We start from the raw sequence: 116,559 nt of genomic DNA on the forward strand, positions 1-116,559 counted from the left end.
CCTGGCCGGATGCAATCTTTACGACCCCCAACCCTTCACTCCCATCTGCCAGTGATGGCTCCATAAAGAAGCAAAACAATCATCACACAATCATCGCAAGAAATGGCAACGGGAACTCTACACTGTTTGAAGCTGCTGCTGCTGCTGCCAATGCAAACCCTGTGTCGTATCCTTCCGGACCAGAGGCGTCTCGCCGGCCATGGCCATTGGCCAGGGCATCCAAGCTTCATAATCATAAATATAATTCGACCATAAAGACGGACTTAAATTGATTTTGCTCCCACTCTCACTCGGGGCCATATTGAGCATGAGTAGCATGAGTTGGCAGTAGTTGTGTAGGAAATGGAGCTCATCGTTTTCCATTCCGGGATGCAAGATGCGTCCGTCCATCGCAGTCCCGTCCATTCGTCCGGGGGTCAGCAATTCAATGAGCCGGAATAAGGAAGCAGGACATCGTTTCGAAGTGGGCTGGTGGTTTACAATAGAAGAAAAAGGGTTGACGAGGGACGCACTATTGTTGATAGAGTTGTGCGAACAAGATGAGTGTTTGAAACGTAATCTACCGCATCGGGGTTTCCTTGGCAGGATGTAAATTCTTGACGTTCCTTCAGGGCCAAGGAGACGATTTTGAGCTTGTTTGAGCAGGATGTATGAAGACATAACTCTTATAGCTTTCAACAAAGTAAACTATAAAACTTCCTTACCTTTGAATTGTGTCGAAATTCCAATTCTTGAAACACGAACATCACGTGATCAATCCAATCCAATCCAATCCAATCCAATCCAGTCCAAAAACCGGCCACGTCAAAAAAGACTCCCGAGATGACACTTGATTTTTCTGGGACCGATTTTCCGAAAAAAAAAAAACCTGACTTTGAAGGTCTGTACCGTTCTCCAGATGTAATACTCGGTACAGGCCTTCAAACTTTGGCATTTTTTCGAAAAATCGGCCCCGGAAAAATCAAATGGCGTCTAAGGCGTCGCGAGGCGCGACGCATATCTTTTTGCCGGGACCGATTTTTCGAAAAAATGCCAAAGTTTGAAGGCCTGTACCGAGCTCTAGATTGCTCCAAATTTCAATGTTATATATACCAAAAGATGCGCAAGGATCTGGCCAACACGCCAATGATGTTGAAAATAAATGCTTCATTGGCCAAAAAGCCTCAAAAAGTGACATTTTTGAAAAAATCTTTTTTTACGGGTTAAATCCCATTTAAAATTGAAGGGCGGAGCGCCAGCTCCTGTTACGTCCAATCAAGCTCATATTTTTTTGGATTTGGGCTTAGTATGCTCACCGGAACAAACCCTCGAATGCCCGCCAAAAAGTCATTTTTGTTACACTCTAATGCCCACCGGAACAAACCTCTGAATGCGCGCCAAAAGGTCATTTTTGTTACATCCTAATGTTTACGAGGTAACTGGAGGCGCTGTCAATATTGTTTACGTGTGGTTTTTGAAAAGGTCGTATGACATAATTACATAAATTATGTTCCCAAATTATGTTTTCTTTTCTATCTTTGCATATATACGCGAGATAGTTACAAATATTACCTGATTTTTTCCACATTTATCATTTATTAGATGAATAAATCAAAGTTCTGCTTGACCATATAAGAAATACAACACAGCACACTGAACTAAACTAATCAACTGAGAGCAATTCTCTACGAAATCGGTCTTTTTTCTTCAATTTTAATTTTTGTATTTTTTAATCCGACTGAAACTTTTTTGGTACCTTCGGTATGCCCAAAGAAGCCATTTTGCATCATTAGTTTGTCCATATAATTTTCCTTACAAATTTGACAGATGTCCATACAAAAATGATGTATGGAAATTAAAAAATCTGTATCTTTTGAAGGAATTTTTAGATCCATTTGGTGTCTTAGGCAAAGTTGTAGGTATGGATATGGCCTACACTGGAAAAAATAATACACGGTAAAAAAAAATTGGTGATTTTTTTTTTTAACTTTCTATCACTAAAACTTGATTTACAAAAAAAACTATTTTTAATTTTTTTTATTTTTTGATATGTTGTAGAAGACATAAAATGTCAACTTTTCAGAAATTTCCAGGTTGTGCAAAAAATCATTGACCGAGTTATGAATTTTTTAATCAATACTGATTTTTTCAAAAAATCTAAATTTTGGTCGTAAAAATTTTTCAACTTCATTTTTCGATGTAAAATCAAATTTGCAATCAAAAAGTACTCTAGTGAAATTTTGATAAAGTGCACCGTTTTCAAGTTATAGCCATATTTAAGTGACTTTTTTGAAAATCGTCGCAGTTTTTCATTTTTTAAAATTAGTGCACATGTTTGCCTAGTTTTGAACAAAATATTTTTGAAAAGCTGAGAAAATTTTCTATATTTTGCTTCTCCGGACTTTGTTGATACGACCTTTAGTTGCTGAGATATTGCAATGCATAGGTTTAAAAACAGGAAAATTGATGTTTTCTAAGTCTCACCCAAACAACCCACCATTTTCTAATGTCAATATCTCAGCAACTAATGGTCCGATTTTCAATGTTAAAATATGAAACATTCGTGAAATTTTCCGATCTTTTCGAAAAATTCATAACTCGGTCAATGATTTTTTGCACAACCTGGAAATTTCTGAAAAGTTGGCATTTTATGTCCTTTAAAACATATCAACAAATAAAAAAAAAATAAAAATAGTGTTTTTTGTAAATCAAATTTTAGTGATAAAAAGTTAAATAAAAAAATCACCAAATTTTTTTTACCGTGTATTATTTTTTTCCAGTGTAGTCCATATCCATACCTACAACTTTGCCGAAGACACCAAATCGATCAAAAAATTCCTTCAAAAGATACAGATTTTTTAATTTCCATACATCATATTTGTATGGACATCTGTCAAATTTGTATGAAAAATTATATGGACAAACTAATGATGCAAAATGGCTTCTTTGGGCATACCGAAGGCACCAAAAAAGTTTCAGTCAGATTAAAAAATACAAAAAAAATCGAATGACCGAAATCCTAGAGAACTGCTCCTGAATAGCTTGAGTTTCCTTGAAACAAAATAAAATTAGTTTGATCCGTTCTGACAGTTGGTTTTAATTACGCTTTAAGAATACTTAATAAATTTCAATCGAAAATGATTTAAACTAGCTGTTATTTAACATCAGGTTCTCGATGGAATTAAATGGTTCCCATGATCAAATTTGAGATTAAACCTTGGATTAAACGTAAATCTTTTTAAAGAAAAAAGGACTGAAAAAAGTTTTTTATTTTTGTAATTTATGTCCAATGCGCATACGACGCCACGCGCTAAAAACTTGGTTCGATCTTGGTTCGATTTTGACTTCACTCGCTTTATGTGTGGATGACAGTCGTGACGTAGCCGTGGCTGGGGGTTTGTTTGCATTAGATTTGCTATGTTGTTGTCATGCGACTTCTTACTTGTGTTTTTTTTGTCTGACTGCCTGATAGGGGAGTTTGGGGTAATATGGACAGTGGGGGTAATTTGGACACCCCTTTAAAAATCGCGTTTTCTTCGGATATAATGTGAAAACGGCAATTTAAGTGATAAGGCTAGTACTAGTAATGGCCTAGAAGTATGGACAAACCAAAAAAGTTGGAATAGTTTAAGTAGTTTTGGTATAATATGTAACAGTTTCCAAAGGCCAGTTGGCACTGCCTTAAGTTCTAATATTTGAGGGTTGGGAAATAAGGTTTTGCAGGAGTTATATGGCAAAAAAGTGGACAATTTTTGTTTAAGGGGGTTGTTTGGACGATGCCTGAGATATGTACGTATAAAAATTGTGCATTTTATCCATTTTTATTATCAAAAATTGCAATTTATGATAGAACATGCTATGGGGGTAATTTGGACATGACTTGTGGGGTAATTTGGACATACCTGAAAGTCTACCTGTCAGGCAAAAAAAGTAATTTTCATGGTTGGTTGAGTTTTTAAAGGAATTTAAATACATTTAAAGGGTTCAAAACACTCAAAAAGAAATGTGACCAATAAGAACTTCCACAAAACCCCGATTATTCAATTTAGATAAATTTATTCCAATATTCGAATGGATGAAAATCTGATTACTGCAAATCTGGCGTTCAACTAGACTCTAATGTTGATTGCTTTTAATTAATTTCTTTGACATTTCTAATTTCTTTGCTGGTTTATAATAATATTTAAATTTGAAGGGCTACAGAATGTAAAATAAAAAAAAATGATAGTTTCAGGTTAATTAGTTCTATATAAAGATTGATTTATATAAATCCAAACGATACCATAATCACTAAAAACTATACTTGTGCCTAATCCAGAGTCAATGTTTAAATCATTTCAGAATTAATGAATCAATTTTGTATACTACACTAAACTATTTGTTATCTTCGTATTGAATTATAGTTCTATCACAAAATATATTTAAACTTTTGATGAAATATTGTGAGCAAAAAAACACTTAAAAATATAAAGCAATTTAAAAACCAGGTTGATGGATATAAAACAAGCTCAAAAAATCAAATGTTAAACTTATTCTTCAACATGTGTCCAAATTACCCCACAAAAGGTGTCCATATTACCCCACAAGGTATGTCCATATTACCCCACCCGGCATGTCCAAATTACCCCACAAGGCATGTCCAAATTACCCCATAGGGGTGTTCATATTACCCCCACACAAACATGTGGGGGTAATTTGGACACCTTTTATTTTTTGCGATAAAAATGGATATTTCATCAAAATTTATCGAAATGAATGACATTTTTCCATCAAATATGGTCTCTATTATCCTCTGGTGTTATCCACATTCCTTTAAAATATCCATACAGCCCGTGGCAGAGCAATTTCCTTAGGGTGTCCAAATTACCCCACACTCCCCTATGTCAGGCAACACGTTTCGCAGTGACTGTGACAGTTTGAGCTCGATCATTAATTGCATCAATGCACTGTGACGACATGTGCCTCATTTTTGGGTTATTTTTTTTCCACTTGGCCTTATAAACTCTTGTTCAGAAAAAAGTGGGTTTTGCTCATTATTTTGTAAAATCTGCACCAATTTTACTGAAATTATCATCACAGTTATGTTTAGACTGCATGATCATGATTGAAACTTAAAATCGAATCTGAACTGCATTCAAAATATAATACCGTCGCTTGTGTGCTATCTTGTGACACGTCTGCAGTTAAAAATAGGACGTGTCACAAGATAGCACACAAGCGACGATATAATATACAGTACTTTTCGATAACGTAGCCCAATTACCGATTTCTGTTCGCTAACTGGGCTGAACAGAAAATTCCGAGGGGGCCATCAATGCATTATATTTTCGTAAAGAAATATAAAAATAAAAATATCTGATCCCATTTTTCATGTTTCCTTAAATTGTGACTTGAAATTTCACGAAAACGAAAACAAAGATTCATTAATTACACTTGTTTGTTGCACCCTATAACCCCTCAGTCATTTTGGTTTGTTTTTGTTTTTTGACGTTTGTCGGCTTTTTAAGTGGACTACAGCCCAGTTATCGAACGTTCAGTTAAAAGGCAGCCCAGTTAAACATCGCCCAGTTACCGAACAACTGCTGTAATATAATATAATGTAAAATAATATCATCTAAAAGTTTTCCTAACTAAAATTGTTGAGTCATTTCATAGTAAGTGATGCAACACAAAATCATAAATTCACATGAATAATTCCAGGAAGCAACATTACCTGAGATTTTCAACCATGAGCAATTCTCTACCAAAACCGGAAATGGATTTTATTTGTATTTTTTGATTTGGCTCAAACTTTGTGGGGGCCTTCCCTATGACCAAATATGCTATTTTGTGTCATTGGTTCACCCATACAAGTCTCCATACAATTTTGGCTGCTGTCCATACAAAAATGGTATGTAAATATTCAAACAGCTGTAACTTTTGAGTGAATTTTCTGATCAATTTGGTGTCTTGGGCAAAGTTGTAGGTATTGTTGAGGACTTTTGAGAAAAAAATAGGTACACGGAAAAAAAATTTGCAGATTTTTTTATCAACATTTTTTTTACTAAAACTCAATTTCCCAAAATACGTATTTTTTGATTTTCTAGATTTTTTGATATGTTTTAGGGGACAAAAATCCGCAACTTTTGAGCCATAGAGAAACATGGTCAAAAAATCTGCCGCCGAGTTATGAATTTTTGAAAAAATAATGATTTTTGGAAAAAAATCGAAGTTTTATGCAAAAACAAGTTTGACATTACTTTTTAATGCAAAATTGAATTTGCAATCGAAAAGTACTTTACAGATTTTTTGATAAAGGGTTCCGTTTTCATGATATAGCCACCGAAAGTTTGATTTTTGCGAAATATTTGCAGTTTTTCAATTTTTAAAAATAGTGACCATGAGTGACCATTTCTAAAATTTTTTTTTTTTGAAAAGTTCAGAAAATTTGCTATAAAATTGTCTAAGAGACATTGAAGATTGGACCTCGGGTTGCTGATATAGAGCCGCTTTAAAAAATATTTTGAAAAATTTTAAATCAAGACTAGCATTTTAAATGGGCGTAATATTCAATATTTGGCCCTTTTGAAATGTTAGTCTTGATTAAAAAAAATTCAAAATATTTCAAAAATGTTAGTCTTCATAAAAAAAAATTCAAAATATTTTTTTCGAAAAGATCGGAAAATTTCACGAATGTTTCATGTATTAACATTGAAAATCGGACCATTAATTGCTGAGATATCGTCATTAGAAAAAGGTGGGTTGTTTTGGTGAGATTTAGAAAACTTCAATTTTCGTGTTTCTTTTTCTTAAAGCGGCTCTATATCAGTAACCCGAGGTCCAATCTTCAATGTCTCTTAGACAATTTTATAGCAAATTTCTGAACTTTTCAAAAAAAATTTTTTTAGAAATGGTCACTCATGGTCACTATTTTTAAAAATTGAAAAACTGCAAATATTTCGCAAAAATCAAACTTTCGGTGGCTATATCATGAAAACGGAACCCTTTATCAAAAAATCTGTAAAGTACTTTTCGATTGCAAATTCAATTTTGCATTAAAAAGTAATGTCAAACTTGTTTTTGCATAAAACTTCGATTTTTTTCCAAAAATCATTATTTTTTCAAAAATTCATAACTCGGCGGCAGATTTTTTGACCATGTTTCTCTATGGCTCAAAAGTTGCGGATTTTTGTCCCCTAAAACATATCAAAAAATCTAGAAAATCAAAAAATACGTATTTTGGGAAATTGAGTTTTAGTAAAAAAAATGTTGATAAAAAAATCTGCAAATTTTTTTTCCGTGTACCTATTTTTTTCTCAAAAGTCCTCAACAATACCTACAACTTTGCCGTCAGAAAATTCACTCAAAAGTTACAGCTGTTTGAATATTTACATACCATTTTTGTATGGACAGCAGCCAAAATTGTATGGAGACTTGTATGGGTGAACCAATGACACAAAATAGCATATTTGGTCATAGGGAAGGCCCCCACAAAGTTTGAGCCAAATCAAAAAATACAAAAAATAAAAATGGTCGAAATCGGCCGATTTCGTAGAGAGTTGCTCCCTTGTCGAACTCCTGGAATTTCAATAAGTGCTGGTGTACACTGAACATTTACAACGTACAACCCACACACCCAACCCAATGAGATCAATAAAATCCGGAACGCAACAAGTCCCTCGGCGAAGGGAGCACCACTTCAAAAACCTTGTCAAAAAGTCGTGCGTTTACTATTTGCAACTTCAGCTTCATAACTTTGCATACACCAATGGATCTCAAAGTGTAAGGATTCTTTCCAGGACACAACAACTTGTTCCGAGGAAAAAAAAAAAAGCTCGCTTTCAAACAACTCTCGGGCACACAAAAGTGTTTTCCGCCTCTTGAAGGGAAAGCATGGTGGCTTCAGAGTAGCAACGTTACACAACAACTTTTTCCGTTAAGTTTAGTTTTATTGCTGTTTTCTCATGTCGACAGCTGCGCAGAAAAAGAAGTAAAGTTACCTCTTTCTGCAAACAGCTGCTGGAAAAGAAAACGAAACTCGCCGTTGTTGGAATATTCAAATCTTCCCAAAAACCAACTTTAGTGAGTGGTCCTTTTTCGGAGTCGTAAAACTTTTCTTTCTTTCCGTCGGTTGCCTTTTTGAAATTGTTTTCTTTTCGTGAAACCTCTTTTGTGAGCTCATCCAATTTTAGTTTGGCTCATCTCCGATTCCTTAACAAGTTGTACTTCCTTCCTCCTGCTTCGATGATCTCATTTTCCTTTCACCATTTTTATTCGCCATTCTTCTCAAAAGATAAACAAACCCCTGAAAAGCCCCGGAAGCTGAAAACTGCAACGCATTTTTGCCCAAACCTAATCAAATGCTAACGAGATCCAATTGAACGGGAAGCAAAGAAGCTGGATAAACCATCACCATCGAGGTCTGAGACATTCCTTTGAACGATAGGAAAATCGATGAAAAACAGCAGCAGCGGGGAAAATTGCGTTGATGTTTTTCCGATGCTTTCACTTCCGGTCCGTTTGGAAGCTGTGTGAAATGCTAATGAACCAATTCTCGCTGGAGGGAGGAGGGAAACCTAGATGATTCTTCTCTTTTGTTTTCATTAACAAAATAGTATGCAAATGGATTGGGGAATGCTGGGAGCTCTTGTTTTTCTTGTTCAAAATTGTGTTCTTTTGTTAAACTTTTTTTTTTCCTTTTTACGGTGAAATATGACAAAAAGTATAAAAATCAGTAGAAATTGGTGAATTTTGATGCCAAGTTCACAAATAAATTTTAATTAAATTAATATCAATTAACTTAATATTCGAAGTTAATGCAGCTGGCAGCTGAATTACTAGATTTCAGAACAGTCTAAAACCAGTTCAATTGAATTCAAACTCAACCTCAAATACTTTCCTCATCCTGAAATTTAAGTTTGCCAAACAAAGCCAGGAAATTTAATAGAAAAGCGAAATTAAACTCCTAGCGCTATCTCCAGCAAACCACCAACGAAGAACTCAAATCGCAATCCTAGAGTTTCTTCTCCAAAACTACCTCCTACCAGATTTCACAAAAAGCTGCTGCAATCAGATCTAAACGCCAGAACACCGCCGGCCCGGAGTCAATTTCACCGTCTTGATTTAAATTAATTTAGCCTTTGAAAAGGTTTCACTTCGCACAGCTGCTGCCATCCGTTTTCCCGGAGCAAACAGACGAAGATGAATCCGCCCCGTCCGCTCTGGATGGGAAACTATTGTTTCCCAGCGAAGCTCTCACAGACAGTTGAATTTTTATGCCTTCAAGGTGTGAAGTCTGTGCACAATGGCGACACTATATACGTGACTCCGGTTGAAGACAGCCAAGTCAGCGTGCCGTAGGAAAGTTAAATGAGTTGAAAATGGATGAATGGGGATGCCAGTTGGTGAATGAATAATTCAGAAAGGAAAAAATGCCATGCTGCTCATCGTACTATGCAGAATGGTTAACGAAACGAATGGTGATAAATTACAGTTTAAGAAATCACTGAGATTTAGTATCGATGAAGTATCCTAATCCAATGGTAGTTTGACAGATCGCTCCACAAGAAATTCATTGTTCACTACCTAATGAGTCAGGTACTCCCTTTTAAACAATAAATATAAAAAATACAATATTTCTTTTCAAAATATCATTTTAAATTTTAGGCATACTTTTGGGAACTATTTGTACAATTTTCCTTATTTAGCATTTTTTCAAATTTAATTTTTGTACTATTTGATTTGCAGGAAACTAAAATTTAACGATAGTTTCATTTTTTTGGTATTGAAAATCGAACGTATATTTGCAGTGCTTTCTCATTTAAAAAATTGATGTTAAAAAAAACATTTTTCCTGTTTCCTTTTCTTTTAGAGACTGTATAAATATTAGCAACCACTGGTCAAATCTTTAATATCTTTTAAGCATACAGTATGTAAAAAAAGTATTTACACCCCTTGGGCACTATGCACATTTTGTGATGAAACATGTAAAAAATTTAAAGTTTGACAGGAACCTAGTACTACGTTTTGTTCAGAAACACATGCCAAACATTTTGCTACAAAAAGCTCATGAAAAGATGATTTCTATAAAAAGTTATATAACAAATACTATTACGAAAATAAAAAATGTGCAAAAAAAGTTTGTACACCTTTCGAAAAATTAACATAAATAATGTAATTTGTTGACAAATCACCATAAATCCAGTCTCCCAACTCCAAATAGGCATCCTTGACTGATTAAAAAAAATAATTTGGATTGAATATAAAGTTTACTAACTACTTAGTATAAAAGTTTATATAACTCTGGAAATTCTATATAAAACTTATCTAAACTTAATTTTGCAAACTTTTAACTCAACTAAATGTCAATATATTACCATAGAATTGCTAAATACACATTTTGGATTGGGTATAACACCGTTTTGGGGGTATTTGTATCGATAGAATAGATTTTTCGTTGAAATTTCGTACCAACCCGGAATTACGTCGTAGGAAAATCCGCCGGCATCCAAAACGGTCCACGATTCACAAGTCAACCTATGTGGAATCGGAAAGGGCATAAAATTTCCGATCTTTTGATACCCAAACATCTAGGTTTCTTTAAAACCTACGTTTTTGAATACCTGGGCAAAAAGTAAGTTTGATCCACGAGAACAAAAATTACGAAATTCCATACATTTTTGGCAGGTTGCTCAAACGAAACCATAACAACGTTTTTGCTTAGGTATTTTAATACGTAGGTTTTAAAGAAAACCTAGATGTTTGGGTATCAAAAGATCGGAAATTTTATGCCCTTTCCGATTCCACATAGGTTGACTTGTGAATCGTGGACCGTTTCGGATGCCTGCGGATTTTCCTACGACGTTATTCCGGGTTGGTACGAAATTTCAACGAAAAATCTATTCTATCGATACAAATACCCCCAAAACGGTGTTATACCCAATCCAAAATGTGTATTTAGCAATTCTATGGTAATATATTGACATTTAGTTGAGTTAAAAGTTTGCAAAATTAAGTTTAGATAAGTTTTATATAGAATTTCCAGAGTTATATAAACTTTTATACTAAGTAGTTTGTAAACTTTATATTCAATCCAAATTATTTTTTTTAATCAGTCAAGGATGCCTATTTGGAGTTGGGAGACTGGATTTATGGTGATTTGTCAACAAATTACATTATTTATGTTAATTTTTCGAAAGGTGTACAAACTTTTTTTGCACATTTTTTATTTTCGTAATAGTTTTTGTTATATAACTTTTTATAGAAATCATCTTTTCATGAGCTTTTTGTAGCAAAATGTTTGGCATGTGTTTCTGAACAAAACGTAGTACTGGGTTCCTGTCAAACTTTAAATTTTTTACATGTTTCATCACAAAATGTGCATAGTGCCCAAGGGGTGTAAATACTTTTTTTACATACTGTATTTATAGGAAGTTTTCTGATCATGCGAAAAGAAACAGTTTTCATCTTGGTCACATAACTTTCACAGGTATCATTAAACATCAATTTTCAGTAGATATAATTCGAAAGCGGCGCACGATATAAAAATTTATAAAACTTTTTTTCCAACTTTTTCCATTATTTTTCGAAAAATTAACAACGCTGCCGAATTAATTTAAACCGACTGAGCAGTTCTCTACGAAATCGGTCTTTTTTTAGAATTTCAATTTTTGTATTTTTTAATCCGGCTGAAACTTGTTTGGTGCCTTCGGTATGCCCAAAGAAGCCATTTTGCATCATTAGTTTGTCCGTATAACTTTCCATGCAAATTTGGCGGCACATTGAAACATTCGTGAAATTTTCCGATCTTTTCAAAAAAATATTTTCAAAAAATTTTAACCAAGACTAACATTTTAAAAGGGCATAATATTGAATTTTTATCCCATTTGAAATGTTAGTCTTGATTCAAAAATTTTGAAAATATTTTTTTCGAAAAGATCGGAAAATTTCACGATTGTTTCATACTTTAACATTGTAAATCGGACCAGTAGTTGCTGAGATATCGACATTAGAAAACGGTGGGTTGTTTGAGTGAGACTTAGAAAACATCAATTTTCCTGTTTTAAACACTTGCATGGCAAAATCCCAGCAACTAAGGGCCGTATCAACAAAGTTCTCAGCTTTTCAAAAATATTTTTTTCAAAAGTGGGTGAACATGTGGATCTCAATTAAATGTATGCAAACGATGTCCGGATCCATCACCCAACCCATCGTTGGTTAGGTAATCGAGAGACCTTTCCAACGAGTCCACAACATTGATAATCTGGCAACCCTGTCGCGAGTTATGACCACTTAAGTTAGGCGTCATCCATAAAGTACGTCACGCTCTAGGGGGGGAGGGGGGTCTGAGAAAGTGTGACATTGCGTGTTATAAGTATATCCAAATCCAATCCAAAGGTCGTCAGTTCAAATCCCGGGGTAGATGGAAGCTTATTTGTAAAAAGAGGTTTGCAATGGAGCACCCGCAGTCGAGCAGTTTTTGACAGTTCGCTCCATAAGAAATACATTGTAGAAAAAAGCAAAAACTGCTCGAATGGAAGTGCTCCATTGCCTCAACAATCAAGCCTTCGAACACCTAGTTTCGAGTAGGAATCTCGCAATCGAGAACGCCAAGGCAATGCTGTAGAGCGAATAATTTGATTTTTTTTATGTGTCCAAACCATTCATATTACCCATTGTTGGTAAAAAGTGAGGAAGGCATCAACCACATAGGTGGATTAAGTTAGTTTTTTCATGAAAACTGCACTTTTTAATCTTATTAATCAAACAAACAGTGTTACAATTAAGAATAAAATAAAATGAGTAAATGCTATTCTAAAGAGTCTAAGAATAGTTTGTTTCCAAGTAATGTAAATATCTATTAAGGGATCATCCACAAACCACGTGGACACTTTTTCGGATATCTCAGAAATTCATCAAATTTGGCATTGGAATGACCCTTTGGAACCATAACTACCGTTCAACTCATTCTAGCAATGCATTAGTCACAAAAACTTTAAAAAGTAATTCTTATTTAAAATTGACTGAACTTACTGAGCAATTGAGTTTAAGGATCGAGAAACTGAGGTCATAATGAAAAATTAAAAAAAAATCTAATAACTCATGAAAAATACAAGGAAACTCCTTTTGTCACAGGGTTGTTGCAGATTCGATAAGTACTATAAATTTCCCATAAAATGACATGTATTTCAGTTTTTGACAGTTGAGTTATCGGAAGAGGCAGCAACCCAAATCGAATACTAGAATACATTTATTCGAAATTTTGAGTCTGGCGTCCAATTTAACAAAAAAAAACTTTTGACACCGAATTTCCAAATTGTAGCCATTTTAGGCCAAAGAAATAAACGCGTAATTTTAAGTTAATTTAATGCACATAACTGGAAGGTCAAATTTGTCTGAAAATTACTTCAAGTTTGATAATTACAATTATAAAGCTCAATGTAAATTTTTATGTACAACGGTAAAAACACGATTGAAAAGCCTTTCTGATCATTTTTTTTTTTCATTTAAATGCGAAAAATAAATGTAGCACTTTCATTCGAGCAGTTTTCGCTTTTTTCTACAATGTATTTCTTATGGAGCGAACTGTCAAAAACTGCTCGACTGCGGGTGCTCCATTGACAAAACAACATTTTTTGGCCCTTGGAACGAACTGTCAACTCGGACGTCCGTGCTGTCAAGTAAAAACTTTTTTGTCAAGAAGGGCTGCGAAGATATTTTTTAAATTGATTTAAAAATCCATTTGAAATCCTTTGCGGTCGTACAAAGGGTCATTTTACTCAGAAAATTAAGCTTTATCGATGTGAATAATAATATCACAATTTTTTTGGACCCAATTATTTTAAAACATGTCTCAATAAAAATCTAGAATATGAAATAAACGAGATATCGAAAAATGGATCTAGGATTCGTGACCAATGACCACAATTTTCCCTTAGAGCAAAGTTGCACAGTTGTAATTTTTGTACTTAAAACATAAATTAAGTATATGTCACTTAAGTGGTTACATACATGTAAATCGGCAAAAAAGTCAGAAGTTGGTGTGAGCACACACTTAATTTTATTTAAAATCTGTTATCAGGGCATTAAAATATACATTTTCATTTATTATTAAAACAAATTTGAAGACCTTTGGTTGTACCATTGCCGAGATATAGCTATTTGAAGTTATCAGTTTCCAAAAACGGGTGCCACGATGTCTCCACACTGCCTTGACCAAATCGGCTCAAAATTTTGGTGAAGGCTCGTTAAACCGGTCCTGTGTGCATGACGAAGGCCGATTTTCAAAAAACTTATTTAAAAAAAAAGATAAAAATATGTTTGTGTTTTTCATATAAAAAATCGTCAATTTTTGATTTTTGTATTTTTTAAAAAAGCATAATTTAAAAATCGGGCTTCGTCATGCACACGGGATATGTCTTGAGAGTCTTCACCCCAAATTTTAGCCAATTTGGTTCATCCCATCTCGAGATATCATGGCACCCGTAAATCAACTCTGTGTTTCGAGAAAAACGCTCAGAATGTTTGACAGTCCGCTTTGCGAATTGCAAAATGTTGAGCTTAAAATCGTCTCTAACTCAGTTTAATCATGTAATATCTTCATGAAACTTTCAGGAGTGATTGAGAATCATCTTTTTAGTGGATTCAATAAATTTTCTGTTATATGAAATTATGCGATTTTCTTCATGTATGTAACATGGCACGAGAAAATGATCATCTTCTTTTTATTATTTTTTTTTTGTATTTTTGTATTAACGTTCCTCGGTCATAATCTGGTCGCAGCACCTAAAAGGACCTAATAAAAATAAGTTATGAGAAAAAAATAAGTTTGACATGAAATTGCTCTCATTTTAAACTGGTCAAACTTGTTTTAAAGCTCCTCGAACCACGAAGGAATGAGAGCTTTCAGGACATTTTTCCTCACCCAATGAGTTGCAATGTTATTCCAGCCTTTTTTCCGGGTGGAAAAAAAAGAAAACCCGTGTAATTTATTCCGGAAGTAAAACGAGGAAATATTTATTTCGCTACAACTGGTTAAATTTATTCGATAACGTGAAAGGGTTTCTTTAAAGTCATTTTAAAAAGAAAGGAAAGAAAACTTTTTCCACACACAAAAGCAATGAAAACAGCACCGCTAGGACAGTCGAGCTGATGACAGTCAACGATAATGGTTTCCCGGGAAAAAAGTGAGGACACAGAAAATCAAATTTACTCCATCTTTCCGGCACACGACAAGTCAAGTCGAGGAAACGGAACGACCGTAACCTTGTTGTTTGTTGTTATGCCGGATGAAATTCGATTACGGTGAACGGAGCAAAACGACGACCGCTGAAAAGCATCTCTCTCGCTGGGTGGGAAAATGGCGCCATCCATCATTCACTGATAGGATCTCTGTGCAGAGCGATGTCAAGTCGGAACAGTCCCCTTAAAAGTGGGTTGGGGGGAGGGTCACGAGAAAGGGAAGATTATGTTGTTGATAGAACTTTAAGACAATTTAGAATGGCAAATTATCGCGCAAACATTGCGGAAACGTGACGATGAATGAGGAAGGTTCAAACATCGTAAAAATGTAACGAAATGTAGATGGCGCTAATTGCGCCCAACAGAGGGCAATTCGCCTGCAAGTAGGCATCCCGTCACAAATCTTAACTTCTCACTTGAGCTGATTGCATGAAATTTCATCGCGCGAATAATTTGATTTTCCGCCGCTGTGAAATCGTTTACGGTTCGTAAACAACTAAAACCGCCTCGAAATGGCCGCGACTTCTTCCGAGAAGCTTTATCGAGGTGACGAACACAAACAAAAACAAACACAAAAAAAAATCGACAGTAAACCGGAAATGCCATCCCCACCGCCCCAACGGCGACTTTGGGTGGGGGTGGCGAATTGTGTGTGCATAAATCTAATTAAGGTAATTTTCCGAGGCATGAAGGGACAAAACAGAATTCTTCAAACGAATGCTGCCATGGGGTTTCTTTTTCTTTTATTTTAAAGGAGAAAGAAAAGCGCGTAGAAGGAATGAAAAAAGGGATGTATTCAGCTATCAGGGAAGAAGATTTTTTTCATCTTTTATTTTTTTTTTTTGCGGAATTTTTGTTTGATAGTTTGTTGTAAATTAATTTTTAGGTAATTATGAATGCCAAAATAATTACTATCAAATATGCTTATTTCTTTATTTTTGAGACAATTGTGCACCTTGGAAAGCAGTAAAGTCTACTCCTCTCTGGTTGTCGATCTTCTCTATCTCCATATTTACGCGCGCTGTACATATTTTTTTGAGTGTTCTCCCCTCCGATGTTGTTCCGATGTTTTTGCCTTTCTTACTAAAGAAAGGTATAGGGTTTGCTTTTGGCTCCGACGCCAAATCCAGCTTCGTTCCCAAATCATTTCTCGAGAAATATTCATTCGAAAAATCTGCAAAAAATCATGGACGATCGATTTTCGACACCCGATCGATTGACTATGACAGAATTGGTCTATCTCCAATATCCGAATTTTGGCGCTTAATTTACTGTAGAACACGCGTGACGTCCGTGTGTGGTAAAAAAGTGCTCAATTTTGTGGTAGGGGGTTTCTCAGAGCCCACATTATGGATTTAAGCTCTCTTGGGCGCATTTGAAAAGGGATGTGCTGAACCTGAACCAGTTCCATACCATATTTGAATTTGTCCATTTTTTATGGGGACTCGGAGTGTGTTTTCACCTGATCAGGTGGTTTTCAAATGAAAATTCGGTCAAAAATTGAAGTATTGAAATCGTTTATTTATCCAAAAAATTGCATTTTTCGAGCCCTACATCCTCCCAAATTTTCATCCATGTCGGTAATGTGGTTCTTGATTTACAGCTTGAGGACTAATTCACTGTGAGGGGGAAAAACCCCTAAAAAAGGTTAAAGCCAACTTTCACCAAATGCCAAAACTATTCCTTTGGCATTTTATCTATTTTTTTTTTCTCCATATCATAATCTAGACGATAATCGAGGTTCTGAAACAAATTTGACCTCATTCGGATTTACCGTTCAGATTTTAGAAAATTTCCATTTTTGCCTTTCTTACTAAAGAAAGGTATAGGGTTTGCTTTTGGCTCCGACGCCAAATCCAGCTTCGTTCCCAAATCATTTCTCGAGAAATATTCATTCGAAAAATCTGCAAAAAATCATGGACGATCGATTTTCGACACCCGATCGATTGACTATGACAGAATTGGTCTATCTCCAATATCCGAATTTTGGCGCTTAATTTACTGTAGAACACGCGTGACGTCCGTGTGTGGTAAAAAAGTGCTCAATTTTGTGGTAGGGGGTTTCTCAGAGCCCACATTATGGATTTAAGCTCTCTTGGGCGCATTTGAAAAGGGATGTGCTGAACCTGAACCAGTTCCATACCATATTTGAATTTGTCCATTTTTTATGGGGACTCGGAGTGTGTTTTCACCTGATCAGGTGGTTTTCAAATGAAAATTCGGTCAAAAATTGAAGTATTGAAATCGTTTATTTATCCAAAAAATTGCATTTTTCGAGCCCTACATCCTCCCAAATTTTCATCCATGTCGGTAATGTGGTTCTTGATTTACAGCTTGAGGACTAATTCACTGTGAGGGGGAAAAACCCCTAAAAAAGGTTAAAGCCAACTTTCACGAAATGCCAAAACTATTCCTTTGGCATTTTATCTATTTTTTTTTCTCCATATCATAATCTAGACGATAATCGAGGTTCTGAAACAAATTTGACCTCATTCGGATTTACCGTTCAGATTTTAGAAAATTTCCATTTTTGCCTTTCTTACTAAAGAAAGGTATAGGGTTTGCTTTTGGCTCCGACGCCAAATCCAGCTTCGTTCCCAAATCATTTCTCGAGAAATATTCATTCGAAAAATCTGCAAAAAATCATATTTTTGTCGCCTCGTCGACAAGTTGTCAAGTTGAGCTTCACATGCAGACGCGAGCAATGCTGGCGCGTATAGAGTGTTGATACTAGATTACTCCCTTTTAGTGCAAGTTGCTTTATCGATTGCTCGTTCATCACACATCGCCTTTCATGATTATCTATGCTAAGCTTCAGTGAACGCATACTAGACGCAAGCTGCTATCCGTTCTAAAGCCCTATGCTCATTCTTTTGCCTTTCTTTTTTGTTTTGCTCATTCTCTGATCGATCTCTGAGTGAACGAATTTCTGGTGAGCGTCCAAGCTGCCCATGCGCCAGTGACAACGCACATCACGGGTTTGGTATTCTAGCTTCGGTACGAGCCTTTTTGTGTGTTAGTATTTTGGTTCATCGTATCGGCTCGTCGGCAATGAAACCAGCGTGCGTTTGTCGTAGTTAAGTCTCACCGAGCGCTCAGTCGCAGTATGCTTCCCAAACCCAAAAACGCCTAAATGCATACTACATCATTTTCTGGCTTGCTTATTGAAAGCTCACAATTTTGCCTGACGCCTAAATGTCAGTTTAGTGAATTCCAGCAGGCGTTTCAAAGCTTTCAAGAACATTTATGCGGTTTAACGTTACATCGTTTACAACACGGCAAATTCTCGGGTGTGGAAAAACTTTCTGCCAGTCATTATGTAACCACTTTAACGCTCTGGAGCAAGACGGAATTATTTTGTTTTCTCGTTAATTCTTGATATTTTGAAAAGTGCAAAAAAAAAACACTCAGAGAATAAGAACAATTTAGCGATAGGCAGAAAACATTACGAACATCGCAAATTGTGAGCTAATTCTCTGCCTCACAAATAATTTGTTCTGATTTTAAAAATCGAAAATGCTTGTGTGCGAGCACAGCTTACACCCGGCCATGGCAAATGAGGCAAAAACCAGCGCTTTTCAGTTTTATGAAAAAAACATGTTGAGTTTTGAATTGATTCATGAATGGACCATTCTTTATTTTGCAATTTCTTTGAAAAAAAAATCAACTGCTGTTATCTTCCTTTTGTAAGAAAGGTTCTATCTCACCCCAGGTGGGATTAAATCGGGTTCACCGAGTTGGATAAATACGAAGAGTGCTGAAAAAATCAAGTTTTGCAACGAGTTCCATACAACATTTTTTGCAATTCCAAAAAACACACACTGAGTGAAATTTTATGTCAAATTTTCATGTATTTTGTCAATAAATCGTTTATATCAAAAAAATGTTGAAAAGTGTTACTTTTCAAAACAAGTGCTGAAAAGTTCAACTTTTCAGCACCCATTTGAGTGCTGAAAACTAGAACTTTTCAGCATTTATATTGAAAAGTGTTGCTATTCGATTCTGTTATTTTTGGTACAGAAAAGTAGGCTATTTCGTCGTTCAAGAATGACAGGAAAAGTAAGTAGTTTCACGACGGAATTGCAAAATAGTAGTTTATGCAACAAGTTGCAAAAAGAAGATTTTTTCAGCACGAGTTGTACATTTTTTGCAATTCCGAAAACGCTTATTTAATGGAATTTTATATCAAACATTGATGTGTTTAGTAAATTCATCGTTCAAAACAAAACAATATTGAAAAATGTTACTTTTCGAAATTAGTGCTGAAAAGTTCAACTTTTATTGTTATTGAAAGGTATTTTTTTTCCATTCTATTATTTTTGGTAGAAAAAAGTAGGCCGTTTCGTTTCTCCAGAAGGGCAGGAAAAGTTGACAGTTTCACCACAGAGTAAGACAGAGTCACTACTGCCATTTGATTTTTGGTTCCACTTTGTGGTACATCGCAGGAGGGTGCGGCCGTGGCTGACTGGTCACGGTGTTCGCTTTGTAAGCGAATGGTCCTGGGTTCGATTCCCATCTGCTCCCAACGAGAAAGTATAGGAATTATAAATCTTGAAACTCTGAACATGAACGAAAAATCAAACTCGCCTGAGTCGGGGTTCGATCCTCCGTCCTTTGGATTGGTAAGCAAAAATGCTAACCACTAGGCCATCACGGCTTGGTGAGCTATGAATGGAATTAGGAAAACTGTTACTATCAACTATATACGCGCTGAGTCCTTGTCCATTTGACAAGGGTTCGGAAGTTCTAAATAACGTTTGAACCCGATTGGTGCAAACGTTCTTCAGGGCGGGGCTTGTCGGTAAAGCTGAAGTACCTCGCGCTCGGATAGCCAGCGTAGAAATGGGTCACCGAAGCTCGGCAGAGCTAACACCTTCCAAATGCCTATGCGAGTTATTTGCATGTATAGAATGTAGAACTTAAAAATACATGGAAACAACTCAATTTGTAAGAAGTGACCGCGTGGTCCCGTTTGGTTGGTTCAGGGGGGCGACATCTATATCTCACTACAGGCAGCTCGCCCGCAGCCAACACAAGTTGTCAACTTCGGCACCAGAACAAAAGGGAAATGTCAACTTCGGCTCCAGCACAAAAGAACAGCTGTTCGTTACGGAACCAAAACAAAGCAACTGCGCACTGTAAAAAAAAAGTACAAAAACTGCAGGCATAAAATGGAAATAAAGTAATTATTGTTTCTATGTAAAATTTTACCGCAATGTACGTTTAAGAGGTACGTATGTTTGTGAGGTGATTTTTATCATTTTTTTTTTGCAAAATAAACTACTAAAGTTGGGATTATTAAGCACACATCGGGCCGATGACCTCATTTAAAGTTGTACTTTTATCACATGAAACGTTTAACTTAACTACTGTGTAATTTGACTTTTACTAAAGTAATTCTTATAACAAAAATTTAATTATTAAAAAAAGATATATTTTTGTTTTCACTGTGCGCAGTTTTCGCGCGTTATCAATCTCAATCACCCAAGATGGCTGCCGTTAGCATCCCCCTGGGTTGGTTGCACACACACACACACACTTTGTGGTACATCGCAGGTACATGGCAAGCCTGCTACCAGCAAACCTTATGGAGCCAAACATTAAAATGACATTTCTTCTGACTGCTCACTCTGTGTTACTCTGTGGTTTCACAGTGGAATTGCAAAATAGTAGTTTATGCAACAAGTTGCAAAAAGAAGATTTTTTCAGCACTGTTATTGAAAGGTATTAATTTTCCATTCTGTTATTTTTGGTAGGGAAAAGTAGGCCGTTTCGTTTCTCCAGAAGGGCAGGAAAAGTTGACAGTTTCACAGTGGAATTGCAAAAAAAAGTTTTGAAACAAATAAACCGTTAAATTGCTGATACAAAAATCTACATAAATGTATATAAGCTACTATTTTTGACTTTGTTGAAAAGTACAGAATCTCTCAGTTCTCAGAACGATAAAATTGTTCCTAGCTCCTCATTGGGTTAATAAAAGGCAGTGCAATGAAAATTCCTTCGCTTTCGTTTCTTTGAAAAAATGTTTCACCGGAGTCTGCAAAAGGATGATCAATTATAGCTGGAGAGAGAAAAAAAGAGAAGCTTCTGCTAAGGATGAATAACTAGGAGGGGAAGATGCTAATGCACGTGGCACAAGGTTATTAGGTGGAAGAAAAGCTGGGGGGTTGGCGAGGAGTAGGAGGAAGAATTTATCACCCAAAGCTTGATAAATTTCACCAGACTCAGAAACCGTTTCATTTGCGTTATTTTTGTTGTGGGATATTTTCTCACCCAAGTGAGTAGGTGGTGTTTTATTAGCTTTCGCAAAACGACTTTTACACACCAGGGAGAGGGTTGCAAATTTGGGGAGCTTTTCGGTTGGGTTCATGAATGGAAAGGCAATGTGAAGGTTAAAAGTAGCTGTTTTTTATTTTATTTTATTTCAATTCGAATTAAGGTTTCTTCGAAATTCGAAAGACAAAATTAGAACCATCTGTAATTCTGCAACAGAAGCCAAATAATAACTCAGTATCGCTGATGAAAATCCCATTTCGCCAACAGTATCAACCAGACCAGAACGGTGTGAAAACGGACGTCCAGACGAAGAGGGGTCAACTTTACGTTGCGATGAAACACCATGTTCAGAACTACTAACTACGGGAAAATTTGCCACCACCAAGGGTTATTAAAACTTTTCCGTCCAGTTTGCACTCCACTTTAAGGTCGGTGGCGAAAAAAGAACCCAGCAATTACTGGACTCGTCCCGATAGACCCATAGACAGAGAGTAAAATGGCTTACATCGAGTTTTTTAACGACGGTTTCGTCAATTTCAATATGCGCACTTTTTTGTCTGAAATTTCGAGAAAACTTTGTGCATTCGATGCGAATAGTTGGGGCCGGGATCAACTTTGCTCATAAATTTTCGCCGGAGTCACACCTCCGAAAATTGGGCGGTTTTTCCTCTTCGCTGATCTCGTTCTCGGTGGGGAAAAACTTTGTCTTGGGACGACCCTGGTACACGCAGCTAATCGCAGGTACAACAACAGATTACGCGCGAGCGTCAAGTTGGTGGAATGTCCCGGTGGGATTACAGCTAGGTTTAGGTGGAATTTGGGAATTTTGAACTCGGCAGATTTTTGACATTTTCGCCGGAAAGTCAAACGCTGCTAGCGAAAAACTTTACAGTGCTCGATTTTGGGTTGTAAAAGATTTAAATATTCATAGATTCAAAGATTCAAAGATTCAAAGATTCAAAGATTCAAAGATTCAAAGATTCAAAGATTCAAAGATTCAAAGATTCAAAGATTCAAAGATTCAAAGATTCAAAGATTCAAAGATTCAAAGATTCAAAGATTCAAAGATTCAAAGATTCAAAAATTCAAAGATTCAAAGATTCAAAGATTCAAAGATTCAAAGATTCAAAGATTCAAAGATTCAAAGATTCAAAGATTCAAAGATTCAAAGATTCAAAGATTCAAAGATTCAAAGATTCAAAGATTCAAAGATTCAAAGATTCAAAGATTCAAAAAATCAAAGCTTCAAAGATTCAAAGATTCAAAGATTCAAAGATTCAAAGATTCAAAGATTCAAAGATTCAAAGATTCAAAGATTCAAAGATTCAAAGATTCAAAGATTCAAAGATTCAAAGATTCAAAGATTCAAAGATTCAAAGATTCAAAGATTCAAAAATTCAAAGATTCAAAGATTCAAAGATTCAAAGATTCAAAGATTCAAAGATTCAAAGATTCAAGGATTCAAAGATTCAAAGATTCAAAGATTCAAAGATTCAAAGATTCAAAGATTCAAAGATTCAAAGATTCAAAGATTCAAAGATTCAAAGATTCAAAGATTCAAAGATTCAAAGATTCAAAGATTCAAAGATTCAAAGATTCAAAGATTCAAAGATTCAAAGATTCAAAGATTCAAAGATTCAAAGATTCAAAGATTCAAAGATTCAAAGATTCAAAGATTCAAAGATTCAAAGATTCAAAGATCCGTAAACAGCGTAAATCCTACTCGACCTCATTAAATTTGCATTTGTTTGCTTCAAACGCTTCAAACTAGCTCTTCAACTCTTCTTCAGAGTACTCCACGTACGAGTTGGAAATAATTAAATTTACTATCCAGTAGTGCGCCCTCTGTTCCCTTCTGTTCTGTACTGACACTCACTAACGATGTCCTGAAGCGGGGTCCCATAATCACCTCTACTCTCATGTTGTTACCATAGAGTTATCTACGTGCGCATGTATTGCGTGTACGTACACGAAAAAGATTGAGGTTAAATTTTGTACCCGCCAGCAAAACAAATGGGGTGCTAGTGTGCGTGAGCTCGGGCTTAGATAACTCTATTGACGACGACAACTCTCTATGTCTCTTCTGTCAAAGCTTGGCCATCAGAGGATTTTATCATCACAGACAACCGTCAACAGACGCGATTGTTCGAAACGTTTCAAACCTTCATTTAGTTCATAAATTGTCCGCGTCATTCCGCTTCGAAACAATTTGACAATTTCAATTCTGATGAATTTACACAAAAATGATACTCCGAGAAGTACCAAAATTGCTCACCAGATGGCACTACTCATCTTTTAAGTGAGTCCTACATCTGTCAATCTGTGAACGTAAAACACAACGAGAAAGTGGAGCTTTCACCTTGTTTGTTCAGGATTAAATCCCGGAACTATCCCCCGGTGCTGCTAAGCCGTTCCCCTCTCATCAGCCGAGCTGGAGCTCAAAACTTACCTTCATTAGACCTAGAGCAAGGGGGCTATGCCCTCTGGTGGCGCGCCGTCTAGTGACCCCCTACTCATAAATACAATGACGTTGCCGTACCGGGAAAGCTTTAAAGCAGTGCCCCAAAGACTCAAATTATGTGCGAGAAATCCGGATAACTAAGCGGATAAATTAGTCGGTGCCCGGAAGGGTTGGCAGCAGCAGGAATTCCAGTGCCCCCAAGATGAAAGGGAATTTTTAAGTTCGTCACAACCCCGTCGTCGTCGTCGTACCATGTTTGGTTTGAAGGGGAAATGTGTGTGATGTTGAAGCGATTTCAGCAATCTGTGTCACACATTCGAGGTACAGCTTTTTGCAACATTCATCCTGGTGACATGATGAAGAGTGGCAAAAAAAAGGCATTAAATTTAGAGCAGCAGTTCTAACCTGGTTGTACAGGTGGATCTGGAAGTATGTAACTGCTTCAAAAGGATTCGAGGAATGAGCTTGCCAAGAGTCAACAGCAAATGGTTTACTTTTTGCGCACAGAGCGTAATGTGGCGAAATGGGTTGAGCTGTCAGGAATCGTGTAATCGTGTTTACAAATCAACACATTAGTCAAATTAGCATCCTAGTCAGTTGGAGTTGTCAGTCTCTATTTGGAATGGGGTTTTGTTTTGCTTCCTATCAAAACCTGGTCTTCTTCACCGCTACACCCATCGCATGATTGTGATGCATGGCGGCATGAAAGTATATCAGAATCTGCATGAAATCTGTCCTCATGCATTTTTTGCGATATAGGAGTATGACATTTTTGCCCGTTACCGACAATTATCTACATTACCGACGGCTTTTTGGTTGTATATCACAAAAAAAAACTTAGTAGAACGAGGATTGAATCACCAACTTCTTGGTTATTGATCCGACACGCTACCACCGCGCCATGGACGCTTGATGAAAAGTGAGTGAAAGAGCACCAACATATGCTTCTCTTTGGAGTGTTGCTCGGGGACGGGCCAGCATTATATGTGTTGGTAAGAACTGCAGATCGCTGAAATTTTTACACGCGGGCAAAAATGATCTACGGGCTTGCTGCAAAAAATGTTATAAAATATGACATTTTCTGCAGCAAATTCAATGTTGCAGATTTTGAGATATATTTTTCCTTTGGGTGTAGGAAAATTCGAATGATTGGAAGCCTTGGTAGACTTACACACTAAAAAAATATGAATATTACATGTAACGGAAATTCTATTCCAACAGAAAAATAAAGAATGTAATTGATTATATGATCTAAAATTATGTTTGTTTTGACGTAAAGTCACAATTCCGCCTCTCAACCCTCATACATCAAGCATCGTGTAAACATGAGTTTAATTAGACTTGATTTTACATCTTATTCGATGCACATAACTGGAGCGTGTTCTGAGATATAATTTTACATCGAAACAAACCCAATTTTAAGTTCATTCAGGTACGTTCTCATGACAGTGCAAAAGATGTGACAGCCATCTTGAAATCGCAAAAAAACTGCAAACAAGACTGCAAATGTTGTTTTGGCATTTTTCGAGTTTTTCGTCGGAAAATAACTACATAAATCGTCCTAACGATTAACAATAGGGAGGATTGAGGTGAGTTTAACAAACCTTCAGGTGTAATTAGTGGTGGAATTGAATAAGTGTAACTGAAAAGAGTAACTTTGTTTACATTTCTTTCTAGCTGTACGTGATGGATCTTCCGGAAGCAAAACAAGCAAACGCCGGTCGCTGGTGCTACGAAACCAGTCTGGGGAATCTCCCTTCCCCCAGAGGCAAAATATTGACCAACAAATCTCGCCGTTCAAAGCGGAATGGCTAATTTGGGACAAGTCGGAACGAAGCAGCTTGAGCAGCCGGCCGGAACCAGGCAAACCAAGCGGACAACAACGTCAACGTTTGTTTGGTTGCAGCCGCTGGGGAACTTCGGTAAAATCAGCTGTAGTCGGTTACTGGAAGTCAAGTGATGTCAGCGAATGGTTCGTATTCAGCCGCGGATCCGGATTGAGGTGAAAAACATCCGCCCGGTGCTGGGTTTATTTCAAGAGCTGTTATGTGTGCAAAGTGAGTTTTTTGAATTAAAAGAATGTTTTGCGAAATCATCAGTGAAGGAGTGCTATTTTTGAGAGTGTTGCTTAATAATATGAAAATTATTTGATGTTTTAGCCAGTGAAAATAAATTAATTGAAACATGAAACACGATTTCTTTTTTTATTCCTAACCTAGAAATCACATTTTCGCCTGCAGCAATCCATTGAAATTACATCAATTTGAAAATTACATCAATGTATTTTTAGCTCGCGTAAAATTCAGTGCCGGTACAATCTGCTAAAATAGATCATGTAATTTTCAAATCCGATGTAATTTTGGGTTACATTTGACGCTCCAGTTATGTGCATCAAAATGACAGAAAATTACACGAAGATTTTTAAGTGTGCAGACTTGACAGACTTGAACGACTTGTACGACTTGACAGACTTGACAGACTTGACAGATTTCAAGCAAAATAATGTAAACAGGCCAATGTCAAATTGTAAACAAAGAGTCTATTCTGCTCACGTCAGTTGATGTTTACATTAGGAACGAGTAGAATAGACTCTTTGTTTACACTTCGACATTGGCCCATTTACATTGTAATGCTTGATTTGGTTGACTGGGTACACAGAAAAAAATAATGTGAATTTGGAAGCTGTAATTTTTGAAGGTTGAATATTACCTCTTTTATGATGTAATTTTACCTCAATTTAGACTGAAAAAGTTACATTAAACCAGAAAAGTGGTAAAATTACATATTTCCAGTGGTAAAATTACACCTTTTTTCTGACATAAAAGATGTACTTCTTCCCAGATGTAATATTACCATGATTTTATTTTCTGTGTAGATTTGGTAGACTTGGATGACTTGAATGACTTGGAATATTTGGCAGATTTGGAATTACAAACCTTCCAAGTCTTACAAACTTGTGAGACTTGGATGGTTTGGTAGACACGAAAAACCTGGGAAAGTTCATGGATTGAAGAATTGAAGACACATGAAGTACAGCAGCGATTCTCAACGGGGGTACCGGGCCTACTTTATTTACATGGCAGGGGGTACCGGCCTAGAAGAAGGTTGAGAATCGCTGAAGTACAGAGACATCTGTTGGGATAGAACGGAAACTGCTTCTCTACAGAGAAAAATATTTAAAAAATGTTTTTTATTAATTTCTAAGTACACTCAACCCCCGGTGGTTGGTCACTTTTTCGTTTGACACTTTTTTAGTTTGTACCCCGTTGGTTGATCAAAGTCAAACTAAAAAGTGACGAACTGTCACTTTTTACACGGCGCTCACGCACACTATCAAAACAAACGTTTGGTAGTGTGTGTGAACTCCGTGTAAAAGGGGTGTCAAACTAAAAAGTGACCCCGTTCGTTTGACAACAGTTGGTGTCAAACCACCGGGGTTTGAGTGTAACACCATCTATAATACAACCAATAATAAACCCCTTTCCCCTTTCTTCTCCTTCCAGACGACCTCTGGCGCACCGACCTGGACTTTCTGGTGCCGCACAACGACCGGCTGGTGGTGCTCTCGTTCATGACGCCATCCTACCCAAACACCACCGTCAAACCCACGGTCCCGCTCGCCAACAGCGAGGCGTCATCCTACGAGCGCAAACTCTACCAAAACGGCTACTTCGAGCACAGCGATCTGGTGGAGAAGTTCCCGGCGTACGACGACGACGACGACGACGTCGGAGAAGATCTGGACGACGACGACGAAGAAGCGTTTCGGACGCACGAAGCCCTGGAGATGGAACGAATCGATCAGCACAGCCGCCAGTCGCCGATTTCCATCTCGACGATGGAGAACTTCAACGTGTTTGAGAACCCGACGACGATACACACGTTACCTCCGGTAAGAAATCTACTGACGACTACGGTGGCTCCACCTACGAGCACAACGACTGAGACCACTACAACGCCGGTACCAACTACAAGACCGACAACAGCTCGAAAAAGCAAAGCTCACAACCGGAAGCACTCGAGCAAATCGCACGGCTCAACCAAGAAGGAGAAAACTCATCAAAACCAGCGTCTGGAGGAAGACTTTGACGCCCGGCTGGAGCTGCAACCTCAGAAGGAGTTTGACTTCGCCGACGTGGACGAAATCACGACGCTGTTGGAGGTGAACCACAGTCGGAAGGTTCAACCGAGTGGTGGAAAGATCACGCAAGCTACGACGGTCGCAGATACGTCCACCACCGTAGCAACGAAACCGTCCTCAAAGAGTAGCGGAACCAGTAGCGGCACCAAAAAGACCAAAGACAGCAGCACACATATCATCAAACCGGTCAAGATCCCGGAGAACGCGATCCCATCGACTCCGGTGACGACCAACTCGAAGATCATCGAGATCAAACCGAGCACAACGGGAGCGACTTCGAGGAGTACGCCGAAGAAGATCAAGCGGTACACGTCGGACAACTACAGCAGCGAAAGCCTGGAAAGCTTGGAGAACATTCCAAGCGTCGACGAAGATGAGTTTATCATCAAGGACGAAAACGGAATGGCGATCCGTCCAGCGTTCCTGATCGGGACCGTCCCCGGAAACGTCTCAAATCAACCTATTGAGCTTAAGGGGTTTGCCGGACTGCTCCAGCTTTTCCTAGGTGTCGACCGTCAGTTCAACGCGAAGCGCTGGACTTCCTCTCCCAGCTTAGAGTTCATCAACCTGGCGATCGCCCTGATGGCTTGGGCGGTTCGCTACCCGTCCGTCTTCTGGCACACCTCAAAATCATTCGCGTTCGTGTTCAGCCTGCAGATGATCGCCAACGGACTGGACATCCTGCTCAGCTTCGCCGGAGCCAGCGTGCTGTACAAGCTGCAAACCTTCGGACAAGCGCTACCACTCCAAGCGCCAGCTCTGATCCTCAACGGAACCGTCACGATCGCCCTCACGATCCTCGCCGTTATCCTGACGATCGCTTCCTCGATGGTCCTCTACCTGTACGGGCACGGCAAGCTGGCGGTCCGGATACGGGACCGGCGGATGATTACCGCCAAGCAGAACACCGACGTGTGGGCTTACTTCGCGCACTGCTCCTCGCTGTGCTTCGTGTTAGCCCTCGCCGTTGTAAAGGCGCCCCTGCTGCACGATCTGAGCGCTACCTACCGGGGAAGCCTGGACGGTGCCGTTCTGGCGGCAGGTAAGTGGTCAACCCCTATTTGATCCTGTCGTGAATCTCTAACAACCCCCAAATTTCCAGCCCTCGGATCCGTGATCCACCTATTCCTCTGGATCGTGCTGTGGCTCTGCCTGACGGCTAAGCGCCGCTGGCACTTTAAGCTTCCTCCTCTGGAAGCCCCGAGCGGACTCCGACCCGGCGCGGCCCAACCGCTGCTCCGGGGAGGATCGCTGCTCCGGACGGCAACCGGTCTCAAGGGAGCGGACTCGATCGACGGCAACGGGGCAGGAAGCGGCAGCGAGGAGGAAACCGTGTACTGGCCCAAGCTCGCTCCGAACTCGCCCAAGCTGAAAGTAACCTTCAACGAAGTGACCAGTACGTCCGCGTCCGATCACGGTGGTGGTGTTGGGGCCGATGGCAAGCGGTAAACCGAACAGTCAATCAACGTGTTTTGCGAAATTTTGCGCCAAGCTTGAGTTTTTGTGTGTCTTTATTGTTTTCGCTTGTGTGTTTTCGCTATTTTTTCCGTGTTTTTCTTTGTTTACATTGATTGTCTGTTTTGTTTTTTTTTTGTAGTTTTAAGATTTATCCCCCTTCCCTAGTTTCCTTGTTCCCGACCAAATAATAAATTCCAAACATCCGGAAGCTTCCCAACCAAGTTCCCAACTCTTTTATTATAAACTTCCAAGTTTCAAGTCGCATACTTCAACATTTTGTGGAATATTTAGGGAGACAAAAAAACTGCCAAACTGTCAAAAATGCGAGTTTGTTTGTTTGTCATAGTCTAATACCTACTTGATGAAACATTTCACCCATCATTGAATAACCGTTTGAGAAACGACTTTGGTCGCATCTTAAATCTTCTGTGAACTTGGAAGCTTCCGGACTTAAGATCCTACTAAATTTAGTTATTTTCCGTCTTGGAAGCTTCCGAACTTTAAGCTTCTGAACAAACGAATTCCAGGTCTAAGATTTTGAGCTTTATCGTGAAGCTTGACAAGAAGCTTGAAACTTTGTAGATCTGGATCGGTTTTCCTTCTATCACTCTCGATCCATCCTACTAACATCCCCATGCCAAATAACCATAGCATGTATGTAGTTTGTTTCATTACCCTACACCACCGATAACCTCTACACTCAACCCCCGGTGGTTGGTCACTTTTTCGTTTGACACTTTTTTAGTTTGTACCCCGTTGGTTGGTCAAAGTCAAACTAAAAAGTGACGAACTGTCACTTTTTACACTGTGCTCACGTACACTATCAGAACAAAAGTTTGGTAGTGTGTGTGAGCTCCGTGTAAAAGAAGTGTCAAACTAAAAAGTGACCCCGTTCGTTTGACAACAGTTGGTGTCAAACCATCGGGGTTTGAGTGTACAACATTTTTCCCACCTCCCACCCCGTAAACAGCCATCCGTCCGCTGCTGGAACCACGCTACGTATGTCCAGTGTTACGGGGGAAACTGACGACGGAGACTACGCTACGCTAAGGGGCCCGTCCGGCGATCTGTTGCTGCAGCAGCACCCCCACCACCCGGGGATGGGCACCTTCATCGACGGTGACCATCATCCGCTGCCGCCACCACCATCCGAGGACCTGCTGATGGTGCAAAACAACGACCACGCGGACGATACCTCCGAGGAGGGCAAACTGTTGGCTTGCGTGCGCGACGACAGCGTCACGTACGCCTCGACCCGGGACCTGGAGCCGCCGATCGCGCGGACCATGTCACGCGAGACTTTCATGAGGTCGCCGGAACAGCTGGGTAGCCCGCTGGCGCCGGTGACCGTCACCGTGCACAACAACGAGGCAGTGGTGAGGAGTTTAATTATTGAGTTTTGGAGTATTGGGTGATCTTGATTGTTTTAATCTCGTTACAGGTTCCCGGATCAACGCCACGTTGCCTGCGTCGTGCCGATTCCGGAATGCCGAACGAGGCGCTGACTCCACGCTCGGACACCAACTCAACGGAGAGCTCCACCAGTCCGCCCGACTGTCGGGACGCTCCGTCGGAAGCTTCCAGCGGAATTCACTCCGGCGAGGAGCGGGACGAGGTGGTGATCCGGCCGCGATCAGGTCCGTACAAGTCGATCATCAAGCCCCCTCCGCCGGCGATCCAGGAGGAGCCGTTCGGTAGGTCGACCAACATGAAAATGTCCAGCTTCAACAAGGACGGCTCCAGCGCGACGCTTCCACTGACCCGCGGTTCCTCGGACGTCCGCATGGACTATCCCCAGTGCAGTACGATGCCTCTTCCGGTGGGATATCACCACCAGCAGCACCACTACCACTCGCAGTCCTCCTTTACTCCGCCCAATTCTTCCTCGCGGCAGCAGATCGCTCCCCACCAACACACGACCCTTCCGAACGGTGTCCGCTACTCGTCGAACCAGTTCCTCAAGCGGATGCCGTACATCAAAACGGCCGAGTCGCCGTACGGTCACCTGGGTATGGGCGCCGGCCATCACACGTTCTCGAAGCTGCTGCACGACCCGCTGGGCATGCCCAACCATGGGCCGCCCACGCACTCCCAGTCCAGCCACTGCAGCTTCTCGCCGGTTCCGCCCATCCCCGAGGACCGCGACTCGGCCAACTACTCCATGATCTCCGATCAGGACCGGGAAATGTACATAAACGCCGGCCAGATTAACCCCACGATACACATGCAGCAGCACTAGAGAGCCGTGTTGGGCCGTCGCCATCTGGTTGTTCGAACGAGCACTAGCGACGCGCGTTGCATGCAAGCTTGCATTGAAGATGGTCGATTGTTCTCGCGCGCGCTCACAAGTGATAAAGAAAACTAATCAAAACCGAACAAGATGGACGAGTATTTTACAGAGAGACGGATCAGTTCCAATCCAAAACGCTATCCAGGTTTTTAAGCGAAGATGGCGTTCGAATGGTGAACGCCCGAAATGTCAAAATCGCGCAGCAGCACCAACATTAGAAAAAATGTGGCTGTCATGCCATGGCACACTTTTTTCGTAATGTTGGTACAACTGCGCGATTTTGACACTTCGGGCGTTCACCATTTGAACGCCATCTTCGCTTAAAAACCTGGATATCATTGTAATTAAAAGAGCAACGTAACGTGTAAGCTTAAGTGTAGAAAATTTACCATTCAATGCGCCTTCTTTCGATTAAGTTTAACCGAATAACTAAGAATAGTTTCCGCGTAAACCAAAACCGGAAGGGTGGAAAAGTCGCACAATTAAGTTAAGACAGTCGGTTTAGTTACAATTCAGGTTAGGTTTGTACATTGATCAATTCGCGGAAGCAGCAGCAGCAGCTCGTAAGTGTAAATATTAGAATTTTAAAAATAAAAAAATATCACATTCTACACGCATCGCATTCACGGAAAAAAATCGCTTCAAATGAGCATGAGTCACATTTATACAGCATTTTAGGAGATCGGAGAATTTTAACTCACCTAACACACACACACACACGCGCATAATCGTTGAAAGTTTACTCTGCTTTGCAAATCAATACTTACATTAACAAATCAATCACGATCGAACTCGTTGGAGAAGGAAGGATGAATAAGACTGTGGGATCCAAAATTAGTGTGATTAGTTGCATTTTTTTTTAGTGTTTGTGGAGGCGACAGCTATTTCTTGATCTCTTTCTTTGGAGGTGCGTACTGCCCCTAAAGTGTAGTACGCTGCTAGTAAGGCAGGGGGTCAAAAAAAGATTCAAATTGGCAGAAGCTAGCAAAGAAAATATTTCTTTTTTTTTTGTTCTGCTGTCCGTAAAGCTTTTTCTAGGTCCCTTTTCTTTAGAGAAGCGTACTGGCCAAAAAAGCTTGAACCGCGTTCCTAGCTAAATATTGTTTTTGGATTACTTTTGAAATGTATCTTCGTCAATTTTGACAGCTCAGATCGATTCGACATCTTTCACATCAATTTCAAATCGCGTCAAGCATTAAATCGATAGATAATTGTTAGTATAACAATACAGCTTAGCTGTGATGTTGTACACTCAACCCCCGGTGGATGGTCACTTTTTCGTTTGAAGTGACGAACTGTCACTTTTTACACGGCGCTCACGCACACTATCAAAACACACGTTGGGTAGTGTGTGTGAACTCCGTGTAAAAGGGGTGTCAAACTAAAAAGTGACCCCGTTCGTTTGACAACAGTTGGTATCAAACCGTCGGGGTTTAAATGTATACTGAAACCCCGATGGTTTGACACCAATTATTGTCAAACGAACGTGGTCACTTTTCAGTTTGACACCCTCTTTACACAGAGCTCACACTTACTACCAAACGTTTGGTTTGATAGTAAGTCTGCGTTTACCGGTGGTAACCCTTTTGAAAAGGGTAACGACAGGTAAACTTGAAAAAAGGTGGAAGTAACCTTTAAAATGTGTTTTTCTACCTTATTTTAACAGATAAAATGTAGACAGACCCCTTTTAGGGGTACTTCTGATTTTGAGGGTACTGACTATTTTTATAGAAAGGTGTTGCTTCACTAACACTAAATAAATGCAACTGAATGCTTCAAATCTTTTTTGAGATCAGAATATTATAATATGACTTGTCTTAAATCAAACTATTTTGTTAAAGACGTAATAAAAATAGTTATTATTTAATATCATCTACTTCAGAGAAAAACAATATGTTTTAATTCAATAATCACGCATCAAATAGAGAATTAGTGAAAACTTCATTTACGTAAGCAAAAAAAACACGACCCAGGCATATCGGATCAGTAAAAAACGTCATATCTAAAGCCGCAAACCAAAGCAAATGGAACAAGCAAAGTTTAACAATGAATTTCTTCTCACCGGAAAGAGATGCGCTAAGTATTTTGAAATATTCGCAAAGGAAAGAAGCAAAGAATCTCACAAACTCACACCGACCACAGACTACGCTACCAATAATACTCACACTCATATTTACCGGAAGCAAAGCACCTATTGCCATATATGTATCGTGTCGCCAACATAACTTAGGAAGGAATAAAAAAACGGTATTTTTTACAGGAAGCAACTCAAAGAAAGGTAGTTTTTAACCTGGGCAAAGGCTAAACAAATCAGGATCATTTGCAGCAAAGATTAGAAGAACAGAAAAACAAAAAAAACACAAGTATATCGTAACCACAGGACAATATTATCATGAGACAGAATTTTATACACGAATATAAATCCTAATGTTATACAACAACAACAAGAACAGCACACACTCAAAAACGAACACCACGAATGTATTTGTGAGCAGCAGCAGCAACAACAACCACTAGAAAAGTGGGCGCGCGTGTAAGTGAGACTCAGCAAACTCCACACTAACACACTATTAGTAGGATTTACTCTCTCGCGCAATCGAAACGAGGGAGATCACACCAATACACAGAGAAAAACTCGAGCTAGTCGTGTGGTGGTGCCACGTGTAGTTAAAATTTACAAATTTGTAATGGAAATTTTACAAACAACTAAACAACAACACTTTGCTATTTATCGTAGTCGGAATGCTCTTATAACTTTGTAATGAAGTCGACTGGAGAAGAGGTGAAAGTCGATGCTAAAGCAAAAACACACTAATATCTATATACTGAATATATACACACACATAAACTAGCTAAAACAAAACGCTGTCCGCTTCGTTTCAAACAATTATCAAACAGTCAAAAGCCGCAAACAAACACAGAAATATTAAATGGGACTCACTCAATGCCAGCAAGGTTACAGAAAACTATATTACATGTCAAAATGTAGAGGGAAAAACTACAAAACTGTGTATGAAAGCGATAAAAATGAGACATAAACTAACTGTGTAAGATAAATCAGCTAAGAAAAAAAAGTATTAAACAAACGAAATCTATTATATCTAATAGGCCACGGCCGCTGAATTTTGTGCAGCAGCAAATGGCTTATTTTACGGAATGCTTCACATCTAAATTATTTATCGATTAGTTTTAATCAATTGGAAAAAAATAAAACAGACTTTAGTTGAAAACCCAATCGAACAGTAATGGAGCACCCGCAGTCGAGCAGTTTTTGACAGTTCGCTCCATAAGAAATACATTGTAGAAAAAAGCAAAAACTGCTCGAATGGAAATGCTCCATTGACTTTTATTTCAAACCCATCCTAAATCCTGATTACACGAAAACCCCGGTGGTTCGACAGCAATTGAGTTCCCGCAGTCGAGCAGTTTTTGAGCAAAAAATGCTCGAATGGAAGTGCTCCATTGTTGTCAAACCATTTTTTTCTATTTATATATTGTCACATGTGTGATATCTTGACACGTCCCATCTTTTTTACAGAAGACGGTACACAAGATGGCACAAAACGGACGATACCTTTAAGCTATAATTTGTTTTTATTTGGTTTCGCAAGATGAACTGCATTAACAATGGAGCACTTCCTTTCGATCAGTTTTTGTTTTTTTCTATAATGTATTCCTTAAACTGTCTGCAGCGCGAAGTTTTATAATTGTTTCAAATTGCGAGCAATTTTAAATTTTTAGAACTGGCGGAAATGAAACTAGAACACGGTGATAGTGCGGTGCTCGTAACGCGCTGATCTAAATGTTGTTTCAAAAAAATGCTTTTAATTGTGTGCGTATGATTATCAACACAGCATGATAGTGTGTGTGTAAGAAAACGTGGATATCTCTATATATCTGATTTTTGTTGTAACTGAGTTCTATTCCAGTCCAAATCGTCTCACTTTTGAAACAAACTCGTCGAGCAGTTTTATTCCGGTTTCAAAATACAGTCATCCCACATATTTGGAACATCCACAAATTCGGAACACTTTTATGATAATTTGTCAATAGCATGCCAAAAGTAGCTTTTCTGTCGACCCTACTATTATATATATAGAACCTTTATTTGGACATTATCTTGCTATATCACTAGTAAAAGTAATACTTTTTGAACAAAAACTTCATTCCAAGACTATTTTGTCCAGAACAGCAAAACACTGCCTCCAAATGGCCTGTTTCATAATTGTGGGATGTTATTGTGCCTCCCACAATTGTGGAACACCAGAATTTAACTGATATTTTCACAAAAAAAAGTTATCAAACCATGTATAAAACATCACTAAGCTTGAGTTTCATTGGTTTCAGTGTGTGAAGAAATTATTTGGTAATAAATATGTACTCCTGGAGAGATCCAAAGTTTGTTTACATTCGTAAGAAAAAAGTGTTCCGAATTTGTGGATTTCAAGGGTCAAAGTAATTCTTCAAAAACTTCATATAAAAGTTAAAATTTGCAGATGTTCGATACAGCATTCGAAAGATCGCAAGAAAAGCTTTCAAATGAAGGAAAAAGCGAATCATTAAGTTCAATTATCGATTTGCTATGATTTTTTGAACATTGGAAACCGTTCCGAATATGTGGGATGACTGTACTGCTCGAAAAATAAAACTGCAACTCCGCGTTGCGGGTGGTCTGCAGTGGTGTCACGGTTCGCTTTTGAGCGTATCATAGCCACTCAATCGACGAACCTATCGGGTGAGCGCATATCGAACGCTCAGAGCGACGGGTTTGAACGGTTCGCGAACCAAAATTTCGATCATCATTTCTCTGCTCGCTTGCCGCTCCGCTCTGAACGGCGAGCTGAACGGAGTAAAGAGAGCGTTCAGCGAACGGTTCGCCAACGGAGAATGTAGGCACTGATAGAAAAACTTATTTGTTTTTATTCTTCACTCCCACAAAATTGTTAAAAATTTGTTAACGATAAAGTTATCAAGGGCCATCCATAAACTACGTGGACACCTTAGGGTGAGGGGGGGGGGGCTATGGCGATTAACCACGTTCCATAGAAAAAAGATTTAATTGAATGGAAATTGTCCACGGGGTGGCTGAGATTTCCAAAAAAGTGTCCACGTTTATTGATGGTCCCCAAGGAACCAGGGAGTCCTCTGTTGACCCAGGACATAACAGCATAATATAAAAAAGCATACCATACTCAATGGAGCTATGCGGGTATGACCTGCAGTCATAAACCGCAGACCTCTTGTTACGGCGGTGGACCCACCAAAAATAAATCCAGGGAGTCATTGGAAGACCCAGAACATCTCACTGAGTTATTGCAGCCATGCTCTGTAGCCCTTCATAGTCACCGCCTGCCGTAGCCTTCTGTTGTCAAAAACATGAATTTTTTTTCTCTGAGTGCTGATTTTTAAGCTCTTCTTGTGAACCGCTCATTGATGGCCCCTCTCACTCTCATTCGCGATGAGAGAGCAAGGGTTCATGCGAACCACGGCAGGCGTTCGGATCGTGGTTCGCTCGTGCTTGGTTCGCAATCATGAGCGAACCACACTTGAGCGTCATGACGTATCGTTTGAACCACGATTCGAGTGAGCGAACCGTGACATCACTGGTGGTCTGTTTCAGTTTTATTTGAAAATAAAACAGCTAGAACCATGGCTTTCTACCTAAGGTACTCGCGATTGAGTGTGTAGTAGTGTGGTTGTCATTGTTTATGTTTTGGTTTTCCTGGCACGGTCCATTGTTCTTTTGTTATTGTTTTGGTTTTAGTGGCACGGAGTCATGCACTCACACTCATGCAAAGCAAGATGGCGAGTACCTATGATATACAGCCTTGAGCTAGAACAAAGTAGAGCCGCGTTGCAAGCAGTCTTAAGGGAGAACTGTCATTTTTACCACTCGAATCCGGTGCTTCATTTAGAAGCAGCACCAAGACTGAAAATAGCTTTAGATGTTTCCAGAAGGTTAACTACAAGAACTCTGGAATGCAATGTTAAGAACCCTCTTTGAACTTTGTGTAACATAGTTGAAATACGAAAACTTTTGCAGACAAAGAACGTGAATACAACTATCAATAACATTTAAAGCAAGTTAAATTTGTATGAATGAACGAAATCTCAAACAGAGCAAACAAAGAATATCCCTTAACATTACGTCCCATATTCCCCAAAAAAATCTCCCAATCCGACGTAAATTTTAATAAAAATCAAAGCTTTATTGTAAACCATTGTTTTATTTTCGTTCAGTCCTTAGTTTGTAATTTCTGGAGTTTTTTTTAAAGGTCCAATAAACCAAATTTTCAGTTTATGCTTTTTAAGTGTTTTTAATACCCCTGAAACTGGAAATTTGGTTTATTGGACATTAAAAAAAACTCCAGATTTGTTGTTTAAAGGCTAGTACGCTGATCGGAAGGAAAGGGGTCAGGAAACAGCTTTACGAACAGCAGAACAAAGAAGAGGGAACGATTTCTTGAGGCTTTTCTTCACCCTCTCTGGCTTGCTTACTCTGCCGCTGTTGCCCATTTGAAATTTTTCTTGACCGATTCCTTCCGAAGTGCGTATACCGCTTAAAGTGGGGAACGAAAACATGTTAGTTAAAATATGTATCAAGTCAAGGACAAACATGTTTGATGTTTGCCTATAATGGTGCTAACTTTACAAAAACTTTAGAATCTTCTGAACTACGGGCATCGAAATATTTTTGATTTCATTCCCTGAGGTATTGTCTATAAAATGTTGGTAAATTGTGAGAATAATTAAATTGTTCAAGCCAATGTCCGAAAATGCAACGATATTTCAGGGGAAAGATAACAATTCCTCGTTTAAGGAAAAGCAAACATAATATCCAACTGAGCTGAACCAGACGAAAACACTTTTTGAAAACAATTAATGCCATCAAGTCTGGATTTTTTTTTTGAGAAGGTCCAATAAACCAAATTTTCAGTTTTTGCTTTTTGGGTGTTTTTTAATACCCCTGACTCAAGAGGCGGTTTGAAAAACACCCAAAAAGCAAAAACTGGAAATTTGGTTTATTGGACCGTTTCAAAAAAAAAAACACGAGAAGTAAAGCAAATCTGAACTGCACTTATCAGATTCCATTTTTGTCAAATCTCAAACCGTCTTTTGCCCGATTATCGTCAAATTGCTCAGACTGGGTTAGCCATCTTCTTTTATGAATCACCCCCTCGCTGCATCGCAACCAAACACTTTCAGTCACAGGGAGATGCAACTGTCAAACATGTCAAAAAACTGTTCTGTCATTGCCGGGCATCATCACTCTCGGTAAAAGTTGCAAGTAAACAGTTGTTAACCTCACACACCGTTCAGTAAATTTGTTAGTTTTTTGCGCGAAATAAGTGATTAATAGTGCTAATTTCGGTTCTTTTTATTTTAGACCTTCAAAATGTCCATCCTAGCGTACAACGGTGGCTGCGTGGTCGCGATGAAGGGCAAAAACTGCGTGGCCATTGCCACCGACCATCGGTTCGGCGTCCAGGCCCAGACGATCGCGACCGACTTCGAGAAGATCTTCGAGATCAACCCGCACATGTATCTGGGGCTGGTCGGCCTCCAGACGGACATCCTGACGGTGCACCAGCGGTTGCTGTTCCGCAAGAACCTGTACGAGGTGCGCGAGAACCGCCAGATGACGCCGGAACGGTTCGCGGCCATGCTGTCCAACTTCCTGTACGAGAAGCGCTTCGGGCCGTACTTTATCGAGCCGGTCATCGCCGGGCTGGACCCCAAGTCGTACGAGCCGTTCATCTGCAACATGGACCTGATCGGATGTCCGAACAAGCCGAACGACTTTGTCGTGGCCGGAACCTGTGCCGAGCAGCTGTACGGTATGTGCGAAACGCTGTGGAAGCCGGACCTGGAACCGACGGCGTTGTTCGAGGTCATCTCGCAGGCGCTGGTGAACGCGTTCGACCGGGACGCCATCTCCGGTTGGGGCGCCACCGTTTACATCATCGAGAAGGAGAAGCTCACGGTGAAGAAGCTGAAGACGCGTATGGATTAGGGTGGAGGCTGCAAAGTGGAGAATTTGGATGTGTCCGGAGGGGGAGAAATTTGGAATCAAGCCGGAAAACGAACGGGAAACGGTGTTGTTCTTTTCGTATTAACAAATTTATCCAACTCAATAAATTACTTTAAGAACTGGAAGTTGTGTTTTTATTTGCTTTACTTTTTGTACTAGGTACTGAAGTAAAAACATCTTTGAATTAAAATCCGTTTTGAGCTGTTCATTAAACGTATTTTATTGCGCCTAAATATACGCACAGTTTTGCACTATGATTTAACAACTTTCAAGCACTTTGACAAGAAGCTTTCTAAATTTAAACTTCCCCTCCTAGAACATAAAACTGTGTTGTTTGCATACAAATAGGGGCAATCAGAACCCTGGATTCTCAGCTCTTATTACGCCTTGTGGGTTTGCCAAAAGCAGAGCACATACAGTCTCAAAACAAAGAAGGCGCTATCCACAAATGACGTAGCATTCTTCGAGGATACTAGATTTTGTCTAGGGTACGTTATCCATTAGTGGACCCCTTTCCTATAGTGGACCCTCTGAAGGGTTTTTGATGAAAAATTCAATAAAATTACAATTTCAAGCGTGTTATTGTCTACAAATCTTTTATTTGGCATGTTCAGCATCATTTAAACCAATGTTGACTGATATTTAATTGTTCTTTTCACCAAAATAAGTGTTTTGAGTTCGACATCTGAAATCAGCCATGGCCACTAGCATTTTCACAACAAAACTGCATTTATATTTTATGATTGAATTAACTATCCAATCATTGTTTGACTGATTATTTAACTTCAGCAAGTCGAAATAATGTAAGTTTAAGGAACTTTACTAAAATAAAGCGAAGAACTGCTCATTTTCTAGCAAAAATTAGGGGGGTCCAATATAGGACAACGAAAATCCAAACTTTTCCAAAAGTGGTCCCCTGTTAATTAAACCTTCAAAAATGAAGAAAACTGTGTATTTAACCAAAAGTTTCTCTTAAACATACAATGAATGCTTGTTGTTATCAACCTAAACGCATATTTTTTCAATTATGAGTATGAATATAGCTGTTTCATGTTAAAAGTACCAAAAAAGGCTGAAGCCGTAAAAAAATATAATTAATCAAAACTTTAGTCAATTATACTTAACTGAAGCATCATAATTGCAGTTTGAAATGATATTTTATAATAATAAATCAAGAACAAAACATTTTTTTAAATAAACATGCGTGGTTTTATCAGCAACTGTAAACAAATCTATTGTTTAGTTTCGGTCAACCATTTATGTAATTAATATGAAAAAATGTGCATCAAAATTACTTTTGTTTTAATTATTTTATGTTTACAGTGGTTTTTGAAACGTTTTCTCTGATCTTTTTCGGAAATAAATGTGTTTAAATGTCTGTTTGGTATTATAGTTGTTTGAAGCCAAATTTGTTAACAAAACATATTTGTTTATGATAAAAAGTGAGCAGAATCTATCTTTTATTCATTATATCTATCATTAGACCTACACTGTGGTACCCTGGCCGGGTCGAAGCCACAATGATTCCCACAATCTCCATTCCGGTCCTTCGCCGCACTTCCTACTTCTCCGGCTTCTCCTCACTGACTGACTGTTCCCTGTCTCTCCCGCTCTGGCACTACCCGTCACTGAAAATCCCAGATGATAACCCGACCAGAAATCTACTATGATAATTACCCGATCAGAATACTTAATGGAGCACCACATCTCGTTTTTCCTACAGACAGATGATTTCTTCATTTCATGAAAACTTCCTAGATTTTCAAGTCAGACATCGATCATGGTTGTTTCGCTCGCTATTTGTTGTGTCATGTTGACCAAATGGGCCAACATTATTGCGACAACGTAGCAAGATACATTTTGCGGTTGGATATGGGAAGTGACTTGGTAGCTCATGACTTAAACAAATGATTCCTCCTTAACGTGTGCATCAGACCCAGAAATATAACAAACTGACAAGACTTATAACAATTTTAGAAATTCCCAGGCCGTGTCTTAAGAGGCTTGCGAATGTATTTACCTTTTCTCTGCATTTTGAATTTATTATTCTAAAAATCTGTCTGAACAATTATTAAGTCATTGACCAGCTAAAGATGTACATTACACCACTATAACGTTTTCGAGACATGAGCGACTTGAAATTATCTTATTAGTTTACCATTTTTTTTATCAGGACCAAGAAGTATGTAATTTTTCATCATATATATATTTGAACTCGAGGTTAATGTAGTCTTTTGTCCTTGTGCCACATATCGATAATTTGTGTATCAGATTCTCGAATGAATTGCTAATGGAGTTACGCGCGGACTCGAAATCCATCTTTGGTTTAGTCGATAATCAACTGGTAGTGAATCGTGGGCTCTTAACCTCTTCATTATTTTATTGTTTTTTCCTTCATTTGATTTTAAGGCTAGTTCACCCACTTTGTTTTTTTAGCATTACTCGAAACTTAACCCCTTGCTCAGCAATTAAAATTGAATTGAAAGTTATTTTGGTACGTGTTAGAATTTTTAAAATGAACTATTTTCCAGCTCAGGACTTTGTTTCATCGAGCTAAAGACTATTTTGAGCTTAGGGCTGTTTTATGGACCGGCTTGAGACTAACTGTTTATACTAGATTGAGGCTCTAATTTACTAGCTCTAAGCTTAGTATTAAACGAGCTCGAAGTAGATCTTACTTAATTGTATCGAGCTCGGGGCTCTGTCCTTTTCAATTAGCTCGAAACTCTGTCCTAAATGAAGCATGTTTATTTGTCTAGCTTGGAGCTTATGATTTCGAGCTCATATTACAAAGCATAAGGCTTATTTCCGAGCTCGTGGCACAAGCAGTTTTTTTTTATTGTGCTAGGCTGTAATTTTTTTCCTAATTTGTCTTTTTTTTAGATTTCGTGGCTCAATTTTTCGAGCTCGAGGCTCAATTCAAGATTGTTTTTTTTTGTACGTTTTTTTACGGGCTCATTGCTCAGTAAATTGACGTGCTTGTAGCTTAGACCACCTTTTTTCCTTCTCGATGCTCAAATCTTCTTTTTTTTAAGCTCGAAGCGCAGACTTCTTTTTTTAAGAGCTCGTAGTGCAGACTTCTGAGGAGCTCGAAGCTTGAAGTTTCGTTTTTTTTAACGAGCTCGAAGCTCACATTCCTTAAACACTCGAATCTCGGAGCTTTTATTATTTTTTTTTTTTCACGAGCTCGAGGCTCACACTCCTGAAGAGCTCGAAGCTCGGAGTTTATTTCTTTAACGAGCTCGAAGCTCACATTCCTTAAGAGCTCGAAGCTCGGAGTTTTTTCAATCCCGGGCTCGAAGCCCAATCCCGAGCTCGGAGCTCAATATCCCGAGCTCGAAGCTCAATATCCCGAGCTCGAAGCTCAATCCCGGGCTCGAAGCCCAATCTCCCGAGCTCGAAGCTCAATCCCGGGCTCGAAGCCCAATCCCGGGCTCGAAGCCCAATCTCCCGAGCTCGAAGCTCAATCCCGGGCTCGAAGCCCAATCCCGAGCTCGAAGCTCATTCCCGAGCTCAAGGCTCATTCCCGGGCTCGAAGCCCAATATCGAGCTCGAAGCTCCCCCGGGCTCGAAGCCCAATATCGAGCTCGAAGCTCCCCCGGGCTCAAAGCCCAATCCCGAGCTCGAAGCTCCCCCGGGCTCGAAGCCCAATACCGAGCTCGAAGCTCAACGCCGGGCTCGTAGCCCAATATCGAGCTCTATGCTCATAATTTCTTTGCTTTGCAGCTGTTTCATTGTTTGTCAACACTACTGATTTTTGGTATTGTCCGTTTCTCTCGAAGGTACACGCCGCGCGGCATTTCAGAATGTGCCGCAGACACTGTTGCTAGCGATTTTCTGCACTTTTGGTGCAATAAAAAACATTCCCGGCAACAATGCCATGCAATTCGAAGAAGAAGATCATCAAAAACAAAACGCACAGTACGGGATTTGACAGCGCGCATTTGCCGAAAGTGCGGCGCGTCTTTTCGAGGCTGGTATGCCGCGTGTCTTTTTCGGGAAAACGCGCAATACTTTGATTGTAATTCAACTGCCCGACAGTGTAACCCAAAAAGTAGGGCATTTTTTTATCGGGTTTCTTTTTGCGATCAATCACCACTTTTCATCTCCACTCCGTCATACTTTTTTTCTGCCACGGAAGCCTTTTCAACACAAACACCACTGAATCCTCCGACGTTGACACGATGGGTGATCCCATCCTCGTCGCCATTTGTGGTACCCTGGCCGGGTCGGGGCCACAATGATTCCCACAATCTCCATTCCGGTCCTTCGCCGCACTTCCTACTTCTCCGGCTTCTCCTCACTGACTGACTGTTCCCTGTCTCTCCCGCTCTGGCACTACCCGTCACTGAAAATCCCAGATGATAACCCGACCAGAAATCTACTATGATAATTACCCGATCAGAATACTTAATGGAGCACCACATACACCATGCATTAAAACATCAAATATCGGTTAAATTTAGTTTAAAAATAACAGTTTGCCTATAGTGGACCCGGGTCCACAATCGGATTATGGACCCGGGTCCACTATAGGAAAAGGGGGTCCATAACAGGAAAAAAAACATTTTTTTTCAAATGGCTATTTTTCTGCACAAAAACAAATAAACTAATGAAACAAATAGTCAAAATAGTTCAAAAGACTTCAGATTTCATTGTTTTGTACAAAGGGTTATGAAAAAGTAATTAAAATATTGAAAATTTGTGAAAAATGTGCTTCGGCTCTACTAGGGGGTCCACTAATGGTTAAAAAAACCCTAGGCAAGGGGCAGGAAACTCCGTTGAACTTTACTTATTATATTAATAAGTATACTAACGTTCGTTATTATATTAATACTTTCCCACCCTGAATAGAAATGTCATAGCTGACGTAAAGAAAAGTCAGATTTTTGTTGTTGTTTTTGTTTACCGTTGACCGTCGTCGGTCGACCGTTTCCGCTTGCAAGCGGCATGTCTTACAAGCCAGGTTCCCATTCGATTTCCACCCAGGCTCTTCACGCCGAGAACGAGATGTGGCCAACTTTGAACTCTGTTCCAAGTATCTAACAGGAAATACTCACAAATCGTTCAAACTCGTCAACTGGAAGCTGTAACTTTGCCATCGCCGGAGTACATGCGATTGCCGGAAGATGGATTCCGTTGTAGCTGGTTCTGTCCAGAACGGCATGACGGAATTTCTGCCAATCGTACCTCGAACGGCTATAATGTCAGTGCAAAAGGAACAGCCTCATGAGCGCAACAGTAGTAGGAGGAGAAGGAGGCTGACATTTTCTGAAGTGTTTTCATGCCAACACAAGTGCCTGTCTGACGGTGGAAATTTGGTCAATCGAGCCTGGTCGGCCACGGCGGCTAGCTCTAGCCAAACAAAAGTGGCCAGCTAATGTGTCAAGAGTCCCTACCGAAGATGTTACACCAGACACGGTCAATTTGGAGACGGATATTGAAGCCAGTCAACGTGCCCTGACATCTAAGGCAAATGAGCACGATAATGTGTTGAGGTCAAGGTTGAGGTCCAAATCAGGTCCACAAATATCGCGGCAGAACGAAACATCTCCCAACCCGCCCCTCGAACGGTCTATGATTATAAAATTGTTTTATTATTCAATTGTGCTTAAAAACAAATATTTCAATCAGCTGATAAATGAAAACAATCCGCTTGCACTGTCAAAATCAAGGTGCTTCAAGCGTTGGTGAGAACTTATGTTTGACATTTCGTTAATATATTAAAAAGTATATTAAAACTTCGTTATTCTACCAAAATGTTCTAAATATTTTTGAAGTTTCCTCCCCCTTGACCCTAGGTCAAATAAGATTGATCGAATTGTGACTCAATGTTTGAAAATCTGAAAACGTCAACCTTGACGTCAACAATTTTAAACCGTAACTTAAGTAAAATTCAATACAATTTTAAAATTCAAAAAGTTTCCAGAAAAGGCTTAAAAGATTGCCCAACATGAGGAAATATGCATTCCAATCAATCAAATTTAAAAAAATAGTACGACAGTTTATACTTCACTATCCAAAAACTAATCAAATGTTTCGCTCTACGAGATTGCAAGATTCCAACTCAAAATCAAGTGTCTGAAGGCTTGAAACGGTGAGGCAATCGACACCACAGCTCCTATCCACTGATTCAAACTGACGACCTTTTGGTTGTGAGTTCAACAGACGACTAGCAACTCTACCGAATCAGGTTTAAACCTTCTCTAGGGAGATGGCTCCTACACCTGGACTGACCTAACGACTCCAAAAAATTTCTTGGATATTCCCTTACAAAAGTCGCTCACAATCAATGGAATTGAGATTTAATCGATGGACAATTGTAATTGTATTTAAAATGGGAAGCTTTTTATTGATGATGTCAAATATTAGGGAACGGTGTTGAATATTTCGAGTCTATAAGAATCTATCTATAAGAATATGCCTTTAGAGACTCGAAACATAGACTAATAATTAGTCTATGCTCGAAATAACACTTTAAATCAATAAATTTTTATAATTTTCATCAATTTTTATCATATAAACAACTAAGTAAACGGTTTGGTATGGTACGGTATTGTACACTCAAACCCCGATGGTTTGACACCAACTGTTGTCAAACGAACGGGGTCACTTTTTAGTTTGACACTTCTTTTACACGGAGCTCATAGTGTACGTGAGCACAGTGTAAAAAGTGACAGTTCGTCACTTTTTAGTTTGACTTTGACCAACCAACGGGGTACAAACTAAAAAAGTATCAAACGAAAAAGTGACCAGCCACCGGGGGTTGAGTGTACACTAGGATGTAACAAAAATGACTTTTTGGCGGGCATTCAGGGGTTTGTTCCGGTGGACATACTGAGCCCAAATCCCACACGCAGAAAAATAAGGCATATTTGAATCAACAAAACGTTTTGTTGATTTGAACATCATTATTTTTGTTGAATCAACGCTAAACGTCAAAGCAGCTTTTTCGAAACAATAAAAGACTTTTGTGGAATTGAGAAAATCAAGGTTTGTTTCAACGCAAAATCGGCGTTGATTATATTCAACAAAAATTTTGTTGATTCAATCCTCGTACAGGCTGATTCTACATAACTTTTTTCTGCGTGCAAATATGAGCTTGATTGGACGTAACAGGAGCTGGCGCTCCACCCTTCAATTTTAAATGGGATTTAACCCGTAAAATTACGTTTTTTTTTCAAAAATGTCACTTTTTGAGGCACTTTGGCCACCAATGCGTTTACCAAAAACATCACTGGCGTGTAGGCCAGATCCTTGCGCATGTTTTGGTATATATTACATTGAAGTTGGGAGCACCCTGGAGATCGGTCAGACCGTACAGACCTTCAAAGTTTGTCATTTTTTCGAAAAATGGACCCCAGCAAAATCAAATGGCATCTCGGGCGTCGCAAGGTGCGACGCATATCTTTTTTGCCGGGGCCGATTTTTCGAAAAAATGCCAAACTTTGAAAGTCTGTACCGAGCTCCAGGATGCTCCAAACTTCAAAGTTATGTATATACCAAAAGATGCGCAAGGATCTGGCCTACACAACAGTGATGTTTTTGGTAAACGCATTGGTGGCCAAAGTGCCTCAAAACGTGACATTTTTTGAACAAAAATGTATTTTTACGGGTTAAATCCCATTTAAAATTGAAGGGCGGAGCGCCAGCTCCTGTTACGTCCAATCAAGCTCATATTTGGGATTTGGGCTCAGTATTCCCACCGGAACAAACCCCTGAATGCTCGCCAAAAAGTCAATTTTGTTACACTCTAGTGTACACACTTCATTCCTTTCCTGTTGATTTTGTATTTAAAATGTAATCCGTTCGCTGAATCTGTCTCAGCGATTAATTCAACGCAGTAGGCCTGACCATTCTATTTTTTTACAATCCATTTCGGGGTTTATCGGATGTACTGCAATCATAAACATTGACAAGAAAGGACTTGAGGCGTAATCTAAGCGCAATTTCTTCCAGGAAGCTTTTGTCGGACTGGCCGTATCCAGCTTTTTAAGCAAAGATGGCGTTCGAATGTTGAACGTCCGATATGTCAAAATCGCGCAGTAGCACCAACATCAGAAAAAAATGTGGCTGTCATGCCAAGGCACACTTTTTTCTCAATGTTGGTACCACTGCGTGATTTTGACATTTCGGGCGTTCACCATTCAAACGCCATTTTCGCTTAAAAAGCTGGATAGAATTAAATTAATAACCTAAAAGCATTGTTTCCTATTCAATTTTATATCTTTATGATCTGACAAAGTCAAACTAAAAAGTGGCGAACTTAGGGGAGAGTGGGGAGACTTGATCCCCGGGGAGACTTGATCCCAAGCCTGTTTCTCGTCAGCATGTGGGTAAAACAATTAGCTTTGTTCTAGAAAGTTGTGCGAAATTGACTAAAACTCATTGTAGAAAACAAAGAAAAAATTTAAAAAATGTTTGGATTGAGTTACACACATTTTTCTAAGAAGTGCTGCAAAAAACTTCCAAGAGATCTTTTTTCTTTGTTTTGAAAAGTATAGAAAACACTCAAAAATTATTCAAAAAAATATTTTTTATACACGAATTATTTGAAAAACATATAAACTCCAAAACCCTTACGCATTTGACGTTAAATTTATCGTCATACTATTTTTACAATCAATTGTTTAAAAACGTTACTTAATCCACCGGAAGGTGGTTGCTGCCTTCCTCCTAAAAGCCTTGCAACCACACACTACGAAAGCTTTGGCTAACGCTTACTTAGTAAAGACACTATACATCTGAGTGCTGCCATCTAGGTATGATAAATTTAATGAACCATTTGAAAGCACTGCAGTGTTTGTGTGCGTGCACTGAGCGTAAAGTTCCGACAGCTATCCGCCGGAGCTTTCAAATTATGTAAATAATGACCCTTTTTAGTATCAACCAAAACAGTTTTTCGAACATATCTTTCAAAGTACTGCACCAAGCCGGATGAAATTTAAAAAAGACTTAAAGAACCTGAAGGCAAATCCAAAAACATAGATCCGGACAAAATCGGTCGAGCCAGTTCCGAGAAAAGTGAGTGAGAAAAAAAATTCTACGTCCATCCACACGCACAGACATTTGCTCAGAATTTGATTCTGAGTCGATATGTATACGTAAAGGTATATCTGGGAGGCTTATTTAAAAAGTTCAATTTTTGAGTGATTTTATAGCCTTGCCTCAGTGAGGTGAGGAAGGCAAAAAGTGCGTTATGGGAGACTTGATCCCTGCATTTTTACAGTCACTGGAATCAGCCTCAAGATTAAATAATTTTGCTGGGTTTTCGTACATAGTTTCCTTTAGTATAGTTGTACATAACTAACTGCAGTTTGAACCATTTTTCAAAAGTTTTGTAAACAAAAATTACCAGCTTTTGTAAACATGCTCAATTTAGGTCTAAAAAAGAAAATTTTAAGTTTTTAAATATTTTACATGCTAAACTTGTTATATTTTGAACACAAACGTAATGGTTTAATGTGAAATTGCTGTATCTTATAGAAAATTAAAAGTTTGGATGAATAAGAAACATTTTGCTTAAGATTTCTTCAAAATGTTGAAAGGGGGATCAAATTACCCCCAACATTTTGAAAATGCCGGTTTAAAATATTTTTTTAAAAAGCTTGGCATTATTCGAAGAGTTTATCTGATGAAATACCCTTATCAGCCAAACATAGTTGAATGTTCAAGCTTTCAATTCATGCAAAAAGATCATAGTTTTGTGAGAAATTGACAGAGTTTTTTTTTTTTGTCCGCCTTGTGGGCAGATATTGGGATTAGTTCACCTCGACCGTCCTAGCGACTATCTTTTGTGATTCCCTGTTATACTCTTAAGGCTGCAATTTTTGCTCGAATCTTATTGAGAAGAATCAAGCTATCTGTTTACAGTCTTTTTTCCAATGCACATATACACTGGTAGAGTGCGCCTGAACGCAGTGCGTTGAAGCGTGGTTGTGCGAAAGGAAGAATTCTCCTCTCGTATTTTTTGAGTCCGAACACTCATCGTATCTGTTAGCGCATCTTCGGCTAGTTGGCCAGTCAACTATCTTCCGAAGTGCACAGATCAGCCGAAGCTAAGTAGTTGTAGTTGACCTAGCGAAGGAGAAATGAGCAACTTTTGAAGAATTGTTGTAGCTCGCAGGCTGTTGATGTCCAACTTCAAATGATGAGGACGGACGGGGACTGGAGCGGTCCCTGTTGGCTATTTTTAGATCTCTCCCCTTTGTCATCAGTTTTTCGGCTCTCTCGTATTGACCCGACTGTCGTCAGTTGGCATTGGAGCTCTTCGCCGAGTAGTCCATTTTTGACTAACTCGAGGTTTCTCCAAAGCGCAGACAGCAGGGAAAGAAAAACCTGTACTGATTTTGCGGGATGACCAAAGCTCCAAAGCTGCCACCCGAGGATTGAACCTCTGACCTTCCGCTTGTTAGGCGGATCCCGTAACCACTCGACCACGGGAGGTTGGCATGAGGTTGACAGAGTTATGTGCGATACAAAAAAAGGGGATCAAGTCTCCCCACTCTCCCCTAACTGTATTTTGAATGTTAAAAATAAACTGTGAACAATTGTTAAAGATTTTTGTCTTTTAAAGCGGTAATCAGAGGGTGACGAGCGGGAATTCCCGGGAAAAAAATCCCGAGAAATCGACCATTTTTGGACCTCTTGATTTCCTGGAAATTTTGTCGAGATTCCCGGGAAATTTTAAACTTATCAATATCGAAGCAAAATTATATAAACTAATCAGAAAAACCCAACCCAGCGTTCCCTCCCGGTTGGGGAGGTTCGTACGCTAGAGTAGCCGCTTCTGGGAGCGGTACTTCACCGGGACAAGCAGACGTTACCGGAGATGATCTCTTCACGCTTCTCGAGTTTTTCGCTCTTGCTGGAGAGATGCTCACGCGCTTTCGTGCCTGCCGGAACAAGGCAGACCAATTCCAAGCTCTGAGTGAGCTTATGATGAAGTATATCTACAACGGATAAGCTGCCTTGTGCAGCGAAGTTTTTCGACGTCAAAAGACAAAACAAACTGTGATCTAGTTTTAAGCTTTTCTATCTCTATCCTTTTCCTTAGCAAATTTAGAAGGTTTTTTTTAAATAATTTTTCCTTCTGTTGGCAAATCCATTGTTAGAATATCCAATTACATCAAAATGAACTATAGTACAAATCATAGTTGAAAGGTACTCCAAAACTCTATTAGGTTATAAGAAATACGAAATTGTGAATTGATTATTTACTAATAAAAACTAATTGAATTGAATTGAATAATCAAAAAAACATTTAAAAAAATCTAAATTGTTTAGAACATTGGATGTATAATAGGGTGTTTCAGCCGAACAAAAAATTTCTCAGAATCAGGCAAACCGAGGTTCCCCTAGTAGAGGATACCCATAGGGACTCTCATGCCAAATATCAGCCCATTTGGTTGAGAATTGGCCTGTCCCCAGCGGTTCAAAGTTTACATGTAAATTACTATGGGATTTTTATGCTACAGGTCTTGGGACAACATGGATTCACTCGGAATAAAGACAGGTGTGTAGGGGATGGTCCAATGAACACATTCCAGAAGGAATTAGGCTTGTCCATTCTGTCCCCAAGGTGCGCATTGGATCGACGTCCTGTGTCTCCAGAATCAACGATTCACCCTTCAAATGTACGAATTGTCCTTAGTATGCTATGACGGCTAGCTGAAAATTACGACGCCCCATGTCAGACGGTGAACACGTGGCAGAGCATCTACTCGAGTTTTGGCTCAGAAACATTCTTTAAAGTACTAAAATTATAATTATTGATGTTCCTGGAAGACTTTCAACTATTCTAAATAAAGTAAAATGATGATTTTGTGTTAATAATGCAATCGATGCCTCTCCACGTGTTCACTGCATCATATGGGGCGTCGTGGTTTCCACCTAGCCGTCATAGCATACTAAGGAAATGCGATGCTTTTGAAGGATGAATCGTTGGTTTTGGAGACACCGGACGTCGATCCAATGCGCACCTTGGGGACAGAATGGACAAGCCTAATTCCTTCTGGAATTTGTTCATTGGACCATCCCTTACGCACCTGTCTTTATTCCGAGTGAATCCATGTTGTCCCCAGACCTGTAGGAACGATTGAACGAAAAGCATAAAAATCCCATAGTAATTTCCATGTAAACTTTGAACCGCTGGGGACAGGCCAATTCTCAACCAAATGGGCTGATATTTGGCATGAGAGTCCTTATGGGTATCCTCTACTAGGGGAACCTCGGTTTGCCTGATTCTGTGAAATTTTTTGTTCGGCTGAAACACCCTAATGTATAATTCTATATTAAAGTTTGAATAAACCAATGTTTCTCAAAACTTTTTATTCAGAAAGTGTAAATTTTAACATCCAATAATTCCAATAACTTTAAATGAGAGAATCCAAAATAATGTGGACCCCAAAATTTACCTTAAAGCCTTAAACCTTTATTATTTCTAAGAGGAAAAAGCCTTTTAAAGATAAGTATAATTTCCATACCATTGCAATCCTCATAATCCAGTTTTATTTAATACTAAATAAGTTAATTTCTCTGTATCAAGGATTTTTAATGTGAATAAGTCATTTTGTGTTTCGCATCAACCTCATTATTAAATTATATAATAAAAAAAAACTCTGGCAATCTTTGTTAAGTTAAGGTCCACCACATGTGAACATTCGGATTTTCCTGATAACTATTTTTCAATGAATTTTTACAGTTAACAAAGGAAAAAAACAACTCTAAATTGTTCTTTTGAGTCGTTATTTATCATATTGCAAAAATCCCGATACAGTCATCCCACATATTCGGAACACCCACAAATTCGGAACACTTTTATAATAATTTGTCAATAGCATGCCAAATGCAGCTTTTCTGTCGACTCTACTATTTTTAGGACCTTCATTTGGACATTCTCTTGCTATTTCACTACTTTAGTACTTTTTCGACAAAAAAAACTTCATTTCAAGACTATTTTATCCAGAACAGCAAAACACTGCCTCCAAATTGCCTGTTCCATAATTGTGGGATGTTATTGTGCCTCTCACAATCGTGGAACACCTGTATTTAACCGGTATTTTCACACAAAAAAGTTATCAGATCATGTATAAAACATCACGCAGCTTGAGTTTCATTGATTTCAGTGTATGAAGTCATTATTTTGTTAAAAATATGTACTCCTGGAGAGAACCAAAGTTTGTTTACATTCGTAAGCAAAAAGTGTTCCGAATTTGTGGTCTTCATGGGTCAATGTTTTTCTTTAAAAAATTATATATAAAGCCAAAAAATTATAGCCGGTCTATACATCAATCGAAAGATCCCAAAAGTAGCTTCCACATTAAGGTAATAGCAAATCATTTCGTACAAGTATCGATATCCTATGATTTTTTGACTATCGGTCGATCTGTAAACCGTTCCGAATATGTGGGATGACTGTACTGGGGAATTATATAATCAAAACAAATTATTCGCTCTACAGCATTGCCTTGGCGTTCTCACTTACGAGATTCCTACTCGAAACATTGACACTATTGACAAAGTAAAAAAAAAACTCCCGGGACCCGGGAAATTGAAAATCTCGAGAATCGTCAACCTCTAACGATAATTCAACGTAAAAATCAACCAATCGTGACCTAGGGGAGCTGGGGGTAAGACGGCCACCCCACTGTTTTACTAAGTATACTAATGAATATTACTAAAATGTTAAGCAATAGTGTTCCTCATGCTAAATAATGCATATGGAGTCACCTTTGCCAAACCTATTGTTTGAAATAGTATAAAAATAACTCAAAATAAACAAATATTTTTTCAACTTGAAACTGGTTGTAATTTTTATGATTTACAACTTAAGCATTTTGGTTAGGTAACAATATGTAATACTTTCTTTAAATATTTTTTCATGTTAAGGCTGGTACAAATATTTTTAAAAGTTTTTGTCACCCCCCCCCCCCCCCTCCGCCCCTAAAAATTGGCCCGAAAAATCAGGGGGCAAAAAAAAATTGTTACAATAAACTTCAAAATTTCAATGAAAATTCAAGTGCAACCAGCTGAAATCAAATTAAAATACATTGTTCTGCGTTTAAAATCATTTTTAGCATGTTTGGGTTTATTAAAAAATCTTAAATTTTTTTGAAAACTTTCGATGCAAAATCTTTTTTTCAATACAATTTTTATTTTTGTCAGATCTTAGATTTTTTGATAACTAGAGATTGCAAAACAACTGAACTAGTGTAAAATGTATTTTAAAACACTTTTTTTCATTTAAATGTGAAGACTATGGCTTGTTATTTAAATTTTTATATTTTTTTTATTTTTTTGCCCCCCCTTGACCTCGGCCAGGGCCGAGGGACAAAAACTTTTTTAAATATTTGCATCGGCCTAAATTGAAGTTTTCCCAAGATTATGTCCCTCAAAAAAGTTTTAAAAATGCGTTGTGTTATTTGCAAAAAATGTTTTATAAAATAAGTAATTTGGGGGCAAGACGGCCACCTCCACGAGGGGTAAGACGGCAAACCGTAATTTGTAAATTTGGTTTGATCTCGGGTTTGATAAAGGTTGCATTTTTGAAGGATTAATTATTAATTATTAATTAAATTTTCTAAGTTGATTGTGGATGACGGCCGTAAGTTGTGTACATTTTCTATGTTTTACTTTACTTAACTATTCTAAGCTAAGTGATTGTGAGTAGTGCGGTGCCTGTGTGGACGCGCAGTCCTGTTTTTTCGTGTTATTTTCCGTCTCTTTTGTGTCGCTGTTCGAGTGCATGGGGTGATTGGCTATTATAATTAAATAATGGCATCAGTAGTGTGGTGCTTTTCGGGACGCGCAGTTCTGTTTTTTTACCTTCTTCTTTTTTCATTGTTTTTTTTTACTCGCGTTCGTTGGTCGATGAGCTTTTTTGTGTTTTTCTCTTTTTATAGTTTTCTATAAAAACGTACCTATTTTTTGAGACTAGCAAGTCATTTTGCTGGATTAAGTCCTTTCCATATCATCGATGATCGGAAGGCACGCCGATGGAGAATTTCTGGAGAATCGCGGTCGAATTAATACTATACTGAAATCCCTAGATAGCTATCTTTCCGCAGCCGGCTGCCTAAGATTTTTAAAATTTCAACCGATAAACAAATTGCTTATGGTCGCATCACCTACCACAGTGAATCCTGACCTCATACCCATCTTACTAACCCCTCAAAACTCATGTGATACTTTGTCGGAGACGCAGTCGATTTGGCGGTCCCATCACTCAAGTATCGGACTAACATTCCCATCCACTTCCCCGTGTCTTACCTCTGGTCGTGGCCGGCGTCGGTATTGATCAGCATGATAGGGACCTTTGAAAATTGCGAAGGGGTGATGATTGGTTCCTACTTTTCATCTGTGGTCCACGGAGCAATGTTTGGGGTCCTGGTCAATAACGAAGTAGCAGCTACGGGTAGACACCAATGCTATGCTATGCTATGCTATTCTAAGCTAAGTGATTGTAGATAGGCCATTACTGTGATATAGCAAAATTCATTGAATAGTATGAAATCCATTCAAACTTTTAATAAAAGTCGCTAATTTTATATTTTTACATACATTTACTAATTCTAATCGAAATACACAAACCAGTTAATTTGCATTAAATTGGGTATATTTTCGTGTAAAAATTCATAGTTTTTCATGAAATGTGGTCGCCATAATATGAAATTCACATAACCAAAATATTAAATTTGTTGAACAACATTTTTCTTCACATTTAAAACTTGTTTTTTTTTCATCCAAAATAGTCATGATTTTCAGAGAAGTCTGTTCAACCAATCATGTAGGTATTTGGGTGGATTTAGCAAAGTTATCAAGTTAATTTATAGCACTGACCGTCTTACCCCACATGGGTGGCCGTCTTACCCCGCGTATTTCATATATGATTCGATTTCAATTATTTTTTAAAATTGCTGAAAAGTATTGAAAATTGGTTTTTAGACCAACTAATTGATGTCATTTCTATAATGGACTATTAGTAGAACAATATGTACCTGATTTGAGATCAAAATAATCTGTAGTGTTAATTTTATGAGACTTCTCCCTTAGGGTGGCCGTCTTACCCCCATCTCCCCTATACAAATTCATGAAAATGAACACAAACGTAAAATTATTTTTTTTCTCGCACCATATTCTCAACAAACGCGAGCTGAGTCAGCAAAGAGAGAAGAGACGCCTCGTTAGTTATCAGCCTGTCTGCGTGTCTGGTCTGCAGCTACACCAGATTTGGAGGAAACACCGCAAACGTACTCGTTTGAAGGCGAGAAATGCTTTTACAATGCGCGTGTTTGTGTTGCAGGCCTTAACAACTACCAATAGAATCATAAAGAGAAACAAAACTAACAATAATGAAGTATGACCCAGTTGCGCTTTGGAATCGAGAAACGACCACGACGAAAACGACGACTGCAGTGAACTTCGACTCTCCGACTGTATGTATAGGGTAGAGTCTCGTGTTGATGTCCACCGAAATTCCTTAAGTGCGCATAACTTCTGAACGCAATGACAGATTTGCGTTTCGAGCTCTGGTACCTGTTTGACCCGAGCCGACGACCATAAACCGGTGACCAACGTCAACACGTTGTCGTCAAACCGGTATACTCACCGTAACTGCAAAGTCTCTCTCTCTCTCTCGCTCTGCTAAAAACAAAACAAGTTGTTCAGAATGTCTCCAGCGGGCATTTCATTAGATACTCAGTTACGTCGTAGCGTTCGGGCAGGTTAAACGTGCAGTCGTTTGCATTTCTAATTTCGGTCCAACTTCGTCACCAACTTTATGCAATCGCGTGTGCGGCACTTTATTGATCTGAAGGTGTGAACTTCTGGTGCGGACGAAAATAGGAGCCTGCCGCGGAGAATGCTGTCCTACGTTTTCGTAGCCATCGAGCTGCTGCTGCAGATGTTCTCCAAAGGATGTCGGCTGGTGAAGCGGGAGTTCCACGTGTAAGTTCCAGTAAACAGCGTTGTGAAACTCGTACAGGGTGTCGTGAACTTGGAACCCTGACCTTCGAGGTACAGCGGGATACGCAATCGATACGCAGTCTCTGAAGCAAGATTGACCCCCTCCCTTCGAGGGGAATCCGAGTCTAATGTCTAAAGTTATGTTGTGGTTGAGTAGCTTCCCCCTTAATCGATTTGGGGAGATGCCGCTCTTTGGCCATGCTCGCATACATTTCTGATACGGGAACAGGGTTGGTAATATCTGATTAAGGGCCAATACGCAGCTCCAAAGGAAAGGGGTCATGAATCAGCTTTAGGTAAGGTATGCACTTCGGAAGAAACCGGTCAAGAAAAAAATCAAATGGGCAGCAGCGGTAGCGAAAGCAAGCCAGAGAGGGCGAAGAAAAGCCCCAAGAAAATGTTCCCTCTCTTTTGTCCTGCCGTTCGTAAAGCTGTTTCTTGACCCCCTTTCTTTCCAAGAGCATACCTGCGCTTACGAACAGCAGAACAAAGGAGAGGGAGCGATTTCTTGGGGTAAAATCTAAATTACTGATCGAATTTTAATGAAAAAAAATGGTGTGTAGTTGATTTTTATTTGTGATTCTCATTGTTAGCACCAATTATAAACAATTTGTTGTATGCAATCATTTTTCATCTATGACACCTGCTAGTGAAGTAGAGAAATCGATTTTCCGCTGAATAATCCCGGTGATGATTTTCCAGTTTCCTTTACCGATTTTTCGTGCTTGAGAGAGGAGAGCCAAGTTCCCTTTCGATTTTTCCCTTGATGAGCGTCAAAAGATTTTCTTTTGATGAAAATTCTTCCATCGCTGGTAAACAGTTTGCAAAATATAATTGTTATTACTCTAGATTTTTTTCTAAGCTGTACTTTCAACATATCCAAAGCTTTAAAAAAACGTTACTTAAACCACCTTTAGGTGATTGGTGCCTTCCTCACATTCATAAAGTCAAAAATTCAGTCAAAATAGCATCATTCCACTTGACACGTTTCACAATTCAACTTTATTACGCATTTCTTTTGATAGGGTTTTCAGACCTTCAATCTTTCTGGCTCATCGGCAAGGTCTGATAAAAAAAACCTATCCAATGATAGTTCGCATGGAAGATTCGGACAATACACTCAAACCCCGATGGTTTGACACCAACTGTTGTCAAACGAACGGGGTCACAATTTAGTTGGACATCCCTTTTACACACACACAGAGTTGCTCTATCCTGCATTTTTCGTGAGTCTTTTTGTAACATCTTAGGCTATTTTCACAAAAATTTTGAACGAATAAAAATCGTGGGCTCACCTTCAAATTGACTATTAAACTTAAAAATCAAAAAATCTCATAGAATTGGCGTGTGTTTTTCTTTCAGTGTATTTTTCAGAAAGCCCGTCAAATTTTCTACAAGTTTGTCTTTGACCTCTTTTTGATACGATGCAACGGCTTCGAGATACAGAAATATTTAAAATACGAAATACAAAAATATTTAAAACGCTTACACCCTTCTCAAATGTCATTATCGAGTGAAACTGGCTCCATATACACACCCTGACTGACGGACGGGGCCGACAACGGCCCGAAAACCGCCCGACGGCTCGACAAAACGGCCCGAATTCCGACGGTTTGTCCGACGGAATTCGGGCCCTTTTCGTGCGTATATGCAACACTTTGTCCGACGATCGTCGAAATCGACGTTTGAGAAAATCGACGTTGACGGGCCGATGTCGGGCCGTATTCGGGCGACTTTGTTATTCAGATTGTCCTGCCATTGTCTGACACTTATTTTTCGGATTTTTGGATTAAATACATGTAAATACAAGAGATTTCAATTGCAAACAAGCACACTTTTTATTTTTTCAGGATAAATACTGTTCTTTACAATTTTGTTGTTGTCTTCGGCTTACTTTTGCTTGCCATGGTTGATACATACATGCAGGTACATTCTGCCTTCGTCTAAAATAAAGGTTTTTTCATATGTAATCATAACGAACAAATGTAATCTGAACATATTTACCACTTCTTCCACCGCCTCGTCTCAGATGACCTGATGGTCATCGGCACAGACTGTTGTCCTCTTGATCGGAGATCCGAATCCACACCAATCGTCGTGGACCTCCGGATCGGTTCCTTCGGCGACGATAGCCTCTTTCAGCGCAATTGGCCGCGGCCGGTTCCCGTGCGGGGGAATTACTCGTTCGCACTCAGTAATCTTAGAAATAAATTGAAGGAAATCAATCTTATCGGAATGAAAACTAAAGTCAAAGTTGATCTGTCATAAAATTTCATCACCGCCTGCCCAGTTTTTTACTAGCCGATCAAAACGCACGACAAACGCTCGAAAATGGCAGGACTCAATCTACTTCGAGCAGATAACGCTTCAAATCGCACGACCGCGGGACTTCAGTCTAACAGGGAAAATTGCTTATATAAGCGTAAAATAACTTGTCTACAAAGTTTCATTGAAATCGGAGAGGGCCGAGAAAAAAGTACCTAAAAAATCCAGTATTGAACTGGAATTGCTCAAATAATAACAACTTTTGATAGGGTTGTCAGATCTTTAATGTTTTGGGCTCGTAGGAAAGGTCTTTTCAATACCATTGTATAACATTCTTACCTAAAACACCCTTTTTACAATCTTCTGAAATGTAGTCAAGATCATTTTTTTAGCATAACTTTTGAAGTACTTAACTAAACTTGCTGATTTTAAATAGAGACTTATGGGACCCCAAGACGGATCGAATGAGACCAGAATGGTAAAAATCCGTAAAGTCAATCAGGAGATAATCGAGTGACAATTTCTGTCCACCCACCTACACACATCCACACAGACATTTGCTCAGAACATGATTCTAAGTCGATGTGTATACGTGAAGGTGAGTCTAGGTGGTCGAATTAAAAAGTTCATTTTTCGAGTGATGTTATAGCCTTTCCTCATTAAGGTGAGGAAGGCAAAACATTAATTAATCCACCGTAAGGTGGTTTATGCCTCAAATTAATATAGTTTTTATGGTTAAATAAAAATGTCTAACCTACAATGTTTTCTAAATAATACTTCATATAGGGGAAATATGCCCATTTTAAGCCTAATAAGCGGTCGTGTTTGAATGATGCTGGATAATCTGGATAGTTCCTTGAAATTCACTAAAACCAAGTACACCAACGAGTAGAGCAACTTTTTGTGAACATTTCTGTTTATTTTCACTTTTATCGAAAATTATGCTATTCCTTTTACAAGCATTTACAAAAAAATCAAAACTGCATTCTAATCAATCGAGTGCATTGAGCCACGCCCATTTTTCTATTTTCAGCTTAGTTCTTTTTTTCTTCCAGCGCATTTTGGGTCTGCTTAGTGCTGCCAAAATTGATGAAATTTTAAGCGAACACTCACGAAAAGTAGCAAAAAAAAAATCGAAAAAAAACACGAAAAGTAGCATTTATAGCGAAAGTTTCCTGGCAGCACTTGCTCACTCCAACAGGCGCTGCACCACACTCAAAATAGTTTTCACCACAGTGTTGCATGAAAATATATGCGATTATTTTCCATAACGATGTTCATGCCAAATCTACGTGAATTTCAGGAGGCTAGGCTTGATCCTTTTTCTAACACACCAATACAGTCATGAACCACATCACATGAATTTCACGACAATGTTGCGGTCAGTTCACGCAGCCTTTACCTTCTCGAAATGTTATATCCACATTATTCTCCAGTGTTTTTTTTTAAATACAGGGTGATGGGGGTGAGTTTTGTTCTCCTTTTGTGAGTTCAGTGATTTGTTAACAAAGAAAAATTTGATATTATTTTTTCCTTTTATTTTCAAATTTTCATAAATCACATCACATTTTCCTTACTACATCACACCACAAAAAAACACACTATCACAATTCACTTTTTGCCTTCCTCACCTTACTGAGGAAAGGCTATAAAATCACTCGAAAAATAAAATTCTTAATTCGACCTCGTAGACCCACCTTCACGTATACCTATCGACTCAGAATCATGTTCTGAGCAAATGTCTGTGTGGATGTGTGTAGGTGGGTGGACAAAAAAATTGTCACTCGATTATCTCCGGACTGGATGAATGGATTTTGACCGTATTAGTCTCATCCGATCCGTCTTGGAGTCCCATAGGTTTCTATTTAAAATCAGCAAGTTTAGTTAAGTACTTCAAAAGTTATGCTAAAAAAACAATTTTGGCGTATGTCCGGAAGATTTAAAAAGGGTGGTTTTTGCAAGAAACCCTATCATGTGATACATTTTCAGAAAGGTATTAAAAAGACCTTTCAAATGAGCTTAAAACATCAAGGATCTAACAACCCTATCAAAAGTTATTAGCACTTAAGTGTTATTTATACACTTTTTGGAGGCCGGATCTCAGATATTTCAGTAAAAATGATGTCCGGGTCCATCATGCGACCCATCGTTAGTTAGATAATTGAAAAACCTTTCAAATGAGCCTAAAACATCAAGGATTTGACAACCCTATCAAAAGTTATTAGCACTTAAGTGTTATTTATACACTTTTTGAAAGCCGGATCTCAGATATTTCAGTAAAAATTATGTCCGGGTCCATTATGCGACCCATCGTTAGTTAGATAATTGAAAGACCTTTCAAATGAGCCTAAAACATCAAGGATCTGACAACCCTATCAAAAGTTATTGGCACTTAAGTGTTATTTATATACTTTCTGGAGGCCGGATCTGAGATATTGTGATAAAAATATTGTCTGAATCTTCCATGTGAACTTTCGTTGGATAGGTTTTTTTTATCAGACTTTGCCGATGAGCCAGAAAAATTGAAGGTCTGCGAACCCTATCAAAAGAAATCAGTAATAAAATTGATTTGTTAAATATGTTAAGGGAATGTTGCTATTTTTACTGAATGTATTAACTTTATGAATGTGAGGAAGGCACCAACCACCTAAAGGTGGATTAGGTATCGTTTTTATATTGTATTCTATTCTGCGACATCAGCACACACACGCAAAAATGGTCCAGGTTTGGGGCTAATCGCTTGTAGCTTGCGGACAGTTGGGCGGCCTACCCTTTTACCGACGGTTGTCGGTTTTATACCGGTATCTCGATTGCAAACAATGGTCACGGCCACGAACAGTATACCGACCGATACTTCCATCACCTTCTTCGCAGCCTGCTTGACTCCCTTGGAGGCCGGTCCCGCTGGGCCTTGCGCACCTCTTGCCTAATGCTACACTTGGCCATTGTGGTGGAGGCTCCGATTAGGCGTGCTGCCATGGACGTTCTGGATCCGTGGTCTAGAAAATAAGAACATATAAATTTAATGCAATGCTCTTGGCTAAATACGATAAAATTATGCGCATAATACTTACTTTTCACGTATCGATTTCAAAGATCAATACTATTTCTGTTCCGGTGACCGATGGCAAAAACTATGTTTAGTCGATGAGAAGCAGCAGCAAACTGATTGGCGATTGCCCACAGCCTTGCACGCCTGGCTCAAAATTTTCAGACAGGAAAATCACGCAACTTTTCAACTCTGCTCATCGTCGTCACTTTTCACCACAATGTTGCATGAAATGATCAGTGGATATTTTCCATACCACTTTACTTGCGCATGTGACATGAATTTCATGCAAACCCAAATCAGCTGACCCGCAAGCCACGCCTCCAAATTTTCAGGCATGAATTTCACGTGGTATTTTGTTGTGTGAGTGTAAGCTGCGTGGAAATCAAGCAGAGTTGACATGAATGTAATGTGACTGTTGCATGACTCATGCAAAACGTTGTTTTCAAACGAAAATTGGTTGCCACCGGAATTTTCATGCAACTCTGTGGTGAAAGGTTTTTTGAGTGCAGCATGTTGGTGGTGTTGGTGGCCACCCTTTGTTCTTTATTTGCCTTCGCTTCTCGCTCGGTTTTCTTCAGCCTTCGATTAGAATCAGTATTCAAAATTGAAACGTAAAAAGACTTAGCGCGTTTATTTTTTTGTTGGTGCTTGCTAATTATTTACATTTTTCGGGATTATTTTTCAAGTGAGTGACTAAGTAATGGTCAAAAGAACATGTTGCCGGTAGTTGGAGGCAATTTTATATCTTAAGCGCTTTGAAATCGTTAGCACAAGTAAAAAGATTTTGATGGCGACTTTCGTTAAGCAGTTAACCTCCGATCTTGCGTGTGGATGTGTGTGCCACCAAGATGATGAGAAATGGTCTCGCAAAATAGATATTATAATCAAAAGTGCATTAAATTTGATCTTTTTGGCCAGTAAATGGCATAAATTTGCGTGCTTACTCGAGGCGGTGCTGTTGCTGGTAAGTTTATAGCCTGAAAAGTATTTTTGGAGCTTTAATCGAGCATCAAACTCTCCATATGACGAAGATAGGTCTTTCAAATAGACGGGGTTCATAACAAAAACCACCCTTTTTACAATCTTCTGAACATCAGCAACAATTTTGGAGTACTTTTCTAAACTTCATAATATTAACTAGGGTCCTACCGGACGGATCAAATTAGACCAAAACGGTCCAAATCGGTTCAGCCAGTCCGGAGGTAATCAAGTACATTTTTTTAAGTGCACAGACTCACATCCAGACACACGCACAGACATTTTTTCAGAATTTTATTCTGAGTCGATATGTATACGTGAAGGAGGGTCTTTGAGGTCGAATTAAGAAGTTCATTTTTCGAGTGATTTTATAGCCTTTCCTCAGTAAGATGAGGAAGGCAAAAAGGGCCTAACTATACACATATAAACTCTACATATTTTTCAAATCGCTTCGCTTCGGATTCGGACAGACTGGATTTCGCCATGTGATGTGATAATTGTCTAAGCCCAAGTTGCTTGGGATTGATAATTGGGAATAGAACCAATTCCACCTGAACCAGATTCTCACCACCATGACAGCCGTCCATTGCCGGCCGCTCCCATCTCCACCGCGCACTAGGGACAAGGATAGGGGATTTGGAAGACGGGAAGTGTTGATGCTCCACTTAACATTCCAACGCCCCCTTAGAGGGGGTGACATTGGGTCAAATGAAACTAAAATGATGCTCAAATACAACGATATGGTAAAAACAAGTCATCCAACAGTGTTTCTTGTTCGAGGGGATCGTATTGACACGCTACAATGTTTGAAGTGGAGATTTTCAAACATTTGGGTAGTTTTCGAGCAATTCTAACAAAAATATTAGAAAAATGATTTTTCTAGAGGTCATTTTTGGCCAAAAACGTACCCCAACTTTAGACAGCTGCCAAAATAACAGAATTTGTTCTAGGAACGAGATTTTTTCAGCGAAGTCATCTTAAGATGTCCCCTACACAACCCTTTCAACAGAATTCATTTTCATTGAGAAGAACCTGAGAAATTGTAAAATCCGTAAAAAATCACTTTGACCCAATCTCACCTCCCAGACCCAATGTCACCCCCACTGACGGTATCGATCGTTTGATGATTGCACAAAGAAACCATTTTTTTTAATTTGTTCAAATCAGTAACCAGCACCGATTCCAATTCCCATCACTGTCTAATGTGTGTTTGGACTCCAAACTTTGGAGCATCATGTTTCGTGAGCATCTGCCGGGAGTGGTTGAAACTGAGAGAGAACATGTCAGCAGTACCCGAGTTCGGCTTCGGAACAACACATCAACACAGCACATCAGCAGTATAGTGCAGCAGTGCAGTGCTACGTACGTGCTAAGCGATTAACTCCCGGGTTTTTACTTCTTTTACACTGGAAAAAAGAGAAAGCCAGTCGTTTTGGGAGCTGAAATGTGAGTGTTTTGGGGTTTTGGTGGGTTTCGATTTGTTGAAGTTTCAAGTGAAAATCGCTTATCAGAGGGTGATTGTGGTGAACTTTGTGGCATTATTGATTAAGAAATCTGTGAGAAGCTGAACTCTGTACTGAGAAAAGTCTCATCGACGGTAGAACATTGGTTCGTCAGACGGAGAAGTAGCACAATCAGCTGCAGTAAGTGGTGAGCTCTCTCTTTCTGAAATGTGTACAAGTGCGTTCGTCCAGTACAAGTTCAAGTATAGTCTCTCGTTGAGCAGGTTTCCCAGATAGGTAATGAAATCAATTCTTGGAAATGGTAATTTCTTACCAAGAACTGTTGAATAAGGCAAGTCATATAGAGAGAGGTATTGGACATTTGAAAAAATTGCGCAAAAAAATATGATTTAAATGAACCAATTTTTAAGTAGAAAAATAATATCAAAGATTTATCAAACTAGAATGGTTTTTACCTGATTCATACAAGACGATATTCAGTCTGCAAATTCAGAGAAAGTCTGAGCCAGCAGCATAAGCATAAGGTATGTTTGCAACATAATGTACGTAGCATACATACGGTCACGGTTCGTCAAAATTTCCTACATATAGTGGTGGCACTACGAGTGGCACTTATCTATTTGCTGATAATGTGCAAATTTTCACACTTAGAATTGTTGGTCGCCCGACACGAAATTCGGTGACCTCTGGATTATGAGTCCAGAGCGAGATCCCATGGATTAACACGGACGGGAAATCATTATTACAACAAACAAAACAACATTGAAACGAGTTTGAACCTAAAATAACCCGACAAGTGTGAAACCACCCCGTGAAATCGATTTCCCTCGGCAAGTCTAATAAATTCACCACGAACGGTGAAACCAATTGATTGGAATCAATTATGTTGTGTGATTCTATCGCTATGATTTGCTGACAACCGTTTGCAAATTTGGCATCTTGGGTAATCTTGTTTGCATTTGATACATTTAGGTAGCTAAGCTGTTGCACAATTTTGAATGAAGGCATTTAAACGACGCTTGAAGGTCTCTGGCTAGTGGCCTCGAAAGTTCAATGTTATTTAACAAAAAATGACAAAGCAGACGATTTGAGGCGAGTCAAATTGGAACAGTGTTTGCTTTCAGAGGATATTTTTGTAAGAAATTTTGTCTTTCAAACATAACAAACAATTCATTTCCGGAAGGTCAAATTGTTTTCTTTTTTGTAGCAAGGAAAACTTAGAAACAAGTTTCACGGAATTTTCAAATATTTGAAGTCACAATTTTAAATTTGGTACCTAATATGTAGGGTTAGTGAATTTTCACGATTTCGCGGACAGCATGAAATAAGTGAAATTTAAAAATTTCCCTGAAATTCGGAGAAATTCAGCTGTTTCTTCAAATTAATGCTTCAAATAACATAACATAATTAATAATTTCAATTTAAAATTGGTTTATTCAAGATTAGGTGAAATTTAATAACTGAAATTATTTTTGATCTTAAAAATCATATCCTATTTTTTAGTCCTGTTCAATACTCACAATATTTGAAGAATCGGTTTGATGGTTTCCGTTGAAAAATTCATAAAACTTACCAATATTAAAACTTTTCTGCATAAAAATGGCAAAATATATGAATTTAGATATTTTTTTTTTACTTTTTTTGTTTTTTTTTTAACTGATTTTGAATAAAATTTAGGAGATTGAGGAGGACATTATATTATTGTTGCCTTTTGAAAAACTAGACCAAAACTTGCTTCAATATTTTATTGGAAATGTCGCAGGCGATACAAGTTAATTCAATAATTTGGCCACTTTCTGCATGAAATTTTAAATTAAATATATTTAAGATAGAAGATAAAGCAAATCAGTCAAAACAATGTAAGCTTTAAGTAGATTATAAAAAAAATCTATCAAATTAGTGCTTTTTGTTATTTTGACCCTACCTTTTCAAGATTATTTTAACATTTTTTTCGTTCCGTGAAATTTGTAGCGTGAATAATCAGTAAACCTACCTATATGATACATATGTTTAACCTTCCCTTGGTATTAAAAAAAATCACACATAAGGTTTTGGGGTCCTTTTCGACCCCAAACTTTAAAAAATCGTCAAAAATCCAGTTTTTGACCGATTCTGGTTCTTTTGGTCACACATGAAATATTAGGACGTCCCCTTTTCGAAACTGACCTGGAAAACCGAATTTGGTCACTGTGGCCACTGGAAATCGGCTACAACCGAAAAAGGACCGTTTTGAGACCCCAACTTTGACGACCTGTATCTCCGGCAAACCAAACCAATCAGGATGCTCAGGGTTGCATTAGACAGATATTTACCTGTACTTTGACCACAAATATTAATATCAGGGCCAGGTGACCTACCGGTTCCGGAAATCCGGAACATCCGAAAAGTTCATGTTTTACTGTTTTTCACATATATGTGATACCAATACTCTCATGATAGTTGAAATTGATCCATGAAACTTACTAAAAACACAATACACGATTGCCAGATCCACTCTGGAGTGTTAGTGGTCACTTCCGGGTAACCTGGAACCGGTTCCCGGGTACCCGATGAACGGCCAACTTGACCTTTTTGGTGAAAACCCAACATGTTGCACATTAAACTCCATGAAATTGAAAGATATGTCCATCTTTGATAATACCGTTATTCACCGAGCCATCCTGACCAATCTGGAACCGGTTACCGGTGGCCCCTTAGGGACACTTCCGGAATATGAGATATATCCTATCATCCGACACATCAAACTTCTTGGAATTGAAAAATATGCCAATCTACGGTCATGCTGTTGTTCGCAGACCCATTCTGGCCAATCTGGAACCGGTAACCGGTGGTCCCTTGGGGACACTTCCGAAATACGAGATATACCCTATCATCCGACATATCAAATTTCATTAAATTGAAAGATATGTCAATCTACGATCACGCCGTTGTTCGCTGATCCATTCTGGCCATTCTAGAACTGATTCCCGGTGGCCGCTTGGGGACACTTCCGGATTATGAGAGAAAACAGAGAGGTTCTGGCAATCGTGTATTGTGTTTTTAGTAAGTTTTATGGATCAATTTCAACTATCATGAGAGTATTGAGAAATTAAAAGTACAACATGGAGTTAAATTTTCTGTCAAGCTGCTGTGAAGTTTACCATGGCAGCTGCGAAAGTTTCACTCCATGTTACCGGCTCACATCTCTCTTTTTAATTTCTCGATTGGTGAAATGTGTATTTATACTATAAATTTAATAACAGAAAAATTCAAGGCTCTAGCATGTATATAGCAAAAGTTATGGCAAATTTAAATTTCAAAAAGGCCGAAAAGGACTCCAATACCGTAGGAAGGTTAAATAGGATCCTAAAGACCTATGAAAATTTTTATGTACAACGGTAAAAAACGCGATTAAAAACCATTTTTGATCTTTTTTTTGCATTTAAATTAAAAAGAAATGACAAAACACATCTTTTCCATGGATCAACTATCGAGAAATTGAAAAGAGAGATGTGAGCCGGTAACATGGAGTGAAACTTTCCCAGCTGTCATAGAATACTTCACAGCAGCTTGACAGGAAGTTTAACTCCATGGTGCACAAACACATTTTAAATCCTTTGCGGTCGTACAAAGGGTCATTGTACTCAGAAAATCAAGCTTAATTTTAGGACCCAATTGATCAGGCTTTTCAAACATTATCTCACAATAAATGATGCTGTTTTGAGGTTTGTTTGTTCTTGTAATGAAGTTTATTATGTTAATTTTTTTTTGCTTATTTTTAAAATTAATAATTGAATCAATTTTGTTCAAAATTCAATTTTGTGCGTTTCTCGCTGAGATGCGGTTATCATTCTGCTCTAAAATTTATCTTTTCACAGAAAGCCCTAGTCGCACCTTCATTGATGATATTGACTTATTCAAATAAAATTTTATAACTGTATACAATTTGGAGAAAAGTAATATTAGTGTCGGTGGCTTTTACGGCTTTTTGGAAACTCACCCGATATTTATACCAATTGACTCAGAATATCGCGAAATTAAAAGTGAAAGTGGTTGCGTGCAACATGGAGTTAAACTTTTGGAAGTGCCATGGTAAACTTCACAGAAAGTTCAACTCCATGTTGCAGATTTGACAGCTCGATAAAACTGTCAAAAATGTCACCCAGTTTTCAAAGCAGGGGTTTAGGGTTCCTTCGGTCGCTATTGAATTGTTTAAAATTTCGATAAGTAGTTCAAAAGTTATGTACAAAACTGTGTTTTCACATGTAACCGAGTGTTAGATTAGTGGACAGAAATGGACTCAATATTGATCCTTGCACTGTAACTTGGATTTGGCCCGCACTTTTCTCTCGCACTTTTGATAACAAAATTTCCAAAAACTAGGCAACCAGCAGTTCTCGAGTTTTTTTTAAAAGGTCCAATAAACCAAATTTCCAGTTTTTGCTTTTTGGGTGTTTTTCAAACCGCCTTGAGTCAGGGGTATCAAAAAACACCCAAAAAGCAAAAACTGAAAATTTGGTTTATTGGACCTTTTCAAAAAAACTCCAGAGTTGTTTATTTGCATTTCCTGTTCTGTTTGACAAGACTTTTACATTGTTTAGTTTGAAAACTGCGTGAAAAACTTATTATTTTATCAAAATTATTTTAAACCAGTGTTACTACCCTGTACGGTAACTGTTTACTTCACAGTGGTGTTATCTATTGATTAAAATTTAGTTCATTGAATCTACCAGTAGAGGGATATAGCGTACAACAAAAGCGAACCTGACGGCAATTTCGAGAAACACCCCGTCAGGTGTTCCATTGCGTAATACCAATACATATTATACATCGTTAGGTAGGTAATTAAAAGATCTTTCCAACGAAACATAAAATTAGACGATCTGACAAATCTGTTTTGAATTATGATCATATAAGTGATATTATCTGTAGAAAAATTATGCCTGGATCCATCATTCATGGATAAGTAATCGGGAGACCTGCCAAACGATTCTAAAAGCTTGAAGATCTGGCAACCCTGTATCAAATTATAACCGCTTACGTAATATTTGCGTCCTTTTATGAAGCCGGATCACAGCAATTTGGATGAAAAAGTCCGGATCGAGGTCCGGATTCACCATGCGACCCGTCTTTTGATAGGTAATCGAAAGACCTTTTCAACACCCAAAGTTAAAGAACGAGAGGATAGTCCTCACGAAAAGAAACGTGAGGAAAGTGCTATTTTGCAAGAGTACAGTCCTCTCGCGTGTTCATCCATTCATTTGAACAGTTCATCCTATTGAGTGGCTTATATGGACAAATGGCCACCACTTAGTCACCGAACCATGGTGGCCCATACGGCAAAGGCACGGTTCAATATGCCGAAGGTTTTGGGTTCGAGTCTCGGTGCCGGTACTTTTTTTTGACAGATGAACTTTTTTTGAAGATGAACCCATGAGTAAAGTACTCTCGGTAATTTTGGGATTTATCCTCTCCGTCCGCACACAGTACCATTTTACTACCAAATCGTGCTCTTTATCCTCTCGTATGCTGATGCCCAGTTCTGGGTGCACATTGCAATGATTGTAAATAGTAAGAAGGCCCCAACCACATAGGTGGATTATGGTGAAAACTCTCGACAAAATGATAAAAATAACTATCCAGCTCGTTCCTTATATAAACATCAACTTTCAGGAACAGGATAGACTGTTTGTTTACATTTCGTTATTGTTCCATTCACATAGTTTTGCTTGAACTAACCTAATTCACAGACTTGCCAAAAAGCTCTACTTTAGCTCCAAAAACAAACTAAAATTGGCTGCAGACTGCATGAAATTTAATCGTTTATTGAATTAGATATAAACAAAACGTTGATCAATCTCACGTTAGTAGACTCAAGTTCAGCAAGGTCAGATTCACGATTGGTAGTGGCAAATAAAACTAAAACCAGTTCAGTGACTCCGCGACCTTCTTTTTTTTTCAAAATTTCACATCTAACCGATACACAACGGTTCGATGTTTGGACAAAGTTGAGCAACACCTCAAAAACAAACTGACCTGCGTCGTTTTAGCCACATCTAGCAGCGTGGGGACAAGATTTTTACCATTAGCTTGTCACATGTGACCGTTAGTCCCTTTTTGGACGCTCTCCGCGTCGGCTAGACATCGCGCGCGTACTAGTATCACTCGCGAAGACTTAGTAGTGCCGTGGTTTCGGCCAGCGACCTGGAACCGGTCCAAAGCGCGGTCTGAACTGAGTTTATTAGTTTGTGATTGTTTGGTTTTGGTGGCAAATTATGGAATCCACTAATGGTGTGGACACTGATCACGCGTATGTCCTCACATCCGACAAGTGGCGTGCGTTGGCCAACGTGGACAAGGTCGAAGTCATAGTTGAACCAAAGCCGCCAAAACAGAGCGAGGTGTTGGAAATTGGTGAAATGGTGCCGAAACATGCTTTGCTAAGGTACGATATTGGGTACAAAGTCCGCGAAATTCCGATTTGCGGAAGGGAAAGATAGACGAGCAATAGACGGAACGAGTTTCGTCAGTCAGACACATAGAGGAACGTGCACGTGATTTTGAAAACGTGGTAGTCGTGTTGTTTTGGCGGGATTGAGAACGTCAGGAGCATGACAACCTCATGTGAGTTGAGGCGTGACTCGGGGTCATCGGTTACACTCGTTACAATTAGGTCACATAACTGTTTCTTTTAATAGATACATATTTCGTTATTAGAGACATATCTTTTAATATCTTTTCGTCCCCTTCGTGCAATCTTGTCACAAGTGCATTTTGGCAAAAAAAAAATCACAATCGCTTTATCTTCTTTCAGGCAAATCGGAATGGCACAATAATTGTGCCATTACGATTATTCTTACCCCACTCGACTCAAAAATTTATTCAACAATTTTCTTTAGAACTTTTAATATTGTCAAAACAGTTTGACAATCGAACAATTGAAAGTATTGTAATGCATTATTTTTTTTATTGAAACTGTACTTCCCAAACACATACTTATTTGAGCTTTGACCAAACAGACACAAAATACGTTATTCAACGCCATTTTGGTTATTTCCACTGTATATTGATTTTTCAAAACCTATGCTAAAGCTAAAATTAACATTGTTGTTAACTTGATTGCTGTTAAATTTCTATTTTATTGAAACAAAGAATAATTCACAAGCTTTCTATTAAAAGTGAAACATTTGTTTTTTATTGTATTACTTTTCCAGATCTCTAAAATTTACCAAACATTAAAAAAATAAATCACACTTTTAAAAATGTTTCCTAAAACAATAGATTACATTATTCCTTATGATAAAATACTTCATTCTAAAAATTTCAATGACAAAAAATCTATGAAAAAATGTCACTCAAAAATAAAAATTAACTATAACTTAAAAATAACTTCTTCTTTTTTACAGTTTTGTGGGATAAACTTGAGAAAGATACTTGCAGATATTGATTTGATGAAAATTTCAAATCAAGGATTAATTAAAAAAAAATATGTTCATTAGGGAAGTAAGACGATACTGTAGGGGAGAGTGGGGAGACGTGATCCCCGGGGACACTTGATCCCAAGTCTGTATCTCGTCAGCATGTGGGTAAAACAATTAGCTTTGTTCTAGAAAGTTGTGCGAAATTAACTAAAACTCATTGTAGAAAACAAAGCAAAAAATTAAAAAATGTTTAGATTGAGTTACGCACCTTTTTTTAAAACGAGCTGCAAATAACTTCCAAGAGATCTTTTTTTCTTTGTTTTGTTATGTATAGAAAACACTCAAAAATTATTCAAAAAAATATTTTTATACATGAATTGTTTGATAAACTTATCAACTCCAAAACCCTTACGCAGTTGATGTTGGATTTATCTTCATACTATTTTTACAATCAATTATTTAAAAAAAAGTGCGTTTAGGGAGACTTGATCCCTGCATTTTTAGATCACTGGAATCAGCCTCAAGATTAATTAATTGGGCTGGGTTTTCATACATAGTTTCCTTTAGTATAGTTGTACATAACTTACTGCAGTTTGAACCTTTTTTCAAAAGTTTTGTAAACAAAAATTTCCAGCTTTTGTAAACATGCTTAATTTTGGTCTAAAAAATAATATTTTAAGTTTTTAAATTTTTACATACTAAACTTGTTATGTTTTGAACACAAATGTACAGGTATTATGTGAAATTGCTGTAACTTATAGAAAATTAAAAGTTTGGATGAATAAGAAACATGTTGCTTAAGATTTCTTCAAAATGTTGACAGGGGGATCAAGTTACCCCTAACATTTTTAAAATGCCGGTTTAAATTTTTTTTTTTAAACGCTTGGCATGATTCGAAGAATTCATCTGATGAAATACCCTTATTAGCCAAACATAGATGGATGTTTAAGCTTTCAATTCATGCAAAAAGTTTATAGTTTTGTGAGAAATTGACAGAGTTATGTGCGATACAAAAAAAGGGGATCAAGTATCCCCACTCTCCCCTATACAATGTATACAGTAGCAAATTTCGCAAAACAAACAAAAAAATATAAACAAATTCGAAAAGGATGTTTTCAGCACTTAGATTTGGAGCACAAGCTCGGAAAATTTTTGCTCAATTTTCAAAAACATTTAAAACTTTTATTTTTTCAATTTCAGACCTTTTTAAAAATTTAAGCAAAAAGGAGCTTTACACATTGACATATCTAATCTAATTTGCCAAATTAACCAAAAAATCAATAAATTTTATATGTCATTTCCAGAAGTTTGGTTTCAAAACATACCAAAACTTAATAGAATGTATTCTTAACTTAATACATATTTTACAATCGATTTTGCAAGTTTTATTTTTTTTTTTATTTCAAGCAACAAGTTTTATTTTACCTTCTTATAAGGCTTTCTAGTTTACCACCCCATTCAAAGTATGTTTACATAGCAGCTGGGGTTTGTTTGCATTAGATTTGCTCTTTCTTTTTAGTAAATGTTTTTGTTTTGTCAGGCGACTTCTAGCTGGTTTATTTTGACAGACCGCCCGATATATCAGCCAACAAATTTCGCAGGACTGTGACTGCTTGTGCTCGAATATTGTTTGCATCAGGACACTGTGACGAGGAGATCGTTATTTTTGGGTTAAATTATATTGTTTACACTGGGCCTAGAAAGCTTTATTGTGGGCAAATGCTTCGAACAAAATTTACATTAATTGTATCTATTTTTTTTAATTTGCTTATTTGTTTCTTCTTCTATTGTTTATAAACATATCTGGAGTTTTTTTTTAAAAAAAAGGTCCAATAAAACAAATTTTTAGTTTTTGGTAATTTGGTTTATTAAACATTAAAAAAAAATAGATATATAGGCAATTTACTCAACCTTAAAAAAAACTCAAAAAAAAGTTTGAGGCTGTTTCTCAAAAATGATAAATGTATTCATAATGTATATTAAGGGTGCACAGCAACTAAGAAAGTTGGTGTCTTCTTATTCCAAAATTGTCGATCTTTCGGATCCAATCCTGTAACAAACTTATTGTAAAAATATGTATTAAACCTTTGTTGTATGTAATGTTGCCGACAGTGGTTTAGAGGACTAATCAAAAAAGATAACGATAGTTCCTATAATTTTGAAGATATTTACTAAAATGCGTGTTACAAAATGCTTGATGTGCACCGTTAACCCTCTACTGCCCAAATTTTTTTTCGAAAATATTCATTTTCCCGTGTTTAGGAGGTCGTTTTGAGCAACTTTTGTTCTACGAAAAACTTTAATTCTCTTGTTTTATGTTTTTCTTGTTTTATTTTTAGTATTTAAATTTGCATTTAACTTGTTCAGTTTATGTTTGTTTTTGGTAGTATTTGGCCTATTCTACCACCTTATATAATTACATTGTGCCTATCTATTTTTTTCACGTTTGTACAGTTACTTTTTCAATTTTTTGCATGTTTTTCGCATTTTCTCCTATAGAATGGCATCATCATCATTTAAATTGCGGGAAAATGCGTAGAGGCATAGTCTGGGGCACTACAAAAATTAATGCATACTTCTTTTTACTGAAAATATAGGAAATGTTAGTAAAAAACCCGATTTAATATCACCAGAGGTGAAATAGAGCCTTTCTTACAAAATGATGAAACTCCGAGAAATATATTGGTGCAATTATTTTTTCAAAAACATAATGATACCATCCAGTGAGAATTTTACCAAAAGCTTCGAATCTTTTAAGGCTAAACCTCAACCATTTTTTTTAATTTCAGAAGTACATTATTTGTCGCAAGACATTTAAATTTAATTAAGAAAAACATATTGGATTGACATTATTAGAAAAAAATAAGGGGTACTAAGTCTATAATGTTAGTCTATGATTAACTTAAAAAATATGTATCGCTATTGCACTTTGTCGATCAATTATGAGAAGTCAGAAAGAACACATTCTCGCGCAAGCGTAAAAGCGCTGGCGTTGAAGCTTCGACTTGACGACTTTTCGAGCGAGAACGAGCCGGGACTTCGAATTTTATGTTCAGTATATGATTTTGTATAAATCCAAAAATTTAATAGGAAAAAATAGGGTAAAAATAAGACGAAAAACACTAAAATCGCTATATCTCTTGAAATACATTTTCAAAAAGCTTCAAATTTTGGGCCCAAACAGTTTATGGCGCATGTTTTCGAATGGCTTTTTGTTTGAAACTGAATTCTTTAAATTTGATAGTAAAACGAAACTATTGGCACTACGCCCCCCGGGGCATGGCCTTCCTCTAACGTGGGATTTCTGCTCCAGCGCCTCTGACGAGACAGGAGAAACCGGGACCGACGTTTTACTTCACCATCCGATAGAAGCTCAGTGGATAAGGCGGGAATCGAACCCGCGTCTCATAGCATCATCGGGATCGGCAGCCGAAGCCGCTACCCCTGCGCCACGAGACCCACAAATTTGATAGTGTTATCTGTAAAATAGTCCAAAAAATACCTCTAAAAATGGCTTTGACCACATTTACTGGTCGAAAATTGTGAATCGAAAAATAAAATGTTCGTCTCCGACCCCACGGCTACAGATCTGGCTTTTAAAAATTGTGGGTTTTACGAGCGGTTTTCCAGTGATGGAAGACACAATTTTTTAAGAGCGGATACAGACATCGGCCATGTATTTCAGAAAAAGAGCTCTCAAAAATCAGACTTTTAGTTCCGGGTTTCGGGCCAAAATTCAATCAAAAGAGCGCATCTAAACCTTCAATTTAGTAATAGGATTTTTTCCTGGGACGAATCCTCGCCGTGCACGATTTTTTTTAGATTTCTGAAAAATGCGTTTTTCCAAAAGCAAACCTTAAACCTTTCTTTTGTAAGAAAGGCAAAAACATAGCCAAAGTTAACCCCTAAAAAAGTGACATTTTTAAAAACATTTGCAAAGTCACATAAAACAAGTTAAAATTCCAACCCAGAAATTTTCGAAAATTTTATGAGTTCTTCTTTCCAATGCTTTTTTAAGATCAAAAATCGTTTGGAAAATTGATTTTTGGCGATTTTATAGATCGAAGCCCGTCTAAAGGCGGGGTTAGGTTGTAGAGGGTTAACACACTTCAAAAATTCGACTTCATATCGAATTTTGTTGATGAGCTTTCAATTTTTTCGAATAAAAAATTTATCCACTCAAACCCCGATGGTTTTACACGAACTGTTGTCAAACGAACGGGGTCACTTTTTAGTTTGACACCCCTTTTACACGGAGTTCACACACACTATCAAACGTTTGTTTTGACAGTGTGCGTGAGCGCCGTGTAAATAGTGACACTTTGTTCGATTTTTAACTGCTCTAAAACTGATGTCCGTATCCAGAATATTTGACTTCTTTTTGACGAAACCAATGATAAAGAGTTGCTTCTCGAAATTTCGTGGATATCTGCTCAGTTTTATAAATTCTTATAAAATATCTAAAATATTTCCGCAACAATTAAAATGCTTCAGGAAATTTCTGCTTCGATATTTAAAAGCCTTTCATTGTTAACCACTCGGAAGCCTGACCCTTGTCAAGTCATGTAACATCAATTTTCAACGGTACTTAGCAGACCGCACTATCTAGAAAAAACCTCACCAAATTGTCTATCGTGCTGTAACCACTCTGGACAACGACAGTGCCGTAGTAAAACTGCATTGCGTGTCTACACTGTCTAGTCCCGGCGAGGCACTTGAAAGAACCGCCTAGACATGGAACGTCGTCACCGACGTCAATGGAAACGTACACGTGAGTTCGACGATGCACTCGGAATAAATAAAGGGATCCAGGTGAATTCAAGTTGTCTCACAGAACCAATATTTGCCAACTGGGTTGGGTGAATCAAAGTCCTATTTGAACGGTCGATTATCTAATCGTCGACAAAGTTCCTAAAACTGATCCGTTCGAGTTGGAAACTGTTTGATCAGCAGGATGTTTGCCGCAAACAAAGGGTTGATTGATTTTCGCCAAGATCAAACAGTTGCTACCTGCTAGGTATACCGCGCAGACTTGTGATAATCACTTTGATGGTGGAATTTAAATAATAACCGGTTTGTTATGACCGGCTTGCCCGCAATGCGTAAAGTTCATTTCAGGGTACAAAGTCCACTGCATGACCTGTTGCGAGAACGAAAAGTGTCTTGCTGGAGAATTAGTTATCAGTTAACCCTTAATTACGGTGTAGAAGGAAGGAAGTACGGGCAGGTATCTGATCCAACGTGTCTGATCCGTAATTAGGAGTCGCGACGCGACTAGGGCAATAAACTACTTAATCTTAATTGGTGTAGCGGGTTCGGAATATCTCTTTTACATCTGGAACGGATGTTCCACTAAACTCAACTGCTCACGTTTTAGCCACTCCGCTATTACGCCACAGCTGCGACATTGAATTCGGCACTTTACGTGCGTCGCTTTCAAGTTCACGTTTTACGATCACCGCAAGTGGTACCGCTGCAAAAAAAAGCAATCCGACTAATCGTAAATATCATTTCTCCCCCTTCTGATCCACAGCAAAATGAGCTGGGCAATTCGGCGATTGCTGCGTGGGGCCATGCACCTGTTCAGCTTGTTCGTCGTTCCGTACGCGTGGGCCGTCAGTGCGCGGATTCGGCACAAGAAGCTTCCGGCGATCGAGAACCCACTGTTGCAGATACCGGCCGTTACGCTGGCGGCCAAGATCCGAACTGGGCAGCTTAAGAGCGAGGACGTCGTTGGGGCGTACATCGAGCGCTGTCGGCAGGTCAATCCGATACTGAACGCGATCGTCGAGGATCGCTTTGAACAGGCACTGGAGGACGCTAGGAGGATCGATCGTGAGGTTGCGCAAGGGTTGAAGAGCGCTGAACAGATGGCAAGGGAGACGCCCATTTTGGGAGTGCCGATCACGATCAAGGAGAGCTTGGCGGTACAGGGAATGAGCAATACTGGGGGACGGAAGTTGAAGAACAAGCGGATTGCGCAGAAGGACGCTCCGGTGGTGGCGCAGGTGAGGAAGAGTGGAGGAGTGATCCTGTTGGTCAGCAATACACCGGAATTGTGCATGTGCTGGGAGACGTACAACAAGTGTACTGGTTTGACGAAGAATCCCTACAACCAGCAGCGAACCGTCGGCGGATCTTCAGGGGGCGAAGCAGCGTTGATCAGCTCGGCTGCTTCGCTGATCGGAGTAACGACGGACATTGCCGGATCTTCACGACTACCCGCTGCCTTCGTCGGAGTCTTTGGTCACAAACCTTCACCCTTTGCGGTGTCCCCCTACGGTCACAACCCATCGTGCGAGGATGAATCCTGGGGTAACTTTTTCACCCCGGGCGCCATGTGCCGTTACGCTGAAGATCTCCCGCTGCTCCTACGAGCCATGCACGACCCAGAAGGAACCCCACTAACCCTGGACTCCCCAGTTAACCTAACCGAACTCAAATACTACTACATGGACAACGACGGCCCAACGGGACTCACCCAGCCAATCGAGCCCGACATCAAGGCCGCGATCGCCGGTGTCGTGAACCACTTCAACGCCCAAAAGGTCAAGCTAAAACGGCTCATCTGGTCCCTGGACATCTCCATGTGCAAAATGCTCCGCATGAAAGACATCGAAACCATCTACACCCAGCAAAAGGACGGCGCCCCAAACGCCACAATCGGCAAGGAGCTCCTTAAGTACCTCTTCGGCTGCTCCGATTCCGACCTTCCCTCCGTCGTGATCGGCCCCATGCAGCACATCATCCAGAACTACATCCCCAACTCACGGCTCGCCTTCCTCGACGAGCAAACCGAGCTGCTGCGCAAAGACTTCACCGACCTGCTCGGCACCAACGGTGTCTTCATTTACCCCATCTTCCCGAACACAGCCCACCGCCACTTTGAAATCTTCCACAAACTGGTCGACACAAGCTACATGATGGTGTTCAACACCCTCGGGCTTCCGGCCGCGTCCTGCATGGTCGGCATGGACCGGAACAAGCTGCCGATTGGCGTGCAGGTAAGCATTGACATATCCTGAATCGCTAACCAGAACTAACAGTACTCATCTCTGCAGATCGTCGCCAGTCCCGGCCAGGACCACCTGATTCTCGCGGTAGCCAAAGAGTTGGAGCGAAAGTACGGCGGATGGGTACCGCCGCCGATGGAGAAGTAAGGAAGCACTACGCGGGATGTGTAGTGCCCTCTTTAAGTACTCTAGTGATAGGTTGTAACAGAGTGTGATTGAAACCGTGCAAGACGGAACGGAACGTTAGGCTATGCAGCGAGGTGTTTAAGTTAAAGCTACCACGTTAGGTTATTGTTGTCGACAAATAAATGATTTTGGAGAAGTTTTATGCTACAAAAGAAGTCGTATCAATGATTTTTTGAAGAAAGCTCTCGACTCATCTCAGTTACGGACTTCACATTTGAGCATATTGTAGCAACTGAGCAATTCTCTGAGATTTCGGTCATTCGATTTTTTTTGTATTTTTTAATCCGGCTGAAACTTTTTTGGTGCCTTCGGTATGCCCAAAGAAGCCATTTTGCATCATTAGTTTGTCCATATAATTTTCCATACAAATTTGGCAGCTGTCCATACAAAAATGATATGTGAAAATTCAAAAATCTGTATCTTTTGAAGGAATTTTTTGATCGATTTGGTGTCTTCGGCAAAGTTGTAGGTATGAATATGGACTACACTGAAAAAAATTGATACACGATAAAAAAAAATTTGGTGATTTTTAATTTAACTTTTTGTCACTAAAACTTGATTTGCAAAAAAACACTATTTTTATTTTTTTTCATTTTTTGATATGTTTTAGAGGACATAAAATGCCAACTTTTCAGAAATTTCCAGAATGGGCAAAAAATCTTTGACCGAGTTATGATTTTTTGAATCAATACAGATTTTTTCAAAAAATCGAAATATTGGTCGCAAAAATTTTTCAACTTCATTTTCCGATGTAAAATCGAATTTGCAATCAAAAAGTACTTTAGTGAATTTTTGAAAAAGTGCACCATTTTCAAGTTATAACCTTTTTTAGGTAACTTTTTTGAAAATAGTCGCAGTTTTTCATTTTTTAAAAATAGTGCCCATGTTTGCCCACTATTGAAAAAAATATTTTTGAAGAGCTGAGAAAATTCTCTATATTTTGCTTCTTCGGACTTTGTTGATACGACCCTTAGTTGCTGAGATATTGCCATGCAAAGGTTAAAAAACATGAAAATTGATGTTTTCTAAGTCTCACCCAAACAACCCACTATTTTCTAATGTCGATATCTCAGCAACTATAGGTCCGATTCACAATGTTAATATATGAAACATTTGTGAAATTTTCCGATCTTTTCGAAAAAAATATTTTCAAAAATTCAAAATCAAGACTAACATTTCAAACAGGCCAAACATTCAATATTACGCCCATTTGAAATGTTAGTCTTGATTTAAAATTTTTGAAAGTATTTTTTTCGAAAAGATCGGAAAATTTCACGAATGTTTCATGTTTCAACATTGTAAATCGGACCTATAGTTGCTGAGATATCGACATTAGAAAATGGTGGGTTGTTTGGGTGAGACTTAGAAAACATCAATTTTCCTGTTTTTTAACATTTGCATGGCAATATCTCAGCAACTAAGGGTCGTATCAACAAAGTCCGAAAAAGCAAAATATAGAGAATTTTCTCAACTTTCCAAAAATATTTTTTCCAAAAGTGGGCAAACATGGGCACTATTTTAAAAAAATGAAAAACTGCGACTATTTTCAAAAAAGTTACTTAAAAATGGCTATAACTTAAAAACGGTACACTTTATCAAAATTTCACTAAAGTACTTTTTGATTGCAAATTCGATTTTACATCGAAAAATGAAGTTGAAAAATTTTTGCGACCAATATTTCGATTTTTTTTTTAAATCTGTATTGATTCAAAAAATCATAACTCGGTCAAAGATTTTTTGCCCATTCTGGAAATTTCTGAAAAGTTGGCATTTTATGTCCTCTAAAACATATCAAAAAATGAAAAAAATTAAAAATAGTGTTTTTTTGCAAATCAAGTTTTAGTGACAAAAAGTTAAATTAAAAATCACCAAATTTTTTTTTACCGTGTATCAATTTTTTTCAGTGTAGTCCATATCCATACCTACAACTTTGCCGAAGACACCAAATCGATCAAAAAATTCCTTCAAAAGATACAGATTTTTGAATTTTCACATATCATTTTTGTATGGACAGCTGCCAAATTTGTATGGAAAATTATATGGACAAACTAATGATGCAAAATGGCTTCTTTGGGCATACCGAAGGCACCAAAAAAGTTTCAGCCGGATTAAAAAATACAAAAATTAAAATTAAAGAAAAAAGACCGATTCCGTAGAGAACTGCTCAACTTACTACGTAACTTACTTTTGGTCCGTAAAAGATGTACGTAGCAAATTTTTGAAAGGACCATCCATCAAAAACAAAAAGGATAATCCATGTGAAGTGAGAATAATGTATCGCTGGAACCACTTATTCTAACTAGCTTCAATCTCGTCACGCATCCGTTGTTTGTCAGCAAGACATTTTCGTTGTTACGTTTTGACGCTCCACTCCTCCGTTTGGTTGTACACTCAAAGAAAAGGTTGCACAACAATTTGTTCACCGTTGACGATCCAGGCATTCGTTGACCTTCTATGTCCTTATGTTTACATTCGGCCACCAGAATGATTCACGCATGAGTATCTTAGTTGATCCGCAACCATGTTGTTCGGCTATGTTTACAGCAGTGTGACGAAGTTTCCTTGGGAAAATGACGAACCGAGATATGAAATTTCTTTTTCAGGGTGTTCGCGTGTTGTTTTTTATCCTCGCATTCACTGCTCAGTGCTTGATTTTCATTCCGCTGATTGTTAAGGAAGTTGCAAGAACCAAAATTTTTAAAAGCTTTTAAAACGGAAAGAGATGCTAGAAATCTGTAACGGAATGATGTTGTTCAGCGTTCCGACGTGATGTTGTACTCTAGACGCTTGACGTTGAAATCCGTGATTGGAAAATTCGATGTTTCTTCCTGCTGAAAAGTCTGCCAAACAAAAAACATCAAAACAACCGAAAGTAAATGACAACACGTACGCTTTCTTCGTTTGTTTTTTTTATCGTTCACACATTGAATCACAGCGACGACTACGACTACAGAGACTAGAGAGAATACTTTATTCACCGAAATAAACACGAATACCACCTGTAAAAAGTTAAGTCTTACATTGCATTTGGGACTGTTGACAGTTTCTGCCACGATACGTTTGGGATGATTGACGAAGGTGACGACGACTACTAGGACTAATCAAGATTTTCTTTTTGCGTTCGCCGAAATCAGCGGCAGGTTGTTACAATATCGATCTTTATTTGCATTCCAAGGGGGGTTGTGGTGTTGGTGGTTGTTGTGCCACTTGAAAACGGCTAGCAGGCCGCCAAGCCTGACCGTGAGCGTGCCGATCCACAGAGTTTGTCGTCGGTTATACTGTTGCTGTTCTGGTTGTTTCCTTCTACGTTTCGCCGGCGGAGGCCGCACCAATCACGTGAGAATCGTATCGTCTAGCTCTTCTTCTTTGCCGACGGGCTGCAGGGCGACCTTGCGCAGGACCTTGCTGACGACTTCGGCGAGGGAGTCACGGGCGCCCGGTTCGAGCAGGGCGATGCACTTTTGGTGCACTTCGTCGCCTTCGCGTAACCGCAGCACGTAGACGAGGGCGATCTCGGAGTTGGACTTGACGTAGCCGTTCTTTTCCTTGGTGCCGTTGACGAGCATGGGGATGACGAGGCGTAGATATTCCGGGGCTGTGGTATCGGCGGGGACGGTTTTCGCCAGGTAGATGCAGGTCTTGGCGAGCAGTTGTTTGACTTCGTTGCTAACGTGGTTCATGGACTTGACGAACGGGCCGATGATGGGTTGGGGGAGTTTGGCGCCTTCGGTGCTCATGCCATGCTGGAGCAGGTAGCCGGCTGATCGTACGCCGTTCAGGGCTACGGGGATCTTGTCGGATGCGAGCGATGAGACGATGGTTTTGCACACTTTAGTTTCGTACTTGTCGATGAAGATGGCCGCGGGGAATTCTTTGAGCGCGACGAAGAGTGCCGCCGTACGACCATGTCGGAGGGCCGCGTCTTCGCCGTAGTCTTCGTTGAGCAGGTGCGTGTTCAGGGCATCGTCGAGCTGATCTGGGTTGAGCCATCGGCAGAGGGCACCGAAGCAACCAGCGGCAGCTGTTCGTGTAATGTCCTCCGAGTGGCCCAGCATTCCGGAAAGCGTCGCGTAGATCTGCTTCTTCAACGGGTCGGTCATTTTGTCCCCGGCTGGTGTGATGATGCCACGCAACGCTTGAAGCATCGTTTCCCGCACGGTAGAGTCGTCCGCGTTCTTGATACCGTTGTGCATCTCCACAAACAGCGGGTCCGGACGGGTGTGGATCACAATCAGTTCGGCAAGGGCGTGGCCGGCCTTGATGCGGACGATCCTGTTGGGGTCGTGCAGCGCCTTTAGGAATGTCGTCTGCAGCTGGGGCAAGAACTGCTTCAGCATGATTCCGACCTTGTGCAGAAGGATGGCGAGCGTTTCCAAAACTGCGGCCTTGACTCCGGCGTTGAACCGATCGCCGAGGATACGGATGAGAGGACCGGTGATGTGCACGACCGAGGGTTGCAGCGAAGCTGGGGACGTCAGCTGGATGACTTCGCCCAAGCCCTGGGCGGCGTTTTCCTTCTCTTCGGGCAGACCGTTCAGGATTGCTTCACGGAACACTGGCAGTAGCGGGGTGATGCCCTTGGGTAGGCAGAATCCGGGCAGTTCGGCGCCCTTGAGGTCGCTACTGGCGAATTTGACCGCTTGGCGGACGTCAGTGACGTGGGCGATTTGCTGAGCCGAGTCCAGGGTCTTTATAACGGCGTTGAGAGCATCCCAGGAGCGCTGCAGGACATCGCGGTCGGAGTCTGCGAGCAGACGGAGCAGACCACGAAGAAGTTGTGGCACGTACTGCGAGTAGTCGCCTGGGGAGTGGGTGCAGAAAGCGCAGAGAAGGGTTGCGGCGGCCTTACGGGTTTCCGGGTTGGTTGATTTCGTCGACTCCATGACGGTGTCCATGATGGTGCGGACGCCGACTTCGTCGCTGACTGATAGGATGACGGCCTGGCAGTATTCCAACTCTTGGGCTTCTTCGGGAGTTCCTTGGGCAGTGGCCAGGGCGGTCATCAGTGCCGGCAGAATCTTGGGAAGGTACTTGGTGAGGGCTTCTCCGGCGACGGACGCCAAGATCGAGAGGGCCTTCGTGTTGACCGGGTTCGCGGTGAGTTGTGGGATAAGATACGGGAGGACGACGCGAGATTTGATGGCCATAACTTGGCGGAGACCGTCAAGCGTCCATTCGGCCACGTCCGGATCCGGATCGGAGAGGCTTTCCAACATGGACGGAAGGATGTCGTCCAGGGCACGCGATCCGACTGTGGTGTGCAGCGAATCGAACGTCTTCGCGGCAGCTTGACGAACCTCCGGAAGAGGATCGGCCAGAGCCTTCCGGACCGTTGGCACCAAACTATTCACGAAGGTCAGCACCATGTCACGGGACGTCGAAGCCATGATCTCCGACAGTCCAATACAAACTCCCTGCCGTTGATCGGCCTGGTCCGAGTTCAGGCCACGCTCCAGAATGGGAATAATCTCCGGCAGAACTCGTTCGCCGAGCTTCCGCACCAAATCTCCGAGCGTTCGCGCCGCAACCTGTCGCTTATCGTAGCTCGTACTCGCCAAACATCCCAGCAACAAGCTGAACAACGTCGGCAGAATCTCTCGCAACGTACGCGGCGTATTCGTCACCACGACCTTCCACACGTGCAACGCCGCCTGTCGGACCATCAACGAAACGTCGCTGCGACCCATGTACAGTCCTGCGAGCACCCGATTACGCCGCTCCGCTCCCAAACTCCTAATAATCGCCTTGTGACTCTGCTCCGTACCAAAGTTGTCGTCCTCCGAAGCAGTCTGCGTGGTCATCTTGCCCGAAACTCCAGAAATCTTGTACAGCAAGTCTCCCAACAGCTGCACCGAACTGTACCGAATCCTCCAGTTATCATCAAACAATCCCTTCTCCAACTCCGGCAACAACAGCGCAATCGCCGACTCGGCATACAAGTTCACAATCCGCTGACCAGCCTTCAACGCCGTATCTCTCACGTACTCGTTCTCATCCGCCAACGCCTTCAAAATCGGATTAATGATCTGGCCAATGTAAGGCGTAAAGTCATTCGGGAAAGCACTCGGCATATAAATGAACATCATAATGTAACCGTCCTTCACGTGCGGCGCAATATCCGTCCTCTCCGCCGTCGCGATAATCTCCGGCATCAGCTTGTGCAACTTCTCCACGCCCAAGCCCCCAACAACCTCCGACAATCCCTGCGCCGCCCCCGACCGATCAACGCTGCTACTCTCCGACGTAAGCGTCTGCATCAACCACGGCAGCAGATCCTCGAACGAAGACTCGCCCATCCCCTTGACCATTGCCCCCAGCGCACGCGACGAAACGGCACGAACCTCCGGCACCGGATCCAGCAGCGACGTCTTCAACCCCGGAATAATGTTCGGCAAATAGGGCGTCAGGTCCTTCTGGTCCGTCAGCGAGTACATGTTGCCGATGATCTGCGCCGCCATCTTGCGCGTCTCCGTCGAGCGGTCCATGAAGGCACGCTGCACGACGGGCATGATCAGCGCCAGCGACGGAGCGTCGATAAAGTGCACGAACTTGGTCTCGAGCAGGCTCTGCAGGCAGTGGGACGTCTTGTTGGAGGGGTTCTCGAGGGCTTTCAGCAGCACCGGGACGATGGCCTGGATTTCCGGGTTCTTGATGACGCTGCCGATGACCTTGAGGGCGTCGGCGCCCGCTTCCTGAACCTGTAAGAATGAAATAAATTATTGAATTCAGAAATTTTAAAATTCGGAAATTCACAATTTAAAAAAATGAAAATTTAATAGATTAAACAATGAGAACAAAAAATTTCAAATAATCATAAACTGACTGATTCTTAAATTCTTCGTTTTCGTTTTCGTTTTACGGAAAATTCTTAAATTCTTAAATTCTAAAATTTCTTAAATTCTTAAATTCTTAAATTCTTAAATTCTTAAATTCTTAAATTCCTAAATTCCTAAATTCTTAAATTCTTAAATTCTTAAATTCTAAAAATTCTTAAATTCTCAAATTCTGTAATTCTAAAAATTCTTAAATTCTTAAATTCTTAAATTCTTGAATTCTTAAATTCTTAAATTCTTAAATACTTAAATTCTTAAATTCTTAAATTCTTAAATTCTTAAATTCTTAAATTCTTAAATTCTTAAATTCTTAAATTCTTAAATTCTTAAATTCTTAAATTCTTAAATTCTTAAATTCTTAAATTCTTAAATTCTTAAATTCTTAAATTCTTAAATTCTTAAATTCTTAAATTCTTAAATTCTTAAATTCTTAAATTCTTAAATTCTTAAATTCTTAAATTCTTAAATTCTTAAATTCTTAAATTCTTAAATTCTTAAATTCTTAAATTCTTAAATTCTTAAATTCTTAAATTCTTAAATTCTTAAATTCTTAAATTCTTAAATTCTTAAATTCTTAAATTCTTAAATTCTTAAATTCTTAAATTCTTAAATTCTTAAATTCTTAAATTCTTAAATTCTTAAATTCTTAAATTCTTAAATTCTTAAATTCTTAAATTCTTAAATTCTTAAATTCTTAAATTCTTAAATTCTTAAATTCTTAAATTCTTAAATTCTTAAATTCTTAAATTCTTAAATTCTTAAATTCTTAAATTCTTAAATTCTTAAATTCTTAAATTCTTAAATTCTTAAATTCTTAAATTCTTAAATTCTTAAATTCTTAAATTCTTAAATTCTTAAATTCTTAAATTCTTAAATTCTTAAATTCTTAAATTCTTAAATTCTTAAATTCTTAAATTCTTAAATTCTTAAATTCTTAAATTCTTAAATTCTTAAATTCTTAAATTCTTAAATTCTTAAATTCTTAAATTCTTAAATTCTTAAATTCTTAAATTCTTAAATTCTTAAATTCTTAAATTCTTAAATTCTTAAATTCTTAAATTCTTAAATTCTTAAATTCTTAAATTCTTAAATTCTTAAATTCTTAAATTCTTAAATTCTTAAATTCTTAAATTCTTAAATTCTTAAATTCTTAAATTCTTAAATTCTTAAATTCTTAAATTCTTAAATTCTTAAATTCTTAAATTCTTAAATTCTTAAATTCTTAAATTCTTAAATTCTTAAATTCTTAAATTCTTAAATTCTTAAATTCTTAAATTCTTAAATTCTTAAATTCTTAAATTCTTAAATTCTTAAATTCTTAAATTCTTAAATTCTTAAATTCTTAAATTCTTAAATTCTTAAATTCTTAAATTCTTAAATTCTTAAATTCTTAAATTCTTAAATTCTTAAATTCTTAAATTCTTAAATTCTTAAATTCTTAAATTCTTAAATTCTTAAATTCTTAAATTCTTAAATTCTTAAATTCTTAAATTCTTAAATTCTTAAATTCTTAAATTCTTAAATTCTTAAATTCTTAAATTCTTAAATTCTTAAATTCTTAAATTCTTAAATTCTTAAATTCTTAAATTCTTAAATTCTTAAATTCTTAAATTCTTAAATTCTTAAATTCTTAAATTCTTAAATTCTTAAATTCTTAAATTCTTAAATTCTTAAATTCTTAAATTCTTAAATTCTTAAATTCTTAAATTCTTAAATTCTTAAATTCTTAAATTCTTAAATTCTTAAATTCTTAAATTCTTAAATTCTTAAATTCTTAAATTCTTAAATTCTTAAATTCTTAAATTCTTAAATTCTTAAATTCTTAAATTCTTAAATTCTTAAATTCTTAAATTCTTAAATTCTTAAATTCTTAAATTCTTAAATTCTTAAATTCTTAAATTCTTAAATTCTTAAATTCTTAAATTCTTAAATTCTTAAGGTGAAGCCGTTGATCATTTTCGAAGAAAATTGATCATCACTCTAAAATTCTCTGTATTGAATTCAATTTAACGAATTTCTGCTCCAAAATGAATCAGCATGTGCCGGTTGTTGCCTTCTTGAAGCCACTGAAGGAAACGTTGGTCTAAATCAAATGTGTGTCAAAATTTATATAATTTTGTGGTACAATCATTGACGTCCTAGTTGGCAATCATTGATTAATGACGATTTCCATAACTTTACAAGGAATGGGATGATCGTTACCAAAAAGTATCAACACATGTAGGGGAGAGTGGGGAGACTTGATCCCCGGGGACACTTGATCCCAAGCCTATATCTCGTCAGAATGTGGTTAAAACAATTAGCTTTGTTCTAGAAAGTTGTGCGAAATTTACTAAAACTCATTGTAGAAAACAAAGAAAAAAATTAAAAATTGTTTAGATTGAGTTACACACATTTTTCTAAAAAGTGCTGCAAAAAACTTCCAAAAGATCTTTTTTCTTTGTTTTGATAAGGATAGAAAACACTCAAAAAATATTCAAAAAAATATTTTTTATACATGAATTGTTTGATAAACATATCAACTCCAAAACCCTTACGAATTTGACGTTAAATTTATCGTCATACTATTTTTACAATCAATTGTTTAAAAAAGTGCGTTTAGGGAAACTTGATCTCTGCATTTTTATAGGCACTAGAATCAGCCTCAAGATTAAATAATTGGGCTGGGTTTTCGTACATAGTTTCCTTTAGTATAGTTGTACATAACTTATTGCAGTTTGAACCATTTTTCAAGAGTTTTGTAAACAAAAATTACCAGCATTTGTAAACATGCTTAATTTTGGTCTAAAAAAGAAAATTTTAAGTTTTTAAATATTTTGCATGCTAAACTTGTTATATTTTGAACGCAAACGTACAGGTTTAATGTGAAATTGCTGCAACTTATAGAAAATTAAAAGTTTGGATGAATAAGAAACATTTTGCTTAAGATTTCTTCAAAATGTTGAAAGGGGGATCAAATTACCCCCAACATTTTGAAAATGCCGGTTTAAAATATTTTTTTAAAACGCTTGGCATGACTCGAAGAGTTTATCTCGTGAAATACCCTTATCAGCCAAACATAGTTGAATGTTTAAGCTTTCAATTTATGCAAAAAGTTCATAGTTTTGTGAGAAATTGACAGAGTTATGTGCGATACAAAAAAGGGGATCAAGTCTCCCCACTCTCCCCTAGGGTACTATTCTAAACAACTTGTAGAAGAAATTTTGTGAAAATATTGACAGTGACGAAAAATTTATATCTTTAAACAAAAAATCATGGCAATGATGGAAGTCTTCACGTTAAATTCTTAAATTGTTAAATTCTTAAATTCTTAAATTCTTAAATTCTAAAAATTCTTAAATTCTTAAATTCTTAAATTCTTAAATTCTTAAATTCTTAAATTCTTAAATTCTTAAATTCTTAAATTCTTAAATTCTTAAATTCTTAAATTCTTAAATTCTTAAATTCTTAAATTCTTAAATTCTTAAATTCTTAAATTCCTAAATTCTTAAATTCTTAAATTCTTAAATTCTTTTATATTGAAAATTTCAATTTCTTTTAACTTTGAATTTTATGTTAATTTTTGAACTTTTGAGTTTTAAAATTACGAAATTTTCAAATTTTGTAATTTTTTTTCTATAAACTGGAATTTTTTTGCTTTTTTGCCTTCCTCACTTTACTGAGGAAAGGCTATAAAATCACTCGAAAAACGAACTTTTTAGTTAGACCTCCTAGACCTACCTTCATTTGTACATATCGACTCAGAATCACCAGCTGAGCAAATGTCTGTGTGTTTGGCTGTATGTAGACATGTGTACCAAATCAATGTCACTGGAATATCTTGTCACAGGCTCAACCGATTTTGGCCGTAATGGATTTAATCGATCCGTCTTAACGTCCCCTAAGTTGCTATTTAAATTCATGCAGTTTTATCATGTATTTAAAAAGTTATTTTAAAAAAACTGTTTCATATTAAATTAAAATTATGGTAAAAAGGGTGGTTTTTTCATGAAACCCTCACATGTTATATATTTTTAGAATGCATATGAGCAGACCTTTCAGGTGGAGTAAGAATTTTCAAGATCTGACTTACCTATCTTTTTTTTTTTTTTTTTTTTATATTTAATATTTTATTTCAGTTGTACAATAATATTACACCGCCATAATATCAATCGCTCTCCCCATTGAACTTTTGTTCTTTAAAAGGGAACACGATTGGCATTTAAGTTTCATTTAAATGTACATTAAAGTTAATTAAACAAATAACAAAAAATACTTAAGCAAACATGAAAACTAGCTGACAATTACAAAATAGATGACAAATGTTCTTTCAGGTGATATTTTAATCTGCTTTTGAACGAGGTCAACTCTGGTAGGTTTTTAATTAAGTCCGGAACTTGGTTGTAAATATCAGCACCGAGATTTGTAAATCTTCGCCTTCCAATTTCTGTTCTGAATCTTTCTTGTTGAAAGTCTCCTGCCTGCCTGGTGAAATGTTGATGTACTGCTCTCGTGAATCGCCAGTTGTGATGCAGCTGTCCGGTTTCGATTTTGTACATCAGAACTGATACTTTCAGCTTGAACATTCCAAGAATTGGCAAAATACTATGCTGCTGGCTTGCGTACAAGTCGAATGTTGGGTACAGGAACGGGAGCCTAAAGATTGCCTTGATGCACCGATTTTGTTGAGTTTGTACGTCCTTTAAAAATGTCCTGCACGCTGTTCCCCAAATCGCGATTCCGTACTGATATTTGCTGTTGATGAAAGCGTAGTATATCTTCAGAAGAGCATGCTGCGGAAGAATCCATGCTAGTTTCCTGAGAATACCACAAAGCGCAGAGCAGCTAGAAACCACTTCGTCAATGTGTTTTCTCCAGGTGAGACGGTTGTCCAGGTGAACTCCCAGATATTTGAAGCTTTGAACTTCTTCGATCACTTCGTTGGCAACGTTGAGGGGTGGATGTGGTGGCACGACGGTTTGTGAGTTTCGAAACAGCATCATCTTTGTTTTTTCGAGGTTAAGTGCTAATAGGTTATTTCCCAGATAACCAAGAATGCACTCCATATCAATTTTCATCAGTTGGATCATTACTCCGGGCGATTTGTTCTCGTAAAGCAATACGGTGTCATCTGCGAATAACTTTACTTTTCCCGAAAGATGCAGCTCAGCAATATCGTTGACGTATACAAGGAACAACAGCGGCCCAAGGTTGCTTCCCTGGGGTACCCCCGTACGAATGTTTAGAAAATCACTTCGACTACCTGACACCACAACCTGCTGTTGCCGATCCGTTAGATAACTCCGCAGGTAATCGTTGGGAAGTCCTCGCACACCATACGCATCAAGTTTTTTCAACAGCATTGGGTGATTGATCGTATCGAACGCCTTGGATAGATCAAGAAACACACTTCCGGCTAGCATTTTCCGATCGAGGGCGCGTGAAATTTCATCAACGAGTTCCAACACAGCTACTTCCGTTGATGAGCCTTGTCTGAAGCCAAATTGATGCGGATACAGAAGTTTTGTTTTGCAGAAGAAGTTCAGTAGACGACTGTAGACAAGCTTTTCAAAAACTTTGTTGATGGCCGGTAGCACTGATATTGGTCGGTAGTTAGTTGGATCTAATGGGTCTCCTTTTTTAAAAATAGGGATAACTAGGGCAGACTTGAGGCAAGGTGGGTAGCTACCCTGGCTTACAGAGTCGTTAAATTACAAGCAGTTTAAAAAATGGTCTGAATTCACATAACCTCAACTGGTCGGGTCTGATCGCCACGAAAAAAGCCTTGTAGAGGGATGCCATTTTCCTCAAAGGCGGTGTCTGTATAATCTTGACAAGAAGTCTGTGGGCCGTCTGTTTTTTTTTACTCATCACTTATTTTTATTAGGACATCTTTGGTGCTGCGATCACGTTAGGGGCGATCCATAAATCATGTGGCACTTTAGGGGGGTTGGAATCACTCTATAAATGAGAGGAAGGCACCAACCACCTAAAGGTAGATTAAGTTACGTTTTTAACTCAAAGTTTATCTATTATTAAAACTTTTTTTTTTATTTTAAAACTCGAGTTTTTAAATAAAAATTTTTGAATTTTTTGAATTTAAAAAAAAATGATATTTGGAATTTAAAAAAAATAGCTTGCGAACTTGAACTGAATTATCGCAATTTAAAATATTCGAATCCTTTTATTGTATAATTTTTGAATTTTTGAGTTTAATAACTTTCAAATATAATTTTTTTCGAGTTCCTGACTTTTGATAATTTGTTCGAAATTTCAAAATTTTTTGAACTTTGAAATGCATTGTTATTTTTTTTAATTTATACATTTTTAATTTTTGACTTTTGAATTTTTTGAGTGTTGACATTTTTGAATTTTAAATATTTTTTTCATTCTGAAAAGTATGAATTTTTAAACTTTGAAATGTATTGTTGAATTTTTGAACCTTTGAGTTTTTTAATCATGATATTTTCAAATTTCTTAATTTCTTTTTTTTTATCCACGAATTTTTAACTTTGATATGTATTATTCAATTATTGAATCTTTTTTTTAAACTTTTGAGCTTTCGAGTTTATTTATTTTTAAATTCTTCTAAATTTGATATATTTTTTAAACTGTTAAATTTTTTGAATTTTAAAAATTTAGAATTTTGGAATTTTGAAAAAAAAAAGATGAGTTAGCAAACTTGAACAAAATTATAATTTTTCAACTCTAAGTTTCAGAATTTTTAAATTTTATAACTCCTGAATTTTAATAATTTGCTTGAAATTTTGAATTTAGAATTGTTTTTGAACTTTGAAATCCGTATTAACTTTTCAATAGGGCGAATCCGTAGATGTAAACAAACAGTCTATCCCACTTGCTCTAGTGACAGTTCACGTTGAGTAAGAAAGGGATAGGCTGCTTGTTTACATCTACGGATTCGCCCTATTGAAAAGTTAATACGGAAATGTATGTTATGAATCTTTTATTTTTGAACTTGGGAATTTTTTGAATACTGTCATTTTCGAATTTTTAAATTTTCAAACCTATTTTTTTAACTTTGAAATGTATTTTTAAATTTTTGAACCATTGAGTTTTTGAATTATGAAATTTTCAAATTTCAGATATCATTTTTTTATCAAATTTTTAGTTTTTTAAACTTTGAAATCCATTTTTAAATGTTAGATTTTTTAACTTTTGAACTTTTCAGTTTTTGTAGTTTTAAATTCTGGAATGTTAAAGTTTCTAAATTTCTTTTTTTTTATTTGCGAATTTTGTTTTTTTTTTTAACTTTAAAATGCATTTTTTATATTTTGAATCCAATTATTTTTTTAATTTTAGAATATTTATATTTTTGAATTTCTGAATCTTTTGCCCGAAAAATCTTCTCATAACCTTTCCCTGACCGACTCACCTTAATGTGCGAATCTCCCAGCACTTCCATCAGCTTGGGCACGATGCTGGGCAGACAGGACGAAAGCTGCTTCGGCGCACAGAACGCCATCGCTCCGAGCAGCTCCACCGAAGCCGTCTTCGTTCGCCACGAATCCTCATCGAGGGCGTTCAACAGCGACGGCAGCACCAGTTTCACTCCATGGGCCGACAGTTTGGCCATTACGGTTTTGGCACACTCGTCGGCGGCCTCCCGGACGTACGAGGAAGAATCGCCGAAGCACTGCAGCAGATGGGGCAGGACGTGCACGATGTACGGTTCGAAGAGCCGTCCGAGGGTTGAGCAGAGCATTTCGAAGGCGAAGAGGGCGCCCTCGCGGCACTTGAAGTTCTTCTTGTCCTGGATGTGCTTGGTGAGTTTGGTCATGATGTCGAGCTGTTTGAGCGAGAGGATGCCGAGGCCTTTGACGATGCCGGCGATTCCGTAGGCGGCACCGCGACGGACGCCGTACTTTTCCGATTTGATGAGCTGTTGCATGAGTTTGTTGACCATTTGGGGGGCTTGCTCTTTGACGGAGGGGATCAGGTGGGGGATGCAGTTGGCGACCGATTCCTGGACTTGCTGGGATGGGGTTGAGAGGGCGGTTAGGAGGCGGTTGACGATGGGTTGGATGCGGGCGTCGTCACGGTCGAGATGGCGCGCGAGGGAACCCATTAGGATGACCACGGCTTGGCGAATGTTGTCGTAGTCGCTGTTGTTTGGGGCTTTGTCGAGGAACTCTTCGAAGGTTGGAAGGAGGTACGAGACGCTCTCCTTGCCGTGGTGTTCTACGATGGCCAGGGATGCGGCGAGCATTTCTTTGTGGACGATTTCTTCGCGATCGCGGAGTCCGGTGGCGACCATGAACTGGGTGAGGGTGTTGACCAGGTCGGCGGTTAGGAAGGAGGCACACTGACTCAGGGCGACTGCGACTCCACGGCGGGGGCCCCACGGATCGATGGCGGGTTCGATTTCGCGATCGAATTGATCGAGTTTGGCCGGGATCATGGTTAGCTTTTCCTGGTAGATTTCGAGCAGCTGCTCGACGATGCTGTCGATGATGGAGGAATCTTCGGCGAGAATCGACACGAGGGCGAATGAGGCTGCCTTTTGGATGCACGGTTCCGGATGGATGATGTCCTTCATGAGCTCGTCCGCCATCACGATCGGCACCTCGAACTCACCCTGTGTCCAGACGTGCTCCGCTAGGAGTTTTGTCTCCTCGCAGACGTCGTGTTTAGCGACCCACAAGCGACGCGTCAGTCGCAGTCCCAGCTCGTAGTCGTCCGCGATCGACGGCAGCACCTTGATCATGATGGCCAACGCACGCAACGCCACGTCCCGGACGGCACCCAGCTCATCTTGCAGCGCCACCAGCAGAACTTCAATCTCTCGATGCTCGGCCTTGGCCGTGTACTCACTTCCGGAGCTACTCTCCGCTACGTCCAACAACGCGGCCACCGCTTGCGTCTGCACACGACCTCGATGGTTCTGAATCAACCTCAGCAACAGCTTGATCATCTCCAGCCGCGGCATGTACCTCGGATGGTACAGGTCTTCAAAGTCCTGCCCGTCAACGGTGTCTCCCTTGAGCTGCGCGTGGTACGCAATGATCTGAATCCCGTTGATCAGCATACTCTCGTCCTTCTCAGCCTCGTTCAGCACCAACGCCCGCTTCAAAAACTCAAACGTATAGCTGAACGCCGGCGCGTTCAACAGATAGTTCTTCGCTCCGTCCTCCTCAATGTGCACGTTATACTTGTCAATCGTCTCGTCGTAAACCGACACCAAAATGTCACTAATCAACTCCACCAAGTTCGCCGTACACCAACTCTCCTCCAAGTCACAATGCGGCTTGCTCAACCGAATTGTCGCGATCGCCACATCCCGACCAATCTCCCCCAGTCCACTCTCAACTCCGAAGCACGTGTCCATCAGCCGCAGGTACAACTTCACCATACTCGGCGCAGCCAACGGCGACGAAAACACGCGCAGAATCGCCGGCAGCAGCGTCGGGAAGAACAGCGACAGCTGCCGCGGGGTTCCCTTGACGGCGCCCTCGATCTGCGAAATCAGCGTCGTAATGATGTCCGCCAGTTCACGCAGGCGTGCCTTGATGGCGCGCTCCTTTTCCGTCTGCTTCTCGATCGCTTCCTTCTGCTTCGGGGTCAGCTGGGGCGGTTTGGATTTGCCCTCCTTGCGGCGCTTCTCCTCGATCTCGCGGCGCAGCGCGAGCTCCTCGACCTGTTCCTTGTAGCTGTACGCCTTATTCTCCCTCTTCAGATGCGCCGTATTCGTTTGCTCGTCCGAGTTCGGAATGACACTCTTGTCGTACAACTCCCCGTCCGGCGTCAAGTACGTAAAGTACTCCTCGTCCGTGACGTTGCCCATCCTCGCGTTGTTCAAGTGATCCGTCACGTTCTTCACCAGCACGGGCAGGATAACCTCCGGACTGATGGCCGACAGCGTCGCGAGCGTATTTTCGTACATCGGCGTCGCCTTGTACTTGTTGAAGAACACCTCCTTGATGTGGGCGGCGTTCATCGAGATAAAGTACTTGCCGTCCAGCTCGAACCGCCGCAGGATCGACTCCCACAGGTCGGATTGAACGGAGACGGTGGCGGGGTGGTGAGCGGGGAGCAGGGCGTTCAGGGCAATCGTTTGTGCGTCGGCACTGCTGATGTCGGCGATCGTGGTCGCGGCCACGATGGTTTCGACGATGGCTTGCGCCGGGACGACGCCTTCTTCCTGTTCACCCTCGTTGAGGATCTTCGTGGTTTCGACAAAGTTGGTTAGTTCTTGGAACAGACTCTTGGCCAGCGTGATGCCGTTCGAGCTGTTGACGATCCGCTCCAACCGCGGCAAGCAGTACTTGCGCACCTTCTTGTGATGGGAATTCACACAGTAGACGACCGCCTTGTACAAAGCATCCACTTCGCCCTTGACGTTGTCCAAGTGGTTCAACAGCAGCTTCTCGCACATCAACATAACGTAACAGAGCGTTTCCCCTGCCGTATTCGCCAAAAACTTGTCCCCCAGAAACACCTTCTTGTTCATGTCCAACACCACGTTCCAAAAGTCCTTCAACGCATCGCTAACGGCGGCGTTCGTCAGCAGAATGATACAAGCCGCCCCGAGCCCCTCGGAAACGGCCGGCGTCTGGGTCGGATTCTGCGCCGCTTTCTCCACAATCTTCCCGAGAGCCCCCGTGTAGTCCGTCCCACTCGGCAGCTTCCCGTTCTCCAAACACGCCAGGAACCACTGCAGGTAGCTCGTCCTCAGCACCTGCGCCTTCGCTTCCAGCCCCTTCTTGAAGGTTTGCACGATCTTGGCGGGAATTTCCCCCCGGAAGTTGACCGACCAGAAGCCGAACATTTCCAGCGCGTGGCAGAGCACCTTTTCCTGCTGTTCGGTTTCCAGCGCCTTGGTGAACAGATCCGTCACCAGGGGCATCAGCGACTGGATGTCCTCGGCGGAGATGCGGTTGTTGCTGAGGTTGCCGGCGCCCTGAAAAAAAGAAATTTAATTGTTTTATTAAAAATAGAATTACATAAGGCAATGCAAAGTATGATTTTGTCCATTGGCCCTGTTTTTAGATTGAGAGGAAGGCATAAACAAAAAAAGAATTACATATCATCGTAGCTCGGAAGGCACGTTGACGGATGAAAAACAAAAATCTGTATAATGGGAAGATTTGGTGTTTTTGGCAAAGTCGAGTGAATTTCACTCAAATGCAACGAAAATTGGGCCATTTTTTTCTAGATCTGAGTGAAGTTCGCTTAACTTTGACAGCTGTCCCGTTCCCGTATACTCATTTCTGAGTAAGTTCGGTTTTGACGGAAACTGTGTGATTTGAATTGTACGTGTAGGATATTGATTAATGAATTAAAAAAATGGTTAAACTAAAAAAAAAATTAAAATTATTTTTATTTCTCAAAAGTATATTTGAAGATTTTCGGATTTTTTAATATATTTAATGGACCAAAAAGGTGTATTTTGAGTATCATTTATTTTTTTCAACTGAGTTGTGTTTTTTTAATTGTCATGTTTTGAAAAAAAATAACAAAAAAAGTTGCGTGTATAAATCATAATAATTTTAAGAATTGAAGATTTACACAACATCAAAATTTTAAAAGTAGAAAATTTATAGAATTTAGGAAATAAAAAATAATAATTAAAGAGTCAACAAATAAAAAAAATCAGGAAATTGGGTACTAAAGCCCTATGTAAATTTTTAATGTACAACGGTAAAAAACACGATTAAAAACCATTTCTGATCACTTTTTATCATTTTAATGCAAAAAAATATTGACAAGACAACATTTTTTCGATGGATCAACTATGGTCCCCTTAGAACGAGCTGTCAAGTAGGAGCTTTTCTGTCAAGAAGGGCCGCGAGGTTAAATTTTCAAAATTGATTTAAAAATCCATTTTAAACTCTTTGTGGTCGTACAAAGGGTCATTGTACTCAGAAAAATGAGCTTTATCACTGTGAACAATAATATCAGCAATCTAAGCTTCATTTTAGGACCCAATTAAAAAAAGCCGATTTGGATTTTGAAAACTGAAAGAATTACAAATGAAAGAAATTAATTATGAATAAAGATGAATGAAAGAACAAGAATAAAATTCAATTACAATTATTTAAAAAAAGAATAAAAAAATAGAATCTGAGAATTTAATAATTCGGAATTTAAGATTCAAAGAAATTAATTATATTGGAATTATATTCTGTAATTCTGTAATTCTGTAATTTCGGAATACATTCGTCCGGCTTCAGCTGAAGATTCATGCTGTCCCATGTTGCATGTTCGAGTGTAGACCTACGGAAAACCTTGCCGCGAGGAGAGGTGAGTGAGAAGTACACGAACCACCTACGACATAATTCCTCGGGCGGCCCAGGTCAACTCGAAGTTACCCCAGGCACCCCCAGTGCAGGACACATTGGGGGTAGAAAGTGGATAGAATTTTCAGTGAATACAATAATTATGACAATATAGGTTCATATAATCCTTGTTCCTTGATCTTACCTTTTGACACTATCAAACCTAGCAATATTACTATTGCATCTTACCATTCCCTTTTGATAGTGTCAACTTCAAACCTTCATCCATTGTGCAATTAACACCTAATTTCCGCTATATTCTTCATGCGGAATCGTCGTCTACTTTCTTCGCCTTATTATCACTGAACCACGGCGCGATATTGTTCTCACATTTTTTGAGCTTCAACGACCGATTGTTATTCACGCACTTATAAAAATACTTGTTCTGTTTCGCGGCTTTGTGAAAAATACACGTGTGTTGGCTTATACAATGACTTTTTTGGTCATCGTATGCTCGCAAGGTACATGAAAGAGAAAAAGAGAAAAAATGGGATAAGTACAATGTAAAATAAAATCGAACATTGAATAACAGACTAACACATAAAGAAAGAATAAAGAAACCTTATTTTGCAACTAGACAGAACTACCAACTTGTGACGAGAAGTTTACAAGATAACAACTGAAGTTGTGAAATATGGGACAGGACAAACAAACTAGAATAGTTAATATATATAATAAAACAGATTGAACGTACCTTTAATCATATTAATAACAGTTATGCCCAAATTTCTTACCATTTTTTTTTCAACTGTTACATTTCTACAATAATGTATTGCGATTCCAAGTTTGAAGAATAGAGTAGTTAAAGTTTGTGAGGTAAGGGACAAGTTATAGCAATAGCAAAATAAATAGATGGATAGATTTTACTAAATTTTATCTTAAAATAATAGGAAAAATCTAGCCTGATTTGAAAATAGCCAATGCACCAATTGCAAACATACAGCATTTCACGCTCACACCGTATGGAGTAAGTGTGATAAACTATATGTCGACATTCGGCGCATCACTTTTTTCAAAATACAGGAAATGATAGAAGGAAGGCTCCATTATGTAGAGCGGAAGGCTTCTGCAACACTTAGAACTCAGAACAGGCATCCTCTGAAATAAGAGAGAAAGACAAATATTAAAATTGTGGTATTATCACTAAATCCTATCATCCTTTCACCCCCCAAGACATGGTCTATCCTTCGTGCCTTCGTGTCTTGGGTGATGGCGAATTCTACCTTCTTCAATGATCTTCGGACCACCTCCAACTAGAATTCACAACAGGACCTCCCTCGGCTCCAGTTTACAACATGACAGCGACGAGAACACAGCCGAATGGGAGTTGACAGTATCAAATGCATGCTATACCCTTTGCTTTGCTGGATACTTACTAATAGCAAAGGGCGAGAGTCCTGCGACACTCAGCAATCATGTATACTGCCCATTTGCCACAATTATATTGGAATTATATAATTGAAAAATTAAAAATCTAACGAATTATAAATTTAAGAGATTTAGTTAATCCACCTTTAGGTGGTTAGTGCCTTCCTCTCATTTATAGAGTGATTCCAACCCCCCTAAAGTGCCACATGATTTATGGATCGCCCCTAACGTGATCGCAGCACCAAAGATGTCCTAATAAAAATAAGTGATGAGTAAAAAAAAACAGACGGCCCACAGACTTCTTGTCAAGATTGTACATACACCGCCGTTGGGAAATAGATTGAGGTTATGTAAATTCAGACCACTTTTTAAACTGCTTGTAATTTTGTATAGATAAGTCAGATCTTGAAAATTCTCAATCCACAAGAATGGTAATTTCAGAACCTTTCTAAAAATATATAATATGGCAGGTTGACGGCAGATTTCCATGCAAAACCGCCCTTTTTTACAAATTGTGAAATTTATATGTAGCAGTTTTTTAAGCATAGCTTTTGATGTGCTTTACTAAATCTTATAAATTTCAATAGGGACTTATGGGACCTCAAGACGAATCGAATGAGGCCAATATGGTCAAAATCGGCTCAGCCAGTGACGAGATATTCCAGTGACATTGATTCGGTACACATGTCTACATACAGCCAAACACACAGACTTTTGCTCAGCTAGGGATTCTGAGTCGATATGTATAAATGACGGTAGGTCTATGAGGTCGAATTAAGAAGTTCATTTTTCGAGTGATTTTATAGCCTTTCCTCAGTAAGGTGAGGAAGGCAAAAATAAAGGATTTTAGCAATTTAAGAATTTAAGAGTGTTGGAAGTAAACCCTAAGTGCGGCCCTGGTGATTAGTTTAGTTTAGCTTTAGGCGCAGTAGGCTTTGCCACGCGCATCTTTTATATAAACACCACCCACTCTGTGTTAACCCTCTTTCCCCGAATAAACACCAACTCGTCAGGGCGTCATCCATAAAGTATGTCACGCAAAAATCGGCCAAAATTAACCCCCCCTCCCCCCTATGTCACACTTTGTCACACAAGGTTGAACCCCCCCTCAAAAAGTACGTCACATTTTGCCAGACCCCCCCCCCCTTGGTTTCGATGGGATTTTTTATAGTTTTTATATCTTTTTTCAATTTCAATTCGGTTTTATTTGTGAATTATCAAGTTACAATGAGTACATTTAGGTACATAACAGAATTTTGGTGTTCCTTTCAGTTGTGTTTTTTTACATCGTAATTCAATCGAAAACATTATCTATATATATAAAAAATTTCGACGGTTTTGTTCGAACGCGAATCAGTTCAACACGGAGCGTCGGATCGAGGTGCTCTTTGTTGCGTTGGGTTCGTATAAGCCCAAGGAAGGTTTATACGCTAACTAATTGACACTTTGGCCACTCTGGAACCGATTCCGGAGCATCGGCAAATTGTATGGAGAAAATTACGTAAAATAATATTTTGATCACAGGAGGCTGAACAAGCAAAAAATCAAAAAAACGTCAACAAACGAAAAAAAAAGCAGAACGAAGTTTGTCGGGTAAGGCTTGTTTTTATATAAAAAAATAAGTTGTCTATTTTTTCATTTTTTAGAATAAACATTGCGATATAAAAAACAGTTTTGTATCTTTTAAAAATTAGAAGACCTGGTATAACATCCAAGTATAAACAAATCTTGAAAACTGTTTTTCACAGTATTGTATCTAATAGGGTATTTGTCCCTATTTTGGGCCTACTAAGCAGAGCGCACTTTTAATTTGATGTATTCTCAAAGGCTGCTATTGGCAGCCTAGTTTGTTTTACATGAATAAGTTGGTTTTTTAATGCTTAAGCTCGTACATAATAAACATTTTGATAAAATTGCCTTATATCGCTGTAAAAGCACGAAAAACTAAAACACTTTTTGCCCCTATTTTGGGGATATTGCTTCTAGCATACGACCTTCTTTGTGCATATTTTCGGCCTACCTTCTGATTGGTTGAAATCTCGAAGCACGTGGCGAACTTTTTTGACGTACGGTTCAGCCCTAGCTCGTACAGTTCAGCCCCAAAAAGTACGGTCACCAAACAGGCTAAATCGTTGTGCGGTTTCAAGCCACAAATCATCGTTAGAATTACGTTAAATTAATTAATTACGTTAAATTACGTGCATAAATTGAATGAGCATAATTTATTTCATTAATTTATGAGCTTTAAGCATAATTAAATATTTGTTGCGCAGCCAAATAATTAACCCGTACTACGCGAGTAAGGACTTTGAGATGTGAAAGGCGCGCACACACTGTCACAGTTTGTAGAAGTGTCCAATGGACTGAATATACAGCCATCGTCTCCGAAATTAAAGATTAACTTTGATTAAGAATATAATTGATTGGTGTCAGTTTAGTGATTGTTTTTTGAAACGGGATAATGCTAACCGCCAATAAAAACCTATTGCTGGTAGTTTGAGATTTGGGGGAAGGCTCTCATTTGTGTGCCGAGTGATGAAAGCCGTGACGCTGAGTGTCAACAAGCGGTAAGCAAAAGTGGTGAAAATTTTGGACCTAATGGGCAACTAGTAATTTTCCACAAAAAATTGACGAGTGATATGTTTATTCCGTTTTTTCCTATTTAAAAGGAAATAGTGAATTATTTTTGCCCACCAAACTGAAGCTAATGACAGCAAGTATCATTTCCAAGTGGCAGTTTTCTGCAAATTGACGGTGGAATGCACAATTTCGTCAAATTAAGTTTGGTAGGCTCAATATAGGTACTAGGCCCAAAATAGGGACAAATACCCTAAGTTCAAACCATTTATAGCAGTTTTCTTATGAACTCCCTGCTTTCAAAGCATTTATTTTTATTAGGCAAGAATTTGCAAAATATTGAAGTTCCAGCTGAAAAAAAAAATGTGACTAAATAATAAATTATAATGTGATACCGTCATCAGGGGTGACATTGGGTCTGGGGGTGAGTTTGAGTCATACAAAAATGCAGAAATTTGTATGACCCAATCTCACCCCAGACCCAATGTCATCCCTTATGACGGTACTTCTAAATAATAGTTACCAAACAATTTTAGAAAAGATGATTTAATTTAATTGTGTATATTTCGAATTAATATTATGCAATCATAACAAAAAACCTAGCGTGACGTCACAGTCTCGCAAACCCCCCCTCCCCCCTTCGTCACATCTTGTCACACCTACGGTAACCCCCCCTCCCCCCCCTAAGAGCGTACGTACTTTATGGATGACGCCCAGGTTGTGTGGCCCAGCACATCGCGTGGCGCGTTGCCATAGTAACCGCGATCAGAAGGAATTTTTTTTTCCATGTGCGCGAAAACTTCGGGAAGGTGACGCCATATTCGCGATTCGAAAGTGAGTTAAGTTTTTTCGGGAGTGAAACGTGAAAAGAACATTTATTGCGATGGAAAACAAGTTTGTGTCGCACGCGTTCGACGGGACGAATTTCTGGTACTGGAGTTTCCGGATCGAAGCGGATTTGAAGGCGCAGAAACTCCACCACTGCATCGAGCGAACGCTGGAGGAGGAATCGTTTTTCACGGTGGTTGCGGAGGAAGGCGTGGCGGAGCGGGTGCGGAAGGAAGCACTTCGGAAGTCCCGGAAAGAAGAGGACGAAAAGTTGTTCCTGCTCAAGGTGATCGCCGAGCCGCAACGGGAAGCCGTCTTGTTCTTTCATGTCATCGCCGAAGCTGATGTGGGAAGCCCTGAAGAAAAAGTCGGACCGGAAAGCAGCGCGTGCTGGAAGTAACGGAACGTGTCCGTTCAAGTGTCGCGTCTGCGGGAAACCGGGGCACAAGAAGGTGGACTGCCCGCGGAAGAAGAAGGTGAAACACGCTGCCGGAAGTGTGCTGCAGCTGAAGAAGGGGAAGGTGCATTCGGCGGAAACCGTTGCCGGTGCCAAGGAAGACGTGCCGTTCGTGCCAGAAGCGGAAGAAGCCAACAGTGAGGAAACAGACGGAAAGTTCCGGTGGGTGCTGGACAGTGATGTTTCCGAGCACATGGTTGGCGAAAAGAACCTGCTGGTGAATGTGCGCCGGATGGAAACCCCGAAGGTGGTCAACGTGGCTGAAGCAGGAGTGCCGCTCGAAAGTCGCTACGTCGGAGAAGTGAAAATGAAGGCCGTCGTCGGAAAAAGGACGTTGAACTGCACGGTTCACGACGTCCTGTACGTGCCGGGATTGACGTCGAACCTGTTCTCCGTGGAAAAGGTGGCCAAGCGCGGAATGGAAGTCACGTTTGGCCGGAATCATGCACGCATCTCGAAGGACGGAGACGTCAAGTGCACTGCAACGTGGAACGGAAGTTTGTACGTACTTGACGTGGAGCTCGAGATGTGTGGATCGGCCGTTGTGGCTGAGTTGGAGAGTCAAGAAGAAGTGCCGGAAGATAAAGTGTGCACGGACGATCAACTCGACAGTGAAGAATCGGATGCAGATGACACAGTGCAAGAAGAAGAAGAAGTGCCTGAAGAAAACGCAGTACCAGAACTGGAGGAAGCTGCGGGAGAAAGAAGAGGTCGCGTGAAGAAGCATCCGGCAAGGCCCGACCACGAGTTGAAGCTGAAGTGGCCGGCAAGGCCCGACCACGACGTCTGCGTCGCCGCCGAGGCCTACGTGGACGAGAATCTCGACACCAATGAAGCGCTGCAGAATCGCAACGACCGGCCGCTGTGGAAACGTGCTATCAACGACATGTTCCGGTCGAAGAAGGAAAACCGCACGTGGGACCTCGTGAAGGCTCCTGATGGTGGCCGAGTTGTGTGCTGCAAGAGGGTGTTGAGGATCAAGAAGGAAGAAGACGGTACCGCTGCCAGGTACAAAGCTCGTCTCGTCGTGACGGGGTGCTCGCAACGTGCGGGGTACGACTACAAAGAAACGTACGCCCGAATCGTCGTTCGTGAGCTGCCGGCAGAAGCGGTGGAACAGCTGCACCAGACAGAAGAACGGAAGCCTCCAGGATTTGAGATGGGGAGTAAGGTGATCAAGATGAACAAATCGCTGGTTGGTGCGAAGGCGCTGCAAAACCGGAAAAAGCGGTACAGGTGTCGAATGCTGTTCAAGAAGATCTCAAAGCTTGTAGGAACGCAAACGGAACGAGACCGTCGATCCGCTGCTGGGAGTAGCGGGCGGAGACCGAGGGAGCGACATCAACCTCGGAGCATCCGCAACAACAACATCCGTGATAGTTGGTCAGGAAGTACTCACCAAGTTGCCAGTTCCTCCTGACAAGTGACCAGCTCGCCGATGTGTTCACCAAGGGCCCAAGCTGTTTCGACCGAGAAGCACCGAAGCACTTTAGGTTTGAGAGGGGGTGTTGAAAGTCAACCCTAAGTGCGGCCCTGGTGATTAGTTTAGCTTTAGGCGCAGTAGGCTTTGCCACGCGCATCTTTTATATAGGGGCAGGGGGGCAGAATGGACCAGGGGGGCAGAATAAGCCACCCTTGGTTTTGGGCTTTAGAATGGATTTAGACCAATTGTAAGGCAAGGGTCTTATAAAGGACGTCAAATAACTTCACCATACCGAAAACGACGTTTGAATTCATTGTATTCTTCAAATTATGAGCAAAAATGTAAATTTATTAGAAAAACCAAGCAAATGTTGTTTATTTCGAGGTTTTTAAATAAGCTTTCTGAAAAGTTGGATTGTTTGAAAAAGTTTGCTCAATGCTTATAACGATACTAGATGTTACTACCAAGGTATACAAACAACAACGGAACCTTAAAATCATTTAGAGGCTTGGTGGTGGAAGTGTTAAATTTACATCCACTTGGGGGCAGAATGGACCACCCTTATCCTGCCTTATAAAAACAATCAAAAGTTATGAAATTTGGATTAAATGGATTATTTCACTCCTGGTAGCTTCACAAATAACGTTTAATGCAACATTAGTTGATTTTTTAGTTGTTTTGATGATTATTTGTAAAAATAGTGTCCGTTTTCAACATATTAACACTATTTTCAAAAATGTTTGTTTTGGTAAGTGACTATTTTTATTAAAGTGGTCTAACTTCATGGAAACTATGTTAGAAAGGTCCCTTAAGTCATTTCTTATCTCCTTTCAACGTTGTATTAGACGAAATGGCTTGTTTTCTAAGGTGGCCCATTCTGCCCCACATGGTGGCCCATTCTGCCCCGCACCCTGGAAAAGTAGTCGAAAAAACTTTTTTTTTTAGGTGGCTCAAAAATAGTTTTAAGCTAAAAAAATTCATCAACCAAGTATACAACATTGAAGGGAACATCCCAAAGCATAAGCCTACTATACTGAATTCATAAGTTTTCATGTTTTTCTATGGTTTTTGGCGCATTTTACTTAGGCGGGCCATTCTGCCCCCCCTGCTCCTAAACACCACCCACTCTGTGTTAACCCTCTTTCCCCAAATAAACACCAACTCGTCAAAGAGTAAAACATTAATAATCTAATTATAATTTAGAATAATTGAAGTAAAAAGTAAAAGTAAATCTTTCCCTGTCCCTGAGTGGAACACCCTTGAAGAGTATCGGGGCCGGCATTTACAAAGCGGATTCAGTGACAGTTTATTATTCAACTTAATGTTAACATATTAAGGTTGATGTTAACATTCCATAGGTTGTCTTCCTAAGGTGTCTTGATAAGGCCCAGTTTGTGGCGATACACGTGTACTACCTAGTACTACCTTCCCTTTACTAACCAATCGAATCCAGAAGGGAAAAGATCACCAGTTGTGTTGGTCCGAGTCGGGATTTAAACCCCGATCTACCGCTTACGAGGCGGAAGCGCTACCACTAGGCTACGTGGCTCGGTCAGAATAATTGAAGACTTGAAAAATAAAGAAAAGATAAATTAAAATAAAACGTTACTTGATCCACCTTTAGGTGGTTGGTGCCTTCCTCTCATTTAAAGTGATTCCAACACCCCTTAAGTGTCCACATGTTTATGGATCTCCCCTAATAAAAATAAGTGATGAGTAAAAAAACAGACTACCCACAGACTTTTTGTCAAGATTATACAGACACGGCTTTTGAGGAAAATGGCATCCCTCTACACGGCTTTTTTCGTGGCGATCAGACCCGACCAGTTGAGGTTATGTGAATTCAGACCATTTTTTAAACTGCTTGTAATTTAAGATAGGTAAGTCAGATCTTGAAAATTCTTACTCCACCTGAAAGGTCTGCTCATATGCATTCTAAAAATATATAACATGTGAGGGTTTCATGAAAAAACCACCCTTTTTACCATAATTTTAATTTAATATGAAACAGTTTTTTTAAAATAACTTTTTAAATACATGATAAAACTGCATGAATTTAAATAGCAACTTAGGGGACGTTAAGACGGATCGATTAAATCCATTACGGCCAAAATCGGTTGAGCCTGTGACGAGATATTCCAGTGACATTGATTTGGTACACATGTCTACATACAGCCAAACACACAGACATTTGCTCAGCTGGTGATTCTGAGTCGATATGTACAAATGAAGGTAGGTCTAGGAGATCTAACTAAAAAGTTCGTTTTTCGAGTGATTTTATAGCCTTTCCTCAGTAAGGTGAGGAAGGCAATAAGTTTGAGTTTGTGCTCAGACCAACCCGTGACATTTTTGTAGAGCGAGTTGTGGCGCTATAACCACGGCAAAAAGTGTCCAGGGCATTTGTGGAAATACTATGTCCCATCCCCGAGGGTCCCGGAGCACCAAAACTTCTTACCATGGTGGCTCCCAACGATAAATTGCCTAAACAAACAGGAACGTGAGCGGGGGATCCCCACGTCCCCACGTTTCTTCCTCCCCTGTAGATTCAGAAATGTATTGTTGTTTTAACACTCGTGCTAAAACTCAATGCAATTCAATGAATCATCTTTGCGGTAAACTTTACGCAGTTGGCCTGGCCGCTTTAAAGTTTGTGATGTTTCAAAGCAATTTGTTGCATTGGGGCACTGCAATTGTTAATAATGACAAGAGGATGCTAGGCGTAAATCAACGAAGTTGACTTTATAGCTGTCGGCCACCATTGCTAGTACCAACCACTAGTGTCTTCCTTTTTATCTACAAGGACTTCGCCGCCCTGGGCTCCTAAGTGTATGAAAGTATGGCACGGAGCGACGGCGCCGAATACCCATATTTACAAAAAGAATTTTAGAGCGCCCGCCGCGAGATTCGAACCGACGACCTCTGGATTGTGAGTCCAGTGCGCGGTCCGATTGATCCACACGGGCGGGACAATCAACCTAAGGCATTTTCCAGGATGCCCTCGAAAGACTGGCTGCGCTAGGGTTAGATTAGATTAGATTAGACCAACCCTTGACATTTTTGCAGATTTACATGTATGTAACCCCTTGAGAATCACATACTTTTAGCGTTCCAAAATTTGAGAATAAAAAAAGGAATTTAAGAATGAATTTTAAGAATTTGGAACGTCAAGAATAAAAAAAAAAAACTTTGAAAAGTTTAAAAATAAGACTTTGACCAATCAGAAATATATTTTTTATAATTCTATAAGAATTAGGGTGCCCTTCTCCCTACCAATCCCCTACCATAAATCCGAGTAAATTAGGCAAATTAGTTCGACTCACCTGCAGCAAATTAATCCTCAGCTCCACCACCGTAATCTTCCCGCCCGAACCGTTGAACACCGCAAACACCTCCTTGAGCAGCGCCTCGATCGCCGTCACCCCCGCACACTTCATGGCGATCTGCTTGAGCGACTCGACCGCCTCCTGGCGCGTCGTTTCGTCCTTCGAGGCAAGATTCGCGACCAGCGTCTTGCCCAGGTCGTACGCAAAGTCACTAATGTCCACCGGAATCTCACTCACGATCGCCCCGACCGCCCGCAGAATCACTTCCGGCGAACGCAGCATCGACCGCTGCAACGCCGGCAGAACCGTCGCCTTGAAGTCGTCCTTCGTGATGGCGGCCAGGACGATCGCACTGCCGCGGATGTCGCTGGCATGCGGCTTCGCCTTGACCGTGATCAACCCCTTCACGACGTGGTCCAACAGCTTGGCCTTGTTCTGCTCCAGCAGGGTCAGATTGTCGAACTCGTTCTTGCAGTAGGTCAAAATCGCCGACAGAAACAGAATGACCGCGCTCGAAGGTTCCGCGGCGATCAACTTCTCGAAGTAAACCTTCTCCAGGTCTTCCTTCTTGGCGAAAAACTCCCTCACGAAGCTGTACGCCTTGTCGGAGATCTTCTGGATCCCCGAGGTCAACGAGAGCTGGTACAGCGCCGCCTGGTTCTCGATCAGCTTGGGGAACTCCTTCTTCCCGACGGCCGTCTCGCGATCACCGTGGAGCGCCACCAGATTCGCCCATCCCAGTGCCAGCACCGCAGCTTGGGCGCCCTTTAGCGGCGGGGCGGCGACCAGATCCTTGGTGACCAGCGCTTTGAGCACGTTGTTAAAGTGCTCGTACGCCAGGTCCGCGTGGTTCTGCAGCAGCGCAACGATCAGATCCCGAACGAGGGCCTGCGAGGCGGGGTCCTTGTACTTGGTCAGCGTCGTGCCGATCACCTTGCAGATGCCGCGCACGATGGTGGCGTTGATGCCTGGGGGGAGGGAGGGAGAAAAAGAAGGGTTTGAGAATGAAATAAGATTTTTTTAAGTTTTGCTGTTGTGTGGTAGGTTTTTTAGCCTTTTAACTGCTACTTATTTTTTAAGAAGCTTTAATATTTAGGCGAATTTCAAGTATCGCTTTGTCAACGAAAATTGCAAAAAATTAAAGAATGAAAAAGATCATAAAATTTATAAATTGAAAATCTTCAAAATTCATAAATCTAGGAATTTGAAAATTTAAATACAGTTCGTACTCAGGGTGACCACTCAAATTCCATTTTCAAATTCCCAACTTTTGCAGAAACTCAAATAATATGCATTTCTTATCTAAAGAATGATTTCAAACAAAAACAAAATAACTTATCAACGAATATCTAAAAAAAAAACGACTTCGAAAATGGAAGCACTCGTCATTTCGATTCAGAGAAGAAACATAAACAATTGGTCTTTGAAAAATAACCGAAAGCTTAACAATTCTTATTATTTCAATGTTTATTTTTAAAATTGGCAAACGTATAGTTTTCGATACTTCAACTGGAAACGGCAAAAAGTTAAAGACATCGGAATTTAAAATTTTATTCTTAATTTTTTTAACTTTAAATTGAAGAACGCTTCAAACATTATTGCTTTTATTATTTTTTCAAAGAATTCAAAAAATATCTTGGAATTCGTTTAAAAAAAAATTGAAATGGAACTTGGTAACCCTTTTAAATTTTGTAAATTTTGATAAAGAATTTTTTAAATTAATGTTAAGTCATCTGGATGTCGGTATTTAACCGTTCCATTTTTTTTATTTTAAATTCAGTTTGATAAGACTCAATGTTTTACCACTTATTTAAGATTAAAATGTTTGAAGAGACAAATTCTTTAAACATATTTTCAATAACAATATCATTTAAGGTGCTGAATTAAAGAATTTAAAATTTGTAAATTCGGAAATTTTGAGATCTTTTAATTTATGAATTCAAGAATTTAAGAATTTAAGAATTTAAGAATTTAAAAATTTAAGAATTTAAGAATTTAAGAATTTAAGAATTTAAGAATTTAAGAATTTAAGAATTTAAGAATTTAAGAATTTAAGAATTTAAGAATTTAAGAATTTAAGAATTTAAGAATTTAAGAATTTAAGAATTTAAGAATTTAAGAATTCTAGATTAAATTTTCAAAAGGTCCTATCTACATAGGAAACCCATGAGGGATAGGTTGTTTTGAAAATTTAATCTAGAATTTAAGAATTTAAGAATTTAAGAATTTAAGAATTTAAGAATTTAAGAATTTAAGAATTTAAGAATTTAAGAATTTAAGAATTTAAGAATTTAAGAATTTAAGAATTAAAGAATTTAAGAATTTAAGAATTTAAGAATTTAAGAATTTAAGAATTTAAGAATTTAAGAATTTAAGAATTTAAGAATTTAAGAATTTAAGAATTTAAGAATTCAAGAATTTAAGAATTTAAGAATTTAAGAATTCAAGAATTTAAGAATTTAAGAATTCAAGAATTTAAGAATTTAAGAATTTAAGAATTTAGGAATTTAAGAATTTAAGAATTTAAGAATTTAAGAATTTAAGAATTTAGGAATTTAAGAATATAAGAATTTAAGAATTAAAGAATTTAAGAATTTAAGAATTTAAGAATTTAAGAATTAAAGAATTTAAGAATTTAAGAATTTAAGAATTTAAGAATTTAAGAATTTAAGAATTTAAGAATTTAAGAATTAAAGAATTAAAGAATTTAAGAATTTAAGAATTTAAGAATTTAAGAATTTAAGAATTTAAGAATTTAAGAATTTAAGAATTCAAGAATTTAAGAATTTAAGAATTTAAGAATTTAAGAATTTAAGAATTTAAGAATTTAAGAATTTAAGAATTTAAGAATTTAAGAATTTAAGAATTTAAGAATTTAAGAATTTAAGAATTTAAGAATTTAAGAATTTAAGAATTTAAGAATTTAAGAATTTAAGAATTTAAGAATTTAAGAATTTAAGAATTTAAGAATTTAAGAATTTAAGAATTTAAGAATTTAAGAATTTAAGAATTAAAGAATTAAAGAATTTAAGAATTTAAGAATTTAAGAATTTAAGAATTTAAGAATTTAAGAATTTAAGAATTTAAGAATTCAAGAATTTAAGAATTTAAGAATTTAAGAATTCAAGAATTTAAGAATTTAAGAATTTAAGAATTCAAGAATTTAAGAATTTAAGAATTTAAGAATTTAGGAATTTAAGAATTTAAGAATTTAAGAATTTAAGAATTTAAGAATTTAAGAATTTAAGAATTTAAGAATTTAAGAATTTAAGAATTCAAGAATTTAAGAATTTAAGAATTTAAGAATTTAGGAATTTAAGAATTTAAGAATTTAAGAATTTAAGAATTTAAGAATTTAAGAATTATAGAATTTAAGAATTTAAGAATTTAAGAATTTAAGAATTTAAGAATTATAGAATTATAGAATTATAGAATTTAAGAATTTAAGAATTTAAGAATTTAAGAATTTAAGAATTTAAGAATTTAAGAATTTAAGAATTTAAGAATTTAAGAATTATAGAATTATAGAATTATAGAATTATAGAATTTAAGAATTTAAGAATTTAAGAATTTAAGAATTTAAGAATTTAAGAATAGGGGGATGGCGTCGCTATTTTTAGACCACGTTTTCCACTTTTTCTCCATCGAAACCGACTACTTTATCGACTTCATTTTGCTGGGCGAGATAGGACGCCGTCTATTTTTAGACGATGACTCAGCACTTTTCCACTTTTGCACTTAAAAAAACCAGATGGCAGCACGATGTAACGCCACGTCCCTATTTAAGAATTTAAGAGTTTAAGAATTTAAGAATTTTTGAGTTTAATAATTTATTAATTTAAGAATTTAAAGTTTATTAATTTAAAAACATTAAAATTCAATAATTTAAGCATTCAGTAATTTAGGAATATATTTAAGAATTTGTGAGTTCAAGCATTTATGAATTTAAGCATTTAAAATGCATAATTTTTTTTTAAATTTTTGGCTGTTTTTAATTTAGAATTTTACGAATTTTTCAATTTTGACTCTTTAAATTTTTAAATTCTTAAATTTAATTTGATTTTGATTTTAGATTTTTTTAAATAAAAATTTAAGAAATTTCTTTTATTTGAATTTTAAAATATTTAAGTATATGAAAAAAAAACTTAAAAAAGAAAAAATGTTTTGATTTTCTGAAACTTTGAATTTGTAATATTGGAGCTTCCATTTTTGAATTTTTGGATCTTTAAAAATTTATAAAAAATGTCTTTCTACGGGGTAGATTTTATTAAAATTCAAAAGCGAAGAGCAAGCATCAGTTACGTTTAAGTAAGCTCATATTTGTGATTTTGAGCACACAGTACGGCCACCGAAACCAGCCCCAATAATCATTTTTATTACATCCTCATGTATAACTTCTAGAAAAGTTTGAAATATGATTCACAAGATAAAGATTTGAATGTTTAATGAATGATTAAAAAGACTCAGAAAATTTAATAGGATAGTTTTAGAAACGCCTTCATTCATGACTGCTGAAAATTTATCAAATCCTTCTCAATTGTTTTACAGAACTTATGTAAAAATCAGAGATTTTTCAAAATCAGAGATTTTTCAAAATCAGAGATTTTTCAAAATCAGATAATAATTCACAAGCTCAACACTGTTTCCCACAGTGATGCAATTGCGGCGTCGTCGCACTCCAACTATCTTCACCGTTCGCACTTTCCTCCATTAAAAATTTCACAACTTGTCGATTGTTTTGGGGTGGGGATTCTGAGCTTGTCCCGTCCCGTCTCCCTTCCCGGCGCGACAAAACAAAGTGAGGTTACACACAGCTGCTTCAACATTCCCCAAAACTTTGAGCAAACTTCACCCAACTCAAACCAACTCACCCGGGTTCGGCAGCACGGCGGTCACATTGCGAAACAGTTCCGGCCGTTCCTCGACGGGGACGTTCAGCACCCGGTTCGGCAGGTCCTTGAGGGCCTTTGCAAGCTGGAAAGGCGAAGGAAATTTCAATAAAAATCACACTCTTTTGGGGTGCAAACAATCCTCACCGGAGCCGCCACCGGTTGGGCACGGATCCCGGGCCGGAACTTACCTCAGCATCTGCCATTTTTCCGGCGGCGATAAGATTTTTTACTCCGCGATATTCGATCTGCAGTCGCACGGGGATTTTGCACAAGAAGGAAGAGAACACGGCGCGATGCAAAAACTTGACAACTCGGCAAACGACTGACTGATGCGAGTTTGACGTTTCGAATGCGCCGTGATGTGTGCCCAGTGAGTGGGAGAATTTAGGGAGAAACGGAGGGAAAAAATGGTAAACAGTTCCGAACAGTGCAGAATGGATTTGCTTCTCCCTGTGACTGAAGATGTGGAATATTTTGTACAATTTTTGTTAAAACTAAACTAGAGGAACAACGTATAATTGGGTACTAAAGCCCTATGTCAATTTTTATGTACAGCGGTAAAAAACACGATTGAAAACCATTTCTGATCACTTTTTTTTCATTTTAATGCAAAATATTGTTTTGACAAGACAACATTTTTTCGATGGATCAACTACCGCGAGGTTAATTTTTCAAAATTGATTTAAAAATCCATTTTAAACTCTTTGTGGGCGTACAAAGGGTCATTGTACTCAGAAAAATAAGCTTTATCGCTGTAAACAATAATATCAGCAAGCTTCATTTTAGGACCCAATTCCATCGAGCACCGAATATTGACATCCCGCATAGTCAATACCGAGGTCAGTACACACAAAGAAAAAATACTCTAAATTTAAAAAGATCGTTCGTTGGATTCAAAGTTTTGCCTTCCTCACTGAGGTAAGGCTATAATCCTGCTCTAAAAATGAACTTCGTATAAAAACGTCGTAGACCCACCTTCATGTATACATATCGACTCAGAATCGAAAACTGAAAAATGTCTGTGTGTATGTGTGTGTGTATGTATGTATGTGACCAACAAACTAGCTCATGTTTCTCGGCACTGGCTGAACCGATTTGACCCGAACCTGTTGCAATGGACTTGGTTTAGGGTCCCATAGATCGAGTTTTATACATATTGAAGTTTCGATAAGTAGTTCAAAAGTTATGTATAAAAATTTGTTTTCACATATATTTGGATCTCACTTAACTGTATGTAAACTATGTCCGGGTCCATCATTTGACACATCGTTGGTTAGGTTATCAAAAGACCTTTCCAACGAGTCTAAAACATTGAAGATCTGGCAACCCTGTCTCGAGATATGGCCCCTTAAGTGATATTGATGTACTTTTTGGAAGCCGGATCTCACTTAAATGTATGTAAACTATGTCCGGATCCACCATCCGACCCATTGTTGGCTAGATTATCAAAAGACCTTTCCAACGAGTACAAAACATTGAAGATCTGGCAACCCTGTCTCGAGATATGTCCACTTAAGTGATATTGATGTACTTTTTTGAAGCCGGATCTCACTTAAATGTTTGTAAACTATGTCCGGATCCACCATCCGATCCATCTTTGGTTAGGTTATTAAAAGACCTTTCCAACGAGTCCAAAACATTGAAGATCAGGCAACCCTGTCTCGATATATGGCCACTTAAGTGATATTGATGAACTTTTTGAAGCCGGATCTCACTTTAATGTATGTAAACTATGTCCGGATCCACCATCCGACCCATCTTTGGTTAGGTTATCAAAAGACCTTTCCAACGAGTCCAAAACATTGAAGATCTGGCAACCCTGTCTCGAGATATGTCCACTTAAGTGATATTGATGATCTTTTGTGCGATTTTCGTAATGTTTTCTGCCTATCGCTAAATTGTTCGTAATCTCTGAGTGTTTTTTGCACTTTTCAAAATATCAAGAATTAACGAGAAAACAAAATAATTCCGTCTTGCTCCAGAGCGTTAAAGTGGTCACAAAATGACTGGCAGAAAGTGTTTCCACACCCGAGAGTTTGCCGTGTTGTAAACGATGGTAGAACTTGACCTTTTCCAGCCTGAATTCTTGGATCTTCAGGCGACCTTCCAGAAAGTCGTCGATTTATAAAAAGAATCAAAGTCGTCGATTTTGAAGCAAAGACCTCAGCATCAAGGCGCGACTTTTCGAACGGACAAGGGGGCGTCAGTTGGGTCGTGGAGAACGTCGAAGATGTAGTTTTCCGGAATCATCTTTAAAGAAACAGCAGACGCAGCAGACCAGCTCCAACCGGCCAACAATCAAAAATAAAATCTGTAAATGAAGTTAGTCAAAACACATCGAACTTATGAAAATTTGATTTAAAAATACCTCTTATCCTGCCCAAATCCAGAATCGAACAAAGGCCAAAAAACCCGGCCCTTACCGGATAGAGTGCCAACAATGGTCAAGTTCCGCATCAACGCAAAAAAAAACGAAAATAAATGACAACACCAAATAATCACAGCTTGCTGTAATCTATCAAAATAGTTAAAACCCTTAAAACCTCACGAGCCCGTGCGAACGGGTTGGATATAACTTGGTTTTAACTTAAAACCATTTCGTTAAAACCGACTATAACTCGCCCGTGCGAACGGGGTATAACGGTAAAGCCGCACAAATGTTCTTGAAAGCTTTGAAACGCCTACTGGAATTCACTAAACTGACATTTAGGCGTTAGGCAAAATTGGGATCTTTCAATAAGCAAGCATGAAAATTATGTAGTATGCATTTAGTCATTTTTGGGATTGGGAAGCATACTGCGTCTGAGCGCTCGGTGAGACTTCACTACGACAAACGCACGCTGGGTTCATTGCCGACGAGCCGATACGATGAACTAAAATACTAACACACAAAAAGGCTCGTACCGAAGCTAGAAAACCAAACCCGCGATGTGCGATGTTACTGGCGCATGGGAAGTTTGGACGCTAACCAGAAATTCGTTCACTCAGAGATCTATCAGAGAATGAGCAAAACAAAAAAAAGAAAGGCAAAAGAATGAGCATGGGGCTTCAGAACGGATAGCTGCTTGCGTCTAGTTTGCGTTCACTGAAGCTTAGGGGTCGTGCATAAACCACGTGGTCTCCTTAGGGGGGGGGGAGGGGGTCCGAAATCCGACCGAAAAAAACCATGAAAAGCCATGGGGGGGAGGGGGGGGGGTCGACGGCTGACCACGTGGCCTTTAAAAAAAAATCTTTTCTTAAAAAAAACAAAAAAATACGCGCTTTGAATTTACTTATATGCATACATTTTTTGTTACACTTCAAAACCATACAATTATTGTGTTTAAAATTATTACTTATATTTCAATATTGAATTATATATTTCGACAGATTCATATCAATACTTTGAGCCTGTTATTGAATGCA

The 116,559-nt window shown here is 38.9% G+C and overlaps 4 protein-coding genes and 1 long non-coding RNA gene across 10 annotated transcripts in view; 3 read left to right on the forward strand and 2 right to left on the reverse strand.

Moving 5' to 3' along the window:
* LOC120413043 (protein tincar) overlaps window positions 1–35,064 on the forward strand; it is a 385,369-nt gene extending 350,305 nt beyond the window's left edge. For both annotated transcript variants that reach the window (XM_052709629.1, XM_052709628.1), the window contains exons 7-10: window positions 27,439–29,118; window positions 29,179–29,521; window positions 30,505–30,910; window positions 30,976–35,064. In XM_052709629.1, coding sequence (XP_052565589.1) covers window positions 27,439–29,118; window positions 29,179–29,521; window positions 30,505–30,910; window positions 30,976–31,773 — 3,227 coding nt within the window. In that variant the 3' untranslated portion in view covers window positions 31,774–35,064. The remainder of the gene's footprint in view (window positions 1–27,438; window positions 29,119–29,178; window positions 29,522–30,504; window positions 30,911–30,975) is intronic.
* Window positions 35,065–39,029: 3,965 nt separating this feature from the next.
* LOC120413072 (proteasome subunit beta type-3) lies at window positions 39,030–39,981 on the forward strand. 2 transcript variants are annotated; one of them, XM_039573774.1, is made up of 2 exons: window positions 39,030–39,151; window positions 39,212–39,981. In XM_039573774.1, exon 2 carries the CDS (start codon window positions 39,221–39,223, stop codon window positions 39,836–39,838), a length of 618 nt encoding a protein of 205 aa, XP_039429708.1. In that variant the 5' UTR covers window positions 39,030–39,151; window positions 39,212–39,220; the 3' UTR covers window positions 39,839–39,981. The 2 variants fall into 2 exon arrangements, with proteins under 2 accessions (XP_039429708.1, XP_039429709.1); XM_039573775.2 differs by having other exon boundaries at window positions 39,122–39,143.
* Window positions 39,982–56,551: 16,570 nt separating this feature from the next.
* LOC120413051 (fatty-acid amide hydrolase 2-B) lies at window positions 56,552–79,329 on the forward strand. 4 transcript variants are annotated; one of them, XM_039573747.2, is made up of 3 exons: window positions 56,552–56,803; window positions 77,513–78,983; window positions 79,041–79,329. In XM_039573747.2, exons 1-3 carry the CDS (start codon window positions 56,718–56,720, stop codon window positions 79,137–79,139), a joined length of 1,656 nt encoding a protein of 551 aa, XP_039429681.1. In that variant the 5' UTR covers window positions 56,552–56,717; the 3' UTR covers window positions 79,140–79,329. The 4 variants fall into 4 exon arrangements, with proteins under 4 accessions (XP_039429681.1, XP_039429682.1, XP_052565591.1 ...); XM_039573748.2 differs by lacking the exon at window positions 56,552–56,803 and adding an exon at window positions 64,423–64,562; XM_052709631.1 differs by lacking the exon at window positions 56,552–56,803 and adding an exon at window positions 64,621–64,766.
* On the reverse strand, window positions 58,635–59,305 carry LOC120413052 (uncharacterized). Its single transcript, XR_005604898.2, has 2 exons — window positions 58,826–59,305; window positions 58,635–58,764 (listed from the first exon to the last, which is right to left on the reverse strand). It is a non-coding gene; the product is annotated as an uncharacterized LOC120413052 (long non-coding RNA).
* A 2,990-nt stretch (window positions 79,330–82,319) lies between the features above and the next one.
* On the reverse strand, window positions 82,320–113,500 carry LOC120413056 (eIF-2-alpha kinase activator GCN1). The gene is made up of 5 exons (XM_039573760.2): window positions 113,343–113,500; window positions 113,134–113,236; window positions 108,260–109,230; window positions 93,384–96,908; window positions 82,320–85,876 (listed from the first exon to the last, which is right to left on the reverse strand). The coding sequence occupies exons 1-5, from the start codon at window positions 113,355–113,357 to the stop codon at window positions 82,511–82,513; spliced, it is 7,980 nt and encodes a 2,659-aa protein (XP_039429694.1). The 5' UTR covers window positions 113,358–113,500; the 3' UTR covers window positions 82,320–82,510.
* Between the last annotated feature and the right edge of the window lie 3,059 nt (window positions 113,501–116,559).

Source organism: Culex pipiens, chromosome 3, assembly GCF_016801865.2.
Source record: "Culex pipiens pallens isolate TS chromosome 3, TS_CPP_V2, whole genome shotgun sequence".
NCBI lineage: Eukaryota > Metazoa > Arthropoda > Insecta > Diptera > Culicidae > Culex > Culex pipiens.

Excerpts from the sequence above, each read along its gene's own strand:
- LOC120413072 (XM_039573774.1), top strand. The coding sequence starts at position 39,221 with ATGTCCATCCTAGCGTACAACGGTGGCTGCGTGGTCGCGATGAAGGGC.
- LOC120413051 (XM_039573747.2), top strand. The coding sequence starts at position 56,718 with ATGCTGTCCTACGTTTTCGTAGCCATCGAGCTGCTGCTGCAGATGTTC. Across the intron at positions 56,804-77,512 it reads GTGAAGCGGGAGTTCCACGT|CAAAATGAGCTGGGCAATTC; the intron begins GTAAGTTCCAGT and ends TCTGATCCACAG. Across the intron at positions 78,984-79,040 it reads AGCTGCCGATTGGCGTGCAG|ATCGTCGCCAGTCCCGGCCA; the intron begins GTAAGCATTGAC and ends TCATCTCTGCAG.
- LOC120413056 (XM_039573760.2), bottom strand. Across the intron at positions 109,231-113,133 it reads CGCCGTGCTGCCGAACCCGG|GCATCAACGCCACCATCGTG; the intron begins GTGAGTTGGTTT and ends CCCTCCCCCCAG. Across the intron at positions 96,909-108,259 it reads TGAGGATTAATTTGCTGCAG|GGCGCCGGCAACCTCAGCAA; the intron begins GTGAGTCGAACT and ends TCTTTTTTTCAG.